Source organism: Crocodylus siamensis, chromosome 1, assembly GCF_052110815.1.
Source record: "Crocodylus siamensis isolate JL-2025a chromosome 1, ASM5211081v1, whole genome shotgun sequence".
In the NCBI taxonomy this organism is placed as follows: domain Eukaryota; kingdom Metazoa; phylum Chordata; order Crocodylia; family Crocodylidae; genus Crocodylus; species Crocodylus siamensis.
This window is the reverse complement of record NC_143395.1, coordinates 313708300-313852478: the sequence shown is the minus strand read 5'-3', so window position 1 is coordinate 313852478 and position 144179 is coordinate 313708300. Positions and strand designations below refer to the sequence as shown.

Below are 144179 nucleotides of genomic sequence, written 5' to 3'. Positions count from 1 at the left end.
CTGGCAGGTGCTAGGTCCCAAGGATGCCAAATTTATGAGGTTATACTGTATATCTAAGTAATATATGTGTGGAATAATATTTACAATGAAAATTTTAAACCAGATTATTTAAAATGACTTTACTTTCTCTTTGATAAAAAGGGGTAGATTTGATGGGTGACAAAGCAAATGCCTCTTCCACCTGGAAGTAGACCAGTTATTGCTATCTAGACTGAAGAGTACATAGCATGTTTTTAGTTTCTTTTACTTTTGCCATGATTTATCTCTTTTAGATGACATTCTACATGCCGGATGACAGTTTAAGGATTATGTATTTTTTAACAACGTCAACCAAAATGGTTGATAATTATCAGGGATCCTGGTTTTCTCCAATTAAAAAATCTGCAGTTTTCAGAAATCCCCAATTTTTGGGGGGTTATTAAAAAAACCCACCAAAATCCACGTTGTTCAGTAATCAAAATGAAACACCACTAATATATAGATGTATTTATTTCATAGACATTTCCTAGAAGGTAGGGCTGGAAGGGACCTCGGAAGATCATCAAGTCCAGCCCCTGCCCAACGGGCAGGAAGTCAGCTGGGTTCATAGGATCCCACCAAGATAAGCATCCAAATTTCTCTTGAAGGAGTTCAATGTGGGTGCTTGAACCACCTCCGATGGCAGGCTGTTCCAGACATTGGGGGCTCAGACAGTAAAAAAATTCTTCATGTCCAGCCTAAAATGGTCTTGCTGGAGTTTATAACTGTTTGACCTTGTCATCCCTTGGAGCGGTGTGGTGAACAATCAGTCTCCCAGCTCCTGGTGAACACCCTGATAAACTTATAGGTGGCCATCAGATCGCCTCTGAGCCTGTGCTTTTCCAGGCTACAGAGCCCCATAGCTCTCAGCCTGTCATCATAAGGTCTGTTTTCCTGGCCTCTGATCATGCACATGGCTCTGGACTCCCTCAAGCTTCTCCACATCCTTTTTGAATTGTGGAGCCCAAAACTGGACGCAGTACTCCAGCTGCGGCCTCACCAAGGCTGAGTACAAGGGGAGAATGATGTCCCAGGATTTACCTGAGAAGCATATATGGCCAGTGTTTTGCTTGCTTTACTAGCCACAGCATCACATTGAAGGCTCATATTTATCTTGTGGTCAATCATGACCCCCAAGTCCTTTTCATCTGCTGTGCTAGCCAGCATAGCACTGCCAAGCCTATAAGGATGCTGCAGGTTTTTTCCTCCTGAGGTGGAAAACCTTGCATTTTTCAGTGTTAAACACCATCAGGTTCTCGTCCATCCATTTCCTGAGCCTGTCAAGGTCAGTCTGGATCACCCTCCTGTCCTCAGATGTGGATGCTTTACCCCAGAGTTTGGTAACATCGGCGAACTTGGCCAGTCTGCTTCTGACTCCAATGTCCACATCATTAATGAACAATACAGGTCCAAGGACAGAGCTTTGGGGGACTCTACTGTTCACAGGGCACCATGGTGATTGATTTCCAATAACTACCACCCTCTGGTGATCGTGGTGGACCGGAGGCCACAGTTGGCCAGGTTTTCCAAGAGGTGATTATGGGATACCAGATCAAAGGCTTTTTTGAAGTCAAGATATATGACATCAATATCATCTCCCTTGTCCAGGTGATAGGTCACCTGGTTGTAGAAGGAAATGAGATTAGTCAAGCAAGATCTACCCGCAACAAATCCATGCTGGCTATCCCTCAGGATATTGCCATCAGCTAGTCTGTTAAGGATGCCCTCCTTGATAATCTTTTCAAAGACCTTGCCCAGGATAGAGGTCAGGCTGATGGGCCTGTAGTTTGCTGGATCCACTGGCCTCCTTTTCTTGAAGATAGGCACCACATTGGCCCTCTTCCAATCTTCCGGCACTTCACCAGAGCACCAGGAGTTCTCAAAGATACATGCCAGGGGCTGGGCTATGATGCTTACCAGCTCCTTGAGTACCCTGGGGTATAGATTGTCAAGGCTGGCTGACTTGAAGGTATCCAGCGTCTCAAGGTGTTCTTCATGATGTCGGCATTGATCAAGGGCCAGGAATCTCCCTCACCCGGCCTCCCTGTCCCATAGTGGGCATGGGTGTCCTGTGGGAGAGATTAAAGTACCCATTTCATAGGTTGGCTTTTTCCTGGGTGTCAGTTGTCACTTGTTTCATCTGGCTTAGCAGGGGTCCAATGTTGCCCTTGCTTTTCCCCCAGCTCCTCACATATCTGAAAAAGGACTTTTTATTGTCCTTGATACTTGTAGCTAGCTGGAGTTCTGTCACAGCCTTGGCTTTCCTGGTTCATTCCCTGGAGAACTGAACCAGGGCAGAATAGTCCTCCTTGGAGGTGGATCCCACCCTCCATCCTTTGTAGGCCTTTGTAGGTCTTTCTTTTTAGCTGCAGGAGTCCTCTAGTTCCCTGGAGAGCCAAGGGGGATGCTATGCCTTTTTGCTGCCTTTCCTCTGAGACAGAATAGCCTGAGCTTGTGCATCAAGGATTGCTCCCTTGAGGAGCAACCACTCTTCCTGTACTCCCCTCCCCTTAGGGTCATGGTCCCTTATGGTCCTTGTTGGTGACAACAAGCCTCCTAAGCTTGTCAAAGTCAGCTTTCCTAATGTCAAGGACTTCTTTATTGCTGACTGTCTTGCCAGCTTTACAGCAGATGGTGAAGGTGATCAGCTCATGGTCACTGTCACCCAGCTTCCCATCAATTGTTAGGTTGCCCCCGGTTGCAAGTACCAGGTCGAGCAGCGCTTTACCACTCATTGGCCTGTAGACTTCTTGAGTCAGCTAGAGGTCATCCACTCATAAGAGGAAGCTTTGCAACTGCTTGGATTTAGCCAAGCGCTCTTCTCACAAGAAGTCTGGGTAGCTGAAGTCTCCCATGACAACCATGGACTGGGAGCATGCGGCCTCAGGCAATTCCCTGGTGAACTCCCGGTCAAGCTCTTGACCTTGGGTGAGAGGTCTATAGTATACTCCTACCATTGTGTCCCCTGTGCCATGTTCCCCATGGATTTTAACCCAGAGGGTCTCCAGCCATCCACCCTGGTCACCAATATCGGCTTGGTGAGACGCGTGGCTCTCCTTGACATAGAGAGCTACACTTCTGCCCCTTTTGTCTACTCGATCTCTCCTGTACAGAGTATAGTCGTCTATTCCCCTGGTCCAGTCATAGGTGGACTCCCACCAGGTCTCTGTTATCCCTATGATGTTATAATTATTTGTGTTAAGCAGGAGGACAAGTTCCTCCTGCTTATTCCCCAAGCTCCAAGCTTATAGTATTGTTTCATTTTGATCACAGAACAATGTGGATTTTGGGTTACTTTTTTAAATCTGAAAATTGTGGATTTTTTTAATTAGAGAAAACCAGGATCCCTCATCAGCAATCCTGATTTTCTGTGAATTAAAAAAAAATCCCAATAGCACCACATCTATGATTTGTGACCGATGATGTTTATTAAGCTTGTGCCATTCTTATTTATATGAAAGACCTTCCAAATTTGACCAGTTTATAAGTTTTTTAAAATATCCACATTCAAACCTACTTCCTACCTGGAGACAGGTTATCCAATAGGCAATAGTATTCTTAACTGCTTTTGCCTCTGAATTTATTTTTAAAAATCTTATGCTCCTTTGTTTGGGAATCCAACCTCTCTTTACATTAAGACATCCATTGGACCTGATCTATGATCATGAGGCTTACTTGTGCAGATGTTTGTGGTGCTGAGAACTGCATCAGAATCATGATCTAAGTCCGGGTTGGGGGAGGGATGGTTGGAACTGGGGAAGGGATAGCAGGTCTGCTGGGTGGGGGGGTGTTGGTGGGTCTAGGGGGAAGGTTTTGTGGGATTGGGAGGGTGTGGCATATCCATAGGGGGTTGGTGGATTTCTGATGTGGTGGGGATTGATTATATGGGACTGGGGCAGTTGGAGGGCTAAAAATAGTCCAGTTGTGGCTGGTGGAGGAGTTGTAGGAAAAGCACATTATCGGAGCCAGGGCAAATGACTGGGCTTTCCTAGCCCCAGTACTGTGCTCCAAATATGTACACACATTTGGTTAGATTGGGCATAGGATGGCCTTATCTACTTAATACACCGTCTGAGCTGAAATGAGTTAGATTGGGCTGGCCACTTTTTGCACAAAATAAACTCCCCAAATAAATATACAGTTCAGTACTCAGAAAGAACTAAGTTAGGTCAATCTAAGTATAACAACTGCATGTATCCTATGTCAATAAGGGAAATATAAACAGCAGATAGAGAGGATGGACAAAAGTACTGTTGATTCCACATAGAAGTGATAGAGTTTTGAAGGGAATGGGAAAAAAGTAACAAAGAAAGGAAGCAATATGATGGAGGATAGAACTTTGAGCAGAAGAGGAGAAAAACAGTTAGGGATAGGGAACATAGAAGACAAAAATGAGGAGAAACAATTGGGGATAGAAAAGTGGTTAAAGGAGACTGTGATTCCTCATGCTTCACAAACACCGAGAAGAAGATGGGGGCAAGGAGAGCCTTTATCCAGAGGAATATCAAGATTCTTGGTGGCACAAACTCAACTGTTTTTAATGTCAGTGATGTATTGCATGTAGCTATGTAAAGTAAGGCCTCCCTATTTATTATTAGTCCTATTAATGCGGCTAGTAATTCTCAATGAGTTTTATATTGGGAGTTAACTCTCCTGCCTTCCCCACATGTTCCTTACAGTTTATTACTTACAGCTTCTGCAAGCTTTATTTAATCCATTTTCTCTCCATTCTTTTACTTTGGGAGTTGAACACTATGGTCAATAAATAGAGTATGTATATGGACTCCAACACTTTCTAAAGGCACCATTGATTTTAATTTCTGCCTATAATTGAAAAATGACAAACAGACCTTTCTGTGTTGCAAATGTTAAACCCTGTCTTTGAAAGATTGCAAATATTGCAATATTGTATTCTGGATATCTACAAGCTCTGCATATATACTTTTTATCTATTATTTCTTTGCCCCCTGGTTTAGTCAAGGATTCAGTATTACTGCTATTATTGGTCACTGATGAATAAATGCATTTTTGCTGTGGCAGCTTTTGATTGGAAGTTGGCAATGACTGATAGTCAGGAGGCTCTTTCCTATAAGATAAACTATGAATTTTAATACAGAAAGTAACATAATAGGAATAGAGGTCTCATATTTTTTAATTGATTTATTCATACTTCCAGGCTTGTACTGGTCACAAGGTGGGATCAGGAAGGAATTCCTGATTCCTCCTCTGTATATAGCTTGCTTTTAGAAAGATGCCTTCATTTTCCTCTGAAGGATTAGTAATTGGCCACGTCTGGAAGGGGGACACTGGGGTGACTGCAGCCAGGTTCCTACTGTTAGAAACCTGGCTGCTGTCTCTGGAGTGCTTGCCTGGTATAGGTATTGCTCATGTGGTCAGAGCTATATGAATTGCTAGATTTAGGATCAGGAAAGAATTTTTCTGCAGGACTCTCAGGAGTACCGTGTTCCTCTTCTCTTCTCTTCTCTTCTCTTCTCTTCTCTTCTCTTCTCTTCTCTTCTCTTCTCTTCTCTTCCTCTGTATTGTGGAGCATAGTTCACTTTCAAAAGTCATCTTCATCATAATTCTATTTCAATTTCTCTCTAATCTCTCTCAATGTGTCTCATAATACTATTCACAAAAATGATCACAGTTATGTTGTTTCAGGGGAAGGACACCGTTACATTAAAATTATGCTTTCCATTTTAACTTTGAATTTTCCAAACTGCTTTCAATCCAGATGGATATAATTAGTCAAGTTCTTTGGTGCATTCCTGAACCCATACAGAAATTACAGGAAGATTTGGACATAGAACATAAAATTAAGAAATAAACTCAGAAGAAATTATAATTATAATTTCTATAATTATAAATACAATCCTGCAGACATGTTCATGCCTATAATTTTACATCTCTAGGTAATTCTACCAAATTTTACTGCCTAAATTAGAACACAGCCAAAGTGGTACACAAAAGGGAACAATGGTATAGAAAACACATTTCATCTATTAAAGAATGACTCATAGAATGTTACAAAAAAAAATATCACATTATTTCTTTGGTGTGTGAATACAAGTGAAACTTTTTATTGTTCTGGAGTCATAGATTTCTTCTTCCTCCTTCCATCCCTCACTCTGTGGTCTGGTAGTTAGGTGACTAACTTGAGGTGTAGCATACTTGGATTCCACTCACAAGTTGACTGTTTGGACAAGGAATTTGAATCAGGGATTCTGATATCTGATGAGTGCCCTGACTAGTGTTCTTCTACACAGTGAATTGTATCTCAGTTAGAAAATAAAAGCTCCTTTTTGCAGTTAATTTTTTTATCAAAAAGAAAAAAAATCAAATGGTTCTATTTTAATGGACGTATATTTGGCCATGTTTTAAACATGCTCTGTTGTAGGGGAGCATACTAGGCCATAACAATGTCAAAGAACTGAATAGAATCAGTCTTAAAAAGACAACTTTTCACAGGACTTTCTTTTTTCTGCCTAAGTTAGAAACACCAGAATAGCCATTAATTTATATTCTGTTTACCTTATATATTAATTAACGTTTTTTCTTGGTGTTCTAAACAGACCCCAATAGTGTATAAAAATCATCATCATCATCGTTGTTGTTGTTGCTGCTCTTGTTATTGCTATTATACAACAATAATGATCATGATAATAACAACACAGAACTAATTAAAATATTCTGATCAGGAAAAAGGGCTTTGGCTTGAGTTTAAAGTGATGATTTCAGGCATGGGTGATTAAGAGACATGCTAGGTGTTTTCCCCCCAAGTGACTCTGATACTTAGCAAGAGCACGAGAAAAAATATCCTAGCACAATCATTTTGAACATGACAAATGAATAGCTAAAGTTTATATGCCATTTGGGTGTAAGATAATACTTGTCAAAAGGACTTGTCATATAACTCTGAGAGAACAGAAGCAGAAGTCTGCTCTTTTGTGAGATATACAGGGATTGAATATTAATTGGTGACATCACAGGAATCTGTTGACAACACGTCTTGTAATTTAGCTGTTTAACCAAGCATTTGCTTTGCACATCCGTTATCCATAACTGTAGGCAGACATTTCATATTTGAAAACAATATCTCAGTTTTTATCATATTTAGTAACAACATAGGCCACTTTCATTTGTAATATCTGTACCTCCAGAGACACATTTAAATGATACAATGTTTTCATTGTAATAGCCTTCTGAGGATTTAATGACTGATGTCTTTAAGATAGGAATCTGGATTTTAAGACTTGAGAAAATATAGGTCTCATGTTTAGTGCACTTGGAGAAACTGAAGGCTGGGACTGTAATGTCTAAGTAAACAATAAGCCATCAATCACCAACCATTTTTTTTTGTTTCATGTTTGCAGACAAAATGGTGCTTTTCTCCCTCCAGCTGAGTTTACAATGGTTACAGTTAAAAGGGCCTTTTTATCAGATCCAGCTGATAGTTATCAAGAAAATTAGGTAACAAATATGTAGTTCTGAAGTGCAAAAAGATATGGGTACCACAACAAAGAATCTTCAAGACCTGCTTTTTGCTTTTCTCTCTTACTGTGGTACTCTCACTTTTTTGGAGCTTCAGGATGGCTCAAAATAATACTGTGTGAAAGGAAACTCCATTGAAATCCTTATAATAAGTCGAACGTAGTGTTAACAAGGTGAGTTTCAGAAAGTACAACTTATTCTGTGGTAATTTTGCAGAGAGACTCGAGAGAAAACAGGGAAAACAGCCAGCTGTCAATTGGCACATAGTCGTTATATTGAAACATTAGCATTCTCCATGGACTATTGAGTTGGATCACAGCAGAGAGAGGACAGACATGTTCTTCATAAATCTGTGACATGATTTGCAGAGGTTGATTTTCATATGCAATAAATATGATTAAAATCACACATAGATTTTAGATATGGTTGCTGAATTGTTCATGCTTATTGAATTGTGCAGGGGACATGAACGGCACGTGCCCCCAGTGGCTGGCAAGGCATGGCTTTGCTGACAGCAGTGGAAATACAGGGGCAGTGAGTGGGGAGCTCCTGCAAATACCACTGGCACTGTCGGTGGTGGTGGTGGTAAGCGCCGACCAAGGGTTGGCAACCATCCGCAGGCACCGCCAGAAGCATTGACGGTGGCCAGGGGCAATCGTGGACTGCCCACAGATACCACTGGTAGTGTTGGAAGTTGGGAAGCAAGTGGCAACTACCCACAGATGTTGACAACAGTGTTGGCAGTGCCTTTTTGCAGGGAGTGCACTGCCACCCTCAAGGGCTGCATGTGCACCTGAGTACACCCCCTGCATGTCGCCCCTGGCAGAGGATTTTCAAAATGTCCAGCTATCATTTTGAAAAGGCTAAGAAAAGCTATAAAGAAGCCTAAGCAATAATCTAAATAAACTTGTACCCATCCCAGAGCACTGCATATGTAGTATGTGGGGCTGGTTTGAGGTGTTTGCTGCATGTAGCGCCTGCTCTGGACCAGCTCAGCATGCTGGCTGTAGCATGTGGGACTGGCTGTAGGCCCAACCCAGACCATCACCAAATCCAGCATGCAAAACTGGTCCAGCATGCCTGTCACCTGCAATGTGGAATTTGGACTGGCCCTTTGCACTCCTAGTGCATATTCCAAGTCCATCCACTTGTGCCACATGCATCATATATTAGACTGGCTCTGTATGCAGCACCATGGGCCAGATGATAGGGCTCCACAGGTGGGATCCAGTCTGTAGGCCATATCTTTGATACCCCTGACTTATATTAACACGTACTAATGAGATACAATTGTTAATACTTTAGAAGTTAAATGGGAGGTGCTACACTTAAAAATGTTTAAAAAATAAAGCAATTCAATTTTGCAAATTGATTTTCTTAAGCTTATTTTCTGTGTTCCTTACTTAAAGAACAAGATTTTTCTTACGAGAAAGTTATTCAAAGGGCATATCAAGAAAAGATTGGGTGGAGGAGAAAATTTTAGTGACATATACTTATAAAAAGTTTTATGCTGATAGAGTTGTAGCATGCTAATTTATTTCTTTTAGGAATCCTGCTGATATAGTGAGGAGCTTCTGGAGTAGGAATCAGTCCTCCATAGGTTTTCTTCCTTGAGAAATCTCAGGTGCTCATGAGACTGAAAAACCTTGTGGCCTACTAGTTCTCTCAGCTAAGGGGGAAACTAAAATAAACTTTCCCTCACCGGATGTCCTCTCCTTGTTCCTCTCAATGTGTGGAATACAATTTTGTGTCAGATAAATGGTTTTAGAATTAAGTATTAAATTTTGTGGCAGCAAAATCCCAGAGTAGGCAAACCATAATCACTAAATTTCCAATTCAAATAACCCATCTTATAGAACCAACATAAAATATCTTTGGGTGATGCAATAATACTGAGGGGGTTGCCTAAAAATTCCTGCATAAAGAGAGAATAAAGCACTGATGAATGGAATTGTGGCCTAAATAGGTTAGGCATTACGTACATCTTCCCCTCACCTCCCATTACCATTATCATAAAATGCTCCTCTGACATGATCTGGAAGATGTAGTCATCTATTTTAAAATAATTATAAGTAAGATACAGAATAAATTCTCTGAACCATAATTATAAATTGACTTAAATTGATTATTTCGTAATTCCTTTTGTAAGTATTAAATGATGCTGTAGTATCAACAACACCATAGGGGCACGTGTAGACATGCCCACTGATTCGTTGATGTTAATGGAACTATATTTTTTTATACACCTATGAATCTGTCCCTGCAAATTTTGTGGAATCTTTAGCAGGTTTATGTTATTACCTTCCTTAATTATAATATCATACTGTTCTGATTATCAGTTGACCCTACGTATAAGTTGACCCTACATTTTCCACTTCAATTTTAGGGGGAAAAACCCAGGTTTTTTCATGAATAGAAGTTAATAACTATATAGAATAATGTTAGGTATAACCAAGCAAAGGGCCCAAAGGGTTGGATGCACTAAAAATACTAAAATAAAATAATACTGTGAAAGTACTGCGTCTAACCTAATGAAGAATTCTAGCCACTCTTTTCTCAGATTGCTCTGTCCAGAATAATTATGGTATTTTCCAACTGTCACCTGCCACATCTTGATTAATATATGATGTTATTAGTTGGGAGGTGTTATTTGTTATCTACCACAGTAAAAATCTGGCAATCTATAGGGAGGAAGAGGATCTTCTTGAGTTATCCCCTTTTTTTGGTAATTCTTACGTAGGATAACTAATGCTGACCATCAAGTTGAAATCACAGTCTTACTTCATTTAGATTAATAATTTTCTTTATTTATCCATACTCAAACTTACATCCATAACCAACTTGCTGTTTGCAAGACTGTCATTCCTTCTTTATATCAATTATGTACTAATATCAACTTAAACAGAATCCAACTCAGATATGATTTTAGTTTAACACCTACACTGCTTATCTAACACCCTTTTTCAGTCTGTTTTATATCACACATATTTTTATTAACATATATTTATTTATATGTTTATCTCTGAGCATGGTGTCTCTTCCTGAGAACTTGCAGCATCTTCTACCAGTCTCATTTGTTTATCCTTTTTATCTAGAGCCCAACTGGCTCACAACAAAGTCCAACAATAAACAACAACAAAACCCCCAGTCCCAGTATCCTCAATGAGAGCAGGGTTCCTCCCACATTTTCTTTCTCTTGCGGAATATTACCTTTCCAGAATTTCTCACCAGCAATTCCCAGTTTAATTAACTCAGCTTGACCTCTTCACTGTCCTCGAGCCTGGTCCTCTGGGATTTTTTTCTCTCTGCCTTCTTTCCAAGCTTTTTCTTCCCTGCCCTCTTCTGGCATCAGTTTTTCCTGGGCTCTGCCCCTCTCTGCTCCAGGTTTCTGAATCTTCATGGAACAGCTACTCTGGAAGCTCTGCCCTCCTCCTCTTCTCCTGTCCCTGTCTTCTTTGCATACTTTTCTTGTGGTGTTTTATCTATTACCCCTGTTTCTTCACAAATACACTTTAAACAATTCTGACTTGACATTTTTATTACTTGCACAAAAATACTGCAAGTACATGAATCAAGATTGTTGGGGGCATCAGTTTTACAAGTTGACCTGTATATAAGCCAAATGTGATGTTAATGGTTCTTTTGGAGGGCGGGGAATAGTGGACTTATAATCAGTAGATTTAGTTAAGGCATGGTCACTTGCTTAATAATTTCATAAAGACCTTATTCTTTTTTATGATAATTGGCATAGCATTTTAAACAACATTGGATAAGACATGCCATGGGAGATATCTTTGGATCATATATTTACTTAGCTGAAAGAATTAAAAATACATGTCTAGTAAAAGAATGCAAATATTTATTGTGCTTATATTTTTTGAAGGAAGAAAAAGCCCCAGCAATTAAGAAGGACTAATTGAAATACAAATGCAAATATGATATACATCAGTATTTATTATGTAGTAATGAATTTCATTTGATAACTTTTTTGTATTTCAGATATCACACAAGGATTCATTTTAAGTCTGGTTTTTTTTATTAAATTTTCCAGGTGTTTTCTCATATTACATTTTGTCAGGTAATATAGATTATAGAACATTACAAATTATATTAAAGGGCACTACCAGTATAAAAATATTTTCTTTCTCAAACAAAGTTGATTAAAGTATTTTAATTGCATGCTTCGTCCTATCTGTTTTATGACTGATAATTTCAATGAGAAGCTATATCAATTTAAATTCCATAAATATCACTTTATGTTAAGAAGAATATACAGACGTGTTTGAATTTTAGGATGTTCAGTATTCAGATACTTTATAATAAGGGCTGTGTGATACGGCTGTGTTTCATTTAAGTTTTGGATTAAGCCATTTCAGAGGAGGGTGTTTCAGTGATTAATTTCAGTGTTTCGGATGACTGTTCCATTTCATTTGAGCCGAATCTGTTTTGGAGTTTCAAAGCTGTTTTGTTGATTTGTTCATAGGCTATAATGGGGAATCACTAAAATGACTATAACTTTGTCATTTCTTCCGTGATTTGGATATAAATCACAGAAATAGTAGCCCCTTCCAAGTGCACGACTCATGCCAAGTGTCATGGAGATAGGTGCAGGGGCTTTTGTGAAACTGCTCCTCAAAATCTTCAAAGCAAAACTCATGTTGTGTGTGTTAAGGCAGAGTGGGATGAAAACAGTAGGCATGGTAGCCTCTTCTGCTGCCACAAAGACTGCCAGCTTTGAAGGAGATAGGTACAGGGGTTTCTGCAAAACTCCACCTCAAATTGTTGAAAACAAAACTCATGGCACTTGTATGTGTGTCGGGGCAGGCTGAACCGAATGAATTGGGCCCCAAGGTCATGGTGGGCTGGGGTGGCAATTGGATCATGGAACAGCTGGGATTAGCGGCAGCGGAGTCTGAGCAGCCCAGGAAGCATATTGGTTTCAAAATTAGATAGGTTTATTTACTCACACTTTGAAGCGGAGGCACAGTTCTTTCTTCAGTTACACTTAACGAATGCGAACACCAAACAACGGAGGGGTCTGTTGGCCCACAGGGTTCACAGTGAGCCCTTGCTTTGTACCCCTGAGGGATAGGTTCAGCTGCCCACTGCTAGTCCCAGGGCTGGTCAACAGCTCATTGATGGGAAATGAATGGCAGATACAACTGTAACACAATGAACCAATGAACGAAGAATGAGGTGGTGTGATGCCAGTCCAATGAGGACAACTAAGAGAAGTGGTGGTATCCAAAGCCGAGGTCAAAAGCCAAGAAGTAGTCAAAGCCAGCAGGGATGATCCGGGCCATGGTCGATGGTCAATGTCAAGATAGGTCGGAAGCCAGGAAATCAAAACTGCAATACGCTAGCAACAAGCGACACGAACCGCCGAGCGAGGGAGGAGATCAATAGGCCCTAAAGCCTGATTGAGAGACAGTCCCTGGAATACCATCCTCTGTCTCCAGCTAGCGCGATCTCCCCCAGTTGTGAGACAGTCTCTGCTGAGAGCAGTCTCTGTACTCACACTGGGTCCGGTCTCTCCCTGTCTCCTTCCGATCTCCCCCTGTCTCCCCCTTGAGGGAGGGGCTCACTGAACTTTTATCTGAAGTTAGTGGCAAATCAGAATGCTCTCCACAGAGAAATTTCTAGTCAGATTACCTCATGTCAGGTTCTGACTGAGCATGCTGAGCTTTGGAATTTTCCACTCACAGAGTCAAATGCGCATGTCAGTTTCAGCTCTTCTGTGTTGTCAGCATTTAATCAAAAAATTTTGCTCTGACAGTGTGTAGGCAGAGCTGGATGAAACGAGCAGGGATAGTAGTCTGTAACAGAGGGCCTTCCTGGTTCTGATTAGATCTCCACCTACCCACCTGTTTTTGGGCCACCCTTCTTTACCTGCCATTCCTTGATGAAAAACTGATTCAGATGTTTCCCAGGTAGGAGGCTGCCCATCTAGGTGTCTTGCAGTGACATCCATTCTGCAGCTTTGTACCTGCCCTACACTGTGGCACATGCCTTGCAAATTGCATCCTTTGCTCCCCTTCCCCCCCCCCCCGCTGTGGTCCCCTCTCTGGGACCTTTGGGTCTCCCTTAGACCCTGGACCCATTTTCTGGCTAATTCCAATCCCAAGCTTCTTGCTCTGGGCATTCCTCACAACGGGCCCCTGGTCCTTTGATACCCCTTTGGGTCCTGGCCCCAGCACGGATCAGTTGAGGGTACCTCTGAAATCTTTTATTCAACCAACTGAATAGTTGGAGAAATATATCTTAGCAAGGTTTCAGGTTTAAAAACTGCTGAGGAAGCAGCTGCAGTTGGTGTATATGTACTTTTCCTGGATGGAATGAATAGTGAAGAAGCCAGAGGCTGGTACGCATGAAAGAAAGCCACTCAATGAAAAGGTAAATTGAGGTGTCAGGGTGTGAGGGGGAGAGGATGGGAAGGAGGGAGGGAGTGGGCAAGGAGGTTGTAGCAGGTTAAAGTGGAGAGGTACCTGGGGAGTCACATGTCAGACAGGTTATTGTGTGTCATAAATCCAATGTCTTTATTGAATTCATGAGTTTTTGTATCCAGGAGGTTGATGAAGTGAAGTTCATAGACTCATCTGTGAAAAGTGGTTTGCAGATTCAAACAAGCACCAAACCTCCCTAACATCATTACCAGAAGCAAACTTCCTAAAGCCCAAAACACACCAAATGGATCCAGACCATGCAATAACAAGAAATGCAAATGCTACCAACTTGAGCAACACTCCAGTACCCCTACAATTATTACACCCCACAACAGAACAATCACCACTCCTAGATCTTACAGGTGCACCTACTGAAATGTTATATATCTCATCCAGTGCACCAAATGCCCTGATGGAAAATATGTAGGAGACACCAAGCAACAACTGCATGCCAGAATGAATGGTTACTGAAAATCTATTAAAGCCAACTCCATATGGGGGCACATTTTTCACAAGAAAGGCAATCTGTCTTCAGTCTCTCAGGCCTGATACTCAAAGGGAATTTACAAACCACTTTTCACAGATGAGCCTATAAACTTCACTTCATCAACCTCCTAGATATAAAAACTCATGGACTCAATATAAACATTGGATTTATGACATACTATAACCTGCCTGACATCTGACTTCCCAGATACCTCCCCACTTTTACCTGCTACATCCCCCTTGCCCCCTCTCCCTCCCATCCTGTCCCTCACACCCTGACACCCCAATTTATATTTTCACTGACTGTCTATTGCCTGCATTGCATGCCAGCCTCTGGCTTCTTTACTATTCTTTCCATCCCAGAAGAGCACACACACCAACTTCTCAGCCTAACGAAGGGTTTTTAACCTGAAAGCTTGCTAAGATATATTTCTCCAACTATTCAGTTGGTCTAATAAAATATATCAGATTGACACAAAGAACCTTGTCTGCCTTGTGTCAGTTAAGGCAGAGTGGGATGAATGCAGCAGGGATGGTAGCCTGTAACAGGAGGCCTTCCCAGTGTGGGTGATATCTCAGCCCTCCCATCTGTTTCTGGGCCAACCACCTGTCCCTATTTCATCCGCTGCACCTTGATGGAAAACCAATTCAGATGTTACCCTGGTGGGAAGCTACTCATTTAGGCCCCTGATGCCTAGGGGCAGCATCCATTCCACAGCTCATTACCTTCCTTACACTGAGGCCCATGCTTTGCAGATAGCATCCCAAGCAGCTAAGCTCACCTGAAGCCTCACAACTCCACTTCAACCAACAAGCCTCAGGCCTCTCAAAGATCTTACAGATCTGGGCTTTCCCTAGCCAGGCCTGTTCATGTGTGTGGTAGCTGGAAGTTATAAGACACTTCCTACGCACCTTTCAGTAGGGAGGTTTGCAGTCCTGGTCTTTCTTGGGGGCTGCTGCACTACTGGTAGTCCCACCAGGCCTCCTGATCCTGGCAGGGTGCAGTTTTAGATCATGTCCAGATCCTGGGGCCTCCTTCTTCCCCATAGCCCCAGTCCATACCCCCAAGTTCATCCTGGCATGTGAGCTCAGCAGGGACATGTTCTTTCCCTGCTGGCTGATGATAAAGTGAGTGCTGCCTCCATGTCTGAGAGTGGGGCATTAAATTGTTTTAAAAAAAATTTAAAAAGGAAACAGATGTGGACAGAGCGAGGAGGGTGGCATTCATTTTGTCTGCACATGGAGCTTGTGGAACCCCAGCAGCAGGAGGTTCACTCTGAGACATCAGCTGCTCCACCAAACCAGGATCCAAGGAGGTGCTGTGGGGTGTCAAAACATCACCAGCAATGCTGAACACTCTCTGTCTCAGAACACTGGTTGGTGAACAGGACAGGTGATTCTATCACATCTGGCTGCAGCTTGCCCAGTAGGCCAAAGGGTTTTAGAACAGTGGCTCCACATCCTCAGAAAGATAGGTAGCCACTGTGGCCTCAGTGCTACCTGTCCATTTCTGGGGTCTGGTGCTTCTGGACCTCACCATTGAAGCCATGCCCTTGGCCTACATTGGCAGCACCTGTGGTGGAGGAGACTGGCTGCTGCTAGGAGTGCTGGCATGGGAAAGTGGATTGCCCCCTTCCACGTTCCCTGCCTCTGCACTTCTGCCTCCTTGACTGTGTTCACCAGCACCTCCATCCAGTGATCCAGGGTTTTGCTGGTGCCCATGCTCCCCTTCACTCTCAGGGCCACCATGGCCACCAGCATGTGGACCGTACTGGACCACAATGGATCCAGCCATTCCTTGATGCCCTCCATCAGCCACTTCACCAGGGCCTGCATATCTTGCCCCATCCAAGAACATAGACCCCCTGGAACTTCTCCATTTGGTTCTGAAGCTCCCTTACTATGGGGATCACCTGGCTAAGGAGGGCATCGGCAGTGCTGAAACTCTTGCTGGCCTCAAAGAATGGCTTGAGGACCACCAACATCTGGGCAATGGTATCTCATTTACCTTTGTTAAGGGGGCCACTGTTCCAAATTTCCTTGAGCAAAGCCATCTCATGGATGACCTTCTGTTGCTCGACCAGCATTTTGAGCATAAGGTACATGGAGTTCCACTGAGTCTCCACATCCTGCATGGTTTGGTTTATAAGGTACCTCAGGAGGACATGTAGTCCAATCCCTTGTTTCAGAGTTCTTGTTCTTCACTATTCTTGAACTTTTAGCTAGGTAAGTGTTTTGCAAACTTTTTTTCTGAATTAATATTGGAGGTATATTTTCTAGGGCTGTGTGAAGTTTCAGTCCCTGATTCAATTCAATGGAGATTCAGCCCAATTCAGTGGTAGAATCTCCAAATTCAAATTGAATCAGACAACCCTTTAATCTCTCTGAATCAAGTTGGAACCCTCTGAATTGATTTGGAGAGATTCAGTGATTCAGACATAGAGACAAGTTTAAATGTTTTTTCTACATATCTCTAGGTAACAGGAGCTCATGAATGCTGGGATGCTGGGACACATGGAGTGTCCCATAGAAGCATGGGGTCTCCCCAGCACACTCAGCAGCAGACCTGGAAGAGGAGCTGAAGACTTCCAGTCCACTTCTGGATCCACTAGGGAACATGCTGGACATGCCCCTACTTCCCCCGCTGGCTCAGTAACTGGTGCCTCATGGGTCTGGGGGGGGCATCCAGGGTTCCCCTGTGGCCGATTGGTAAGCCAGGGGAGTCTGGGGGGGGGGGTCCCCCTTCTCTTACAGACCCAGAAGTAGACCTGAAGTACTTCTGTTCCAATTCTGGGTTAGCTGCTGAGCATGTGGAGGGCCCCTCCACACTCCCGTGGAACGCTCCATGAGCCCCAGCATTGCACTGATCATGAGCCATGCCTGCTACCTCAAGGTATATAGAAAAAACTTTTAAAGCTGTGTCTGTGTCCGAATCGCTGATTCTCAGAATCAGCATCCAATCTTCAGATTCAGCCAAATCAAATCAGGGACACAGATCTGAATCAACGAATCAAATAACTGTCCCTGATTCCGGCTGAATGCAAATCTAAATTGAATAGGTTCATAGGTTCGTAGAAGTAGGGTTGGAAGGGACCTTGTAGATCTTCAAGTCTGACCCCCCGCCTGGGCGGGAGAAAAACTGGACTCAAATGAGTCCAGCCAGGTAGGCATCAAGCCTCTTCTTAAAGACCCCCAGGGTAGTAGCCGGCACCACTTCCCCTGGAAGTTGGTTCCAGCTCCTAGCCGCCCTAACTGTGAAGTAGTTCTTGCGGATGTCTAATATAACCTACTCTCTAATAATTTGTGTCCATTGTTCCTTGTTAGGCCAGGGGGCACTAGGGGAAACAGTGTCTCTCCCAAACCCTTCTGGTTCCCTCCAGTGAGTTTATAGACAGTCACCAGGTCCCCCCTCAGCCTTCTCTTGTGAAGGCTGAACAGGTTTAGGTCCCGCAGTCTTTCATTGTAGGGTCTGCCCTGTTGTCCCCGGATCATTCGGGTGGCCCTCCTCTGGACTCTCTCAATGTTCTATAGGACCCGCTTCACACACCCCTAATATTTTCCTCACTGGTCCACAGGGCCAAATCTGGTCCAGGGACCCGTTCTCACTGCACAGTCCTGGACTCCATCTTGCAGAATGGACCCAGCCTGACTGGGCCCTGATCCTGCCCATTTTTCTTAGTGTACTTCCACCACTCTCCCAGCATACTAGTGTGCTGCAGCACATCCTTTGGGAATCACTGAGTTAATCTTTATTCTTCTAACAAAGACTCCGTGTCTCAGTCTTAGTTGTCCACATCCAGAGGGAGGACAACTACTCAGTAATGAATGGGAAAGATTTTTGTGCAGTGATGTTATGTAGTTTTATTTATACTGGTTGTTTTCTTTTTGAATTAGTGAAAGAGTAGGCCAGATATACTAGTGGTGTAGATGATGTCCTATGATTGAAATCAGCAGAGCTGTGCTCATTTATATCAGCTGTGGATCTAGGTGGGGTTAATCTAGGTATCTCAGCAAAGTGAGGCATATCAAGTTTTTAGTATGAGTTTATACCAGTGGAAAGCATTATAGAAACCCAGGATATACTATGGATATTTTGTTGTAAACCCACCCCCTATTTTCCACTAGAGTTTGAAATTTGTTTTTTAAGAAATTAGTGTTATCTCAATATGATAGAAGGTAGGTTTAACACTAAGCTAATTGCTTTTAGAAAGTAAATGTTAATACTTGAAAAGTAACAGTCATATTTTCTTTTATTTGTAATGTGATGAAAAAATAATTCTTACTTTGTGTCTTTGGAACAAAAGTTACTAAACTACAAATATGTTGTAGTTGTGAACTGCAATTTCATTGTTGGTGCTTATACTTTTTGAATGAAAAGAATCTAGAGGTCCCTATTTTTTCTCTGTATTTCTAGAAACAAAGAAACAAACGAAAAATCCCACAAATATATTTTAAATGTACATTTTAAGTAAAGTTAAAATAACTGTGACTTTAGTTGTAGCTATTTGTTATTCCTAGTAGCACTCTCTGAAGTAATGGAAATCTTTCTTTAAAAACAATTTAATTTGTGAGTCACAGAAAAGAAAATGAAGAAAAGCAAAGATGGTGGTGGTACATAATTATCTAAATATAATTAAAGTACACAATAGAAGTATTGGTTGCAGGTGGCTGACAGTACAATAGCTAAGAGTAAGTAAATACCATTAACACAGTTTCAACTGTGGGGTGTTGCATATGAAATCAGTGTGAGACAAAAGGATCACAAACTAGATTATTTAATAAAGGGAAACCAAATAGCAATATGTTGGTTACTAATTCCAGTTTTATATTAACAAAAACTTCCTATGACAAAAATGACTTCACATTATACCAGAATGATTGCCCAGTGCATACACAAAGGAGTTCAGCTACCAGGAAGCAAGAGTGAAGAGACGCACATAAAAGGAGGGTCACCTTCGGTGAATGCTTATTTCTATGTAGCCCAAAGAAAGCAGCAGATATTGCCCACTGACCAGTTAAGGAAAATCCTAAATCTAAAATCAATCTTTTGACTCAATGCATTTTCAAAAATGATTGATTCTCAGAATACTCCTCCAGTGACCCCATATATTTCTTTAAGGGGTTTAGACACAGCATTGTGTGTTTCATATATTAGACCAGGTGGTGAGCTGCACAGTCAAAAGTGTTTCATTTTAAAGCATTTTATTTTTGTACATAACCTTTGGATATCATGAGCAATGTAGAGCAAGATCTGGCATCCTTTTTCAAGCCTTGGCCTTCCATGGCATATCGGTGGTAGTTTGGGGGAAAGAAGAAGGATGAGTTTCCCTGTGCCTCTGCCAGAACTGTGCAACTGCGAACAGCTCCTGTGCTGCTGTTATCTCTCTCTACCACGACCCGTGCTCCCACTGCTCCAGTGCAGCCTGGCACACCTCCTCACTGTCTAGAAGCTACACTCATGCCACAACCTTGAGGAAAGTTACAGGTAGGGAGGGATGCAGGGAAGCAGCAGTGGTGCAGACACAACTTCGAGCCGGGAAAGGGGAAATTGGGGGTCAGGGATAGAGGTGGGAAAAAGTGGCAGCAATGTGGAAGCAGCATGTTGATATCCAGCCCAGCCCCAGTGCTGCTCCTTACTGCTCAGCTTCAGTGCAGACATGAGAACAGGCAAAGCCCTGCAGCAGTGTGGGCTGGATTTAGTGGTTTCAGAGACTAGACGCAGCTGTGGGCTATAAAATGCTGATCCCTGTTGTAGGGGGTTTCCATGTTAGACTGATACTTCTGTTTTTCAGATGAGAGCACAAAAATCATGGAACAGTCTTACAGAGACTGAGAGTAGGTCTTCTGGGACCTAGGCCACTCTTTGGTTATGAATTAAAAACGGCTTTTTGTCATTTATTATTGGCTTTGTTCTTCATTTTAAGACGAAACAAATTTTTTATAGATTCTTTTGTTGGTGATGATGTTTTTATTTTATCAATAAAGGGTATACTATTAAAATAGAAATAAAAAATTGGCTTTCCATCACTTTGAGAAGGTTTTTAATATCTTATTATGCCTGTTATTTAACAGATTTTTTAACAGAAACATAAGGCAATTTTAATCAGTGGAAACATAATGCTTGGCTAAATCTCATAAAACAAATGTGAAAATAGAAGAAATCTTGCTCCAATATTTGGAAAATGTTGGGTAATCCATAAAGAGTGTTAAAATGGATGAACATTTGTATAGTAGATATGGTTCTCAAAATGAGATTGACATTTATAAATGATTTTCCAGGCATTAGTGTTCTCATGTCATAAAATATACTTTAAATAGTGTTTGTCATACAAAAGATCACACTTTGATATTTCATAGATTTCATAGACATTAGGGCTGGAAGGGACCTCGGGAGATCATCGAGTCCAGCCCCCTGCCCAAAGGGCAGGAAGTCAGCTGGGGTCATAGGATCCCAGCAAGATAAGCATCCAATTTGCTCTTGAAGGTGTTCAATGTAGGTGCTTGAACCACCTCCGCTGGCAGACTGTTCCAGACCTTGGGGGCTTGAACTGTAAAGCAATTCTTCCTTATGTCCAGCCTGAAACGGTCTTGCAGGAGTTTGTGACCGTTAGACCTCGTCATCCCTTGGGGCGCTCTGGTGAACAGATGTTCCCCCAGATCCTGGTGGTCACCCCTGATAAACTTCTAGGTGGCCATCAGATCACCCCTAAGCCTGCGCTTTTCCAGGCTAAAGAGTCCCATGGCTCTCAGCCTGTCATCGTAAGATCTGTTTTCCTGACCTCTGATCATGCGCGTGGCTCTTCTCTGGACTCTCTCAAGCTTCTCCACATCTTTTTGAATTGTGGAGCCCAAAACTGGACGCAGTACTCCAGCTGCCGCCTCACCAAGGCCGAGTACAAGGGGAGAATGACGTCCCGGGATTTGCTTGAGAAGCATCTATGGATGCACGCCAGCATTTTGGTCACTTTACTAGCCGCAGCATCACATTGGAGGCTCATGTTCATCTTGTGGTCAATGATGACCCCCAAGTCTTTTTCTTCTGTAGTGCTAACCAACATAGCACTGCCGAGCCTATAAGGGTGCTGCAGGTTTTTCCTCCCAAGGTGGAGAACCTTGCATTTTTCGGTGTTAAACACCATGAGGTTCTCATCTGCCCATTTGCTGAGCTTGTCCAGGTCAGCCTGGATCACCCGCCTATCTTCTGGCGTGGATGCTTTGCCCCAAAGTTTGGTGTCATCAGTGAACTTGGCCAGTCCACTCCTAACTCCAATGTCCACATCGTTAATGAAGATGTTGAACAGGATGGCTCCCAGGACAGAGCCTTGGGGAATCCCACTGGTCACAGGGCACCATGATGAGTGACTGCCATCAATCACAACCCTCTGGGTCCGACCACGAAGCCAATTTCCCAGCCAGCGGATCATGGTGGAGCCAAGGCCACAACTGGGCATTTTGGCCAAGAGGTGATCATGGGATACCAGATCAAAAGCTTTTTTGAAGTCAAGATATATGACATCAATCTCTTCTCCCTTGTCCAGGTGATAGGTCACCTGGTCATAGAAGGAAATGAGATTGGTCAAACAAGACCTACCCGCAACAAACCCGTGCTGGCTATCCCTTAGAATGTTAGTCTGGGCCAGTCCCTCAAGGATGGCCTCCTTAATAAACTTTTCTAAGATCTTCCCCAGGATAGAAGTCAGGCTAATGTGCCTGTAGTTAGCCGGATCCACTCTCCTCCCTTTCTTGAAGATCGGCACCACATTGGCCTTCTTCCAGTCTTCTGGCACTATACCAGAGCACCAGGAGTTTTCAAAGATCCGTGCCAGGGGCTGGGCTATGGCGCTCGCCAGCTCCTTGAGTACCCTGGGGTGCAGGTTGTCAGGGCCAGCTGACTTGAAGGTATCCAGCTTCTCAAGGTGTTCCTTCACGAGGTCAGCATTGATGGAGGGTAGGGGACTCCCCTCACCCAGATTTCCCTGTCCCATAGCAGGCATGGGCATCCCGTGTGACTGATGAAAGACTGACGCAAAGTACCTATTTAATAGGTTGGCTTTTTCCTGGGCATCAGTTGTCAGTTGCCCCATCTGGTTTAGCAGGGGTCCAACATTGCCCTTGCTTTTCCTCCGGCTCCCCACATATCTGAAAAAGGACTTTTTGTTGTCCTTGATGCCTGAAGCTAGTTGGAGTTCAGTTGTAGCCTTGGCTTTCCTGGTTTGCTCCCTGCAGGACCGGACCAGCGCGGAGTAATCCTCCTTGGAGGTGAATTCCGTCCTCCTTTGTAGGCTTTCCTTTCTAGCCACAGTAGGTCCGCTAGGTCTCTGGAGAGCCAGGAGGGCTGCTGTGCCTTCTTGCTGCCTTTCCTCCATGTTGGAATAGATTTAGCTTGTGCACTGAGGATCGCTTCCTTGAGAAGCAACCACTCTTCTTGAACTCCCATCTCCCTGGGGTCATGGTCCCTGAGGGCCTGATCGACTAGCCTCTTGAGCTTGTCAAAGTCGGCTTTTCTGAAGTCAAGGACTTCTGTGTTGCTGACTGACTTGCCAGCTTTACGGCAGATGGTGAAGGTGATCAGCTCGTGGTCACTGTCACCCAACTTCCCATCAATCACTAGGTCGCCGATTAGGTCGTCCCCTGTAGCCAGTACCAGGTCAAGCAGCGCTTTGCCTCTCATTGGCCCATAGACTTCTTGAGTCAGGTAGAGGTCATCCACGCACGAGAGAAAGCTTTGCGCCCGCTCAGATTTAGCTGAGTGATCTTCCCACGAGATGTCCGGGTAATTGAAGTCACCCATGACAACCAAGGTCCTGGAGCAAGCAGCCTCAGTCAGTTCCCGGGCGAACTCCTGGTCAAGCTCGGGACTTTGAGTGGGAGGTCTGTAGTAGACTCCCACCGTTGTGTCCCCTGTGCCGAAGTCCCCACGAATTTTTACCCAGATGGTCTCTAGCTGTCCATGTCAGTCGCCAACATCAGCTTGCAGGGACATGTAGCTTTCCTTCACATAGAGAGCTACACCCCCACCCCTTTTGTCAATACGATCCCTCCTGTATGGGGTATAGCCCTCTATACCCATGGTCCAGTCATAGGTGGAGTCCCACCAGGTCTCCGTTATCCCAATGACATCATATTTCTTTGCACTGAGCAGGAGGACGAGCTCATCCTGCTTGTTGCCCAGGCTCCTGGCATTAGTGTACAGGCAGGCAAGTGTGCCCTTGGGGGCTCTTGTCTTGCCCACAGATTGTGCCAGGGCTGGGGCAGGGGTGGGCTCCCTTAAGTGCCCCCTTAAGTGCCTTGGCCCGCTGGCTTTGCAAGGGCCATTCAGTGGGCCAGCAGGGGCAGTAGTCCCCCCATCCCCCAGCGGGCTTAGTTTAAAGCCCGGTGGAGCAGGTCAGCCAGCCTGGCTGAGAAGAGCCTCCTCCCCAGGGAACAATACACATAGATGTATATTTGGAAGATACTGCATTCAGTTGTATTTTACTGAAGTGCTGACTAGGTCTCTTTTTTCTGTACAGATAAGACAATGGGGTCCAAAGAGAATATTCTTTGTTCATGAGCTGTGACTGTATGGTCAATCTCCTCGATACTTTAGTCTGTTCTTGAAAAAGTAATCTCAGACTGAATAAAGGCTTAGAATAAATCAACAGTGTGGTAATGTTTGACAATCCTGTTAATCCCAACTTTATTATACTTTTCATATTCATTCACTGTAGTTCTTGGGTGGTTACAAAAATAGTTCAACCTAATAATCAAAAGTTTATATTGTATGAATAGAAAACTGAAAAAAAATCCTATACATTTCAGAATAGTTTAGTACTATTACTCTAGTTTATAATTGTGAGAAAAATATATGTAGGGTTCTAAGCATTATAAATATAACAAAATTTGTGGATGCTTTGAGGGGTATGCTATAAAACTACATAATTAACCAGATATATTTTAGTTAGTATCAGTGTACTTATTTGGAGTTATGTAGGATGTTATTATCCATGTAGCCTGCAGACCTAAATTCTTAAATCCTATTGAATTAGCACGGCACCTGCGTATCCAACACCTTTACATTTCTTTGAAAGTCTCAGCCATAACCTTTTACTAAGTTGTTAGGCTCCCTTACTGCATTATAATTAGGGTGATCATATGGAAATCTAGAACATCTGGGACAGCCAGGACACTGCTCCTCCCCCTCTCCCCAAGTCCGCAGCACTGCTGCAGGCAGTAGCAGAGGCTGGATATGGGCTCAGTCTGGCAGGAAGGAGGAGCTGCCTGGTGTGCCATGCTGCTACACCTTCAAGCTATACTGTGCCCTGCACCACTGCAATTCTGGGACTTCTATTTAAACTTTGATCAGCCAGCTAGGACTGGCCTATGAAATCCAGGACTGTCCTGGCCAAACCAGGATGTATGGTCACCCCAATTATAAGGAGTTGAGAACCTGTATTAAGTAACCATGTGTTTTTCTCTTCAATTTTCTGAAATTACATCCAGCTTGCAGGTTGTTTTACGTTAATATCATCATAGATTTGTAGCTATAATTTAGTTTTTGTGTACAGTTGGATTCATAATAAATTGGCTGTGATATGCTTGGACTAAAAGGAATAAATTATATCAAGGCACCATCTGTGCATGCCCAAACTATATATTCCTATATCAGTTTATAAGATTGTTCATTACTTTGAGAGCCCTTTCAATGGACCTGATTTAATCCTTGAAAGGAATTGGGCTGGGTACCTAAGGACACAGGTATATAAACATTATTTGTGATGAAAATTATTTAAAATATGTGCTGTAATCTATTAACTACTTTCCTTTTGTGTGGAAGATCTGGCCCAAACCTGTTTCCTTCAAAATACTGTCCCTGATTCTAGACTTCTGTATAACTCCTACTGAAATTAGTGAGAGTTTTAAATAAGTAATGATGGAGGATCTTTTTTAATATAGTGTGGTTTATATTCCTGTCATACTGTGACCTTAAAAATGGTTTTGGAAGAAGGAGTTTAATAATCTGATGAAGACTTGCAAAGAACTGAAATCTTAGCCTCCTTTGTGAGGGTACTTAACACCTAAGAAAATGAGTCACAGTCAGAGCTGCATTGTATGACAAAACCAAAAGTTGGCTCATGAGTTCTTTGGGGAACACACATTCTTCAGTGGTGTTGAGGTCAATATAGATCTTTCCCAGAAATCCATCTTTTCCTTTGTTTAAATAAAAAATAGACTCTGGATATGTCTGTACCACACAAAGTTGACTCCAACTTTGGAAATCAACTGCAAAGATACTCCAAGCTAATTACCTGACATGGAAACAATCTCATGCAGAGGTACATCAAACCTGAGGTGAATGTTCAGGCTCAAACACTGGAGTCTACATTATGCAGGGCAATGCCATTTAAAAATATACAACCTAGCTTTGCATTCACTCACTAGGAACTTGAAAGCAGTATATAGTCATATTAGCATGATGCCTAGACAGCCTGGTAAAAATTGTGGAATCTCTGTCCTTGGAAATTTCAAGACCATGTTGGACAGACACTTGGCTGGGGTGGTTTAAGCTGAAATTATCTTGCTGGGAAGGGAAGGGGGGAGATGGGAATCAAAGAGCTCTCTTGGGAGTAGCAAGGGGCTGAGGACCTCATGAAGTCCCATGCAGCCCTACTTTCCTATGATTCTATGATCCTATAATAAACTCTACTTCTCCATGGGTGCATCTATATGTGCAACTAATGTGAAGTAGTAAAATCCAGATCAGCTTGAGCCCGACTATACTACTGCTGGGCACAGCATCTACATGTGCACCCAGGATAGCAGCAATTTGAACTACAAGTGGCCCGGTATGGCATGGGAGCGGTAGTGTCAGGTGTTGGAGGGACTGACTGGGGCACAAGGGTGCTAAAGTGTGGAGTTATGTGATTAGGCAACAGGCAGGAGCCTGGACCTGGGCTGACTGAGTGCAATTTATGCCCATGGTCAGCATCTACAGATGTGTTTAATCACAGTTAATTACTCTGCAGTGATTAGTTTATTGTGGCCTAATATCGCCACATAGGTAGATGGTGATGTTTTACTGTGCAGCAAATTAATCAACTCCACAGTTAAGCATACATGTAGATGCACCCACTGAAACTAATAGCACAGTGCTGAGGTAGCTATACTGCTTCCAGTTCTGGTGCTAATATTTTCAAAGCTAGTTTGGATATCTGTACATGGCATTGCCCTGTGGGTTATAGACACCCCTTTAGTGTGTTAATAAAATACTTTAGGAGTTGAAATGTTACCCTAACATGAAAAATAGCTTCTTAAAAGAGTGGCTTCATCTACACATAACTTCACATTAGCATAGTTTACTGTGAAGTAAGCATGTGTGTCTAAACATGCACATGCTTACTTTTCAGTGAACCTCCTTAATCCTGAATAAATTTGCTACCTGAAAATGCAAGTAGCAAATTTACTCAGGATTAATAACCGTGCCATAGTGCTTGTGTAGACACCTGACTGGAAACAAAATCTACTTCTGGTCAGCTGTACACCAGAGGGCGGGAGATAGTTCCCTGCCCCCAGGAGCTGCCTGTTGCTGGGGTGGGCTCTGGCACAGGAGCCAGAGTGGGAACTATGTCCCCCTGCCCTGACAGCAGGGAGCTCCAAGCCCCTTCTTCCAGATCAAGATTGGGGAGCAGGCCCTGGGAGATGTTTATCTCCCAGCCCCTGCTTCACCATCATGATTGGGGAGTGGGGGGCTAAGAGATCCTTATCTCACAGACTGAGGTAAAGCAGTTGATTTATGCATGGGCAAATATGCCACCAGTTTGGTTTAAAAATAAGAGAGGATAGAAGATAAGGAATTTTTCAAGTGATTATGATGGGTGCATGTATATCTGCTTCCAGAATAATAACTAAAAGGTTCCCAATGAAGGTAAATGCATTCATAGGTAGGATATCAATACAGATGGATGAATGTGAAATCATACTTCATGGTAGGATGGATAGTTGTGCATATCACAATCTATGGCACTTACTGAACAATGTAGTTTCATTTAGAAGCCTTACTTTTTTTTTAAAAGGTACACATTTCTGTAATTTTTTTATAAATCAAACTTTCAAACATTGAAAAAATTCAGATTCAGAAATATAAAATTACAGATTTTAATATAAAAGTTCTGTGTCACATAAGGATTGTTCATGTAACTGCAGTTGAAGTCTTTTTGAAGTTTTTTTTGGAAAAACATTTAGTTTTTTATTTGAAGTCAAATCACCTTTTATGCTAAGAGAATAAGTGTTCCCTTTCTTTTTTGTGCCATATCTGTTTGCCTTTGTGATAAAATTCCTAGAAAAGAAGGAAAGGAATTATCACAAGTTGAAGCTAAAGTAATACGGAGAACACAGGAGATATTTTAAAAATATATGGGAAAAGGCTTTTTTATTTCTTTGACACATGTAGAACTTCCTCAAGTTCCTTGCAATATCTCTATCGATGTGGAGAACATGTGGAATAAATTGCTGACTTACATCTCTGTAACTTAGAGTTTCTGGAAAATGTAATTTGCAATTTGCCACTTACTGTCAGCAATTGATTCATTATAAATTTGGAACCATTGGATGTTCATCTATACTTAAGAATCCTCAGAAATACTCAGTGGGTGCATCTACAAGAGACATTTACTGCAGAGTTGCAGTAAAGTTGCACTATCTACACATGAAGCCCTATCAGGCTGCAGTAAACTAATTAACTCTGCCTTACATAATTACTTGTAAACACAACTACTATCTTATAGCAGCATTCGTTAGTGGGCAGCAACGCACATGCATGGTCCCAGGTACATGTGTAGACACAATGCCCAGGAGCAAGAAACCCCAGCAATATGTGCCAGAGTTTATTTCAATGTATTAAATTCATGTGTAGATGCACCCAGTGATTAGGGTATCTTGACAGTTTTAGAGCAATGTTCTGGTTCTTTTTGTGGCATGCATTAATGGAAATGTTTCATTGAACTCACCTTTCAACACAGGGTGTTTGAATGAAATCTTAGAATAAATATTCAAACTTTTCACTCTTATTGAAGTTCTTCATAGATAAGTAATGAGGTGTATAATTTTCTTTTGAAGATAACCATTCACTAGCAAAATCTTTCTAAATCAGACTTATACCTCAGTTTATCAGTTGAACTGAAATAAAGTCATTTCCTGTGTCAGTCCAAAGTTCAAAAACCCTGGGCTTTAGGCAATAACAGTTTAAATCCTATTGTCCTCTGTCACTAGGTATTACTGCTGTTTCATGTGACAGAGCAAAATTCTGATACTTCAACAGAAAACATAGGACCAAATTCTGGTACCTTTTGTTCACTTTATTGTTCCTCTTAAATTAAATGGAATTACTAGAGGAGTAGAATAGTAAAGGTGAAAGAATCAGACTTATGTAAGCACTCCTGGTCCACAGCAGCATGATACTTGGTGGGAAGTTCTTTTCAAACTGTTTTTCTGTTCACTAGAAAAAAACTCAAAGTGCAATTCAATTTTAGTACTGCTGGTATCTTAAGTATAATGAGAATACAACTGGTAAAATTGTAATAAAATAAAATAATTAAAAGCATTTATGAACGAAATCATCGAATTCAGGTCCTTATACTTTGCCAAAGCTATCTTATTTATATAGACAATGCATAGCTAAAGTGAATTTACAAAAATATTGCAGGCTGAAAGTTCATTGTACAAGTCATTTAATGAATAGAAATGCATTTGAAATCAGGATTGGTAGAGGATAAAGCCATTAAACAAAACTAAAGGTCTAAATTAGTAACCAGTGAGCATGTCTACACATTCCACTTCTGGTGCTGTTGTTAATGTGCTGTCTTTTAGTACTTCTTTTTGAAAGTACTAAAAGATGGTGTAGTAACAGCCTATACTGCACCGTGTCCTCCATGCACGGTTATTTTTAGGCACTATGTCACTGTAGCAAAGTGCTGTAACAGGGAGCATGTTGCTATGGCAACATAGTTGTGACATCATGGATTTTCCCCATGGACGTTATGTTGTCATTGCTCATTGCTACAGTGATGTAGCATCATGTATAGATGTACCCTGTATTGCCTGTAGGAAATATTTTAAGTGAATCTTTCAAGGAGCTGTGCCTTTGAGGGCTCAGGATGAGAGTGTTGACTAGATGTTAGCTCTAGCCATTTTCCCAGCAGCAATAAGACATATTTATATACTGACTTCTAAAACTTCCAAATTATGGCTGAAATTTGATTCTCTACATGATAAGGTTGTTTGATTTCAGTGGGCCTGTTTTCAGGATAGATATTATTTAAAGTTAATAGCAGGGCTCTGATAAGCTCTCAAAAACTAAGCAGGACTTGAAAGCCATGGAAAGTTTAGCTATTCCAAAAACTATGTTTTAAATCTAATGTCTTCTATTCTTACTATTTTACCCTGTCAAGTTCAGTCTTCCAAATAGACCTTGGATCTCTGCCTATTTACACTTCCATCATATTCTAGGACAGGGCTATCTAACTTCAGAGCAACCAGGGGCCACACACCACACTAGTCATGAGTCCCAGGCCACATACTTTGTAGGCCACATGGTGTGGGGGTCACTTTACAAACCCTGTCATGGGAGCAGTGAAAGCCCATCTTCACACCATCAAGTGCCACAGACAACCACCCTATTACCCTGCACAAACTTACTAGGCCCTGTCCTGCCATGCTGCTCTGCTCACCACAGCAGCAGGTGCAATGGGCGGGGGTGCAGCAGGGTGGGCTGCATATTAACTTCTTATGAGCTACACCCAGCCTGTGGGATGCCAGTTGGATAGCCCTGCTCTGGGACATGAATTATATTCCTCTCTAGTCATTTAATCCATTGTTTCTGAGAGGATTACTCTGTGGAGGGATTATCCATTATAGCATCCATAAGGGAACCTATAGCTGAGAAGAAGAGAGAGTAGAGAGACAGTATCTGAATCAGGGAGCTGAGAAAATGTTTGTGTTACAATGTATAGGTATATTAGTAAAATGCCTTAAAAATAATACATATATCTTTATGTAGTTGTTTACTATTAAAAATACAACTGATGGTTGGAGACATCCAAAAAGTTGTGTGAGTGGGCATGTATCCATGTTTATAAAAATAAGAATTAAAAACATTTCCTCTTAATAAAATGTTAATTAACATATATCTAAATGCTTGATTTATAATTACTATTTTTCTAGTTAGGAAGGGTCTGATCTAATGAGACTGGTAATGTGAATAGTTTAAATAACCTACTTACACTTTTGTGCTTTATGACACTTAACTGTTCATACAACATTGCAATCCAATGGAAAGAATCATTGTCTTCTACTTGAATGCTCAATGTTAAAGTTTTTATCAGATTTGAACCTAGAGTGTAGAATCTATGTTTTCACTTAAGGGAGAGACAAAATTTAAAAGGAAGTAGTGACCAGAAAAAATGTGTTGGATTGAACTGACATAATTTTTTCTTTTTCGTTTATTACTACATCCAAATGTGAACATGCATTATCTCTCTCTTGCATGTGTGTATGAACATAAATATACACACACACCCACTCACACACACACGTACATTATAAAAATGTATCTAATAAGATAAACAATTATACTGCTAGGAACAAAAGATAAAATGCTGAGGTATTTCTCATAGGACTGAATGGTAACAGTAAACATGTGATGATGGAGTTCAGGAACATAAGGAAAAGAAGGAAGGGGACCAGCAGAATAAAACACTGGATTTCAAAAAAGGAGATTTCAATAAACTGAGGATAAAAGTAGGAAGGATCCCCTGGGAAGCAAGTATAAAAGGAAAATGGTACAGAAGAGCAGGTTGTATTTTAAGTGGGGCTTATTAAGAACACAGGAACAACTATCCTGATACAAAGCAGGAATAGGAAATGAAACAGGAGGCTGACCTTGCTAAACAGTGAAATCTTAAGTCAGTTGAAACTAAAAATGAATTCTAGAAAATTACATAGACATTCAGAGTGAAAATCAAGAAAGCCAAGGCATGATCTGAGATGCACCTAGCAAGGAATATAAACGAATTCTACAAGCATTTTAAAAGTAAGCATACTAAGGGAAGTATAGGTTCCTTCCTAAATGCAGACATTTAGTAACTGATGAGAGGAGAAAGTATTTAATGCATTTTTCGCTTCAGTCTTCATGAATGAAGTAGGCTACCAGATGACAAGTACAATTGGAAGCCAGGATAGGGGAGAAGATAATCAGACCAGACTAATGGAAGAATCATAGAATCATAGAAAGTTAGGGTTGGCAGGGACCTCAGGAAGTCATTTAGTCTAACCCCCTGCTCAAAGGAGGACTATCCCCAACTAGATCATCCCAGCTAAAGCTTTCTCTATTCAGGTTTTGAAAACCTTGAAGGATGGAGTTTCCACCACCTCTCTGGCTAATCTGTTGTTACACAAATTGCCAATTGCTCAAATCATGAGTGTGACTTTATAATAAGGGATAAGGCAAGGTGCTGTGTTTATTGATCATATGAGTTAGACATAGAAGCTTGTGCACATCATTCATACAAACACCCACAAATCATCATACACATCATTACACACAAGCATACACATACACAAAACAACCATTTCATCCACACATACACCAGATATAGTTATGAGCAATAGTTGCTCCATATCATCCCAGGGTGGCCAACCCGGGCTTATTGAATAGATGATGATTTGAAGATAATAGCTGGAGCGGGGTGAACAGATGCATCTGTGCTCCGATGAAACAGCAGTACAGAAATAGACTCATCCAACTTGGCATTTTCAATGTGTTCTTTTATAGGGATTGGCAACCTTTGTTTCAGTGCTTTGCGGCTTTTCCATACCCAACTTCTGGTTTTGTGGTTGTTCTTCTTTGGTTTTCAGCTTGTCTCAGCCTTGAAGTGTTCTTGTTGCTCGTCTGGGAGAATTTCTTCTTCTGTTATCGCCTTTGTGCCCTTGAGTTTCAAAGGGATTCTTCAGCAGTTTGTTAGTTAGTTACTGGCAGGTAACTTACATTTAGTGCTTTGTTGCTTACATAAGCAGTTAGATCTTCTTCTCCCATCTCTATGCCATTCCCTCACCATTCACCCTTTTACACACACTCATACATAAAGGCTATGTAGAGTTCATTCACTCATGTCAAACAGAAGGATACAAAATGGAGTTTTCAAGTTGCTTACAGGACAAGACTAACATGGCTATATTTTACTATTATACTCTATGTTAACATCAGCTACATTAGTTCAGTTCATGCTACACTATTCCAGTGTTTTATTACTCTCCTAGTGAAAACATTCTTCCTGATATCTAACCAAAATTTCCTTTGCTGCAACTTAAGACCATTGATCCTCCTTTGAACCCCCCTTCAGGTAGTTGAAGGCTGTTATTAAATCCCCCCTCAATCATCTTCTCTAGATGAAATAAACCCAGTTCCCTCAGTTTTTCTTCATAAGTCATGTCCCCCAGCCCCCTCACCATTTTTGTTGCCCTCCTTTTGTATTCTCTGCATTTGTCTCTCTTTCTGTAGTGTGGGGCCCAAAACTGAACACTGTACTCCAGTTGTGGCCTCACTAGTGCTGAACAGAGGGGAATAATCACTTTTTGTCACAGGAACAAGGAGGTGTCCTGTGACTAATATAGGGTTAAGGAGCTGCCAATCACCAGGGGCAGTTCAGGTGCTGGTTGCTGCAGCAACCAGCCAGGTCAGGTGACCAGAAGAGGGCAGGGCCTGGCCTTTATAAACAGCCCAGGCTGGAGCCAGAGGAGCAGTTCCTCTTTGTAGCCACAGGAGCAGGAGCTTGAGCTTTGTGGGTGAGCTGAGTAGCCCAGGTCGATGGTTGCAGCCTGACTGGCTGCAATGATGCAAGGGTAGAGAGAACCCTGGTGGAGGTATGGGAGAGAGCCAGCATAGAGCGGAGTTGGGATTATAAGCTCGGGGGCTTATGACTGTGTTATAAGTCGGTAGGCTTCTTGTTTATGTTACAGCCATTTGGCTTTGGGTTTGGTTACCAATATACCAGAAGACTGGGTGAGGCTGTAGGGGTGCAAGGAGGCCTCACGGGGGCTCCCCAGTAGCTTGGGGGTTCCCAGTTCCCAGAGGGGGCACAGTGAGCAGTGCCCCAGTGGGCACAGTGTGATGAGTGCTGGAGAGGCGCTCGGTGTTGTAGCCCCAGCTGCAAAAGGACGCTCAGGCCCTAGAGGGAGCGAGAAGCACGGGAGGCGTGGCAAAGGCCCTAGAGGGGGTGAGAAGCTCCAGAGAGGGTGAGGAGTGGGGGAAAAACCACAAGACAGGCCCAGTGGGGCGAGGCCTGGGCATGGCAAGCCCAGAGGCGCTGGTAGCAGGGTGCAGGTTACAGCACCGGCCCAGAGGCACTGGTAGCAGGGTGCAGGTTACAGCACTGGCCCAGAGGTGCTGGTAATGGGGTGCAGGTTGTTTAACCGGCCCAGATGTGCCGGTAATGGGGCGACAGGTGCGTGGCCAGCCCAGGGGTGCTGGTAAAGGGGTGCCAGTGGCGTGATAGGCCCAGGGGGATCGGAGACGGGCGCCGGGGTGTGACCAGCCCCAGGGCCGCCAGGTGGGTGACAGGCCTGGGGGTGCCAGAGAGGGGCACCAGGGCAGGACGTGCCCAAGGGGTGCCAGAGAGGGCACCGGAGGGCAAGGACAGAATAATGTCCAGGAACAGCTGTGAGGCTTGGGGCGTGCTAAAGGGGAGGTAGGAGGCACACATTGCCCATAAGGCTGGGGGTTTTGGAGCACCCCACTTGGAATGGCGGTAATACCAGTGCGGTGTCAAGGTGGAAGTAAGCAGTCTCCCTTACTGAACTCATAAGATCAAAGATGTGGTGGGCGAGAAGAGGGTGCTGGATCACCTTAAATGACATGTCAGTGGGTGCTAGCGAGGTCACGGCCGCTCGCAGGCCCCACTCCGTGACACTTCTCTTAACCTTTTGGCAACATATCTACCAATGCAGCCTAGTGTGCTGTTAGCCTTGTTTTTTGGTTGGCACAGGTGGACAGGATCCACCGTATAGTACTGAAGTAATTGGATGAGGTATTTTTAAAATGGGTGGAAGTCAAGTGAGATCCCAGATAACTGAAAAGAGCAACTATAGAACCATCTTTAAAAAAGGGAAGAAGAAATAAGTTAGTCTGACCTCAATACATGAAAGGATTGGAACCAGACATAAAGGAGTCTGGTTCTAAACACCTGGAGGATTCTAAACACCAAGGTGATCAGAAGCCACCAGCCTGGATTCATTAAGAGCAAGCCATGCTTGACAAACTTGGTTTTCTTCTATGAGAAGAAGACAGGCCTTGTGGATGTAGGGAGAACACTGGGTGTGATATACATTGACTAGCATGACTCCTAACTCTGTTTCCCATGTTCTCATTTAGTAAGTTACATAAATACAGACTAGGTGAAAGTAAAGTAAGATGGTTACACAATTAGTTGGATCATTGTGGTCACAGTTTAGTCAACAGTTCAATTTATAGCTAGAAAGCCATAGAATACAGGGTTCTGCTTGTGGTTTGCCCTGAGTATGGTGTTATTTAATATTGTCATTATTGATGAAGGTTGGGATTGAGTACACACTTAGTAAATTTGAAGGTAACACTCTAGAGGGAGGGCTAGGATTCAGAATAATTTGGAAAAATCAGTCGCATGAAATTTAGGAAGGACACGTGCAAAGTCCTACACTTGGGGTGGAACAATTAAATATACGAGCATGGACTGTGGAATGACTGGCTAAGGTATAATACTGCAGAGAAGACTCTAGGGATCACAATGCATAAGCTGAATATAAGCCAACAGTATATTCTTGTTGCAAAAAAAATCAATAGCATGCTAAACTGTATTAATAGGACCATCAATTGTAAATCAAAGTGAAAGTCTGGAAAGGTTCATTAGAAGCAGCCAGCATGGATTTATGAAAAACAAATCACGTCAAACAAACATGATCTCCTTCTTTAACAAAGTAAATATTTGAGGGGAATGCTGTGGATAGAGTGTATCTGAACTTTAGCAGGGCTTTGGTACAGTTCCACATGACCTTCTAATGAACAAATTGGAGAAATGTGGGCTAGATAAACATTTTATTAGGTAGATAGATAACATACTCAATAGTTACAAGCAAAGGATAATTATTAATGGGTCTATGTCAGAATGGCAGGAAGTTTCAAGCAGAGTCCCACAGGGATGAGGACTGGGCCCAACATGTTTATTGGCCATTAGAATGCTGACATAGAAAGCTTCTTGAGCAAGTCTGTGGATAACATGCAACTGGGAAGGATTATGAACACATTGGAAGAAGGATCTTGACATATTGGAAAGCTGGACTATAGCTAACAGGATGAAGTTCAATATGGACAAATGCAAGGTGTTACACCTCAGGAGGAGTATTCAAATACAAAAAGAGTAATATCTGGATGGATGGCAGCACTAAAATAATGGACTTGGGAGTCCTGGTAGACAAAAGGTGAATGCAGTTTTGGGATGCATCAATAGAAGCATTAGGTGCAAGGCACAGGCAGTGAGGCCTAAACTGGAGTATTGTGTGCAGTTTTAGGGTCCTCATTTTAAAAAGGACATGGAGAAGTTAGAGAGGGTCCAGAGGAGGGCAAGAAAGATGATAAAAGACTTGGAAAGCAAGTCATATGTGGACATGCTAAATGAGCAAGGCATGTTCAGCTTGCAGAATAGGTGCTAACGAGGGGATATGATGGCAGTCTTCAAATACTTGAGGGAATGCCATAAAGAACAGAGAGAACACTTTTTCTCTCTTGCTGCAGAGAGCAGAATGTGGACCAATGGCTTGAAGTTGCATCAAAGTAAGTTTTAAATTGGATATCTGGAAAAAACTTCTTCACTGTTAGAATAGCAAGGCAGTGGAATAGACTGCCTAGGACAGTTATGAACTCTCTATCACCGGAGGTGTTCAAGAGGTTGGACAGCCAATGATCAGGAATAATCTAGGCATAGCTATACCTATGTTCTACCATAGGTATTTCCCTATGTTTAAGTTACAGTTTGTATGGGATGGTTTGGATAGGGGTAATACTGCCTCATGGATTAGACTAGATGACCTCTGTAGGGCCCTTCCAGCTCTACTTCCCATGCTTCTGGGCTTTGCTTGTGTCCCTCCCCTTCCCCTCCCCCACCCCCGGTTCCAGTAGAGAATGAGAATCTATGCTTTTATTATTCTCCTTGTCTATTCAGTGCTAGTAAGATGTCACCTGGAGTACTGTATTCAAGAAAGATGCAGACAAATGAGAAACTAGACAAATTAGTCCAGTGAAGAATTTTTAAAAATTAGGTGTCTGGGAAACTGATTTATGAGGAAAGATGGAAAGGACTAGGATTATTTAGGCTGGAGAAACTAGAAGTAAGTGGGGATTTTACAACAATCTTTAAATATCTAATGGTGGTTGGAGAATGAAGACAGATTGTTCTCTGTGATTACAGAGGACAAGACAAAGAATACAGATCTTAAACTGGAGAAAGGTAAATTTGTATTTGATATTAGGAAGAACTTTTTCACTATGATAATGATTAAGCATTAAAACAGACTACCTAGAGAGGGCAGGGAACATCCATCCTTGGACATTATTAAAAGGAGGTTAAACAGACACTTGACCAGTGGTTCAGTCTTGCATTGACCAGAAGGTTCAACTGCTTGACCCTCTGATGTCCTTTTCAACCCTACTATTCAATGATTCTAAAGATATGTTTGTTTAACTTTCTATTTAGTGTTTGGATTTGTAACTCTTATCTGTACTTCACCATGAGTTGCCCTAGACTGTTCATATGACTGCCCAAGTAACAATTCAACATAAGTACTGATTGCAAACTAACTTTTGCTTCTGTTGGAATGAACAAAGTAATAAATATTTTCTGATAGTAAGATTTCATTGGTATTATTCTGGCAAATTTGAGATATTTTCTTTTGGTCTCTTCCACTCCACTTAATTAAACAAATAACTCCTCAAAGGGGTATGTAATCATTCCCAGGTATTATACAGATAACCTTTTAACTGGTTACATAACGCACTGAATTTTTGGTCAATGACTCCTAATTATTATTTTAAAAGTAAAAATAGCATAATTATGTTGGGCAGGATTATGGTTTTAATACTACAATGCAGGACATTTTCACCCATTAGTTAATTTCTGATCCTAATTCAAAAGTCTGAAGTATTTTAATGACTCTCATTGGCTAATGTTATATGCTATGAAGTTAATTTAATTTACTATGTCTATAAGCTACATATCACTGTAGGAAAGAATTTTCATCAACGTACAATTAATGATTGCCTGGGTCACCCCAGGAAATTACATTAATGTTACAGTAGTGATATCAACTTGCTAACTAAGTCCTTTTGTCAAGTTCACCTGTTAAGAATGAAATTGGCTTGGAGCTACATTAAGAGGTATGGTTTAAAGGCCACAATCTAATATTTTGCATTTGCTGTCCATATTATTGTATTCTTTACAGATTTTTATCATGCCTCAAACACTGGCTGGGTCTTTTATGTAAAAGCGCATAGGTCTACACTAGCATATAGATACAGTTTTACTTTTGACATTTACTTCACAATATCTGAGGGTATATTCTCCCTGTATCTTTCTCTGGCAAAATTGCAAATCAAAATGTACAAGAGAAAGGTGAATGCTTACTCAGGATATTAAATAACACAGCCCCTATGAACATTTTCAAATCCACGATGCTGTATGGACTCTTTTCCAGAGGTGATGATATCCTGGTATGGCAAGTAGCATGTTATTGGTTGATACCATTTACTAATAAGAATTAAAAAATGCTTATGTATACATAAACATAGGGATTTTAAATAAGTCATATTAATTCTTTGTTTGGCCTTATATATAGTGTACATGGGCTTGATTCTCTTTTGGCTGCTTACAGACACGAAAAACAGTGCCAAAAAGCCCTGATGGAGCACGTGAGTTATACAGACACTGGGGTCAAACTAACTTTCTTTCTCTTCTGGTAAAGCTCTGGGGATTTTTGTTTTGTTTTTTTCATGTCTGTTAGTGGCCTTGTGTTCATTGGTAGAAAGAAACAAATGCAATTGCTAGTTGGTGGAGACACTGCATGCCCTCTTGTAGATTGTTAAACGTTCCTCTGTCCTTATTTAGCATGGTCATTATGCCCTTGCACTGTGTGAGTGATTTGTGCCAGTTGTATGTAAGCTTAAAACCAAGAAGCAGGCAGATTCTACAGCATGCTCTCCGTTTTGATAGGCAAATATTCAAAGTTTTACTGGACAGCTGTAGATAATGCCCTGGACAGTGTTAACAATCAGTTGGTGCTCCACCCCAGCTAATTTGAATATGCTTCCTAACAAAATTATGCTCTTAGAGATAAGGAAGTTCAGGACAGCCTTCAAGCTTGTGAAAAGTTGTCCCACATATGAATAAATTTGTTACACTTGTCTGTGGCTGACAGAAGACCCAGATCATTCACCTAAGCAGATATGACATATATCAGTGTTGCTCTGCAGCACAGTCATCACCACTGGAGGGAGCATGGGTTTCATGCTGTTACTGTGGAAAGGGAATAGATATTCTTGGATGGTAACTTCACAATGAAGGCATGGGGCACAACAAGGGCATAGAAAGGAGGGATGGGGATGCACAGAAGGTAATGTCATACAGTCTTTCTTCTTTGGATTTTGGGATACTGGGTCCTTTCTTCTTTGGTGACCCTCCAACCTTCTTACTATCTAATGGGAGCATCAGGTGGAATTGCAAGAGAACAGCTGAAAAATTCTTGGGTGTCACACCCTCTGAATACACATTGCTATGATTGTTTAGGGAAGCAGCCTACATTGTGGAGCACAGAACTATTTTGACTAGCTCTATAATTAAGGCTTTACTGTGGCAGAAAGAGAAATGACAGAGAAAACTCTTAAGTTTACCTCATGGTGCTTGACTAATGTTTTTTTTTAAGGGTAGTAGCTCCCAGCTTTTTTGAATCTGACTGTTAACATCACATTTCTCTAGGGCTCACAACCCTACTTGTTATGTACAGTGATACCATTCAGGATAGTAACCAATCTTTAGTTTCGTCAATCCTTACCTAGGGGAGAACTTCAGAACAGGCAGGAACCATGGACCTTCATATCTATAAGACCTGCAGTGAAGAGCAAACACAAACCCTGCATAATAGCTGCCTCTCTTTGTAGTCCCATATTTTTACTTTCTAAATTGTAGATTGGCAGGCAGCTGAGGTGTCATTGGCTTTTATTCATATGCTTGGCAACATTTCCTTCTTCATGGAAGCATTCAGTTCTGACAGGAGTCATTGCTACATTGGAGATGCATGAACTCCCCTGTATTAGATGCTGTATGTAACAATCAATTTCCTAGGAGCTCGGTGTAGAACATATTGTATAGAGTTGTACCCATCCTGCCCTCTTTATCCCTTATTATTTCTATTTCCTTCCAGACCCTGAAAACAGGGGAGACCAGATCCTTGGATATTGAAGCAAACAGCGTTTCTTCCATGATAAATGCCCCATTTATACCAGCTGTTCCCTACTCAATTACAGGACATCAAACCTTGAATTTTGTGAAGTGTATAAGGTTTATTTTTTATATGAAATGCTGTGAACAGATATAAAAAGAAGAGAAGAGGAATTTAAAAATAATTACATGAAATAAAGACATATAAGGCTAGTGTTAAACCTGAGGTATTCCCACTGTGCAGTCATGTACATTGCCAATAAGCCACAGATGTACAGCACACGAGTGTGTAAAGCTGTGACTGTTAGATGTGTGAAAAGAGCCCTTTATGTGTTATTGCATAGTGAATATAACCATCTGTTCTGCTGAGAGAAGTAACATAGATAGCTAAAATCGCATACAGTCATGAAATCAACATTTCCTTAGATTGACACTGGAGAGGTTAACAAGGTGTGTTCACTGGGATTGAAATGGATAAACTTTCTGTAGATATAGATATGAATAATCAGGCTTTGAGATTTGTGTTTTATTTATTTTTCTCTTGGGGGTTGTTGCATTTTTGTTGCCATAATTACCGTGTGTTCAGTTGCTCATCAAAGGCTGGAGAATTATCAGAACAGACCAAGGGTCCAAATGATTCTTTCTCGGATTGGACTCAACACCAAATGGTTGAAAGAAGGCATGGAATGGTATGAAACTACTGGGCAAATTTGTAGCCTAGCTTGTCCTTCAAGGAATCTTTTTTTCACTTTGTGGTTTTTATATGCCCTGAAGCATGAATGATTAGGAAAGTACTTCAGTGATTTTGGAATATAAGCTGCGTGTGAAATGAGGAGCATGTGTGCATGACACTTTAAAGTGGGTTAAATGCTTTTGTACCACTTTGGTGTTGGTATTTGCATGCCTGGGTGGCATATTGTGCATTAATTCCAGCTGCTGTAGGAAATTCAGTGGCGCAATGCGCCTTAAATGACAGCCATGGAGTGAGGCACTGGGCTAGTTTCTGTCCAAGAAAAGTGGTGACCCTGATTTTTTTTCTCCCCTCCCCCCACCCCTGGAGCCTGCCTGCCTGCCTGAGCTGCACAGGGTCCGGATGCTTCCCTCCGTGGCTGTGGTGCCCCCTGGGGCTGCCCGAGTTGGGTCCCTGTGCACAGGTACTGCCTGGGTGGGGGGCTGCTGCTGCTGCAGAGGGAAGCACCCATCCCCGACCCTCACAGCCCAGGGACCGCTCCACCTGCCGGCAGCTCACCCTCCCCTCCCCCCCACTGGAGAGGCAGGTAAATGCAGGGTGTGTGTACAACATGGGGGTTTAAATGGGTGAGTTTAAAAACCCATCACTTCAATTTCAGGCCCCTGTTTCATCTATACATGTCCATAAATTCCATTTCAAAAGTGACTTAGAATTTCAACGAGATTTAGACAAAAATCTTTCTGAAGAATGAGCTTTAAGCTCCTGTATTTCACATTTCTTTACACATACAGTTTTTTGTAAATTAATTTATATATGCATCAGAAGTGATTTTGGCACAGATAGAGGCACTTCAGATAAAAATGTATCTGTTAATATTTTTTAAAATATATTTTGTTACAAATTAACATTATAGCATTGCATTTTTAGCATGAGTAATGTTTGAAATAAATTCACACTTTCCATCCTAACTGGACAAAAATATATAATACAATCAGGTAAGTGAGGATAAAATACCATTCCTTAAAACCTCCTAAGTAGCTAACAAATTTGGAAAGAAGTAGCAATCTGTCCACAAAAGAGTTTTATATTGTGGCCCATCCCATATGCTATGTAAAATGAATACCAAAGCAAAAAAAGAGGTCTTTTTTGTAAAATGGCACTTCTTCTTCTTTTCAGTGTAAACAAACAAACAAACAAACAAAAAACCTGTGTGAGTTAGGATCTAATTTTTTTTCCCTGAGATTTTCAATATTTTAAAAGGAATTTACTTTTGTCCCCTTATGATTTTTTTTTCTTTTTCTTTCATTTTAAAAAAAATAATTTTAATGGATTGCCTGGCTATGGATTTTTGGATGGAAGAGCTCATTGATGTGGATGTCGCTTTAATGATAGGTAATGGAGGTAGATTAGTACCATGAAGCTTATATCAGAACAGATTTAGCAGTGCAGGGGTGCACATTAGAATTCAGAACACTATTTTCTATGGAGGGCATGGACATGGTAGCCGTGGATCCAACCTTTTATTTGCTGGCACAGACCAACCAAACAACTAAAATATATATTTTCATAATTCTATTTTAGTAATAGACTCTGCTCCCTATGCCTTAAAATTACAGTGTTTTCCTGAAGGAATATGCCCACTATGATAAATTTAAAACATGCTAATCAGTAAATAAAGTAAGAATTTGTTACAGTGAAAAATGTGTGTACCAAAACCATTGCCATGATGGTAGTAGAGAAAAAAACAGCAGCTTTGATTTTGGTATTGGAATTACATATAATATCACTACCCAGTGGCTAGTGTCACTTTGTAATAGTTTACAAAATGGAAGTACATTTACAGCCTAAGGCACCGGAGACTCAACCAATTCATCGTGATCTGTATGGTGCACTAAAAATCACCCAGCTCCATGTAACTCTTTCCTACAGTACAGCTATAAAATGTTGCCAGCCAAATCAAAAGGCAATAATTCATTTGCACTTCATGATATTCATATTTCATATAATTTGTTTGATAATATTCAGGCCATCAATAGAAAACACTGAAGGGAGACATTTGTTTCTGAAATATCTCTTCATTAAATCATAGTGGACCCTCACATTCATTGCAACTATAGTTTTCTTCATTATTCAATAGCACTTTCAATCCCCATGTGTGTGACTTTCATTATTACAGATCATTTTTCCTTAGGATGTGTGATTTAATTTTAATGTAGGAATCTAAATCAAAATCCTTTCCTACTTAGTGGCTCTCTGGTGTAATAAAAGAGAGTGAGGCTTAGCCCTCTGCTTTTGTGCTCAGGAGCATTTTGCTATGTATATGAATTATGATAAAATCAATAGGAAAAGGAGGACAGTGAATAGTATAGAGGAAGTTTTCCTATACAAAGCTAGAAGAATAATTAAAGGTTTTTTTTTCCTGCTACACAAATGTTGCAAGCAACTAACTCATTAATTCAAGTTCATCATTATTTATCCTTGTTTTTCCTTCATTGTTCTTTTGTTACAATAACACTGTTAAAAAGCGTTTTTCTTTTGAATTGTCAGTCTGAAGTCAAAATAGTCTGTATTTTATTTAACCTTTGTCCCTTGCCAGTTCCATCTCTGAATTGTTCTCTCTGTGGCTCCCTCACTGTTAATATCTATGGGACTGCAGTACCAGTTAAAGCTTTCCTCCTACTGGCATATAGCCAAGGCAAGACATGATCTAATACTGCAAATTATTTTTCTCTTTTCCACTGGGGAGCCTGTGTGTGTCAAAAGCAAGCTTCCTTGCCAGGTTCAGGAGACCTAGGCACAGTCAGGTGTAGCCACTCTGATTGCACTGCAGAGCAGTCTCTCAGGTTCACATAGTCAATGCTTCAGTGCACAAACAGGAAGAAGAGGCAGCATATTTCATTAACACTTAGTTTTTAAATCACTGCTTAATCAGCAACTTAACAAAAAGCTTTCTGCTTGTGCAGAAATTTTGTGTAAGAAATACAAAACTAAGGCATGGACAATTATGTCAGTATATGAAAGATATGAATTTGAGTACTGTTTGTAAGGCTTGAAAAATAATATATCTAGATGATATATATAGCAGTTACCAGACAAATGTATTTATCAGCCAGATGAATGTATTTGTGCATGGTCACCCACACCCTTTTCTCACATTCAACAATGGGAATTCAACTGTTTAACAAGGTGGCTAATACATATTTATGTATCTGAAAGAAACACATTCTATGTCTTTGATCAGAGCTCTGTAGCCATCATATCACTTTAATGGTCTCTAAGAAAAGTGAACTTGAACTTGCAAGAATAGAAGAGATGCTAAAAAAAAAATATTAAACCTGGATTTCGTACCACACAAAATCAATATACCTTATGTGTAAATTAGTAAGCTAAAAATGACAATGAGCAGCTACACATGACCTCTGAGAATATAGAAATAACATGTACTGGAAGTGCCAAAGCTGTTTGTGCTCAGGAAAAGCCATCTATTTTAATAATTTTATCTAATTTTTAGTCTTGTCAACAGAGGAGGTAATTACTGCCGAACTGCTGATGGCCATCCTTTTCGAAAAGTAGTTATGTTGCTCATCGAGTTGCTCTTAAATTACTGTCAGAATTTTCATTATAATTTTTTCAGGTTATTTTATGATACGTAATACTTTTTTTTTTTCTTTTTTTTTCCCATTACAAGCTTAAGGTTATCCTCTGAGGCCTCTGCAGCTGTGTGCTGTTTTGTGCTGTGACCCTGTCAGGTCTTAGAAGATAAGCAAGGTCTACTAGAGTCAGTGTTTAGTTGCAATGGGTCATTCCTTTACTTCTGTGGAAAGGGGAGTTAAAGATTCAGTAGGTGGCGCCCTTCACTCTGACTTAGAGCAAATATCCTAGAGTGATGTTAGGGGACACTGTGCTACCTGAGATTGTAAGATGGTTAGTAAGGATGCACTGAACTAAGTGCAAGATGCTGCCAAATCAGACTGTTAATGCTATCCCACTACTTTGTAAATGGCCAAGAAAGATAGACAGCTATAGGCAATCAGGACCTATTTTATTTTGGGTAAGGTATCAAAATAGCTTCTTAATATATTGTGATTATTCAAGAGCTCATGTGTCTTTTTCTGTTAGTAGAGATAGATAAGCTGTCTGTGAAATTCTTCACTTCCTCTTTTGAACTGCATATTGCTGTTAGGTATTGTCAAAGATACATGGTACCCTTTTCCTCAGAAGTGGTGGTATAAGGTGATCCCTACATTATCTCCATTCCCTGACCAGGCTATTGGCTAATTACAGACGGTCAACAATCCTGGGGCTTAATTTAGTCTCGTTTAGTCTAAGATGTGTAGACCGAATTGATAAGCAAGTGAACAGACATTCTCTTTTGATTCCAGAAATGCATCCACGTGCCTGCAGTGGTCCAGGCCAAAAGCTGGGGCGTGCTAGGAAACATCTCCTTGCTTTGCTGGTGGAGACAGCTTGCCCCAAGGCTAGCCTGTGAGGCTGGGTTTGTGGGCATGGTGTAAAGCATCATGGGATGCAAGGGGACTGTTGGGTTAACTTGAATCTGGAAGTGAACTAGGACAAGTTCAATAAACTGATTTAAATGAAATCAGTTCACATCCATCTAGGTTGTCTTAAACCCATTTTGAAAGCAGTTTATGTGTGTTGATCTTCTATTATGTTACAAATTTAAACTGGTTTCCTATCACTTATACCGGTTTATGTGTAACTTCTGTTCCTAGTCATTGTGAGTTCAACAGGGACAAAGCCTTGGTGTTTACAAAGCCTAGACTTTTTTGATGAGTCATGTAATTTAATTGAAATTGGTAAAATAATTGCAACAGAACAAAAAAGTTTCAGACAGCTCTACTCCGCCTGCACCTCTACAATTAGCAATAAGTATATCCAGATAAGGGCCAGTGTACTTTGACAATAAGGGAACTTTGAACTGCCACCACCTGCATTGTCCCAGTTATCTAGAATGAGAGAAAATTCTACTGTATGTCTGTTAATATTGTGCCTTTCTTATACATAAAATACTGCAAGGTAAACAAAAAAAATGGAATAAAAAAAGTTAAGATGCAAGGGATGGGGATTTAAAGAAGAGATGTCTTTTCTCACTGCTAGTCAGTGCAGTTACACAATGATTCTTTCCTGGCCGACAAAGAAATGTTAAAGGACATGCCCACATGGCACACCACAGTTCCACAGCTGTGCTGTCTGCCAACTAGAGGACGTGATCAGGCCTCAGCTCAGCTGGCACATGAACTCACATCTCCATCACATAACCATACAAAAGGATTCTGGAGTGCTCTTCAAATGAGCAGCAGCGTGCGTTACATTAAGTAGCATGGCTCCCAGACTGAACCCTTCTGCTCTGTGCCAGCAGGCTGGCTCCTTTTTATGATTCACAGTCTGCACTGCTCTATTCCCCATCCTCAGCTTGGTTCCAAAAAGTTTCTTTCCCCCTGTATATTTACACATAAATGTCCCCTAAATAGTTATATTTTCAATAAATTAATGAAGTTATAAAGGAGTTGTAATTAGGATAAATCTCAGTAACTGTGTAATTAGGGAAACTGTCAAAAATGCCTAAGCAAATATTTTACCCAGAAATTTTCTGGTCTGTTAAGCACGAGATGCTCTTTAAAAACTGCCCAGTTGCACATTTACCTGAGCGATGGGAGCTGTCCAGATGATGAATTCTAGTTGCAAAAGAAGAGAATATATTTAGATTTGATTATAATTTTAGCTAAGGTTTATTAGAATGTGGCCTATTCATCGGTACTTGTTAAGACAAAGGTAAAATAAATCTATATACAAAAATGTCAATCCCCCTTATGCCAGAACAGATGATAATGCCTCCCTTTTATATAACCTCACTGCCCTAGGAGCCTCCTAGCACCTCACACATATTCACTGAGTATGACTAAGGCCACCTTAGTGAGGAAGGTATTCTTTAGATGGACGAACTGTAGCACAGAAGGAATTTCCTGAGGTCAAAGATAATTTAGTATTTAATTAAGAATGTGTCTTCCCTGACTTCCAGTGCTGAGTTTGGGCCACTAGATTAGACTGCTCTCGTGTAATACATATTTAATTGGGTCACTGAGGTGCTAAGTTCAGGTCCCAGCAGCAGGGCCTGGACCCTAATATACTGTAAGTAGCACTTTATTTTCATCCATTGATGTCTGTGGGTTTTTTGTGAAGGCAGACACTACTGAACCGGGTTTGTGAGGAATATTGTAACTCTGTATAACTGAGGGGATGGCTGTCAGCATTGACTTTAAACTTCCCAGCTTCAGCTGGTTGGTGACCAATCTTCACATCATTTAAATACAATTTTTATAGCTAACATTTACAATGTGTCAGGGTTATGCCAAAAGTGTCAGCTTTCCTGATCGAAAAAATATGAATTTTCAGGAAAAGTCCTTGCTGTTATCATCTTAGGAGCTGTCTGTTTCTCAGGTTCAACCATTTCTGTTGATATGACAAAGTCCATGCCTTACTTTTATTATTTAATAATCCACTGGGGAGAAGAGGCCATTATAAATGCCTCATATGCAGACAGAAAATGCTTATGTATTCATTCAGCTGTCTAGCAGAATTGTTCCAGTCATTTTGGAAGTTGGGATTTATTCTTTGGATGTTGGGAATTTTCACTAGAGATTCAAAATATTTAACTGTAAATATTTTTCATTGGAAATTCGAAACTAAAAACTAGCTAAAGCTTTAAATATTTAGGTTTGAAAATATTACTTGCAGTGTATTAAAGGAGTAGTGATTCAGGTGTCTCATTCTTTACAGTCCAACCAGGGAAACAAGATTATTAGTCCTATGATTCATTACCTTGCTATTTAAGAAGAGAAACTGTGGTGCATTATGGGAATCAATGACCATGGTGCTCCATGGGAGTTAATAAAGGCTTAAGGGGACATTAGGAGATCAAAATACAATTGCTTAGAAGCACTGTAGTGGCATTTCCAGATAGAAATATTTCAGGATTTTTAAATTAAAAATTACAATTACAGTGGAAAATAAGCACTGTGTTGAGCAAAGATCGTATAGTTGAAAATCCATTTTTTTTTCTGTCAAGTAATTTTAATGGAAATTTTCAAACAACTGTAATCTATACCCTTACCCCCAAGACAATGTCTCAGGTTGGTTTTCAGCAGCCATCATTCTTGAAAGTGATCAGCTGTGGACAAAGTTCAGTATCTTACATACACAAAACCAGCGAGCCTATATTGTCACACTTACTAAGAAATTGAGTCAGACTCTGAGAGTGCCGGATCCATAGATGGTTTCACAGTTTGGGGGATGCCTATGTGCTGTTCTTTATATGCTGTTTCCCCAAATCAATGCATTTTGGAAATGTCATCAAATTTTCCTGTCTTTATGAGTATCATAAGTATCCCAGAGTATGATAGTTGATGGAGAAGTAGTATATACCTCTTCCATCTATTTTTAGTGAATCATACTGCAATCACCACCATAAACTGATACAATGTGCTATGGCATGTGCAGAAAGCCAGCAAAGTAATTATGTTTCACATCTAATATCTACCAGTTACAGCTTTTTTTGTCTTATTTTGATTTTTTTTTTTTTTTAAATCTAGTAATTACCAGGCTGGGTACTTTCTTTGGAAGTTACTTTATTATTTGCACATAGTTTGACAGAGGACGTTCAGTGATCCTCATATAGTTCCACTCTATTTCCTTAGATAAAAAAAAATGAGGGAGAGATCTCTTTTCTTGTTTTCATTTTCCCAAGCTTTTGTCAGTGCCTTCAGAATACATCAGCTCTGTAACACAACACCCTGTCCTCATTTCTACACATTGTTTGTGTACCAGGCTCAGAACTGCCATTTCACATCACAGTACATTGATTTTTAATGTTCTTCTAATTTAGGCTAAAGATGCAGAAATCTTAGCTCAGGCTGCACGCTGACCTGCATTTGAACTTCTTCCCAGCTGCTCTTAGGTCTCTAACAACAATCCTTTTTTAAAACCACAATTAGAAACAAAATCACACAATGACATTATCGGCTGGTTTTAATTATGTTTTAACATTACTTTTGTGAAGTCAATAACAAATACGTGCTTTGGAAACGGTTGTAAGTGCTGTAGGATTTGAAAGGATGTAATAATCTCACTTACTTCTGTCTCATTCGCTATTTAGATCTATTGCTGTTATCTGATTTACTTAGACACAGCAGCTGGTATGCCCTTTTTGGGATAGCTTTGCAAGATTAAGTTCTGCCACCTTGACCTAGCATAAATACTGAGAAACTGTGCAGCCCAGGTTCATCATGGGATCTGGTGCATGAAATTAGTGCCGGAAAGTAGGATAATGCGGTGCCAGTGACATGGACACGTCAATCTGGATAGTTCTGGAATTCTGAAAGGGGGGAAAAGTTCAGTAAGACTGCAATGCCCTATTTAATAGTGCACGGGGAAAAATGAGCCCCTGTACAAACCATTCTGCAGGGAGGGGAGGAGCAATATGAATTAATGAGTTTCAAAATGAATAGTCTCTTCTTTTAAAATAATAAATATCATCTTCATAATCATCATCATATATTCCTCTTTTCATTTGAGTCATTAAAGCTTTTACTTACTTCAATGAGAGAAAGAGCTGGCAAATTAAAATGCTTCCTAAAAATGGAAAGGAGTGAAATTAGGATCTAGTTTACACATACCTATTTGATTTCAATGGGAATTGTGCGTAACTTTAAAGTTTGTACGATAAGGCCCCTTTAGAAGGAAGATCCTTATAATATGAAGTTTTACCTTTTTTCATGGGAATAAAAACACTTTAAACTACTCTTTTGTGGTATGGACAGGATGAAAAGCTGCAAAGACTGTTGTTTTCATTGCCAACGGCATTCTGGCACATACATACGTGGCTGTCGAGTAGTATTCTGTCAATTAAATAATGATTGCCAGTATAGGAAGCAGTCTTTTGATAAAGGACTGATTTTTCTTTTCAGTTTTTTAATAACTACACAGCTTCTCTTCCCATTATGCAAAAAGATTTCCCATTGATGCCAACACAATAAAGAGCTTAAAAGCAATATAAAGAAAAATTAGAACTTCCGTGTTAGAGTATCTGCACAAGTGACATTTTAATTGAACATAACGTCCTTGATCAATTAAGGAAAGGATAGTATGGCTTTGCTTTCTGTGGTACTGTAAACCTTTAAATGATGATTCTTTAACCAAATGGAAATTTGCTCACGCTGCTTATTGTACTTTGGGTATATTATAATATTACAATCATATTAAACTATACTATAATATTATCATATAACAATCCTATAAATATAATGATGATGATTTGTCATACTGCAAGTTGTGTTAGGAGCATAGTTCAGTGCATGGTATTCTAAAGGGTAAAGTCAACCCAATTTTAAATGAAAAATTCAAAAAAAATATTGCACCTGTAACAGATGTTCTAGCATATGGCTAGGGTTTAAGAGAGTGCATAGTTGAGCATAGAAAATAAATAAGGGCATGACAAGAACCCCCCTCCCTTTTGCCCCACAGATAAACTAATCACATGGTCACCAGATGGCATGTACACAACTTTAATGTAGTGCAATATTTATAGCCACCAATTTACAGCCTTTAGAATAGAAGCCCATGTATTAAAATATTTTACTCATCTCTTAACCCAAATGTACCTTCATGATTTTCAACAATATTTTAAATAAGGATCAAAGGAAAGAATTGGTTTATAAACTGGAAGCAGAAAATTCTGCCTTTTGATTGCTTTGAAAGTTCATTGGCCCATGTCATCAGAAAGTTAATCCTAGATTCTAGCTCACTTGAGAAACAATACAAATAGTTGTGAAATCATCTCAGTCTGATTTTTAATCTCCAAGCCTCAAAATTTAGATTCTTACTTGCCCAAAGCCACTATATGTACAGGAGCTTCTATGTGGACCTTTGATCCTTCAATCAAATGCCTACAGTCTGATTTCGTGACCCCTTCAGCATCTAGTTTTGCAGTGGGACTTCATGGGTGTGTGTGACAGTCAGTTCATATTTGATTGCAGGATCAGGGCAAAAGTTTGGATCCTATTATAGATTTCTCAAAAGCCCAGGGGAGATGTGGGGTTATGATTTTGTTTTTTAAATAATTACATAAAATCTTTATGTTGGAGCAATATCTTGCTCTATGTTTCTAGTTCTTATGTTGGATCAATATCTTGTACACTCATACTGTTCAGACCCACAAGAGGGAGCACCCAGTAATGAAGAAGATGTATGGTGGTGTTCCAAAAACTGTACAGATGATATAGATGGAGTCTCTGTCTTCCCCTGTAGATTCAAATAACTAAACACAGAATTCTAAAATGTATGGACATTCCTTCCAGCCATTAACGATGGCATTTGTACTCAAAAATGACATAAATAACATGGAGCTATAAGGGGTTTTGTTTTAATTGAAATACTGGGGTACAGGCATTGTATAAGTAGTGAATATGAGTATGTATGTGTGAGTGTGTGCATGGATGCATGCATGTGTGAAGGAGAGTGCTTAATGCCAAACAGGAAAAAAGCATAGATTAGGTAGTCAAATCAGTATTTTTACAACATTTTAATAGAATATTAGAAATAATACAAGAAATAAATATAATTGGGGAAGAAGTAAAATGAATACTGGACCCATAGAAATCCTAAATTATATTTGTAGAGGAAAGGTTTGCAGAGCATAATATGATGGACTCTACTGTGAAGGAACTCCTGAATAAAATTTCCTTTCTCTCCTTTTGATTTTTCTATTAATATAAAATGATTTTAATAAGAAAAGTTTGGCTTTATCTGTACAAAGATGTTCTTCCATAGCTGGAAGAACTGAGAAGAGAATTGCAATTCTGAAAGCTGTTAATTGAGCTCTAGGTAGCATACAGTACAAAAGCTTCCAAAACATCCAGCTTTAACAAATGAATTTAGAAAGAAAAACATTAAATGGTAAGAAAAAGTAACATTTGTATTAGATGTCTATAGAATCATAGAATCAATGAGTGGGAAGGGACCTAGACAGATCATCTAGTCTGACCCCCTGCCATGGGCAGGAAGGAGCACTGGGGGTGGCAGGGGTCATAAGACCCCAGCCAGGTGCCTATCCAGTCTCCTCTTGAAGATTTCCGGGGAAGGTGAGAGCACCACCTCTCTGGGAAGCCTATTCCAGGCTCTGGCCACCCTTACAGTGAAGTAGTTCTTCCTAATATCTAACCTAAACCTATCCTCCCTCAGCTTGTGGCCATTGTTTCTGGTGACTCCAAGGGGGGCCCTGGTGAACAGACTTTCCCCGAGTCACTGCTGCTGGCCCCTGATACAACCTGATAAGGTTGTAGGTAGCCACACGATCCCTGCTCAGTCTCTTCTTGCGGAGACCGAAGAGATTCAGGTCCCTCAGCCTCTCCTCATAGGGCTGACCACGGAGGCCCCCAGCCATACGACCCTCTCCAGGTTCTCCACATCCCTCCTGAAGTGTGGCGCCCAGAACTGGACGCAGTACTCCAGCTAGGCCATTGTGTAGTACTGAACCTGATTTAAATTATAAAGATACATTTTCAGCTTTGAGCTTCTTGCATTTTATGCAAGCCACTCCAGAGGGATTATGGTATTGCTGTATTCAGTTTGATACTGGTAACAGAGTTAGAGGTAGGTAAAACATAACATATTGACCTTTGTTCCACTTCTTTGCCAAACTTTTGAGTTTTTTGGGTTTTTTTCCTAAGTTTTGAATACTATGTTCTCAATACTATGCTTTAAAGGCCATCAAGAGTATTATAGCAAGTCACAATGTGCTGTTCTGAAAATAATCAATTTGATTTATTTTTAATGTGAATATAGTAGCAGTTTGGCCTGTCAGAAACCATGGGGAACAAGGCTAGATAGTAAGTATTAACAGCTTTCATTTAATATAGTAAGGAATTTAATTAGGTCATAAACAAAGAAATAATTTAAAAATATAGTCTTTTATGCTTAATGAGGTGATGTTATAATTTTCTTCTGATATAATTAATACATGCAAAACTAAGGGTAGGCTTTCTGATGCACAAAGGAGAGCTTGGAGTGAGGGAGGGAGGACATCCTAAGGTGCCAAGTGAAAGTACATTGTTGTTTCTTAGTTTTCATTTAATTTTTTACAACATATTATTTTATTTCAGAATTAAAACAATGTTTGTAAGGTTGTATTTCCTTCCCCCACTCTTTTTTGTAAAAGACAATTGAATCATTTCAAACAATTCTTCTCTCACTGAAAAAAACTGCATATAAGAAGTAATTCTAATTGCAAAGTTGAGCACATGGATGAGTCTCTTCAAGGTGAGGGCTGCAGTAAAATTAATGTTGCTTAGTTGGTCCTACTAAGTTTAAGCTTCATGCCTCTGACTTTAGTCCTTTTTATCTGAAAGAAAAAACAAGTTTGTTTTCTCACCAAACTTTTTTCATGGCTTTCCATTTTTTCAAGACCCTCTAAACATAGATATTATCTATTATATTTCTTCTCTTCCATTGCCAATTCCATCTTTTTCTTCTGTTAGACTGTAATGGGGATAAACTGAAAAGTAATATAGGTCGCTTCAGATACAAAAGATGAAAACAAAATTGTGTTAATATAACAGATGCAACAACTTTGGTATCAACCCTTTTCCATACCCTGTTTATAATGTGAGCCTTTTTAGCATTCTCTCTCACTCTCTCTCAAAAGAGCTACCTTTTCTAGCTATGGTAATGACCCTTGCAGTCCTTTGCAAATCTTGTTTTTACAAATATGTGGGATTTTGACCCAGGAACTGTGATTTTGGCCCATTACTAATTAGTAGCAGAAACTCCCTAGTTTGCTGTCATTTTTCTAGTCTCTCCAAGTCACCATGCAGTTTGATTGTATCCTACTTAGTTTTCCTTTCTTTCACTCACTTATTAGCAAATGTGATCATGGACTGATTTACCCAGCTAAGGAATGAAGCAGCTGTATGGGAAGATACTTTTTTATTTTGATGTGCCTTGGTGCAGTAGAAAAAAATGGCTAGAAACTCTAAATCCATTCCAGAATAGACTACAGTAAGCACCACTAGTTCCTAAATGACAGATGCTTCACCACGGTGACAAAAGCAGCTCTGCAAACCACCTGGGAGTCCATAGCCCACCATTTGTAAGCCATTGTCATAACCTCCTCACCACACCCCAGGAAAAAACCTCCTGTATTTGCCATCTGCTTATAATCTCTCAGATATTAAATATTTTAATGGGCAGGAGTGGCATTATATACATGCTAGTTAGAATGTGAAACTTTGTCCTGAATTGTGGAGAGTTTGAGAAACAAATAACACGGCTATTCTTATATGAATACAACTTTATAATTTGCAAATCTACGTTCTACATCTGAGAGTGCACTATAACCCATGTAAGAAATATTTTTCAGCTTTTTAAAATATTATGATTCATTGCATTATTATTATTATACTGTGTTCTGTAGTTAACAGATAACTTTTGATATATCATAGATTATTATGGACTTTAGAAAGTTAAATGTATATTAAAATTACGCTCCGAGATGCTTGCAGGATATGAACCTGTTTGTTTAAATAAGGCATATGTGTATATATTTCCTAGATGAGGTTTTGTCTAGGTTTGCTTTGTGGAATATGTTCTGACTATTTCAGTCTAGCTTTAAAATAGTTTATATGTAAAGATTCTGTTGTAGCAAATAAGTAGCTATTTCTTCTGTGAAATAAATCCATAGAAACTAATAACCTTTGAAAAAAATAAACTGACTGGACTATAGCAGGAATATACTTCTGTATACATGGAATGGCTTGAAAAGAAACTAAAATAATGATATTGTTTTGATTAAATTATATAGTTTCTAGAGTCCATAGATTCCACATAACTACTATAGGACTATATTCAATATCAGTAGATCCCCATTGGTTTTATACTGAATAAGTTCTATACAACTTTTTAAAGAACAATTTTAGTAAGGAGTCCTAAGGGAATAGAGACTAATAGACTGGGAGCTAGGGGAAGGATAGGATGATGCACGTAGGGCAGGATAATATAGAGTAGTACAATCTGTTTAGGCCTGAGTTCGTTTCTGAATTGTCAGTTGAACTGTACTCACACAGTCCTTCTTTTTTCAGTATCTATACATTCTCTGTACATTCTATAGGTACATAGCTGCTATTGAAAAGTTTGGATTTCACTATCCTTATTGAGTTATTCAATCCAGCTCTTTTTTTCCTTTTTTTCTCTTTTTTTTTAATGGTTGTAGCTCTCATGGGTTGCTTTATGTTAACATAGAAGAAAATGAAACATTCTTGAACCTGAAGTTTTTTGTGACTATTTCTGTGTGCAGTGGGCAGATTGAGTCTTAGTAAAAAACTACTTGTGATCCCAAATTAGGTTACAAAAGTATTTGTATGAACAGATCCAAGACAGATGTATCTATGCTATCAAATATAGGGTGGAATGCTGGGCACAGCTGCTACCTCTGGAGTGTGCAGCAGATAGAGGGCCTGATTGAAGATGTGCACATGTGAGTTGAAAAGTTCAGGATAGGGCCATAAGCATTTAATCATTTAAAGGGAAAAAAATCTTACTTGATGTACATCAGAGAGGTACTCACCTTTAAAATTCACTGGTGTAATTTTTATATATACGAAAAATATCTTTCCCATTACACAGACACCGGGCCATGGCAAATTGTAAAGGTGAGTACTTCTTTGATAAATATAGATATGGATATTCGAGTACAGGCTCAGTCATATTCTATAGGTACAGAAAGTTATTCACTTTTAAAAGCCACAGCTGTGCTAGTACTGTGCAAACATAAGAAAACAGGGGTTTTTTTGCTTTTGAAACCATGGCATAGCTGTGATGTTTATAAAACTGCAGAGCTGTTAAATGTTCAGAGATGGAATTAGGGTTTTTCGTTCATAATGGCTTGATCAAAAAAATAACTCACTTCCCCATAGAACAGCACATGAAAAAAATTAAATCAAATTTTATTATTTTATACTATTTATTTTACCAAAGAGCATTCAGTCCTTATGTTGCTATAAAAGCTCCAATTGTGAGCCTGACCTTGCTTTTGCTACAGTTAATAAAAGTCACATTGGGCCCTCTTTCAGGCTTTTCAAGTAGTGGAGAAAAGTGAAAAAAAAAACAATTGTCTACTTTTGTGCTGTTATTTCCAGCTTCATTTTCTTCCAAATAAATTATATTTAAAAATAATTAATTTCTTTTGTTATGAAGCGTTATATTAATGGTATTTTTTCACATGGAATGACTTGTTCTGTTATGAATAGAAGTTAATTATGCAAGTGTAAGTGCTGCAAACTAGCTTCACATTAACTCATCTTGAAGTAATAGATAGGAATTTTGTTATATGTGAAGGATGCAGAACTGAGCCCTGAGTTGGCACTTGCTAATTCAGTGTTATTTTAGAATACTGCACAGACACTTTACAAGTGTGGTGCAATGAGACTACATGGCTGAAGCAATGTGAAAAGGCTGTCATTGCTAGGAAAACAGGCACGGTTTCTTGAAAAAGCAGAGAACTATTTATAGGCTTGCCTTAGAGTGTTTTCTTCCTTTCTGTTAAAATGAAAATGCCTCTATAGAGTTCTGTAGAGTATAACATGGCTACCACTGGATTTTTTGTTTTAAAGATACCTTTACCAAAAACACAAAGACTGTTCTCAATGAAAATGGTAATTGATTTAACTTGAGCTAAATGTGGGAATTTTGTCTTTTTTTCTCATGGTGCTATTTCATCCTTTTAAAATGATAGAGCATCTTCAATTCTGTTTAGCTCAATGGAGCTGTGGGCAGTTAGTGTTTGAATATCTGGTGCTAGTTTGCAGCAAAAACAGGTAAGCACTGGTTAAAGTATTCTGTATTTGAATTACCTCTGTAAATTTATATTTAGAAAGAATGAAATTTGATCCTTCGGACTATCCTTCTCATAATGTATCTTTCTCTACCCTCTGATAGTGTATTTAAAACTTTGGGGAAGATTTTGACATTGACAGCATTTGATGAAATGATCTTGGGTTTATGAAAGTTATGTATCTTTGATCTAGTTAATCTATAAATTGTATCTCTACTCTGCCTTCTGCTTGATTTAAGATTAATGCCGGGCATGTCTACATTAGACGTTTACTGCACAGTTGACTAATTAACTGTGTAATAAATGTCTCAGGACAATATTCATAAACTCCACGACCAGGTAGTACTTGTAAATACAAGAACTATCCTTCTGTGGAGTTTTTTTCACTTGCAGCAAATCATGTGTAGCAGGGCTCTGTGAAATTTCACCAACTGTTTTGTTTTGAGGCTGTTTCCACTCATTTCAAGCTCAAAACAGCAAAATCAAAACAAAATGAAAGACTTTGAAACAGCCTCAAAATGAAACGAAAGCAGCCGAAACATTTCCAAAGTTTCAAAACATTTTGAGTTTCAAAGCTGGGCTTGCTTGCAGCTAAAGAGAAACTAAGGAGAGAGAGGGGGAAAGTGGGGAAGGACTGCTCTGATATTGACTGCGAAGCTGGCCAGTGACTGTGATCCTTCCTTGAGGTCCCTTCCAATCCCCGTGCTTTGATGGAGGGATGGAAAAACAGCATAGATGCATTGTTTGAACTAAGCTTTCCTTGTGCCTTCATACTTACAAGTGACACAAGTATTGCTCTGAACAGTTTGAGGTGCAGTTTTCCCAGAAACCCCTGCACCTATCTCCTTGAACCTGGTAGGCTTCATGGCTCAGAAGGGGCTACCACTCCTGCAGTTTTCACCCTGCTGTGCCTTACACTCACACACGTGACACAAGTTTTGCTTGTCAGCAGCTTGAGGTGCAGTTTCCTAGAAACCCCTATACCTATCCCCTCAGAACTTGGTAGGCTTCATGGACTTAGATGGAGCTACCATCCCTGCGTGTTTTATCTGAATCAGGCAGGGAATGATAAAGTTATAGGCAGTTTCATGCTTCTCCATTATAGCCTATAGGTAAAATGTCAAAACAGCATCAAAACAGCAAAACGGTTTTGATTAAACAAAACAGAACAGCTGCTGGCTGGCTAGCCCCATGCTAAAGCACTCTCATACCCCAGCCAGTCCCTCAGAATCACACTGAGTCTGGTCAGAGCAGCCATGGCCTGGCAGGATGACCCTCAAGACCTCCTGCAAGCCAGGGCTGGAACCTGGCTCGATGTGTTGTTGTTCAAATGCATGTGTAAACCCCACACCCAGAAACTTCCCAAGAATAATAAACTGCTCCACAGTTCATTGCTGCCCACAAATACCACATGTAGTCATGCCCACTGCTAACTACCTTTCTTTACATATGCTGAAGGAGCCCATCTTTGTATCCCAGAGGGTACTTCTAAATGTGGATTAATGTGCTGTAGTTACAGCACATTAAATTTAGTATCTGTAATCACACATTCCTTCTTAGTGACACTAATGCATAGTAGGCTAATTCTACTGCACATTAGCACAAAAGCGTTACTTTTGCTGTGACCTGCTAATGTGCAGTAGAATTAGTTTTGTGTAGATGCACCCAGAAAGTACAATCCTAATTGAAGGAACAGAATCACACCCATTGGCCCATTATATCTACTATTTGGGCAAAAAGGGTTAGTCTGTTATATCCTGAAGTGCATGCTTACTAGGCCCTTCTGCACTCATTTCTGATGGCAGTTCAGACATGCTGTCCCATTTGGAGTCATTTTGTATTCCCTCCTCCAAGGGTTATAAAAGAAATTGTGGTACTGCTGTACCTCTAGGTAGCATAGTACAATATTGTATATATGTTGTGAGCCATAGTCACCTAACGTAGAAACCAATAATAATAACATATAGCACTTTGCACTTTCAAATTGCTCTCTGTATATTAAAGTTAACTTGTGAAATGAAAATAAAATTCTTTTGTACTTCCTTCTCCTTTAATTACTCATCCTGCAAGGAACTTCATATATGCATACCTTTATGTTGGGAATGCAGTTTGCTTCCTGCTTTCTTTTCATAGTCTACACTGGCCAGGAGGTCTGTTTTGTTTTTTTTTGCCACTTTAAAAAAATTGAACTCTCCAGTCTTGACTTCCCTGGTTGATATGATAAGGGTTTCCTAGTTATTAATGTTTATTTGGGATTAAATTTGCAGTAGGAAGGGAGAGTTTCCTGTTCCTTGGGGCTTGGTACCACAACAGAATTGTGTCAGACCATGGGAAGCTCTAACATAGATAGGGACCATTTATTTTTATTGAAAAATTTTTGGTGTAAAATACAGATTTAGTTACACTGAAAAATTTCACAAATTTGTTTTGTTATTGCAGTATTAGAGTAAAGTTGCAACCTGATGGTTCAGGAATTATGTGAGAGGCAAGGATTTTTGGGGGGTGATGACTTTTATTGGACTGACTACATAGTTGGAATAAAGTTAGAGAAAGGACTTTTAATGCAAGACATTCTTCATCAGGTCTGAGCATGGAAGCTTTTGTTTTTGTCAAATTGTTCATTGTGGAAAAAAAGAAAATGAATGAAAAGACTGAGAAAGAGTTGAAACATTTTATTATGTTCTATTCAAAAAGAAATGTTTCCATTTAGTGATTCACCTCCTTTGTGAGCATTCAGAAAAGAAAAAGATGAGATTTCATAAGAATTTATCGGTTGCATTCAGGAGAAAATATTTAATGGATCAATGCATTCATAGCCTATATGACTGGAAGGAAAAATTATGATCATCTAGCCTAATCTTTGCACAATGCCAGGCACAAGAACTTGTCTGAATTGATTCCTATTCAAACTACACCATATCTTTTACAATAACAACCAATCTTCATTTTGAAATTCCCAGTATCTTCTGTGTTACATACCTTTTTGCTTTAAAAAATCATTTATATAGATTTTTTTTTAAAGTCAGAGGATGTTTGATCTCTGACAACTTGAAACTTCTAACATTTCATTCACATTAAAGTCCTGTACAATGATGTAGATATTTGCTTAGATAATTCAGGAAAAGTGGAATGTTAAATTTGATTAATTTAATTTTTTTTACTGTTTCTTTAAAATAGGAGAATATTTTTGTGGTGATTTCCATACCTAATAAAGAAACCTCACATGGAGAAACATTCTTTGCTTTGCAGTTCTCTTTAAGTAATTAATGAGTAGTTTTTCATAACTTTAAAGAATTATGACATTGGAATGTCAATATATTTTCACCTGTTTTCTCATGTTTTTTACTTTGAGCACCCTACTGTTGGTCTTATAACTAAAACATTATCAAATACAGTGCATATAATGGAAGTTAGAGCTAATGATGTGCATAGGCAAAATCGAGTATGTAGAAAAGCAAATAGGGTCTCTGTAATTTACCATTTGGAAAATGAGGGTACATTAACGAATGTGTAAATTTGGAATAAGCCACAGATATAGTCACTGTCATTATAAATTCATCATTATTCACTTGCAATTAGCCCAGAACTTGTGGTATTTCTATTCTTAGGATAAAAAATACAGTACATTTATTTATGTAGAGTGAGATTTAAAAAAAATGCTCAACAATGTCCTAATTTTTCCCCTAAAGAAGAGTAGTTTTAATACTGATTTCAATAATAATGGAGTTAAATAACTCTAAATACTTTTGAAAAATGTTCCCTGAGATGAAGCATTCATATTAATGGCATCCATTCTGTAGCAAAAGACAGGGTATTGATGCACCCACAGACAAAGCCCTGAAGGCTTATGCTCATCTGATTTAGTCTATAAAGGGGTATCTACCCTCACTTCAGATTAATTTGGCTATAATATTCTATTGCATATTACTTGCAAATAATGAACAAAATGGGCTCAGTTTTTATTGAAAAATCTATAGCTTTTCCTTATGTAGTTTATTACTCTCTTCTTACTCTTAACCAAGGAATGTGGTAATTCTGGCAGAGACTAAGATTTAGGGGATTGTTCATGCAACTTCCATACTTGCACAGGATTTTATCTGAGTAAGAGTTTGAGAAAGGTTTATATGGCTCAGGATAGTCCATTTGAGCTTCTCCTTGATCTTTGTGTTTCTGTGGTAGCTCTATAATGACATTTTTAGATCTGTAAGTTCACCTAGAAGCTTTGGGTATTTATTTCAGGATAACAGTGACTGATATGTGAAACAAATGGATTAAAGCTAAATGCCACTGTGGAATTAAATTATTGCACAGAGTCTTATTTTTCATTCAAATACATCTCTGTCATGGGAAAAATATAAACCCCACCTACCTCAAGATATTAAAGTTACAGCTATTGTGTTTAGATTTACTTATTTTAATAGAGAGCTCTCTAAACTTGTACAAAAGGGTCAGCATTAGCACTTCCATTTCCTCCCAGTAGTGAACACAAGCATTATTACTGTTGATGTCCTGCCATTTCTTCTCAATAGGGAGTACTTCAATATCTCTTCTTCTGTGTTAATAACTCTAGGCAACTGTTCACTTCCTGTGCATTGTACAATTCTTGGTAAACTCCCTGAGCACAGTAAGAAAAGTACTGAAGGAAAAATACAGAAAGTGAACCATATAACTCACGTACCTGTGATTACCCCATGATGTTGTAATCCTGTATAATAATTATATAGAGTTAAAGTTACTTAAAGTCTGTTTACCAAATCCCCTTAGATCATTACTAATAATGTTTGTTATAATACCACACTTTGTCCCTTGTCAGGAAGCACATATGCATTTCCAGCGTAATTTCCTTGTCTTATACCCTCTGACCAAGCTGTTTAATATCTTGCCTTTGTTTTTGTTCTTCATATTTTCCATGACTGGCCCAGCAGAAAAATTAATTCTGACTAATCAAAGGAACATAACTTATATTTTTGTGGCTTAAAAGAATGTTCAGGGCTCTAACAGCTTCCATCCTGTGCTTAGTAATAAAGTTCCTTGTTTAGTTTGTATCTAAAGGCTGGATGATGTTCTTTAATTTCATATTTGGTTTTACATCTTGGTTTTTCCTTTCTGAAATAATAGAAAAGTCTAGTAAAATAATACTTTCAGGATTATGCTTTCTCCCAAAGTTTTTTCTGGCATATAGTATATTTTGCTTTAAAAAGTTTGACTTTAGTCTTGCTCTAGTAAGCTTGGATTTATCTTGACATTCTTCGTTGAATAAAAGTGTTTTTAAAGGCAACTGGGTATTGCAGTGCTATTTGTGTAGCAGACAAATTATATTTATCTTTAATATATTGCATGGTGTTGCACTAGAATTATCTATTATACGGGCATGCAAAATCAAAGAAATATAAGGTGTGTGCAATGTGTTTGTAAGTCTTCACAAAAGCTACTCAAGTATATCTGCAGTCCTCACAAGCTTAGCACTCTTCAAAATACCATATTTCGAAGGGTAGGAAAAACTCTCTCCATTTTTATACCATGTTCTTTTTCTGGATCTTTACATTTGGCCTTTTATTACTTCTCTTAGTTTATCCCCTTTTCAAACTCAAGGGTCTTTTGGAAAATAAATTAGGTATCATTTTGGAAACTTGTTCATTTTTCTCTCTCTCCCGGACCATCATATGTACAAAAAGATGATTTTCAAGGGATAAATTTCAATAATGTATGCTTGCATTAAATACATTTTAATTTTTCTTTGTTATATATTAAGAGAGTGGTAAGTGATGAAGGGAGCTTTTTAAGGTGCACAAACACTTGCAAATACTGTGTAATAGAACAGATCTAAAGCCTGTTCAAATAAGTTGAAAGATTCCCATTTACATCAAAAAAGCTTTGGATCATGTTCTTGAGGTGCACATGCATATCTGGTGGGATTTTATAATATTCATTGGGAGCAGTGGTAGCAGCAAGGGGAAAAGGAACAAGAAGTGAACTAAAAGTGTATAGCACCTGTCACGTTTGTGTTGAATTTGAGCTGTGTTCTACAGCCCCGAATTGTAACGCAAAGGAACGTGTTGCCTGTGCAAGTTCCAATGTTTTTTTAATAAGCTAAAACTATCTCCTTTTAGACAGGTGCTACAGAATTAGAATAAAATAATATGTTGTTTGGTTTGGTAATTGGAGACAAGCTTTGAAGGCTATGGGACCAGCTCCAGAGTCCATTAAAAACAAATCCCATTGATTAAAAGGGGCTTTGGATCAAGCCTTCATTCCCTCAGTGTTGTTTACCTGTTCATTTGGTTCTTTTTTTAACCCTAGGGACCCCCTTAACCTATAGGTGAAAGGCTTCCAACTGTCTAACTGTCCTGCTCAAGAATGAGCTAAATGTTAATATTTTTAATCTCCTTCAATTCAACTCTGACTTCTATTTTTACAAACCATAAATTGTAGGGAGATATTTCCCTTTGCTTCAGTGCATTTACTTTTTCTGAACCTGTAAAAAAATGTTTTCCTTTTGCCCTTTCTAAGTTGTGTGAAGCAGATGTTAATATTTTATATACAATTTTCCTTAACCCATAATTGGCAATAAAGACAAAATAATTTAATGTTTCAAGATTCCTTAGTGTTAACTAATTAAACCAGCAGCAGGCCTGGAGCATGGGACAATGGCAAACTTTCAGATGAATTAATTTTATGGAAGACCAGCTGAGTAATTGGACTCCAATTACAGGCTGTTTAGCTCCATCATCACCTTCATATATAATTAAATTCAATTGGTTGATACAGCTTCTATTTTTATGAGGGCACTTATAAGCTTTTTGAACCCCACTGTGACTTTGGATCTAGGCCAATCAATTATTACTCATTTCTCTTTCAAATGGAAATTCTCTAGATTAGTCATATCTTCCATAATGCATTGCTCACATTTAAAAGATCTGTCTATAGTGCATTGCAGCTGAGGCACAGATACGGAGAAATGTTTATGCATATTTATATTCTACAAACAGTATAAGCAATGTAATTGTATGTTTGTTATGGGTACTGGTAAATAAAAGCTAAATACTTTTACGACTTACCTTGAGAAATATGGTGCCTTATCATGTAGATCTAATTCATCTAATTTTCAACTGCTGTTATTGTGTGGATTACAAAGTGATTATATAAAATTACTAATTAGTGCTAAAATTACCTTTATTGGTATACAAAGTATGAAATATGTAAAGTCATCTGCATATAGCTCAGTTTTCTATAATTGTCTAGTCTTCCTAATACATTCTTTTCCAAATGAAAAAGTCATTCATTCATAATTACTAATGAAAAACTTGTTATTGCTTATTCAGCTACACAGGATTAGAACAATTTCTTGTCTTCTGACAGGTTGTGGTTAAATAAATTTGACTTGTGGGCAAAAGATTTCCTCTGAGAATGCCAGAACTTTTTTCAGTTTTATATCTCCCTGTTCTGAAATTAGTGCCATGTTTTTCATGGGGAAATAGAACATAGATCATTAAGTTTTGCTAATAATTCATCACACCTAACTAGCCTGTAAGGAAATTAGATGCAATGACCAGACATGTATGTCACTTTTGCCTGCTCTGAGTATATTAGTTCCAGTGTGTTTATTTTCAAACTATCATCAGTAGTAAAACATGAATAAATAGAAGTAATAGTGACAGCAATGATCTTTTTCAACTCTACTGATGATCAATAAAGAAAAAGGCAGTGTCAGCTATGAAATATTACTTTTCCTTAGATTCTTCAGTTAGGGAAAAATCATATCTGCTTCATCATTTCTCAGGCTCTTGCATTTGAATATAAACCATTGATAAGATTTATAGGAAGTGACATTGAGTAATGCTGAATTACAATGAAATTCCTATAAAACTGCGTGTTGCTTCTAAATGAATAGTATAAGAATAGATTAGTGATTAATGGTGTTTCAGTAAGTAACCAAAAATTAATGATGTTTGGCTATTTATTATAAACTATTTTGAAACAAATGCAGATAACAACATATGAGAAAGGTAGTTGTTTTTGTCTCCTCACCTATATTTATGACAACTTAAGTATTCATGACTAATTAGTAATTAAAAAGAAAAACAACAACCTTTACAAAGCCAAAATATAGAAAAAGAAAAGTGAATGAAAGCTTTTGCTAAAAAAGAGAAAAAATAGGCTATTGTTTGAAGTATAAATCTGACCTTGTATGAAAGCTCTGAGCTATGCATCTCCATATGCCATTTTGAAAATAAAAAGTTTTCACATTTTAAGTTTGAATGTAAGGGATACAATGTTGAAATAATAATAGCAATTGCACCCATTTCTGAGTGAATAAAAAGTCTGCCTTGGAGCTAAGTTTAAAGGCAAATAGAGATAAATATTATTTTTATTTTGACTACTAGTCTTTCATCACAAATATGGTGTGAGTTGTTGCTATTGATACTTAATATTCAGGTTTTTATTTTGAAAATTAAAGACAGAAATCAGTTTAAATATTGAAGCACACTATGTATTTTAGATAACATACTTTATTTTTAAAAAGTAGACTCTGCTGATATATTGGATTGCTTCCAGTGTCAGTGGCTCAACAGCAGTTGGTCCTCTTGATGTCGCTACATATTTATTAATTCTGTTTCACTGTTAGAAAGAACCAGCATTTATATGGTAAAGAACATGGCATAGTTCAGAACTACTGCACTTCCAGGGAAGAGAAAAAATTACTGGAGCTGTCACTGATCTAACAGAAACTCAATCTGTGAGAGAGGAGGTCCAATGGGCTCAACCAGTTGATTTTTAATGGCCAAACTTCTTAAATTACAGAGTTCTTTTATACAGGGAAATGATGAATGACTAGGCCCAAACTTTAGTGCCACGAATGTGTTGAATTCTGCTTTTTTCTTTCTCCTCCTCCGCCCAAGTAAAATTTATTTGATTTTATTTGAAATATCAGTTAGAGTTAAGGTTCAAAAAATCAAGTAAACCAAACAACACTCCTTCCCACCCCCAAAAAAATCCTGAAGTGGGATTTCTCAGACTTCAGAAAGTTGTATGCTTCTTTCAAGAAATAGAACCTAACATATCTTTCCTCTGTGCCCTCCCCTTACAACTCTGGTATGTGTTGATAAAGGTCTTTCCATGTTAATTTATATAGTCTTCATTACATTCAGTCTTATCCTTCATGCTCCCACTTTGAAAGCATGTTCTGCAATTCGCAAAATGCTGGCTTAAAACGTCAGAAAAATCAAATGCAGGTTGCATTCCTGTTCTTGTACATCTGGTGGCCTTGCTGTTTTAATAAACAACCAGTTTGCTTTGTTAGCAGCGTAGCTGCTATTAACTGCTGAATCCTTTCTGGCAACTCTGAACACAAATAAACTAGGAAACAATAAGGAATAAGAGAAGAGTATCAATTGGTGAGTCATACCCATACAGCTCCACATGTGCAGAAGTGACTAGTTTTCTATTATTTAAAATAGTATCTGCTCAACAATTAGACATAATTGACCATTTGTTTCACTGGAAATGGAATAGCTTCTTGGTAAAATCCAAATGCTATGGAGAGTGTGCAGTACAATATGTTGCTCCTTGAAACTTTGAAGACACTTTAATTTTTAATCATTGATTTCTTCGGTATTCCCCTCAAAAACATTATTCCTCATATACAGTACAACAAGGAACTGTGTGTGCCCATGGCCTCGGCTTGACAAAGTGCATTGAGAAAGCTGGCTTCCTGGGTAGAAAAGCACATCAATAACACAGTGGGAAGTGGCACCAACAGAAGGTAAACACGGGTCAGTCAGGGAAAGCTTAGTAGGTGGTGGGGCACAGATCTTCAAATACAATAAAGGGAATGACATCAGAGAGATTCATCTTTCTCTTTGCTTGAATTCTCAGTTATTAACCAAGGCATAACATCACACAGGAACAACAAAGGGGTAGAATCAGCCAGTTTTCAGCTGCCTCACAGATGGCACCTAAATGGCAATTTCAGTGTTGCTGAGAGAATGACGGTGCCAATTGTATTATACGAACCATTCAGCTTAGAAAAAAGTGTGATGCATAAATGTTCTGGTTAAGTAAATATTATTCAGACATGTAAGCCAGTAGGCTTACCCAGTTCTCTGTCATTATTTATTAGGTATATGTGAACAGTACATAAGAATTTCAAAATCTGGAGCATAATTTTTCTGTCAAGGCCTGGCAAAAAATAATAATAATAATAATAATAAAAATAGCTGCTCCATGTATGTGGCTGGTTATATTTTACAGCTGAGCAGGAAAACATTTGCTTTTTATTTCAGCTAGGTACAGCAAGAGATGTCTTCAGTATGAAACAGACTTTTATTTTTTCCATGCTGTATTAAAGTCTTTTCAAAGGATAATACAGGAATTATTAGGAAGACAGGAGGAATTTCAGTGCTACTAACACTGGACAGGATGAGGCATTTTGTAAGTTATGTATAATGACTGGAAAACGTTTGTGTCTATAGAGCTGTATAGACTATGTGCTTTATGTGCCTTTCTTTCTTGATTATGATTTGTATCCTCTCTCTTACAATTCTGCACTTCTGATTGTAAAAGTTAGGGAATAGGTTACCACATATTGTATGTGAAGAGTCATTGTACTTCCAGAAACTAAAGCTGGTGATGGATCACACACTTCCCTTACTGGAGAGTTTTTCAGTTAAGACATTTTTAAGTTCAATATTATTTGATTATTTCTCCCATAGTTAAAAAAATAAAATTATTTTTGGAAATAAAAGGTTTAGGAGATTATTTCATAATATGGGTAATTTTTCTTAGGGGAAAATACTTTAGAGATCCTACCCTCTAAATCTACTTGCCTGTACTTTGACACCTTTGCCTCATTTCTCACTGTATTTATTTGCTAAGTGTGAATATTGGGGAAAAAGTGATAGCTTTTGTAAAAATTACAAATAATAAATATGGGTGGTAGCTAAATTTTTGATATAGGTTAAACTTCAATTCTGATATCATTAGATGATTGCTTTGCCCACCCATGCTCCATCCTAACTTGATCCAGGATGAGGAATTTTGTAGCATATGGAGTGAGTGGTCACTGTAAAGCTAGGCCTTCCTGGACTTGGACACAGACTTTCTCTGTGGGGTTCAAAATTATGGCCGTGGAAGAGGTTTCTTCCAGATGCCCTTTTTGGTGGATGCATTTCCAAGCCTTTAAACCCAAGTGGTTTTGCTTTGATTCATTATGTTAATGGTTTTCACTTTATCTGTTGGTTTAAGATTAACCTCAAGGAATGGAATGAAAATGGTAACAAAATTACTTTTTTATTATATTTTACAGAAGGTGTAAAGTTCATCTCAGATTTTTCTATAAAATTCAACTAATGAAGGAAAATCAACAAATCTTAGAGCCTTTTTATTTGAAAACAAATATCTTTAGAAATATTGTAGCTCCTACTTATTTAAAGAAACTAATATCTAGAATTGCATGTCCACAAATGGAAATACTGTACAAGAATTATCATCAATATGAGGTATCTGAACTGTAATTAAACAGTAATGCCAGACAGGTGCCGAGCGATGCCATTTACTCTGCTGATCCATACAAAAATGTGTCCGTGTTAGTTATGCTTCACTCTCTCTTCTAAGCCTGTTTACTTCATCCATCTGTTGCTTCTCCTCAATAACTATGCTTGTAAGTTATGTAGGACTGACACTTTTTATAAGAAGTTTGAAAGATGCATATTATAATCACTGGAAAATGCTCTATGCACTCTGATCCTTGAATAAGACTTCTAGGTACTACTATGATATAAGTAATAAATCATAATACAATATTTGACCAAGTTTCTGCAACTTTGCTATATAAACATGAATGTTAATATTTATATGATCTTGGTATCAAAAAACAAATGCACATATTTGTTGTAATTTTTTCTACTTATGACAGATTTAAAAACACATAAACAAAAGCTTATTGATATGAAGTCATCTTCATTGGATCTTGTTGCTGATCAACATGAGCAGAGGGATTACTGCTCAGTATGGTACCCTAGACAGTCCATAGTCCTTCCCTCTCCTTTACCTTCTGGCTCCAGATATGGCAACGGGGAAGCAGAAGAGTGGAAGTGGCACAGAAGCAGAAGCTAAAGGGTCACTACTGATTGGGGGAGATGACACTGATGGGTGTGTCAAGCAGCCAAAAAAACCGCCAGTTTTTAGCTGCAGAAAAATGAAATGATATTCCCCTAGCAGCTGCACTGACACCTCTGCTTTACTCACTCTACTGTGAGAGCCTGAGCTACTGCAATATGAGTGCAGGGGAAGAAGTGACAGGAGACAGAAGGGTGAGATGCCCCCCACCCCTGAGCTTGATTCTGTTTCCTCCCTCTAAGGAAGGGCTTAGGGCTCATGGCCTATTCACCCACCCATCCTTATGCTATTGAACACAAAACTAAACATCTCATAAATTTTGTTAATATTCAGTGGGCACATCAACACGTGCAATTAATGTGACTGGATATGAATATACTCTGGCTCAATTTGACCTGGAGTAAACTAATCTTGACACCACTGTTCCTGGGCCACTGGTGCCTCCTGGCTCTGGGGGGCACCAGTGTCCAATTGACGATAGGGGAGGAGGGGGGAGTGGCCGATTACCAGCCCTGGAAGCACCGGCAGCAAACCAGAAGTGCCACCGGCGCTTCTCAGGGGGGCACTGGCCAGCATTCCCCGCTCCTGGGCTGGCGAGGGCTCCCACACATCTCCAATGTCACTCTCTACATGTACATTTAAGCACAGTAATTTACTGTGCTGCTGGATACCACTGTTATCTGACGGGACTATCCAGCAGTACAGTAAATTAGTCTACTGTGCCCTAATTGCCACACACATGTAGACAGTGACACTTTACTGTACAGCAAATTAGTCTGCTGTACAGTACAGCATCTCGTGTAGATGTACCCAGTACTAGCTGTTTATCCATTTCCAGTGCTCTCATTACGATAATTCAGATAATCATAAAAACATAGAGAAGTAGGCCTGGAAGTGACCTTCACAAGTCATTCCCCCTGCAGTCCAGTAGTGCTGCCAAGTTTCTAGAACTGTGGGGAGCCGTACAATACAGATGACGTGACTCTGCAGGCCAGATCTGGCACCCCTGATCTAGTCCAACCCTTTCTCTGAGGCAGGATCTTTCCTAACTGAGCCATCCTATACAAATCTATTGTTTAATATTTTCAAAAATTACACAGTCAACCTCAACGGAATATAAGACATAACACCTTAACCTGCCAAAGGTAAATCAGGAGGGCCACAGCAGCCAATATCCTGCTGCTGCAAAGGTTGTTAATATACACTCAAAGATTTCAAGAAGAGGGCCATAACCCCTGCTACAGAGGAAGACAAATACCCCCACAGTCCATACCAATCTAACCATAGGGTAAAATTTCTTTCTGACCTCAAATATGGGGATTGGATTGATCCTGAGGGTAGGGGCAAGGCTTTCTAGCCATAAGCCTCTCAGTCCCAGCAGGAGCATTGGTACATCCCAGCCAAAATAACCATCACCAACTGTTCTAATAGTGAAGACATTTTTCCTGATATTCACTCTAAGCCTATTTGCTACAGAATCTCACTCAGATTCTAATGTTACTGAAACATAGGGTTGTCTTTAGATGTGCTTTGGGGTGGGGTGGGGCATAGGGTTGCCTTTAGATGTGCTTTGGGGTGGAGTGGCTCTAATTAAAGTGCCCACACGATATCATGTATTCAGTCTCCTGCACTTCAAAATGGTGACAGGGACATATTAAATGTTTGATAAGCTTTAGTTAAAGCACTCCCACCACCAGTTTGAAACATGGTGATGTTGCATACCCATGATGCTGCTGAGGCTGCTAGAGCCTGCTAAGTATCATCCTTCAGCAGACTGGATTTATTGAGTTAGCACACACCAGAGCAGGTGTCAGGCATGTGTGTATGTGCCCAAAGGTTTTAACTTCTCCATTTTTTTAGTGACATCATCCTTTCTTCCTTAGATTATGGTAAAAGAAACAACATACGGTCTAACAAATTATCTTCAAAAGAAGATTTTTGATTTTATAGTTATGGCTTTGATTTTTATAGGCTTAAGTATAATCATCATTTTGTATTTGATACTTGTTCGCAATTTGGCCTTGTTTGAGACCAACCTGAACTAGAGACAAATCTAAATTAAGAAAAGGCGGCTCTGAACAGTTTTAAAATATATATATACACACAGGTTAGATTTTTTACCAAGAGAGCTCACTTTGTAGTCTTTAAAGTCAGCCCTTTCCTAGTTATTCCTGTTAAAGTTGTTTCACTTTATAAACATGACAAAATTTTCATTGGTCTAGAGAGAGACTGGCTTGGTTACCTCCTGGTTATGGCTGAGCAATACTGACAGATTGCTTTTTACACATTCAGGAGGTTTTACTATAGGCACAGTCCACTAGAAAAGTGTATTCCTGCAACAGTGGAAATGTACTCCCGCAAGAGTGGAAAAAATATCTCTGTTTTGGCAACTCAGAATGATGCTGATCCTGTAGAAAACATGATGCCAAAAATCTTAAGACTTAAAAATGTAAGACTGACATTTAAACGTTTTAGAATAGCCTTGATGGTATTCAGTACACCATCTTGTTTCAGTATTGCTATGCTAGTTCAATTACATTCAATTTCCAAAATTCCTAACTCTGTATCCTGGGTGGTAGTTAAATAACTTGGCAAACTTTAGAGTATCAGTGGCTTAGGGAAGAGGAGTATCTAAAAGGGGGTATTAGTTTTACTTTGGTGACGGAAATGCCATCAAAATGTTGTGGAGCTGAAGTCCACTCTGTAATAAGGTAGACTGGCTCTTTAACCCTGATGACAGTCAGTCTAGGAATAGAGTCCCAATGAATAGACAAATGGATTAAATGAATAGACATGGGGAACCAGCTTGGCTACAGGAGCAAAAGAAATCCAGATATAGATATATATATAGTGGTTAATTTTAATCATGGAAAAATGTGGATTTTGGGTTACTTTTTTAAATCTGAAAATCGGGGATTTTTTTAAATAGAGAAAAAACCAGCATCCCTGGTTATCAGTAATCCTCCAAATATTGAGAACTTATATCTCTTGGGGGACTTCAGTATCAGAATGGTTTTGACAGTGAATTCTGCTCAGTTTCTCTGGGGTCACCTAGCACAGGAAGTATGAACAATAATGGAAAAAGGCTGACTACTAAGTTCTGCTCTGAACTGAATACCCATATTGGCAAAGCATCAGGTGTCATAAGCATGCTGAGAAAATGTGTGAAGTAACAGCAAACTAACTACTAAGATCAAGGTCAAAGAATATCATGCTTGGATCATCAGCACGCAAGCAGAAAATCCTGGACTATGTATTCAAGAAAAGCACCTCAACAGCTTTCACTTACGTTGCTGTAGCAGGCTTGGGTGTCCATCCCCAGCATCTGACGCACCCTAGTAGTCAGCTTGTTTGCTGTTCTTTCCACTGTTGCTCACCTCCTGTTGTTTACCTGCCATGCATTTGATGAATTAAGCCAAATGATTGGGAGGATTGAAGCTCTTGGAAACAGCTTATTAAGCATGGAATGACAGCTTTCAAAGCTTTCAAACAAAGAAAAGCAGTGTAATATGCAATTTATTTTAGTCAACATATTTTTGTTTAGTAATGTGGGTTGATCTGTATAAAAGAGGAGCAGAGAGCTTGGAACTTTGTATTGATGCATGGGGGATGTAGTTTGTTCTAATACTTTTATCACAGGCAATGGGAAGGAGAAAACCATGTCTTGCAGTCTTCACCACTGAAGGAGCTTGCAGTTTTTCTTTGTGTATGCTGTCATATTTATACACTGAGTGAACACCAACCAAACACAGATATGAGACACAACAGATGCCACCTTAGCATAGACAGCATTTTGTGTGTGATTAAGAAACATGTTGATCTCTCAGATTTTCAAGGTAACTATATAGAACAACTCAGTATCTTAAATATTATGCACTTGACACAGCTGCCAGATAAGAAGAACAGTTCTTCACTCAGTGTTTGGCTGATGTGATCAAAATTCACCCACTTTTTGCAGAAGTTGCTGCTTGACAGTCAGTAGAATTTAGGATGATGCAAATGAGGAAGAACAGAAACAATGAGTTACCCAATAATGTAGGCCTTAGAGATATTATAGTTTGTATGGTCTGTCTTCCAGTTCTGCTTTAGGAGTCCATAGGGCTTTGAGAGACTTTAAAAAGAATCATGTCTAATTCTATCCATTGTGACCTCATATGGGAGCATGAGGAGGCATAGGGAGAATATGCTTCCCTGGCAGTATGAATCATGAAAAATTAACTCACTTCATGGAGAACATGAACACCTACTGTGGGATCCATATTAACTGCTATGTGTTAAAGGCCCATGATTGTTATAAGGTTGGAGAGTTCTATTTTCACCCAATGGAAACTTCATGAACTATTCGTGAGAAGCAATTTGCTGGATGTTGCAGAACAGTCATACCATGAACAGATTCTAGTCTGTCTGAATTCCAGTTAATCGCTTTATCCATTGGGCCACTTTTCCTCACAAACTGAGTATCAGTATGTTTTACAGCTTGGTGCGGGGAAGAATGCTGTCAGTTTTTTGTAGTTCATCACAGAGATCACAATATTACCTTACACATTTAACAAGAATGATGTTCAATCTCAGTATTCATAGAAGGATTCATATTGGACGTGATGATCATTTCATGGCATCACCTTTGACAGTAGTTTTTCCTTTTAAAACAAATTTTAAACCCCCAAAACCCTCTTCAGTAAAGTTCACATTAGATGAAAAGCAGAAATGTTGCAAGTATAGAGAGGTGTGCTCCCCAGGGGTCATTGTAACTCTGGACAGAAAATCAGTGTGGCTCTAGTATTTTGATGTAAACATTTAGGGCTGCTATAACCAGGGATCCTGGTTTTCTCTAATTTAAAAAAATCCCCAATTTTAGTTAAAAAAGTAACCTTAAATCCACATTTTTCTATCATTAAAATAAAACATTACTATATCTATCTATCTGTACGTATATATACATATATAGAGAGAGAGAGAGAGAAAGAGAGAGATGGATCCTATACTATATATATTAGTGGCATTTGATTTAAATCATGGGAAAATGTGGATTTGGGGTTACTTTTTTAACTGAAAATTGGGGATTTTTTTTAAATCAGAGAAAACCAGGATCCCAAATTATAACTTTTAGAGTTCCAGAAGCATTACTTCCTTTGTTATAGATCTTTGACATTCTCAAGGATTATTTCGTGTTTTCAAAATGCTGATTTGGTAACACTAAAATTTGTCTGGAATTGCCTCCTTTTTAAGGTGATAGTTTTGGAACTGAGACAAAATGTCCATGTGGTAGATCACAGGACATACTGGGGAGAGGAATACACCCTTATAGGTAGATAGCTTTTCACAAATATGCAAAATATTAATGTATCTTTCCCCACAAGACTTTACCACAGATGCCTTTTCTGTAAAAGAATATATACTTCCTAATTAAAGCCATACCATTTTCTTGTGTCCTCTATAAAATTATGCTTGTTACTCTTGGCATTTGTAATCTTAAAGAAAATATGCTACTCTGAAATACTGGAGAGTAGTTAGTGGTTCTGGAATAAGTAAAACATCAAGGGAACTTTCAGCTTTAATATATATTGACACCTCATGACATTTTAGTCAGTACTGCTTATTCAAGGGAGGTAAGGAGGTTTTGAAAGACTATTTAACAAAAATCAGTCTGGCCCTGGATTTATAAACACAGCACATTATATCTGTCTGACGGAAAGATAGAAATAATACCCCATTCCCCATCAAAGCTGTTCAAAGAAACAGAAAGGGAACAATTTTGTCTGGGCATGATCAGTTTAAATTTGACAAATTCTCAGAGCTCATCAATTTACAAAGTGACACTGAGAAAAAACAGAGCTCTCCTCCCCCATTCTGTTTTTAGATTCTTTAACATACTGTACCTCTTCCCTTTAGTCAACTACACTGTAAAACACTGTATTTGGCAATGTTTTCAAAGGGAAGGATTAAACAATCTGGGTTCAGAAGCACCCCTCTGTTTTAAAACTTTTACTTCTATAAAGTACAGTGAGTTTCAGTATTGAGGTGCATGGAGACCCCTGTGGATGTGATTCAATTATTTTATTTTTTATTAAGTGATGATAGACTTTGAGCTGACTGGGCAGACATCTATTGTAGCATCAGTTTGGATTCTTTTCCACATTTGTAATTGTTCAGAGGAAGCAAAAACATATTTGTCAGGATCCGAAAGCTTGAATAAATAACTAAAGTTGGATCTGTCTTCTCTTATAAGGGTTAAAATAGCTGAACATGTCAGCTTTAGAGACTTTATACCTTTACTCCTGCACTTCAGTCAGCTAAACAATCTGGAGATGATATGGCTTGCAGCTGGAGTTAGAATTAGGTTTAACAAACACTTTACTAGGTATTGCATTACTTCTTTAACTCAAAAAGCCATCATTAGAAGAGACATTTTACAAATGAATAATAATGTAACAGGCTATTTTGTGACTTTTTTTCCTTCTTTTGCATGGAAAAGCAGATGAGGCTTTTAAGTTTCCTTTAATTTTTCTGTAGAATATATTATTAGATAACCCATTACTACTCTCACTATAGAAACATGGGAAAAAAGCCATCTTCTGAAAACACAGGACTGGAGCTCAGGCAAAAATCTGATATCAGATAATGTCAGACCCCCATGTACAATAAAATCTTTGAATTGTGCAAACACTGCTTATTAGGCACTACAGATAAAACATAATTAATTAACAGTGCAGATTGTTCTATGAGATGAGCTACCATTTCTTATATTTGATGAGTCTTTTTCCAGCAGGTATCCTGGTAATAAGCATTTCCAAAGTGTTTTTCTGTTTTTTAATAGGACTGTAAGAAGCTAAGTGCTTTACAGAGCTGATAGGATGTCAGTATTCTCTAACTTTAAGGCAGTGATCCAAGAGATAGCAACTGTCCTGTGGTTATACATTTGTTTGTAGAATTGCTTTCCCAACACTGAATTGATTCTAGACTGCTGAATAAACAAGATCACGTCTTTGTATAGTCAGCTTCATGAAAAATAGCTGAAGCATTGTAAAGGAAAAAGAAAAGCAACTCTCTGAACCCTCATCTTCCAGCACCTCCATTAGTTCTCCATTAATTTAAATCCATATTTCATAATTGGCCCATTTATATTTATAGGTTGAAATTTTTGAAGGAGGCTTGTGGGAAGGCTAGTGGGAAGAGCTAAGTTAATTGCAAGTGCGCGCGCACGCGTGTGTCCATGTCGGGGGTGGGGGAGGTATCAGATAGTCCAGCTTCTCTGAAATGCCCAGGCCCAGGACAAAATTCTTGGCTACCTCACCCAGTAGGTAGTAACGCCAGGAAGATGTTATTATGTATATTAGTAATATGCACAACTTGTAGCTTTCAAAGATTTGTTTTGTTTCCTTTTGCTTTTTAGCTGAGAAATAGGCAGCCAATATTTAAGGCACTCAGAGCTTTTCAATGCATTCATTTCTGGGTGTTCAGTCTGACACATTAAGCATACTCTTCGAAGACTCTGAGTTCTGGCAGCTTCCATTAAAGAGTTTGCAATGGTATTGTGTGCCAAATACAACAGGTGGAGAGAACAAGCAAATGGGGAGAGGGAAGAACAGTGAAACAATTATGATTGGAGTAATTAGCACTGAAGTAAGTCCACAACTTGCGGACTATACTAGGTACAATTCTAGGCCTCCAACTATTTAATTAAGGAAATGTAAACACATGGACAATAAGCAAGGGTGGTCATGGTATTGCCATAGCTGTAGGATAATCCAGCAGCATGTTTACTAATTTATTAAATGAGTATTGCTACAGTAGATTGTGATGGAGTAAATAATCCCGCTGGCTGTGCTTTGCATTTCAAATGATTTTCTAATGCTACACTTAACAGTATCAAGTAGAGCATGTTATGCTTTTAGATTATGTTGATTTCGAAGCATTTAATTTGAAATCCCTCAAAATGACACAGGTGCAAGGCCACAGCAATCAATGTTGCTGTTGCCTTCTATTTGTGTAGATGGATTTCTTTCCATTTCATTTGCTTAACAGTTTGGTTCTGTGCCTTTAGGTTTAAATAATTTTTATTCTAGCTTTGACACTTACTAAGATGTTCTTTTCCTCCAATCTATTTTAAGACATAGCTGAAAAGATTGGGTCGAATTTATCCCTGAGGTATCTTCATTAATTTCAGGGGAGATAAATCACAAGTGAATTTGTCTAATTACATTTTGTTTAACATCAGTGGCTGAAAGTATAGCAAACTGAAATATTTCCGTGCCTAAGTGGCCTAGCTCCACAGAGCCTTGCAGAATGGTATGTAATAGCTTATAGAAATAATAAAATAAAGACTTCCAAAGAATAAAAATGTATTTTTACTTTTTAAAGCCCAATTCTATCATTCTTATACATATTAAGTGATACTATACTCTTTCCTTAGTTCCAGGGAAACCAGTAGGAATCATTTGATAGCAAGGGCCTTATTCTTACTTATACAGGGTACACCTACATGTTTAATTAATTTGAGGCAATAAACTCCAGAAATGTTTGAGCCAGTGTAAACTACTCCTGGGTGTAATATCTACCCATGTGCTCAGGATAGCAGCAATCTGAGCTGGGGCAAAGCAGCTTACATCAGGGATGGAGGTATGGGGGGAGAAGGTGGGGGGAGTCAGCCCTGGGCTCTGGGTGGTGGTGTCAAGTAGTGATGGGTCTGGCTGGGGCATGAGGCTGCTGAAAGTGTGCCGCCATGGCTAGGCAGCAGGAGTCTGGCCCCCTGCTGGCTGAACTGATTAAGCACAATTTACGTCAGTGTCTACACATGTTTAATCACCATTAGTTACCCTGCTGTAAGATATTATTGTCCCAGACAGTACCATCTTATGGCAGCATTAATGCTGAGGCCTAATAACATCACAAGTATAGACAGTAACGCTTTATTCTGCACCTAATTAGTCTACCCCACAGTTAAGCGCACATATAGATACAGCCTTAGAGCCTAGTTTGATACCCCTTTAGCAGTTTAAATCAGGATTGGGCCCTAACTTTCTACTCAGCAGGAGAAAAAGCAGAGGATTCTGCACTGTAATAGCTCCCTCAAACATTCATTAAGCTGTACCCATAGAAGCTCCAGCCATATTAAATTAGAAGAAAATTATTTTTTCCAGACTGAAGTTAGAGTGTATATAAAACGAGCTTCCGGCTGCTTAGATGAAGCTGGAAACAAGATAAGTGGAAGATTTAAAATTGCATGGGCTCCGTCCTCACTCATATAAAACAACCATTGATTTCCGTGGGAATTTTCAATGAGTGTTAACTACTGTGTTTCACCACATGTAATTAAGACTGAAAGGCCTTTTGGTTATGTGACTCATTTCAGAGGTACTTTTTTTCAGAATATGTAGCTCCAGGATTTACTTGTATTTTGTACACTTCTCCCTTACCCTTCAGTTTTTTGCCTTTGTATACTATAAGAGCTTGCTGGGACAAGATCATATCTTAGCTTTTGTGCTTGTACAGAGTCTAGCAATCTTTCACTTCTATTTCAATAAGTAAAAGATCTCAGAACTAGAAATCTGGAGGTAACCCCTAAATTTGGAACTGAGTCACATGGGTGAGTTAATGTAAGGAAGTGTGCACTGTGATTTTTTATACCATATTATTTTGTGGGATAGTTGTATGTTTAGTTTTTAACACAATAGTGAACTTCAGGATATGGTTGTCAGTCTAGCATGTTAAATGAGCATCATACTCCAAATTCAGCTTTGTTTAAAAAGGACCTTGATGCAATGTTTTTACTACTTCCACTGTGTTAGCAGTTGTAGCCTCAAGTTTTTATTTGCATTTCTGGTATTAATTCATCATGACATGCAACATATATCTATAGGACGTGACCCCATGATATTTGGTTTATTAATGTTATGAGTGGGTATGGCTACACAAGAAGCTACATCGCCGTAGCAACATGGTATGATGACATAGCTTGTTGCTATGGCAACATAGCATTGATGAGCACAAACCATCATGCTGATGCTACATTACTGTAGTGATGAGTTACCTCATTATAGCGCATTGCTATGGCGATGTGGCTGCTAAAAATAACCACGTGCCACTGGGAGAGCGCAGCAATGATTGTTACTGCATCATCATATACTACTTCCTAAATCAAGTATTAAATGATGGTGCAGTAATAATTGTGCTGTGGGGGGCATATGTAGGTGCGCCCAGTATGAATATCTGAAGGATTGTAAAATTCTGTCTCTAATAAATGCCTTGAAAGCTATGCCATTGTGAATACCCACACACTTAAAATTTTCATGGCAGTTCTTTTTTCTATTTCTTTTTCTAGTACAGAATTTTGATAGACTTATATCAAGAGTTTATATCACAGCTATTTATTTGGTTTTCTATGAATAATTGCTCCTTGTTTGAAAAGGAATCCTAACTGATGTTACAAGAGATGTCTAGATTAAACTCTCAATCTGTTCACACAAAGTGCTGCATATGTAATAGAGAAATTAAAATGGCAGAACCTCTGTTTCAGTGAATTAATTAGTTCATGTTTGCACAGTAAATGCAAAACTCTGTATGAATGGTAATGGGTACTGCTATTATTAGCCTCCAAACATCTAAATATTAAGATCCTAATAATAATAATAATTCTTATGTGCTAGATTGTGACTTGGATTACATGCCTCTGCATTGGACTAGAAGGATGAACTAAATGCCCTTCATTCTGTTGACTGCTGCTTAAACTTTAAATCAAGGTGTGCTAAAGTAAGAGGTTATTCATCATTCATTTATCCTTTAACAGGAGCAGGTGAGCATGAAGAGGCGTGTAATCATAAGAGTTTTGTGTCGGTTATCCATCACTTGCTGGTTAGTATAAGAGAGCTGGGGTTGATAGGCTGAGTAACTCACTACTGGTACACACCAGCAGTAAATTCCTATCCCATATCCTGGGGGCAATAAGGAACCAGAAAAAGAACCATGCTTTGGCAATGCGTCCTTGAATCATTGGTGGCAGTGGCTGTCCCTTGAAGTCAAAGATGATGTCTGTTAGGTTTGATGGGTCCTCAGGTGACTGGATGCACACATTCTTTGGGAATGGGGGCATGTTGTTGCTCAGGGGAGTGGGATTCACAGCCCTGCATTGGTCTCCTTCTCCTTCCTCCACCAGCATTCTGCCTCTGTATCAAGTCATCAGGCCTTGAAGTGGTGCACGCCTTGGTGGACCAGGTGGCATCAAGCTAAATGGTGAGCAACTTATTCCTCCCAGCCATTGGTGTCAATGCCCCATGCTTTAGGGTGACCTTGAGCTTGTCTTTGTACCATTTCCTTTGGCTGCCCTTTGAGAATTGGCTAACAGAGATCTGGGAGAAGAGAATCTGGCAAGGGAAGTGGTTCTTGGACATCTGGACACAGTGGCCCATCCATTGGAATTTGTTTCTCACGAGCAAAGCTTTGATGCTGGTGGATGCAGCTTCATGGAGGATGCTTCCACTGGTCCAGTGGTCCTCCCATTTGATCCCCAGGATTTGACACAAACACTGGTGGTGAAAGCTCTCAAGGGTCTTAATGTGGCATCAGTTGGTGGTCCAGGCTTCCCTGCAGTAGAGAAGGGTGTTCAGCACAACAGCCTTATAACCAGGACCTTTGTTGACTTCCAAAGATCTCTATTTTCAAAGACATGTTGTCACAGCTTAAAGAAGGTGGCACTAGTACAGTTGACCCAGTGCTGGACTTCTTCATCGATGGTAGCCCATTGAGAGAGGTGGCTGCTGAGATACAGAAAGTGCTCCATGTGTCTCCAGAGCCTCCTTATCTATGTAGATACTACAGGGATGTTCAGCTGGCCTGGGGAGGGTTGGTGGAGAACCTTCATCTCGGTAATGTTCAAGGACAGGCCAAGTTTCTTATATGAAGCATTGAAGAGAAGTAGGGTTGCTTGTACATTCTGTGCAGAGTGAGCCATCACGCAGCAATCATCCACAAATTGAAGGTTGTGGATGTCCCTGGTGGTGAGTTTTGGTGTTGAAGGATGGTCCACAGAGCTTCACAATTTAGTTTGCCTTGGTCAGGTCAATGAAGGCAAGGACCATTTCTTGATTTTGCTCCAGACAGTCTTCTTGTATCTTCCTGGCAACAAAACCCATGCCTGCAGTGCCTTGGGATGGTCAGAAGCTGCACTCAGTTTCTGGAAGGATTTCCTCGGTGATGGGATGAAGGTGGTTCAGGAGAATGTGGGTCAGGATCTTAACAGCAATAGACAGAAGGGAAATCCCCCTGTAGTTCCCACAATAAGATTTGTCCCCCTTCTTGTAGATGGGCATGATGATCACATTCTTGAGGTCTCTGGGGATGTCCTCTTTGTCCCAAAGGTGGAGGATAAGCTGGTGGAGTCATGATGTGAGCCAGAAGCCACCAGCATGGTAGACCTCTGTAGGTATACCATCTGGCCCTCAGGCTTTGTTGTTTTTCATCTGTTGGACAGCCCATTTCAGCTCTCCAGTGGCTGGTGGATCACCAAGGGAATCCACCACAGGGCATTGCAGGATGGCTTGGAGGGTCTCCTCTGACATGGTGTACTCCCGGTTAAGGAGGAGTTGAAATGCTTCTTCCAATGCAGACAGATAGCATCTTTGAGGAGCTGGGAGCTGTTCTGTTTTCAGAGGGGGTTTTGTCCAATGGAGTGGGGTCCATAGGTTGTCTTGGTAGCCTGGAAGAAGTTATACATGTCATGCTGGTCAGCATAGCCCTGAATCTTGAGCGCCTTCTCCACCCACCAGTTGTGCTTCATGTCACGGATGCATCCTGTCACAGTAGCTTTCAGCATGCCATTTTGGCACACTGGAAGCAAATCAAGTCTATTGTCCAAGACACCTGTGCCCAAACTATTGGGTTGGCATTGTGATGGAACCAGGACTGGTTTGATGCAAACGACGCTCAGATTCACAGTCTCCTTGAGTGGAAGCGTGCAGCCTTCATTGCCTGGCAAAGCCATCCAGAAACTTAGCAAAAAATGGCAGCGTATCACCAGCTGAAGGCTGAGGTCCAGCTACACATCCTTGAATCATAGCACCTAGAATACCAGCATCATTAACTTATCACAAGACCCCCTATAGCACTCTGAAATATCTGTACTCTCTAAAGGCCTAAGCTTCTGCCCAAATTAAAAATTGAACACAGAGAACTAATCATCCACTTCATCCTCATCCACAACAACTTCAACACTTGACACTTCTTTCAAATCATGGACACAGCTGTGGGCACAAAGATGGCCCCTCAGCATGCCAGCATCTTCATGAGCCACCTGAAGGAAGAATTTCTAGAGAACTACATCATCAAACCTGCACTGTACCTACATTACGTAGATGATATATTTATCATTTGGACTGAAACCTGGAATCACTTACTGATGTCACCATAGGTTTAAGAACAATCACCCTCAATCAAACTTTCTTTGAAATTCTCCTACACTAAAATACTGGATAGCACAGTCCAAGATGACAAAGCACCATATACAAAAACCCATAGACTACCATACTCATGTCCTCAAGACCAGCAATCACCCCAAGCACATCAAAAATCTATAATCTACAGTCAGCAGGCCTTCAGATACCACAGTATCTGCTATGAGGACAACATGCATTCTGCCCACTTGACCAGTCTAAAACTCTTCCTATATACACCAAGGACACAACAGAAGAGAAATAGACCCTATTTTTTGGAAGAGACATTGAAATATCCCACAGTAAGCTGCTACAAAACAAAAAGAAACAACTTTGTGACTTTTGTAACCGATTAGAAGAATCAACAAGCAACAGCAGCTATAGTCAATAAAGATCAGACCTTGACAAAAATATTTGCAGCTCCTCGTTCCTAGATTTCAAACAACCACATATCCTTGCCCAACTCCTCATCAGAAGCAAATTATCAACAGCTTACCAGACATCAATTTTAGCTTTATCCTAAAAATAGATGCGTAATCTGCCAACACATCTCCACTGATACTACAATCAACACTCCCAACAATGAACCCATTAGAATCCCTGGATCCTTACCTATGCCTTTCCCAAAATGTAATATATCTGATACAATGCTCCTTTGTGTGGGTGAAACTAAATAGCATTTGCAACTGTGCAGCAGAATAAATTCTCATAGAAAAAAAGTATAAAGGACAGAGACACACATGTGTCAATAGGAGCACATTTTTCACAGAGCAGTCACTCCCACTCTGATTTCACTATGCTTGTGCTCAAGGAAATCAACCAAATGGTGAGCTTGGAAATACAAATTCACAGTTAATGGACACTAGGAATCAAGGACTAAATATCAATATTGATTCTATGACACATTATAGTCTACTGATTCCTAAAAATGTTCAAACCCACAGTTCCTACAGGTGATAATGGCCCTATTTCCTTTCAATAGGTCTTGATCTCCCAGTTATCAAACATCTTTTCATTTACTAATTTCTTTTCTGCTATCCCTGGGAGTTTTCTCCCTCCTTCTTCAATTTCACAGCTCTACCCACTTTTGTCAACAATCACTGTACTTGCTTTCCTCCTCACACCTGAAAAAGAATGCCTTGCTTTCAAAATCTCGCTCAAACTTTATCCCAACTATTTGGTAAATCCAATAAAAGACATCACCCCTCAAAAATCCCTGCCTCTCACATAATTCCTGGACCATCACAACTACAATACCACTTTAACAATACCATAATCTTTTATGTGAGGTTTTTTTTTTTAGTACAGCAAAATATTGAGGACTTCATTTTGTTTTGACACTTTGCTCTTGTCTTCTAGCTTTTAGTAAAATCTTGCTACAAATGCTTTTTTTCTTTACTGACATATTTTTATGTACATGCTCACTTGAACTGAGAAGAATATAATTTTTTAGTGCTCACCAAAGAAAAGAAGTTCAAAAAGCACACAAGTGATTTGTGAGACATGTTTTTTTTTTAATTACTATTTAGGTGTTTAAGCTCTATTATATTTATAAACTTAGCTACCTCCATCACTTTTGAAAATGATACTTAGACTCTTTTGAAAACTTTAACCAAATGTCTACTTTCAAAGAGGAATATTCTTCACTAGTCTGGACCTGTAGGGAGCAAACCAGGAAAGCCAAGGCTGCGACTGAATTCCAACTGGTTACATGTATCCAGGATAATAAAAAGTCCTATTTTAGATATGTGGGGAGCTGGAGGAAAAGCAAGGGTAATGCTGGACCTCTGCTAAACCATAATGGCTACCTGACAACCAACACCCAGGAAAAAGCCGACCTGCTTAAGTGTTATTTTGCATTGTTTTTTCACCATCCTGCTCAATACGGTATGGGACAGCCAGGGAGAGGGAGACTTGTTACCCTTCATCAATGTTGACCATGTGAAGGAACACCTTGAGAGGCTGGACACCTTCAAGTCAGCCAGCCCAGACAGCTTATACCCTAGGGTATTTAGGGAGCTAGCAAGCATCATAGCTCAACCACTGGCACGGATCTTCAAGAACTCGTGGAGCTCAGGCAAAGTGCCCAAAGATTGGAAGAAGGCCAATGTGGTACTTATCTTCAAGAAAAGGAGAAAAGTAGAGCCGGGTAACTACAGGCCCATCAGCCTGACCTCTATCCGGGGGAAGATCTTGGAAATAATTATCAAAGAGACCATTCTTGACAAACTGGCTGAAGGTAACATCCTGAGGGATAGCCAACATGGGTTTTTTGTGGGTAGGTCTTGCCTGACCAATCTCATCTCCTTCTATGGCCAGATGACATATCACCTGGACAAGGGAGAAGAGATTAACATCATATATCTTGATTTTAAAAAAGCTTTCTATCTGCTCATAGAAAAAGTGGCCAACTGAGGCCTTGGCTACATCACAGTCCACTGCCTGGGGAATTGGCTCTGAGTTCGCACCCAGAAAGTGGGTAGTTGACAGAAGTCAATCATCGTGGGGCACCGTGACCTTGAGAGGTCCCCCAAAGTTCTGTCCTTGGGCATATAATTTTCAACATCTTCATTAATGCTGTGGACATTATTGTAGAAGTGGACTGGCCAAGTTCACTGATGACACCAAACTTTGGGGTAAAGTGGCCACACCTGAGGACAGGATGGTGTTCCAGGCTGACCTTGACAGGCTCGGAAAATGGGCAGATGAAAACCTGATGGCATTCAACACTGAAAAATGGAAAGTACTCCAACATGGGAAGAAAAACCCGCAACCTGCTCGGCAGTGCTACACTTGCTAGCTAGTCATGATCCCCCCATGGACTTGGGGGTCATGATTGACCACAAGATGAATATGAGCCACCAGTGTGATATTGCAGCCAGTAAAGCAAGCAAAACTCTGGCTTGCATCCATAGATGCTTCTCTAGCAAATCCCAGGATGTCATCCTCTGGCTGTACTGAGCCATGGTGAGGCCACAGCTGGAGGGATGCATCCAGTTCTGGGCTCCACAATTTAAAAAAGATGTACAGAAACTTGAGAGAGTCCAGAGGAGAGTCATGCACATGATCAGAGGGCAGGAAAACAGGTCTTATGATAATAGGCTGAGAGCTATGGGACTCTTCAGCCTGGAGAAGCGCAGGCTCAGGGAGGACCTGGTGGCTGCCTATAAGTATATAAGGGGTGTACATCAGAATCTGGGGGAACATCTCTTCACCAGAGCGCCCCAAGGGATGAGAAAGTCAAACGGTCATAAACTCCTCCAAAACCATTTCAGGCCGGACATAAGGAAGAACTTCTTTACTGAACAGACTGCTGCCAGAGGTGGTGCAAGCATCTACTCTGGATTCCTTTAAGAGGCATTTGGGTGTGTATCTTGCTGGGATCCTTTGACCCCAGCTGACTTCCTGCCTCAGGGGCAGGGGGCTGGACTCAATGATCTTTCAAGGTCCCTTCCAGCCCTAATGTCTATGAATCTACAGTGATCAGTATAAAAATAATCCAGAATCAAAAACATGCAAGGATGTCTTAAATGTGAACTGATTTAAGAATCTCGTGGAGAAGGCATATAGCATATGTTTTGAGTTTTACAAATATTTTGTTATGTGCCAATCACTGCCAATTTTCAGATGTTTTTCACATTTATGTCTACAGATCTTTGAAAGATATATGAGGTACAAGCCCATCCATGGGTGGATCCAGAGGGGGTGCAGTGGCATGGAGGCACCCCTTTTTGGATCACACTGTGGGAGCAACAATTAGGAAGTTTTTTTAGATCTCCAAGTCAGTAGGAATCTTGTTTTTCCATTTCTCCTGCTCACAATAGCCTTTATCTCCATCCTCAATAGTATGCCCCTTCCTCTCCCATTCATGCTGCAGTGGACAGAGGGGAAAGGAGGTGGGGGCAGAGAGTGGGGGAATGGGGTTTTTGAGATCTTATAAAAAGTTCCAGGGTCTTATTAAAAGCTCTCATGTCCTGGTCTGCTCATCCTGGTTGGAGGTGGGGGGGAGCTGGGAGCAGGGGTGCAGCCACTGCAGCACCAGTCACTGCTCCTGCATTCCCCTTCACAAAATCTTGGATCAAACCCCTTAGCTGTTAATAGTACTACCCTCCAAAAGTATCTATCAGGATTGCTCCCTCTATTGTGGGGGACAGGAAGTCTGAAGAGGTTGTCTATCATATTGATGGCTTTTTATTGAAAAGGAGGAAAGGTGTTTGCCCATCAAGACAAACAGTTGCTTTCTGATGACTTGAGTTTCACTGGGGGAAGCAGCTGCCACTCCATATGCAAGTTAAATTATCTAGGAGTTGTGTTGGTTTCAGTGAAGTCACAGTTGTTATTATGGCCCCACCATTGCACAAAAATTAGGATTTCAAGAAAAGACCTGAATCTGCTTGGTTCTATGGTAACAACTGCTTTTAAAAAACGTTTTGGTCCTCTATGACAGGTTTAGAGAAAAAGAAGGAAAAGCAATGAGTGGCTGAAATGTGAAGTATTAGCGTAAGCTTTTACTTTAGAAATGTTCCCTATACCTCTTACCTTTTCTGCAGAGGGTTTTTATAAGGAAAACTGCTTGTTCAACAATAATTTAGATGGTATTGAAAATGATGATAGCATTCGTTTTGGGGAAAAGGAAAAAAAAAGGGAGGTGAAATAGGCTAGAGCTAAAACTGTTTTTAAACAGTGTAGGTTGTTAAAGTCCAAAAATGCTTCATCCTTGAAGATATAACAAGACAAACACACACAAAGGGGGCATAGAAAAACAGAAAGAAAGAAAATACAGCTCTATCTCTAGTGATGACTCAAACTTGCATGTTCACTTGTAGTTAAATAGGCTACAACAAACAATCATATAAGTCCTTCCAACATCTGCCAGACTTGTACCGAAACTTGGGTTGCTGATACATTCCTTTTAGTTATTTCACTGATGATAGGTATATGGCAGTATTACAAAAGGCTGGATAAGCTACCTTAGTAAACAGAAGCAGAGAGAGAGAGAGAGGAGATACAGTGGAGGAAAACGTGATAGAAAACAGAAAGCGAAGGAGGAATTCACATCTCGTATCAGAGGTGGTATTCAAAATTTAGTCAGAGATGATAGAAGTGGTAAAGTAATTTGGTCGCCTCTCTCTGAAAAGAGAATAGGAGAGAATCACACAGGATTAGGACAATGAACGACCAGAAGTGTCACAGTGGTGAATCTACAAGAGATGCTAAGTCACGGCAGCAATGAACTACATTGATGTAGTTTGTTGCTATGGCGACATAGTGTTGGTGGGCACGAGCTGTGATACCACTGTTACTGTGCAGTAGCAATGAACTACTGCTATACATTGCTACTGTGCAGTAGGGTCGAAAACAACCCATGTGCTACCGGGACTGCCCAGTACCGGCAGTTATTTAATGACTGCACAATAACAACTGCAGAGTCAGGCGCATGTGTGGATGCACCTAGTGTCTACTTAGAGCTCAGGGTATAGTCATTGGCCAGAAGGCAGGGCAGGGTGGCACCTTTAATTTGGTCAGATGCTAGTCCCTTCATAGGACCTGACAAAGCTGGCTGTTACCTATGAAAGCTTATGCAGTTCTGAATAAGTTAGTTTCTAAGATGCCACCATACCCTGTCTTTTGCCAGACTTCAGCCTAAAATCAATAACTACATCTCTCATTCATTTACTTGACTCATTTTCATGTCTTATGCAAAAACTGAAGAGAAGAGCTATCATTGTATTTTCTTCACCACTTAGGTTTAGCTTCTACACACATATTTGATTTATTGATCCCAGCTTTACATTCATTTTATTTTCCAGACTGGGTCTTAATACACTTCTTGAGTGTTATAAGTAGATTATTTTGTGTTGGACTTTTCTCTCTTTGTACTTCTTCTGTCTTTTAGGCCTCCTATACATGTTACAGGTATCACACAATTAACTGGTTAATTCTGCAATTACCTTGAAAACACATGGAAAGTAACTATCAAGCCATAAAAAGCTCCAAACAGCAATAAAGTTACACCTTGAAAATGTGTATTAACTTTACATCTGGTTGCTGTAGAGCTTTAATTTGCACATGCAACAGGGTCTACCCATCAGCGGACCAGGCTCCCAGCCACAGAGGTGCACTATGCCCAGGCCAGGGCCAGGAGTCTTACAACTGAGGGGACTCAGCCCCAGCCACTGCTGACTCCGGGTCCCAACAGCACCCTGTAGCTGCCAAGACCCAGAGTCCCACAGCTGTGGATGCTGGGTTCCTGCAGTGTGCCTCCTGGTGCCAGGACCCCCTTGGGTCATAGCAGCCATGGGGTGCAGCTACAATTTCCCAGCCCAGCATGTGTGGCATAGCAGGAAGTGAAATTGTAAGGATTGTGCATTATATCCCATTGTGCCTTTACCTGAATGTGTACAGAGGGCCTAACTTATATAAAATGTTTTATCCAATATGTTGAACTGGACTTTTAGATGCCTAGAATTGGATAGTTTAGAATTTAGACCCCTGCACAACTTGTCATCTAGCTGATACTAGCTCATTCAAGGGTGCCCATGGGAAATAGCTGGAGAAGGCACTCATTTAAGTGTGGTTTGTGTGCCGAGAAAAAGAATGCAAGAGAGATGTATAATTGGACACATTCAGAAGGTCCTGACAATAATCAGAGGTGAGGACTAATAGCCCCAATAGAAGGAACCTATCAAAGATGTTTGAGGAATAGCAAATCCTTCATCTCTGTAGGGCGTTGTACCAGATGACAATTAAAGTCCTTTTCAAAACTTAGTAAAGGGTATGCTGAGCTTAGTACCACAGTGCATTAGCAGAGTGATGGCATGCCAGTTTCTGCATCTAACATTATATTCAGCCTGGGAAAATGTTTAAATTGTATAGATACAAAAATCATGTCTTACAAATATTATACAGAAAGAACTGACAACATTTAGTTAAAACCTGGATGTGAAAATTTAAAGGCAGTGTCAATCTAAATATAATGACCAGAGCTATTTCCCCAAGAGGTAAATTTTGACTGCTTAAACATAAATCAGGAAGTTTACTATACAATTTGATAGGTCTTTTTTCCAGGTTCTCATTTTCTTTTAGTTTTACTTGACTTTGTCCATATTAAGACACCGTTGCATAATTTCATGTCTTATTACTCCTTAATTAGTAATCCTAAAATGTGAAATATACGTCACTGAGGCAATAAACTGTCTTTTTCCCTAATGTGAAAAAAATAAGAAAGGAGTTATTTATTGACAGAATGCTGGTGCTACTGACACACACTCAACTATTCTGGGAAATTGCAAAATTGTATTTTTTTAAATACTCTATAAAATAACTTTAACGAAGCAATCAAAAAGACGTTAGACATGTCTTAACTCATAAAGTTATTTTACTTTACTCTATGCCAGCCTAGGCTGAAGAAGCAAACAAACCAATAACAGCACTGAAAGGATAGAGCTACACTATGCGCAGCTCCTGCTTGAAAACATTAGGTGCAGAATCCTGTTTCATCCAGTAGATGACCAAAGTGTAATTTGTGACTAACTCAAAATTATCTGTCCAGTGCCTAGGGGAGACTATTTTTCCCACTGGATGCATAGATACCTCTATTATAGAAATAGAGAGCTGCTAGGGCACATCCAGGTGGCAATCTTATTTCTTCCCAGTCCTTCCACAGAAGTAATGGGAGACTTACATATTCCAGTCACATAGTTCAGAGGATAGTTATCTGATAGTTTGGTAGTTTGATAGCCATCACAGAACCCAGAGGCAATTTCAGTAGCTGCAAAGATGCTTCCCTGAGAAAGAAACGTTCCCACAGGATCCCCGCATACCACTGGACAAGCCCTTCATTTCCACTGCTGCTAAAAGCAGCCAGGAATTCTTCCAGGTAAGAGAAGAAGACACCTGCTGGGTGTGCAGTACATTTACCCTGCAGTGCAAAAGTGGCACTTATATGACTAGTGGTGCAGCTGATTCTATTTCATTTGCCCATACTACTCTTTGCCAGGTAGATTGTGCCTTCTCCAATCTAGTTAGTTGTATAATACCTGGGTATATAGGAATTTAGCTTTCCTGCTGCTCTGGGTTTGGTTGCTTTTCCCTCCCTCCCCTAGCATGTTGCTTGACTTTTCATCCCAGGTGCAGCAGAACATGAATAATATTATGGCCCAGTACTTGAAGGAGTTTACAGAGGATGGAGGGTGTAGGGTGGCCACCAGTGCAGGAGGAGAAGGAGAGAGCTGTACAAGAAGTTCATTGCAGTGAGGACCAAAGATGGACCAGATGGACCTATGTCCTGTCCACAGTGCACAGGACTTGCAGGATATTAGCTATTTATATAAACTCCCATATAGTTTGTTTCCAAGTGTCAGTATCTACAGGAAAGGTGATGTAGTCTGGGGTGTGAGGGATGTTGGTATCTATGAACTGGCTGAGGATACTACAACCGACTGATTGACTGAGGCCCATGATTTGGGCAGTGACTGTCAAGAATGAACTTTAGGCCAATATAGCTAGGGCAGTGATAACTTGTTGAGCACCGATAGACGGTAATAGGTGGGATAGGGCCCCTCCTGACTACCCTACAGCAGAGGTGGTACATAGTGTCCGCTCTGAGGAGATAGTGTTGAATGCAAACCTTTTCACTTAGGGTGCCTATAAATGTGTGGGAACGTTGCTCTGATGCACTGCAATTACAGTGCATTGAAGCAGACTCGATTAATGAAGTCTTCTGGAGCATGTTAATTAGCATGCTCCAGCAGACTCCACTTCTCATGTATTCATCATCCTGTGCTCTGAAATGAAAGTTAAAGCTCCTGCCACCATTTTGAAGTGTGGGATGCTGAATAAACATGACACTGCAGGCATTTTAATTAAAGTGTCTTTTGGAGCCACTATGCTTAAAGCGTACCCCACCACCACCACCACCCTCGGAGCATGTGTAAAGATACCCTTGGTCTCTCAAAGGTCTCTTATAGGCTTGTCTAAATGGCTACTGCTGTCAATCAGCCTAGCCATTTATCCATATCATGGGTGGTGTTCATCATGGTCCACATCATGTCTTCAAGCTTTGTCCCACTCTGCTCCTTACCCTGCTACCTGATCATCTGTTGCTACCTTGGGAGTTTCCTCATGCTACATAGTTTAGCTAGGTCCTATTTGCCAGTTCTGGTTATCTCGAGACTTTCCCTGTAACTCCTCCTATGACACCCTTAAGTCTGTTCCCTTTCTCTACAGCTATCCTGCTTGCCCTACACCTATTTCTTTGCTTTTTATTTGGGTTCCCCTCAGTTGTCTTTTTCACGGTATCTTGCTCACACTCACTTTGCTATGTTGTTGATGTTGATGTATGTTAAGTTCAGCATACAATGATCTTATGTGACTCAGGTTTGAATTGGCTACAAAGCAGTAAAGCAACACTTGCTGTGAACAGTTAGGTCCTGCTAGTCATGCTTTTTCATGACTGTATTTTACATTTATCTGGGCCCATAGCTGCCACTAGACACCCAGAGGAGTAGATCAGAATTACTCTTGGGTGTAAATGGCTATTGCAAGCCTCCAATATACGTTCCCTATGGAGCATGCTCAATGGCCTAAGATTCAAATTACCTGGCTGAAATGTAGCTGGATAATGCATTTAGCCATGTAAGTGTGATTCATTTCTGAAAAAGTGAAAGCGAATTGCACTTAGGCAGATAATTGGTAGAGACACATACACCCCTATTCATTTATTTGGCAAAATGGGATTTTGTCCTTGGTGTCAATGCAAGCAATGCAATGGTGTCATTAGCACATATCATTTAACATTTTTAAGCTGGAAACATCTTGGATATGGGCCGTAAACCTGCATAACATACAATACCTAAAAAAAAGTTCTGTGCTTCTATTCTACTGGAATTATGCAGTACATACACTGTTCCTTGTCCAGAATACAATTCTGCATTTTACTATTTAAATTCAGTACTCCATTTTAACAGCTACATTGAATAATACACATTCCCCTTACTAATTTCTCAGACTTTTTCCTTTGTTGTTTTATGGTGAAAATGATTATACAGAATGGCATGAAAGATAGTGAACCAAAAACAGAGAAAACACAAATAAACAAAAGATGATTTAAAATATACCTCCAGAAAATATTAAGAACAACATACTGTGGTTTGAATTGTCTATTCACCACTAATTTAGTACATTCTTGCACCACCAGTTCTACTTACAAAAATAATGAACTGTTACATGCATTTTACAAGTTGGTCCTCCCTTGAGTGATTTTTAGCAAGCTATACCTTTTGAGCAGCCAATGTAGCTTTAATGGAGATTGAGGTGGGGTAGAGAAAAAATCTAGGGAAAAAGGTTATGAAGGGAAAAAAGGTCAACAGTTAACTAGTTTGACATTTCTGCTTGCCATCCTTTTGCTGTAAGATGTGGAGAAAATGCTTTCTGAAATCAGAAAAATATTTAGGACAGTTTGAATGCATTACAAAATACAAATATTTATTTATTTCCCCACTCAACTTTGAATTTCCTTTTGCTAAAGTTTGCCTAACTCAAAAAGTCTGTATAATTCTAGTGTAAGTGTTCATTATTTGAACAGGGCAACTCATTTTGTTCTAGACTTTTATAAGTTGAGGCTTTTTTTTTCTTTAAACCCTACTCTGCTTAATCTTAAACCCAGGGACTAGATTTAAGCAATGCTGAGCTTAACATCCGGGTTCCCTATGCAATGCATGGGGAAAGTTAGGTACCTAACAATGGATTTCAACATAAGCAGTCCTTAGATTATGAGACACATTAAGTAGGCTGTAGAAAATATTAGGAAGGGAGGATCTATGACTTAAGCTCTTGTCCTCAAGGAACCAGCTCACCCCCTACCCAACTTATTTAGACTGGGCTGTCAGGAACAGCAAATATCAGTACAGCTGGCACAGTCATGCCACTTAAAGTAAGTTGTGACTGTAGATCAGATCCTGGAAACATCAGTGTGTGGACTGATTTAAATTTCCTCTTTACTTGATTCAGAACAGGGACATGAACTAACATCTTCCACCTCTCAGGTGAATATTAGGACTGTGCAAAACAGCACCGTTCCAAAACAGCACTGTTTTGACATTTTACCCATAGGATATAAAGGGGAAGGTCAAAACAGCCTACAACGTTGTCATTTCTGGCCTCATTTGGATGAAACTTGCATGAATAGTAGCCCCTTCTGAAGGCATGAAGCCTGCCAAGTTTCAAGGAGATAGGTACAGGGAGTTCAGAGAAACTGCACCCCAAATCTTGAAAGCAAAACTTATGTCATGTGCATGCTTTAAGCCACCGCAGTGTCAAAACTGCAGGCATGCTAGCCCCTGCTGAGGCCACAAAGCATCAGTTGATGCATACCAGGGTATTGTTGGATCTGCTGGCTACAGCATTGCACTGCTGGCTCATGTTCATACTGTGGTCAGTTATTACCCCCAGGTCTGTAGTGGCAAGTGATGGGGGATCTTTAGTCCTGCTGCCTGATGAGAGGCAGCAGTTGCACAAGCACCCATGTCATGAGTTTTGCTTGCCAGCAGCTAGGGGTGCAGGGCCCCAGAACCCCCCTGCACCTACCTCCTTAACAGCTGGAAGGGTTTGCGGCTACAGCAGAGCCTAGCAGCCAGGCCTACAGTAGTCCCTCCCTCCCCACCAGGCCCCATGTCCCAAGACAGATACAGTTTCACAAGCACCTATGTCACAAGTTTTGCCTGTCAGCAGTCAGAGGTGCAGGGCCCCAGAACCCAGAAGCCCCTGCTCTTATCTGCTTGACAGCTGGCAGGCTTCGTGGCCTCAGCAGGGGCTAGCAGGCCTTGCTTTGTTTTGTTTCAAGGCTGTTTCAACCATATCTGTTCCATTTCAATTTCACTGTTTCAACCTCAAAACAAGTCGAAACAGCATCAAAACAAAGCTAGTGGTGAAATTTCGCACAGCCTTAGTGAATATACAGGTATATACAGGGTGAAGCTTTTTCTGTCTCCTGTTGAAGCTATTCTACTTTGCATATGTACATATTTGCTGGAGGAAGCCCTGAAACCTGACTCTTCCACAGCCCAGAGGAGTGACCTAATCCCTGGATCTCATATCAGTTACATGCGTTTCATAAATAAATCTTTGAGCAGCATGTTGGCACCTACTTATATCTAATATAAACTAGGGATAAATCAATTCCAAATTTCAGATTAATTTGATCAAAGCCTAAAAGTCAAGTTCCAAAATTTGGGCTCAGTCCTCAAGTCTGTGGGGCTCTGCCATGGGCAAGAATCTTCCCTAGACCCATCAGTCTAGGGTTTCAGATATTCCCCAGATTCTTGGCAGGCATCCTACTTGCAAGCCTCAGGTCCAGAGGCCTTGGAGTTCAGATGTCCCCTAGTGCCACTTGACCCTAGCCAAAAGGCCAAGGAGCAAGCTAGGGGGGAAGTGTGAAAGCAGTATCCAATTGCCACAAAATGCCTGGAGTACAAGGGACCGGCCTCGCCTATAATTTTTTAACTTTATTAATGAATCTTAAAAAGGGTCATTACAGAGTTGAAGGGATAGGAGGAAATACAATATCCTGGTGAGGGTGGCCACATAGTACAGGGTGGGTGGTGTGGGAGGGGGAAGGAGGCACAACTAAGTCACATTGCAAAGATGTGTCCTACTTAGCCCAGGGGTGGGTTGGGGTTGAGGATAGGGGAACTAAAAGACACTTATAAAGAAGAAAGAATATGCACACAGATACAAGTAAGAGCAAGTGGGGTACAATTGCAGGGGTGAGGGAGAATCCAGATACAAGTCTCCTAGGTCCTAATCTGCTGGGGAAGGGGAGAAATTAAGACCCCTCTGAGGGTCTGTTCTGGCTGGTGAACTCTATTGGAGTCCACATACTGACACATACTTATGATATGCTTGACATAGATGTCTCTCAACTATGTGATGGTTGGCTGATCTCCTCCAGTGGGCTTTGAACCAGGCACATTGTGGGAGGGGGGGAAAGAGGACAAAGGGAGGCACAGAACACCAAACCAAGAGACACACACAAGAACAGCCCAGCCAAGTCAGGCCACAAGCACAAGAAATATCCAGGTAAGAGACAGGGGCCCAGACAGTCTGGGGATTGGGGGGAGGCACATACACCCTCAGGAGGCCTTAAATGCCTCTACAGTAATGCTTTCAGTATGGGGAACAAGCAGGAGGAACTTTCCCTCCTGCTAGCTAACACAAACCCCGACATAGTGGGGCTCACTGAAACTTGGTGGGATTCAACACATGACTGGGTGGTAAACATCAAGGGCTATAGGCTGTATAGGCAGGATAGAACAGGAAGGAAAGCTGGTGGTGTGGTGCTCTATGTCAAAGAGCAATACACATCCTCTGCAAACAGCACTAGGTCTGAGGTAGGGCAGACTGAGGTGCTCTGGGTCAGAATACAAGGAGTTTGGGGGGAAAGGGACCTAACGGTGGGGGTCTACTACAGGCCACCTAACCAGGGAGAAAAGCTGGACCGGGAATTTTCAGGTCAGCTCACGGAGGCAGTTAAGTCAAAGGATGTGACCATCATGGGTGACCTAAACTATCCAGACATCTGCTGGGAAGAGAAGTCAGCCTGGTCTGACCATTCACGTCCTGAGTTACAAGACCTCCACCTAACCCAGGAGATGCACAGTCCCACCAGGGGAAATGCCTTGTTGGACCTGGTTCTGGCCACAGACAATGACCTGGTGAGGGGACTGCGGGTGTCTGACCGCCTGGGCAATAGAAACCATCGCCTCCTGGAATTTACCATCCAGCGCAGGGTGTCAAAGGCCTGCAGCAAGGCAGCAGCCATGGACTTCAGGGGGGCAGATTTCAATGAGGTAAGGAGTTGGGGAGGCACTGAGGTCCCAGAGGGGAGGGGAGTTGGGAGTCCAAGAAGACTGGTCATTCCTTAAGGAGATGATCCTCCAAGCCCAAAGCATGACAATCCCCATGCAGATCAAAGAGGGCAGGAGTGCTCAAAAGCCCCCATGGCTCCCCCAAAGCATCCATGAACACCTCAAAACCAAAAAGGAAGCGTACACCCAATGGAAGGGAGGGGTCATCACCAAGGAGAATTATACCTCCTTGGCTCGAGATTGTAGGGGGGTATTAGGAAGGCTAAGGAACTGGGACTAGTGACCCAGATCACAGATAACAAGAAGTCCTTTTTTAAATATGGGGTAAAAAGAAAGTATCAAATAATGTGGGGCCTCTGCAAGACATGCTTTGTAATCTGGTGGTAGTACCAGATAATAAAGCTAATCTCTTTAACAGATTATTTGCTTCAATTTTTCTGAGAAGGGACAGGGACATCCCTCCCCCACTCCTCCCCCCGCCCCCCCCCCCCGGATTCTGGACAGACCCAGGGGAGGCGGAACTTCTGGAGGGACTAGATGTGTTCAAATCAGCAGGTCCTGATGATCTCCACTCAAGAGTGCTTAGGGAATTAGCAGAGGTCATTGCAGGACCCCTGGCACAACTTTATGAGCACTCATGGTGCTCTGGTGAGGTGCCTGATGCCTGGAAAAGGGCCAATGTGGTACCCATTTTCAAAAAAGGGAGGGAAGAGATTCCAGGAAACTATAGGTCCGTTGGTCTTACTTCGGTCCTGGGTAAGCTCTTTGGGAAAATTATCCAGGAACACATCTGCGAGGAGTCAGCAGGGGAGTTTATGCTTAGGGGCAATCAACATGGGTTCATTACAGGCAGGTTCTGTCAGACCAACCTGGTGGCCTTCTATGACCAAATGACAAAAGTCTTGGACCCAGGTGTCACGGTGGACATAGTCTTCCTGGACTTTAGGAAGGCTTTCGACACTGTCTCTCAGCCCATCCTCATTAAAAAATTAGGTGTCTCTGGTGCCAACGACCACACAGTCAGATGGGTCACAGATTGTCTGGAGGTCTGCACCCTGAGAGTGGTGGTGGACAGGTCATTTTTGACCTGGAGAGATGTGGGCAGTGGGGTTCCCCAAGGCTCAATCCTCTGGCCCGCACTGTTCAATATCTTCATCAATGATTTGGACGAAGGGTGAAAAGCACCTTGTTCAAGTTCTCAGATGACACTAAGATGTGGGGAGAAGTAAGCACGCTAGAAGAGAGGGACAGGCTACAATTAGATCTTGACAGGTTACAGAGGTGGGCAGATGAGAATAGGATGGGTTTCAATATGGAGAAGTGCAAGGTGTTGCACCTGGGGAAGAAGAACCAGCAGCATACTTACAGGGTTGTAAACTCCTTTCTCATCAGCACAGAGACAAGGAAGGATCTTATTGATTCCAAGATGAACATGGGCCGTCAACGTGGGGATGTTAACCAGGAAGGTTAACCACACTTTGTTATGCATCCATAGATGCATCATGAGCAGGTCCAAGGAGGTGATCCTCCCCCTCTATGTGACATTGGTCAGGCCACAGTTGGAGTACTGTGTCCAGTTCTGGGTGCTGCACTTCAGGAGAGATGTGCACAGCATACATAGGGTCCTGAGGAGGGCCACTCACATGATTAGGGGGCAGCAGGGCAGGCCCTACAAGGAGAGGTTTCGGGACCTGAACCTGTTCAGCCTCCACAAAAGCAGGCTGAGAGGGGATCTGGTGGCCGCCTACAAACTTGCTAAGGGGGACCAGCAGCCACTGGGATAGTCCCTGTTCCCCTGAGCACTACTGACGGTAACAAGGAACAATGGCCATAAGATGATTGAGAGTAGATTCAGGCTAGATATCAGGAGGCACTACTTCACTGTCAAAGTGGCTAGGAGCTGGAACCAGCTTTCAAGGGAAGTGGTGCTCGCCCCTACCCTGGGGTCTTCAAAAGGAGGCTAGACAACCATCTAGCTGGGGTCATTTGACCCCAGCATCCTTTCTTGCCCATGGCAGGGGGTCAAACTAGATGATCTGCTTAGATCTCTTCTGACCCTACCAACGATGAAACTATGAAACTATGTGAAATCCAACTGAACAAAGATGTACCAAATATTGTAGCATTTCTAACATCTTGAGATTTAAGCTAGATCAGGAAAAAACTGAAGCATATACTGCAGTTTTATAATGAAGGACATTCCCTAATAGGTCTAGAACATGCTTAATTACTTTGCTGTATTAGGTCCTTTTTAAGGGCATGCAAGAGAATTAGATCATGTGAAAGTCCTTCAATGATTATTTTGGCTAGGTATGATGTTGCACTTATGCACTAAGCATGCAGAAAGTGTTCTGCCGTCATAACCAAAAAGAAATTCACAACATGTGGAACACTTTAAAAATGGCAGATCCCACTCTAAGTTAACCCTGGATGAATGTGATGTCAGACTAAAGCACTTCAGGTTACAGCACTTTATTGAACATCTATACCACAAATCAAGGTAGGTCACATCCTGCTGGCATCCCAGGGTCCCCTTACAGCCCAGCATACTAGTCTTGGCTGGCCTCTATGGCTCCAGGCAAGTACCACAAATCCAGCCCTACCACTGGGCTCTCACAAAGAAGAGACAGAAAAGGCTCTGTCTCCTCCCTGTGCATCCAGGTGGGTGTAAAGGAATGGAGGCCCCTGCCAAGTGTGTCCCCCCACCTTGCTGGCTTGGGTCTTGAGGGTGGGCAGTCCAGGTCCACATGCCCAACTATAGCCAGTTTGTGGCTGTACTTCTTTTAGCCATGCTGGGAACTGGGGTTCGGGGGGGTGGGAACAGAGCCTTGGGTGACTGGGTGGGAAGGGGGTGGAAACACAGCTCTTGGCTGCAGTTGTCAGGAGGCTGGGGAAGGGTAAATGAGGAGAGGTGCTGCTCAGGCAGTCTCTAGGGGGGCATGCTGCAGCACCCCCATCTAGCTGGCCTTTGCCAGTGCAGACTGCTTCTGTGCCCCCTGCAAGGGCAAACATCAGTTTTGTTTGCTTCCACACTAATCTAGGGTGCTTTGAGTAAAGTGCAATATTTAGAGCACTTCTGCCTTAGGCTTCTTGAATGCCTGTACTTAGCTTTCGTGAGTGAAAAGAGTAAAAATCAGCTCAGTATGTGAACAGCTTTGAAGTTCTTTGGAATAGTAGTGTTGAGCTATTTTCAAAAGGAGTGCTGTTAAAAATCTTTCATTGGTACTGAGATGTAAATGAAATGTGTTTAACATGGCAAGATGCATTTTAATGTGTCTTGAATAAGAAGATATTATTTTTCCAGACAGACACTATAGAAATACATATTTCTGATTGGTAGTAATACACACAATGGGCAAAATGTTACTTTTACTCATGCATCCACCACTGCAGCTCCATTGCTTTTAGGGGAGCTAGCCAGTTGAGAGATACTAGACTCCTGGCTGGTACAGCAGTTGCATGCATAGTGGGAGCACTTATTTTTCTCAGTACGCTATGTCTCTTTTGGAAGTTAATAGGTGGCAAGCACTGGGAATATGGGTCATAACAGAATATTAGTATCTCTACTTTCTATCCATCAGATCAAGGGAAATCCTCTGGATCACCAAATAATCTTGGAGACACTATCCTAAAGAACTACATTTCAATGCTGAATGATATTTTTTTAATATAATTTCACCTATCATTTCTATTCAAGTGAAAGTATCTCCTGTAGTACAACAAACTGTGATGCTGATGAACACTGACATTTGGTAACAGTGTTAAGTAGTAAAACAAAAGGCCTGAGAGATGACGGAGCCTATGGGAGAGCACCCACAGTTTTAGAGAGAAGGAATACCAACAGCTCTTAATTGTGAATTCAGTCACTAATCCTGGATAAAAATACACAATTCAGTTTTATTATTGTTTTCCTTTGAAGCCAGCAGCTCAGGCCAAAACAGAAGGAAGATGAGAAGGGCAGAAATGGCCTGGGAATCATAAAACAAAGAACTAAATAAAAATTAGAAAGGGAGGGTGGTGGGTATGTAGGGGGGAACTGATGGCTAGAACAGAAGTTCAGTTATAAAGCAAATTAAGTAGGCATTAAATGTAAACATTGCAACATCTTGTTGCAAAATATAATTAAAAACAAATTCAGCTAAGTAACTTTTAGCTAGGTAAAAATAAATCAGATCCAAATTATTTTGAAGAGTAGTTGTTTCCTTTTGAGTCAGACCATCATAGGAATTTTCCCTGGTGCAAGCTGAATTCTTCCTTTTTTATATGCTGCTAACACAGGGTGATTAAAGGAGCTACTGAATGAATATGGCATCAGCTATGAATGTAAATAATATTGTTTTATTCTTATTCCTTGCTCTTTCTCCACTTGGTCCCTTGCCTCCAGTTTAACACATTATCTGGAAGACTCAATAAAAGCCAAATTTTCAAAGCATGGCCTCTGTTACACACTTTCGCTTTTATGCACACAGTTTTGTATGTCAATATACTGCAGTAGTTTGTGTGCGCAAGTTTGTGTGCATGTGTGTTTGTGTACATATAAGTGTATTGTTAACTAAACACGGAGTGGAATGGATGTTTCACTTAAAGCATCTATCATTTTCAAGTACACATTTGTATACATGGTAAAACTTATATATGTAAATATTTTTTATGCAAAATGGTCAAGACACACAGAAAGGCTTAGTTGAAGTCTATAGAAAATTTAGCCCTGTAGGTGCAGGTACCTTTTGTAAAGAGATAAGAGGAGAAATTTGTTAGTGTTTCCTGTGACTCTCCACTTCAACTTGTTTGGTTTTCTTTTTTCATTTAAACTTTCTGAATTTCTTATTTTACAATGCTTATTCTAGGGTTAATTTCAAGTTTGTTTTAATATCTGGTACCTAAATTACAATATTATAATATAATGTACCTTTCACATTACTTAAACATAGTTATAATGCAAAATCCTGTTATTTTGTAAGTTTTCCATTACTATAATTTGAAGAACTAGTGACAAAAAAGGAGCAAAATAATTCCAAGCAGAATTGATGCTTCATCTTTCAGGAAGGATGTAATAGAAATCAAAGTGAATGCATAATAGAAATGTAGGGGTAATTTTGGGAATAAGAAGTATCTTGGAAAGAAGGAGGTAAGATGAAAATGGGAAAAGGACACACAGGAGAGATTTAGGTAGAAGAAGTACATGTAGTGATATAAAGAGTTATAAAGGTGAAGACCAGAAGTGTGAACAAAACATAAAAATCACACTCAAGTCAGTGAAAAGACTAAAGATCACACTGGGCACATTCACACATGCAGGCACATGTCCTTGCAGCAGCTCAAATAGGAGCGGCACAGATTTGAGCCTGTCCTGTTTTTTACCTTTGTTGTCCCAAGAATTTAGTTGCGTCATTCAGCCATTGGCCCCATACAGTAGGGCGTACTAGTTAGCAGGTTGGCCTTAGGGTCCATGGTAAACTGGCTGATTCAAACAGACAGGAGCTTCTGGGGCCCGGCCAATTGGTATCTGGGGACACTAGTAACAGACTCCAAGGAATGAGCCTCTTGTGCCAGCTGGACTGCTGAAGCAGCCCTAACCAAGAGTTCCCTTCATCCTCTACCCACTGCAGCAGTCTGGCAGTGGGGGCTGCTGCCTGGCTATGACCTGCTGTGACCTGCGAAAGGTTGTGGCCCCAATGCTGTGCAACTGCAGATTTGGATGGGGACTTCACGGCCACAGCAGAGGCATCTGCACCTCTGGGCCAGCTGCCAGTGGGCTGTGGCTGCACAGCTGGCCTTTGTTCTGGCACTCCTGCTATGTGTGCTGCCTCCCTGCCAGCTGGGCAGCTATTGCCCAAAATATGTTTTCAGTGTGGTGACCTGCCTTGAACTGTCAAACCATGTCCTCCTGGATGCAAGTGGCTAGAAGTCAGCCACCTCCAGCTGCAACTTGCCTCACTAACAGGAATCCTGGTGTTCCCTAATTAAAAACTGCAAAATCTCTGATAAAAAAATCCCAAATTCACTCTTTAAAATACCCCCAAATCCATGTTCTTCCACAAGTAAAACAAAAGGCCACTATATATATATTTCATAGAGAAAGAGCTCAGCTGGGCAAGGTTTTATTGATATATTTGCCATGTTAAAGCAATCTGGAAGTCTATCAACATCTCTGTGGTCATAATACAATGAATTATAAATATCTATATGTTTTGATGTTTGCTTTTAGTTTTCTTATCATAGAACAGTTAGCGGTCCCCCTGAATCTTTCACTAACTAGGATGTCAGGACAGCTGCCCCTGCAGCCACAGCTCCTGCCAGCAGGTCTCATCCTGTCTGACAGCTGAGCATGCTGGGTGTGTGATGCAGGGATGTGAGGTTTGTAGGAAGGGGAGTGGGAAGGTGTGTGGGATGGGGGTGAGTATGGAGGGATGTGGGGAACATGGGGTGTGTGGGTAGGTGTGAGGGGATTGTGGGGGGACTGTAGATGTGGGGAGACTGTGGGTGCTCAGAAGGAGTGGGTCCCCTGCCTCCCAACAGGGCACAGCCCCCCAACACAGCCAGCGCTGGGTGCTAGGTGGCCAGGGCTAAGTCATGCTCCTGCACTGGCCCAGGGCCTGTTGAGGGGGCCTGTGCCAGGAGGCCCTGAGCACTCTGATGGCCACTGCTGCTGTAGGTGAGCTGTGGACCATGTGGGGGGGCTGGCGCCATGCGAAAGGGCATGTGAGCCCTCCATGGTCCCCCACACCCTCATAGCCCCCCCACCCCCTCCTACTTTCCTGGAATGGAGCCAAGGTCCAGGTCACTGCATCTGGCATTGCTGTTTGCCCTGCATGGGAAAGCAGCATTCTGCAGCATCAGGGCAAGGGTCAGACATAAAGATGCTTTGGCCAGCTACCAGAGCATCCCTTTGGAGGACCCAAGCCTCTGGTTGCCTTAGGGCATGGTTCTGGACTGCACCCTGCCTTGCTTTTTTTCTTTGGGGGGGGTGATACCTGGATATCCAGGTATCAAATGTTGATCCTGTGATGCAGATATGCAGCACAGGGAATGTTTTTTTGTTCCCAGTGTGCCTCTTGCTTCATCTCAAAATTTGGCTCATCTGGATGCGCCCATTCTGTGCAAAAGTAGAGGAAGGTGATTTTAGTAGCAGTATTTTATTCCAGAACCAGTCCTGGAAGAAGCCAAAAGAATCTTTCACCTTACCTCTTCAGCTTCTGGTGAAATAAACATTTAGCTTCCAAGCAAAAGCTGGACACATTGCTTCACTGAACCCCCTCCTTTTTATAACATTTTGGCTGAGTTTGCAGAATCCATAAAAGCAGAACCTGTGACTTTTAATTTGCTTCCTTCCTGAATAAAATGTAATCTACCACATGCGACTCTTTTACAGATTTATAGAGCTTATGCATTCACCTCAGTGTTGTCTTGAATGTAAACCTGGGACATAGATGTTAAGAGCTAATGATTTAATTAAGAGCACCACTGATCTTTCACAGTAAAAGATAAAAGACTTCTTTACAGTGTTAGTCTGGGGCTTGTTATATTAAATATTTCGGGAGGTTTGTTACTCTGACTGCTGTCTGGTTCTGATCAATTCAGCTTAACAGTTAATTGAGGAAACTGGTACAGTACATGCATTATCCACACTTATTTTTGGTGAGGTTTGAAAAGGCACAACGTTTAAAGGAAACTTTCTTTGAATCAGCTCCGGATCACATTGCTTCTCCCTCTCACCCCCCAAAATTTAAGATTTAGGCCTTTAGAATTTAATGCATTAAATATGAAAGAATAACAGATTCTATTAATAATTTCCATGCACATACACTAACACATTCTAATTTATTCACCAAAATGGAGAGACCTCTGAAAACAGAGTACAGTTCCCTTTTGCTACAATATTTTACTGCATCACCTTCACCTCATGCCCTGGTCATTCTTTATTGCAAACAAAAAACAGTGCTTCATGGATGACAAGCATTTCTGTGTAATTAGTGTTGCTCACCACTTCACTGTACCATATAATTTGTAATGCTGGCTAAAACGTGTGCTTACATAAGCAATCCCCACATATAATTATGAGAGATATTTACACTCACAGGTCTTTCAGATGTAGCAGAGCATAATGCACATAAATAAATGCAGTACAAATTAGTGTACAATGACAATTGTATCAAAGATGATTCTATCTTTATTGTGCTATATTTATGTGCGTTATGTACAGAGCAGTTGCAACGGCAGAGACAGGGTAGCTTCTTACCTTGCACATTACTCATAACCTACAGCCTCAGGATTTCTTTGATATTTATTTCCAATTTGACCATTAAGGTGTTTATTAATTTAAAATGCCATGTATGAGAAATAATGGCTAAACTTTGTATTGCTTTTACCTAAGATACTGTGGAATGTAGATTCAGTATCAAATTTACCCCTATTAAAGACTGTGTTCATTTTGGGGAAGGAGATGGAGTCAATTGGGTTAAATCAGCTGCTACTTTTGTTGTTGGATTTTTTTTTTTAATGCTTCTGTAGTGAAGGAGCTGTAGTACACATGTTATAATGGCACAGGAAGAACTTGAAGAGCCTTGCCATTAAGCAGTGCATTAAGCAAAGCCTCTTCAGCCAGTTCATTCTGTGTAGAGGCTTGTTCCTTACAAACAAAGCTCTTGAGATGCACTTTGTTGTGTTCTTGCCATTCAGAAAGGGACAATTAGATTGTGCCTGTGCTTCTATGTGCAATATTTCAGTTGGTTTTATTTGGTTGGATTTATAGAGAATACTCACTGGAAGAGGACCTTTTGTTCATAGACAGCCAGAATGTGAGTGGACCATGATAAAATTCTACCCTATACCATTAGAGAGCCCCACAACATATTTACGCTCTCATACCTTTTAAAGTAAACAGATGAACAAACAAAATCATCTGATTTTTAATAATAATAATTTTATAAATCTGCTATGAAACCATAAATAAACACATTAGTAATGGCTGTCAAGCATTTAGAAAAGGCTACTAAAAGTTTTTAGCAATGGGCTTGCAGGCTCTGACTGCTGTTAAATTAAAGCAGGAGTCAATAACCAAAAGTCTCTATGTTTGCCTCATTGAACACATCACATAAGCTTCAGCAGTATCTCTCTGATAAATGAGAAGAGAAGAAAATGTGCAAATAAATATATGCATATATAAAGCCAAACTCTTGCCATGTAGGAGGAAACAATTCTGACATTATGGAAAAGGCTTTCTGAGGCAGACTTAATACTCCTGCAGTTTATCAGCCTTAATTGGAAATGCACTGAACGTGCAAAAAAACCAGACATCTCCAGGCCTTTTATCATGAAGCCATTATCCATCTATGTTGATCTGTATTTAGCTTTGGAGTAGCAAGTCTGGGTAGGAGGGGGATACGCTGTTATTTTTATGAGCTTTTATCTCTTTTTATGCCCAAAATAATCAGGTGTATTATTTGTTAAGGAAAAGAAACATGCACAAGGCTTTTTTTTCCTTTGACTCTTCTATCACTTAATGGTTACACTGTGATAAAACTAGTTTCTATGGATGAGCAGGTTTATGTTGTACAGTTACTAGTGCTATTGTCAATACTTTAACTTCCAGGGCATAAATATCAAATATACTTGCTACTTCCATGCAGTTACATAGTAACTATTACACTGTAGTGCATACATAATGATTTTTGGCTTCTAAACCAGAGTGCAGGATATGCTACTAAATGCTAAATGATTTCCCTGAATATGTCACAATTACCAAGTTGAAAAGTATTCTTCAGATATATCTGTGTATTTATTAGTAACAGGTACAACCCAGGGAAAATGGTGATTGAGAGGTTAAGATTAAAATTCAAAATGCCAAAATATTGAGCTGAATTCTAAACTTAGCTTAGGAGCTCTTGGCTTTTAGCTTCAATTTCCTTCTGCATAGGCCCGCTCAGGGGCTGATCTGGGGGGGAAGGGGTATAGTGGTATACTTGTACAATCCCATCCCTCCCTCCCCCAGCCTTTGATTCCTGGCCTACCCAGGAAAAAACCACAGCAGAATTTGTATTCAGGTAGCAGTGAAGGAGACCAGTTGACTTCTGGGCTCATTGTAGTCTACCTGATTCCTCCTAAACTTTACACTCCACAGCTGTTATTGACCGTGTCCTTTATGATGGTCTTCCATAGTTCCACTATTCAAGCTAGATTTTATTCTGCAATTCTGTAGATTGTTAGCTGCTCCTGGCAATGTAGCTCCTATTTCACAGCCCTGCAGATTGTTTATAACTCTAGCTAGAAAAATAATTCAGGTGTGGAAATATTAACTCAGGTGAATGAGCCTCAGCTGACCTTTCCCTTGGTGTGGAGACAGTGGGGCATGGAGAAGGTATTTATCAGGCTCTTGCTGTAGCTACACCAGGAGCACACTTAGTAGAGTGAGGGGTCCAGAAGCATCTTAAGAGGGAGGTATTGAAATTGGAGAGATGCTTGGCTACAGAGCCAGGCAGCTTGTCCCTCTGTAGCAGGTATTTGAAGAAGTGGGAAGATCTCTGGACTCTGGGCAACTGCTATGGCTCTGACATGTTCATCTGATCATGGATCCAGCTCCTGCTTCTACACCATGGAAAGGGTGACGGGAGGGGAGGCAGATGCCAAGAAGTACACTGCCTACCTCTTGGAGGAGGACAGAGTCTCTCACACATCCTAGTGAGCTATGATCAAAGGTGAGGGCCTTCTGAACAGGTTTCTTCTTGCTGGATCTGACTGATGCTGATCAGATTCTATGGGATGGACTGCCATAGGTCAACATGGGTGACCAGAACCAGGTGGAGGGTCTTCTCATTCTGGCTGTGTTCTCAGAAACCCTTCCACCGATGCCCACCAGCAAGGCTCTAGGCATCGGTGGGTTCCGCTGTGCCTTATGAAACATCCTCAGCCCAAACCTTGCTGCAATCTGAGACAATTCTGAAGGGGGCAGGGAGCTCCCTGCATCATATAGGAGGGTTGTGTTGACCCTGCTGCCCAAAGAAGGGCACTCCCCACAAGCTGAGAAACTTGCATGTCTGCATGGATTACAGGGTCTTAGCAAAAGCCATGTCCCTGGCTGGTGGAAGTGATCCATCCTGACCAGATGTACATGGTACTGGGGAACAACATCTCCACCAAAATGTACCTGGTCTGGGACCTCCTTGAGTTCACTTGAAGGGACAGCCTGTTATTTGCTCTTCTGTCTCTCAGTGGGAGAAAACATTTGACAGGGCAGAACATAGGTCCCTCAGAGGCATACTGTGGGTGTTTGGCTTCATTCTGTACTCATGTAGTTTCTCCAGAGTGCATGGTCAAACTTCACTGGATGCTGATGGAGCCCATCCCCTTTTTTGTGGAGAGTATATGAAAGCTGTCTGCTGTTAGGATAGCTCTATGACATCTCCCTCAAGCCCTTCCTTTGGCTTCTGCATAAGTGGATGATGGGTTTGCTGCTCTTGGATCCAACTGAGAGAGTAGTCATCTTTGTTCACAGATTAAATGCTCCTTGCTATCCAGGACCTGGGTGGGTTGGCACAGGTGGAGGCTTGCTAATACATCAGCTCAGAAGCCTTCTTTGTCCTCTGTCTGTGTTGACTGGTTCAAGTGCTCTGTCCTGATGGTAGGTGATGGGTGGCAAGTGGGCAATGGGTGGCAGGTGAGTTCACTCCCTACTATGTTCCAGTGGAGTGCATCTCACTGCTCTATTTGGGTCTCACTGCTCTGTCCCTCAGCTACTGTTCCCTACTGAAGAGCTGGTACAAGTTCAAAGTCAGGGTGTATTAGAGAAGCTGCAGGCATTGATGAGTATTCTCCAGTGCCTCTTCCTTTAAGGGAGTGCACTAATCATTAAGTAGTTCATTCTGTCTGTGATCTGGCACATCTTTTAATACCCTTCCTATGCCTCTGAACCTCCCAGCCAGCCTCCAGAGAATGTCACTGTGGTACTTCTGGCCACTACAACCCTGGGTTTCTGTAGGAGTCTAGTGCCTCATTGTGTGAGAGGGGACAAGTCATGATCTTCATTCATCACCACATGCACACCTTCTAAACCCTGCAGGAGCTATATTACAGCACCATTATCCAAGCAGCATTGCACCCAATCAGGCATACCTTCCACCACTGTTTCCAATCTAACCAGCAGCTCTTCTACCAGAGATGTCTCCCCACACAAGGCCTCAGTGAATTGCTGCAATTCTAACTACACTTCCTCGGAGCCTGGAGGATTGTGTCTTTCTCTAGGTCCCAAGATACAGTCACCCAGGGTGCAGACCTTCTAGTTGGGTCCATGCTAAAAGACCTGCAGTTGGTGGTGCGGGTGATGGAGATTCCCTGGGATACTGGAAGATGAACCTGGCCAACATCATTCTTATTGGTGAACATCAGGAGTTTTGGCAAGGGTGCAGAAATCCATCTGTGGTGGCCTGGCTCATGGAGTGGCCCATGTGTTCTTCCCATTGCTTCAGGAGATCAAGACTGTTTTGTCACCCAGTTCCCTCCTCCATATTCAAGAGGATAACAAGTTAAAAAAAGGAAGACAGTCTCTTTTGGTATGGCAACTGAGTGATGGCTAGAAAATTATATTTAGAGTTCTGCTTTTGGGAATTGACTTGTAGGTAAAATATATATTGCATTGGAATAATGGTCCAGGGGAATGGCAAGGTTTAATTGGTTCCTAAAAGCCTGTTTGTGACAAAGTTTTCTTCAAGACCCACTGTGTCTGAAGCCAGAGGACACACAGGCTGGAAAACTGAAGACATGTACTACACTGTTCCATAACATGAGATAAGGGACTCTGCCATATTGCCTAGGTCACAGTGCACAGCTGTAGAACCCTTGGAATTTCTGGTTTTGGTGAAATGACCAAATTAGGCAGCCCAGTAACTGAGCAGATTAAAATGTGCTCATGTGATAAGTTTGTTGAAACAAAGGGATATACTGACAGAACAGAATGTGGACAGTATGATGACCCCAGGGAAACCAATTGATGATGCACGAGAATGAACACTCAAAGGGAAGGAAGAATACAAAAGAAGGGATTTCAGTGGCAAAAGGTTGTCAAAGCCAGGCTGTGAATATCTGACATTTAAGAAAAAACCACAGGGTGAAGCTCAAGTACTGCCCAGACGTACCTTTCTTCTGTGACAGCCCTGGGGCTGGTAGATAGGACCGTGTGAAATGGCACCATTCTGTTTTGAGTTGCATTTCATTTTGAATTTCATTTTGATTTTAAACTGCTGTCCTGTTTTGTTTCATCAAAACAGTGTTGCTGTTTCAGTGTTGTTTCTATGTTTAGCCCATAGGCTATAATGGGGAAGCCTAAAACTTTGTAATTTCTGGTCTGATTTGGATGAAACTTGCAAGAATGGTAGCTCTTTCTGGGGGCATGAAGCCTACCAAGTTTAAGGGAGATAGGTACAGGGACTTGGGGGAAATTTCAGGCCCGCTAGGCCCTGCTGCAACCAAGAAGCCTGCCAGCTGTCAAGGAGATAGGTACAGGGGGAGTCTGGGTTCTGGGGCCCTGCACCTTTAGCTGCTGACAGGTAAAATTCATGACATGGATGGGTGACACTGTGTGTGTGTTAAGGTGTACCCTCACTCAACTGACACCAAGGCAGAAAGCAGGGCAATTCAAACAATGCTGCCTTTTATGCAGTTTTCTATCCCTCCCCCAGAGTATAGTCATTGCCAGCTACACAGTCAATAATGAGAGCAGTCCTTCCTCCCAACTTCCCCCTCTTCCCCCTCCCTCTCCTTACTTTAGTTTCTGTTTCCCTGCAGGCAAGCCCAGTTTGAGCTTCAAAACTTGAAACTTGAAATGTTTAAAAAATTTCAAAATGTTTTAACTTGTTTCATTTTGTTTTGAGGCTGTTTCAAAATTCTCTGTTTTGTTTCAGTTTTGAAACAAGTTGAAACAGTGTTGAAATGAAACTGCTGGAGTAATTTGCACAGCCTTATTGGTAGATATAGAATTGGGGTGGATTACTTTGTTTGCCTTGCCTACACTATTTTCATCTGCTATCACTGTGCATCAAGAAAATTTGCCTATTATTGAATGGAGAAGTCATGGCTGGTCTGAGGGTTTGGGTCTGCCCATAACAAGGTATCTGGGTCATGATTCCAGTGTGAACGCTGAACATTTTGCTTGTCATTCCCTGTATCATTTCTAATTTTATTACACCCTCATCCTTTTTTGAGATTTGGAGACCAGAGCTGCACACAATAATCAAGATATAGACAAATCCAGTATACCCACATTGTATATGGTGTGATGATGATCTGTTTTGTTTTCAATTTTCTTAATGATGTCCAACATTTTACTGGCTTTCTGGTTGCCTCTGCACATTGAGCTGATGATATCAAAGACCTATCTACTATGACTTCACTGTCTCTTTCCTGACTGATAATAGCTAGTTCTGAACCCAAGACTGAGTACATATAATTGAGGTTATTTTTTTCCCACATGCATTACTTTGTATTTGTTGACACTGAAATTCACCTGTAATTTTTTTGTCCCACTCACTCAATTTGGTGAGATCTTCCTGCAGCTCTTCTCTTTCAGTTTGGGATTGGACTATCTGCAAACCTGGAGATTTCACTGTGTACTTCCATTTCCCAGTCATGTGTTCCTGGCAAATGTTGAACAAAACCAGGAACAGCACAGATTTCTGTGGAACTCCATGTTTGACCTACCTGAATCCTGAAAAGTGACTATTTAACCTTTTGCTTCCTATCTTTTAACCAGTTCTCAGTCCACTAAAGAATCTTCCCTCCAATCCTGCCCTCATGCAGCTGCCGGGTAGCAATTCAGTTTTGTAAAAGTTTTTAGTGAGGGACCTTTTGAAAGCTTTTTGAAAGTTCAGATATACTAATTAAACTGTACAGCAGAATGGTGAGATAGGACTTCCCTTTACAAAAACCATGAACACTCTTCTCCAGCAGATCATATTTCTCCATTGACTGTTGATTGTATTCCTTGTTATAGATTCTACACAATTTTAAAGGGATGGAAGTGAGACTCATCTCTGCAGCCCATTTTGAAGACCATTCTTAATGATAGGTTACATATTATTGCTAACAGTTCTGCTATTTAACTTTTGAGTTCCTTTAGAACTCTCTGGTGAATGCATCCAGGGCAAGTGACTTATTAGTATTTAATTTTATTGATTTATTCTATATCTTCTTCTGTTGTCACTTCAATTTGTTCCAACTTGTCAGACCTTTCTACTAGGAAAGATTGATCTGATGTGGAAATTCCCCCAGTATCTTCTGCAATAAAAAAAAAAAAATGATGCAAGAAATCCACTCTTTGCTATGGGGCTATAATCCCCAAGTGTACTTCAGATTTCATGGACCGACAAAAAAGCTAAGGTATAAGAAATATTTTGCTCATTCTTCATAGGTATTTTAAACAAAGCTCTCAGAATAGCACAAACACAGCTTCATTTACAGTCAAACCAAGAATGCTTGCTTAAAAACAGGTAGAAGTCAGGGCAGGGTAGCATTTTTGGCTGCTTATAGATGTGCCCACTGTTTTCTAGACCATGTTAACTGACTTGCATCACACAATTTGAATCAAATTTCAATTTGAATTAAAGGTTAGCAGACAATTAAGATGGTTCGTCCTCTTCTTCACAGAAGCAGGGCTTGGGGCTTAGTCAGTATACTGATACTTAGTCCCTGTGAGGTGTTGCTGGCACATTTGACTTTGTAAAGGTGTTACTTTGTGCCTGATAGCCTCTGTTGTATTGCAAAAACCCAACTGATTTTTCCTTGAGAGGACTTATATTTACAATGCTCCATTGCAATCTCCATTCTTTATCTCCATTCTTAAAGAATGCTTATCTGAGTTCCTAAGGACAGTTTTCCTGAAAAAATAATGACATCTACATTCTAATTAATACAGTTTGAATTGCCTAACTTGGACCACCTTAGTCTTCATTAACTTTAATCCTCATTCAATCAGAATTAGTTAATTTTTACTGGAGCCAATTTTAATTCAGACTACCTCTATACAGTGACAGGGGTAATCTGGATTAAACAAAGAAACACATAACATCTATAAACAGCCTTAAAGACTGAGTTGTTCAGAGAAGCATAAGCTTTTTTAGGCAATAGCCTACTTTAGAAAGGATAAAATATAGTAAATTAAATCCAAAGTATAGGGAAAGGGGTAGGAAATAAGAATGGGAAGGGAAACAATAAAATGGGTCAAGAAAAAAAAAATGGGTTGAAGAGATTGAAAGGAATCAAAAACAGTTCTTTTTTCCTTTTTATCTAGTACCCTACTCTCTGCAAGTCCATTCATAACATCTGGCAAAGTAGGCTGCCATATTTGAAGGTTTATTTCCACCCTGCCCTGCCCTCTGACTAGCTTCTGTTTAACATGTCTAACTACCTCACCTAAGAACAGAATTTGACATGCTGCAATTAATAATTTTATTACAATTCTTGATATGTATCCTGGGATTTAAAAAGTTATTTGCTATATTTTGTGGAATCCATGTTTGTAGTAAAGAGAAAGACTCTACATGCTTAAAATCTAAAGCCCAAATCCCCTGCTGGTATAAACAAACATAAGTCCATTAACTCAGTTAGGCTCCAAAGCAGTGAGAGACACACGAGTGAAAGCCCGCTGTGCCTCCACTCCCCTGAATCCCCCCAGAGATCCCCCAGCAGCCATGGAGCCCCCCGCCAACCCCCAGCACAACCAGAGGTAAGCGGGGCCTGTGGTAGGAGAGGGTTAACCCCTTAGTGAGTGGGAGAAGGTGGCTGAGTGGAGCTAGGCCAGATCTTGCCCTGCCTAGGCCCATACTTTGCCCAGCCCCCCAGGGCTGTCCATGCGAACAGGCTGTCCAAACAGGTGCACATGTCTGCCAAAGCATGAGTAAGCAGGGAGTTCATGCAGGATAGCAAGCTGGAGGGCCCGAGGCCCTGCCTGTGAGCCCCCAAGGGTAGACAGTCCCAGCCATAGCCAGCCTACCAGAGACATGATAAAGATGGGCATGTGGCACACCCTGAGGGTCCCCTCGGGTTCTGCGCCCCCCCCCCCAGCACCTCAGAGATGGCTACCCAGAAGCCCATGGTTCCGGGCTCCAAGCAGACAGAGCCTCTGGCTCTTGGCTGTGGGGGCTGCCTGTCATTTTTTCAGGCTCTAGAGCCCGGGAGCATGGCCACCTCCCCTTGTGGGAGCTCTGGAGCCCAGGAGGATGGCCACCTCCCCTTGCAGGGTCTGCTCTCTTTTGGGGTCTCTGGCACACCAGCTGGAGGAGCTCCAGGCCACAGTCCAGAGACTGCATGCCATCAGAGACTGTGAGCAGGAGATTGACTCCTACTGCCAGGCCCTTCCCCCCCTGGGACCCAGAGGGAGACAAAGCCCTCCAGGACAAAAGAGGACTCCAGGACCTCGCACTCTGTCCAGTCAGGGGCATGGACCAAGGTGGTCAAGGGCCCTAAGGCTCGCCGCACCAAGGCCCCTGCCCCGCCAGAGCTTAGCAACAAGTACAGACCTCTTGCTGCTCCAGCAAAGCCTGCTGAGTTGCCAGCTCCCACAGACAACACAGGCTCAACTGCAGCTACCACCCCCACTCTTCCCAAGACAAAACATGAGGTGTTTGTTGTGGGAGACTCCTTCCTGAGGGGGATTGAGGGGGTAATCTGCCACCCCGACCCCTTAGCCCAGGAAGTCTGCTGCTTCCCAGGGGCCTGTATCTGGGACATTGTGGAGAGGATCCCTAAGCTCCTCCAGCCCACAGACCACTATCCCATGCTTCTTATTCATGTGGGCACCAATGACATGGCTCAGAGTGCTCCCAGCCATGTCATGAGGTGCTATAGGGATTTGGGAGCAGGGCTAAAGGGTCTGGGGGCACAGGTGGTGTTCTCGTTGATCCTCCCAGTCTCAGGGTACGGGCTGAGGAGGGAGAGGAAGATCCACATAGTTAACCAACGACTGTGGCGCTGGTGTCATCGGGAAGGCTTTGGCTTCCATGACCGCAGCCCGCTCTTTGCTGAGAGAGGCAGCAAGATGCTGGGAAGAGATGGCCTCCACTTGTCTCCCCTGGGGAGGAGGCTCTTCTCAGCCAGACTGGCTGACCCGCTCCACTGGGCTTTAAACTAAGCCCGCTGAGGGACGGGGGGGGGGGGGGGGACTACCAGCACTCCTGGCCCACTAAGCAACCCTTGCAAAGCCAGCAAGCCAAGGCACTTAAGGGATCCCACCCATGCCCCAGCCCTGGTACAATCTGTGGGCAAGGCAAGAGCCCCCAAGGGCACACTTGTCTGCCTGTACACAAATGCCAGGAGCTTGGGGAATAAGCAGGAGGAGCAAAGAATTATGATGTCATTGGGATAAGGGAGACCTGGTGGGACTCCACCCATGACTGGACCATGGGTATAGATGGCTATACCCTGTACAGGAGGGATAGTGTAGATAAAAGGGGTGGAGGTGTAGATCTCTATGTTAAGGAAAGCTAAGCATCACTGAGAGCTGATATTGGCAACCAGAGTGGACAACTGGAGACCCTCTGGGTTGAAATCCATGGGGAACACATCACAGGGGACACAACAGTGGGAGTATACTACAGACCTCCCACCCAAAGTCTAGGGCTTGATCAGGAGTTCGCCCAAGAACTGGCTGAGGCCGCATGCTTCAGGACCATGGTTGTCATGGGTGACTTCAATTACCCGCACATCTCATGGGAGGATCACTCAGCAAAATCTGAGAGGTCGAAAAGCTTCCTCTCATGCGTGGATGACCTCTACCTGACTCAAGAAGTCTGTGGGCCAATGAGAGGTAAAGCACTGCTTGACCTGGTACTGGCTACTGGGGATGACTTAATCAGTGACCTAGTGATCGATGGGAAGCTGGGCGACAACGACCACGAGCTGATCACCTTCACCATCTGCCATAAAGCTAGCAAGTCAGTCAGCAACATGGAAGTTCTTGACTTCAGGAAAGCTGACTTTCACAAGATCAGGAGGCTTGTCAGTGAGGCCCTAAGGGACTATGACCCCAGGGAGATGGGAGTTCAAGAAGAGTGGTTGCTCTTCAAGGCAGTGATCTTCAATGCACAAGCTAATTCTATTCCATCTTGGAGAAAAGGCAGCAAGAGGGCATAGCAGCCCCCCTGGCTCTGCAGGGAACTAGCAAACCTCCTGAGGCTAAAAAGAAAGGCCTACAAAGGATGAAGGATGGGATTCACCTCCAAGAAGGAGGATTCTGCACTGGTCCAGTCCTGCAGGAAGCAAACCAGGAAAGCCAAGGCTGCATCTGAACTCCAACTAGCTTCCGGCATCAAGGACAATAAAAACTCCTTTTTCAGATATGTGAGGAGCTGGAGGAAAAGCAAGGGCAGCATTGGACCCCTGCTGAACCAGATGGGGCAACTGACAACTGACACCCCGGAAAAAGCCAACCTATGAAATGGGTACTTTGCGTCCATCTTTCATCAGTCCCATGGGATGCCCATGCCTGCTATGGGACAGGGAGATCCGGGTGATGGGGATCCCCTGCCCTCCATTAATGCTGACCTCGTGAAGGAACACCTTGAGAAGCTGGATACCTTCAAGTCAGCCGGCCCTGACAATCTACACCCCAGGGTACTCAAGGAGCTGGTGAGCATCATAGCCCAGCCTCTGGCATGGATCTTTGAAAACTCCTGGTGCTCTGGTGCAGTGCCCAAAGACTGGAAGAAGGCCAATGTGGTGCCTATATTCAAGAAAGAGAGGAAAGTGGATCTAGCTACCTATAGGCCCATCAGCCTGACTTCTATCCCGGGGAAAGTCTTAGAAAAAATTATTAAAAGAGGCCATCCTTAATGGACTGGCTGATGCCAATATCCTAAGGGATAGCCAGCACAGGTGTGTTGTGGGTAGGTCTTGCTTGACCAATCACATTTCCTTCTACAACCAGGTGACCTATCACCTGGACAAGGGAGAAGAGATTGATGTCACATATTTTGACTTCAAAAAAGCCTTCAATCTGGTATCCCATAATCACCTCTTGATGAAACTGGCCAATTGCGGCCTTGGGTCCACCACGATCTGCTGGGAAATTGGCTCCGTGGTCGGACCCAGAGGGTAGTAATTGATGGAAGTCACTCATCATGGTGTCCTGTGACCAACAGGGTCCCCCAAGTCTCTGTCCTTGGACCCATACTGTTCAACATCTTCGTTAATGATGTGGACATTGGAGTCAGAAGCAGACTGGCCAAGTTTGTTGATGACATCAAACTTAGGGGCAAAGCATCCACACCAGAAGACAGGCGGATGATCCAGGCTGACCTGGACAGGCTCAGCAAATGGGCAGATGAGAACCTGATGGTGTTGAACACTGAAAAAATGCAACGTTGTCCACCTTGGGAGGAAAAACCTGCAGCATCCATATAGGCTCGGCACAGCTATGCTGGCTATCGCTACGGAAGAAAGAGACTTGGGGGTCATCATTGACCACAAGATGAACGTGAGCCTGCAATGTGATGCTGCAGCTAGTAAAGCGACCAAAACACTGGGTTGCATCCATAGATGCTTCTCGAGCAAATCCCAGGACATCATTCTCCCCTTGTACTCGGTCTTGGTGAGGCCGCAGCTGGAGTACTGTGTCCTGTTTTGGGCCCCACAATTCAAAAAGGATGTGGAGAAGCTTGAGAGAGTCCAAAGAAGAGCCATGCATGTGATCAGAGGTCAGGAAAACCGACCATATGACGACAGGCTGAGAGCCATGGGGCTCCTTTGCCTGGAAAGGCGCAGGCTCAGGGGTGATCTGATGGCCACCTATAAGTTTATCAGGGTGATCACTAATATCTGGGGGAACATTTGTTCACCAAAGTGCCCCAAGGGATGGCGAGGTTGAATGGTCATAAACTAGTACAAGACCATTTCAGGCTGGACATAAAGAAGAATTTCTTTCCTGTCCGAACCCCCAAGGTCTGGAACAGCCTGCCATCGGAGGTGGTTTAAGCACCTACGTTGAACACCTTCAAGGGCAAATTGGATGCTTATCTTGCTGAGATCCTATGACCCCAGCTGATTTTCTGCCCTTTGGGGGGGGGGGGGGGGGGCTGGACTTGATGATCTTCCAAGGTCCCTTCCAGCCCTGATGTCTATGAAATCTATGAAACTTAGTATTTATGATCAGCTGATCCCATGCTCAGGAAAGAAGTAAGTAATAAACTGTTGTTCTGCTATAAAAGATTATGGCCAAGTACAGTGCTTAAAAATTCCAATGACTTGTATATTTTTCATAATAGCAGTAGTAGTAGAGGCATATGCCTGTCTTGGGAGACAGTAGAATTATGCTAGTGAGGTTTCAGTGCTAGTGAGGCTGAATATCTGTGAATGAGGTTTTAGAAACAAATTTGTGAGTGACAGTCCCTTCTTCACTCATTGATGTGAAGTTTGTATCAAACAATCCTGAATGTGGTGTGGGGTTCTGACATTTCTTCTTTCCTCTTCATGTTGGGCTCTTCTTTCTTTTTTCTATGCTTTCATTCCATGTTTAATAGACTGGTTCCAAGTGCTTCAATCCTCAACAATCTTCTCCGAGTCATTTGGCTCATTGTTCATTACCTTCAAATCTCTCCTGCAAGCATCTTTGAACCTGGAGATAAGGTTGTCCTCATAGGGTGTGTCCAGACAAGCCTGCACATGCCTCTTGCAGTGGCTCAAACCCTTTTGAGATGTTGCAAGAGGCACATGCAGGAACAGGAAAAGGTTTCCCACACTGCAAGTTTGCAGTATGGGGGCAAAATTAGACCCCTGGACCAGGGGTCTAAAACAACGGAGTTTAAAAAAGTGGGGCAGGGAACAGTCCCGGACTGTGCTCTGAGGCAACCGGAGGCTGGGTCCTCCACAGAGATTTTCTGGCTGCCAGAGCATCTCTGTGGTTGGCCCTTGCCCTGGTGCTGAAGCATGCTGCCAGGCAGGCAGTGTGCCAGCTGCAGGGCTTCAGTGCCTGTAAGTAAGGGGTTGGTGGTGCTGGAGGAGGAAGGATGGGACTATGGGAGGACCCCTGCTGTCCTCACCCACTCCCCTAGCCCCACCAGCCCTGCCCTGCCCAGCCCCATTCTCCCCAGCCTCCCGAGGCCCCCAATCCCTTCCCCTTCACCCCAGCATCCCCATAATAAAACAAAAACAAAAAAACCTCAGCACTTATCAGCAGTCCAGTTGCCATCTGTGTCACTGAGGCCCTGCCCACACAGCACGGGGCTGGGGGACAGCTCCAGCCACCCCAGCCTGGGCTATGATACTCCTCACTGCCCTGTGCTGCCTGGGCAGAGGGGTTCTGCCAAGAGGCAGAACAGCCCCTGCTTTTAGGGTGAGTAGAGGCTTTTTTCTTTCTTTGTTTCTTTTTTAAATTGACGGTGCCTGGGTTTGGGGGGGGAAGCCATGGGGGCCTGGGGGTGAAAGTGGGGGATGGGGCCAGGTGGGGCATCCATTGGGGGGTCTGGGAGAGTGGGGGGTGGAACTGGGTGGAGCAGCTGGCAGGGGATGGGGCTAGGTGGTGTAGCTATTGAGGGGCTGGGGTGGGGAATGTGGGCCATGCAGGGGGGAATGGTAGCCTCTGCGGGAGCCATTTAGCTCCTGTTGAGGGGGAGATGTTACCCCTGTGGGGCGGGCCGTAGCCCCTGTGTGGGGGGCCATAGCCCCTGTAGGGTGTGCAGGCAGCAAAATATATATTCATAAAACATATATTTAGAGTTCATTTTATTATTAAGATAGAGATACTGGTAGTCTTCCAAATTGCTTTAACACTGTAGATATATATAAAAAAAACATTGTTCAACTGACCGCTGTCTCTGTTTCACTCTCTCTCTTTATAATGGTTTTTTGTTTTAATTGTGGAGGAACATGGATTTGGGGGTATTTTACAAAGAGACTTTAGATTTTTTTATCAGGGATTTTTCCATTTCCCAATAGGGAACACCAGAATTCCAGCTAGGGAGGCCAGTGGCAGGACTCTGTCTGCTCAGAGCTGGCACCTTAGACCAAATGGGGCCAGGAGGACATGCTTTGGCACTTCAAAGCAGGCCACTTCATCCAGAACATCTTCTGGGCAAAAGCTTCCCAGACGGCCGGGCAGGGGGCACACACGGCAGTAGTGCTGCACAGAGGCCAACTCTGCAGCCAGAGTCCACTGGCAGCTGGCCCAGGGGGGCAGATACCTCTACTGGCTTTGCAGTCCCCATCTGGGTCTTGCAGGTGCGCAGCAGGTCACAGCCAGGCAGCAGCCCCTACCCTACTGCCAGGCTGCTGAAATGGGTAAAGGGTGCAGGGAACTCTCAGGGCTGCTTCAGCAGTCCAGCTGACACAAGGAGTAGTGTTCCCAGGTACCAATTGGCTGGGCCCCAGAAGCTTCTGAGAGCGAGTAGCCCTGAGCTACTTGCCAGGGAAGCTTTTAGTTCTGATAAGGCCAGGACAGGGCAGCTTTTTATACCCTGCACAGGTACTGGCCCCAGGCCTTAGCGCCCCTTGGTTGCAGATCCGGGAGGAGCCAGGCAGGGTTATTTTACCTCAGGTGGCACATTTTGCTCCACAACAAAGTGCATGTCTGAGCATGTGCAATAAGGCAAAAAGCCCCAGCTCAAATTTGCACCGCTTCTATTTTTGCTGCTGCAAGCACACATGCTTGCAGGTGTGGATTCACCCATGGTCTCCTTCCTGTAAGGAGTTCTCTCTACAAGAGATCCTTGGGTATACAGCCATTGTTCATATTCCATAAATGGCCAAGCCATCCAACAACAGCAGGAACAGCAGCAGCAAGTGATGATGACAATAATAATTCAGGTCATTTAGGAACTTCAGGTTACATTTCCTTTTTACCTGTTAGCCTGATAGAATTGAGGACTGAAGTTTGATTTATTTTATTGGATTTCCCACCCCTCTGTGTTTTTCAATCAAGTCTACTAATTTAATGCAATTAAGCAGTTCTAAATCCATGTGGTAGAGAGCACTGGCACTTGCATGGTATCCAGCCTTTTAAAATATTTTTAATCCATCATTGGAGAATTCCCCATATGCTGTTGAACCCCCCCCATTAATGAACATTACTGTAACACTGATGAATTTACCAGGCTGCCATAAAGCTTAGTTTGATTACATTTTTCAAAGGCTATACAAACAAGTACCAATTAAGAGACAAGAGATGTCTCTTATTTTATTTTCTCCAAAGAGACTTCTTAGGATCTATGAACAATAAAAGTATGTTTCCTGAGCAATTGGGACAACAAATGATCGAGAGACTGTATGCAATTTTGCTCCTTTTGACAGAGAAGGGAAGTGCTCTCCTAAGTTCAGAACCATTTAAAAATAGACAAAGCCCAGAAGTGCTTAAAGCAGGACTCTTGATACAGCTGGATTTAATTGAAGTGGATTGGTACTTCTTGAATTGTACTGTGGATGTCTGAAAGAAGTCACCTTCCGTACTGAGCTCTTAACTGCTTGAGGCAAGTTAATACTTCTCGATACAACTACAGATGAATAAAATCAAAATTTAATTACTCAGTTTACAGCTATTTAATGTAAATCAACGTATTTGGACATATTAAGAAAATAAAAACCATATAATAGGATAATAGAAAAGCTAGGCTGGAATTAATAAGAAACTAATATGATTAGCAAAAAACATTGCAACTAAAATGGAAAATAAATATTTATGAATTATTTCCCATAATACTTGATACAGAACTGCAAATTAGCCAAATTCTAATCCATTACTCTGGGAGATAAGGATTAGATACTCACATTGGTCAGATATGATATCTTCGTATTGTACTGTATGCATAAATCCTTGAGACGTACGTGAGGAATTCCTCATTCAAGGCACTTTGAACTGTACCTAGTGTCTAACTGTCAGCTCCCTAATCACATGCCAGAGGCTGGACATTAAGCTCTCATCATTTGGTCTTCTGCTCTCATCATTTCGGTGTCTGGTCAGCAAACATAAGTTACCAGTTTATAGATCAGTGATGTGAGAAGATGAATATCTAATCTAAGAAGAATTTGGTATAGGCTAGTTTTAATAGGAAGCTCTGACTGCTTTGTGTCACTATGTGGGCAGCTGTGGGCCTATCTTAACTAGCTGGTTAAGACAAGATACAGCTGTTTTGCATTGCCAGACTGACACAAGACAGCTGCAGCACACCTAGGAATCTGGTCCGTAATCTGTCAGGAAAATTTGCCATCATAAATTTATTGGGTTAAATTAATCTCTGGAATGGCTGCATTACCTTTTTCAGACCTTATTCAAGGAATAAATTTGGCCAATTGTTTCCATTATGAATGTCAGAATAATGAAAATAATAAAAATAAAAAACCTTCTATAGAGTGACTCCATGGGCTATCTTTAGATTTACATTGAGATTTATTTTGACAAGGGGATGACATCATTTTTAATCACAATTAAAATGTTATGTGAATCCTCACCAAAGTTTACCGTGAATATGAAAAAAAATCCCCACATCTTGCAAAGTAATTATTTTACTCCAGAGACTAAAAACACATTAATTTTATGTTTCTCAACCATTTGGTGCTCTTGTAACTTATGAAAAGCCATGGTTTACAGTTAAAACAGAATTTTGAAAACATCTAGCAAACATCTTGACAGGTGAAGAAGATTTTGTGGAATTTCCAAGCATCTCCTATAATGCAGTGTGTCTCATTTAACTAGCAGAGGGGCTTATGAATGCTTAATTTCTTCCCTCTGGTCTTCAGGTTATGCTATAGAACTTTAATTTGGAAACATAGAGCTGAATCTCCTATTACTGTTCTTGTGAATTAAATCACTGATGACTGTACATCTTTGTAGAACTGAGCTTTTACAGAAGCTGTAACTGCCAACAGTTATCATTTAGATTTTTCAGGGTACTCAATGCTAAAAACCCACTGTCTCAGAGGCAAGAAGTCATGGATAGAAGTTAATGATGAGAATGGCCACTGAAAACAATGGCTACATTGGATCTTATTCCTTATTAAGAGTAACCAATTAGGCATTTTCATGTACGCATTTAAGGCACTGAGCATTTTAGTTAGAATCTTTGTAGTCCATATGAAATCTATAAAAATCAGATATATTTGTTAGTCTCCCTCTGGTGATGTGGAAATGGTTATCCATTGTGGAGCTGTGGAGCTATGGCCAAGAATATTTGCTTCACCAGTCTGAAATTAAATGTTTCTTATAATGCTATGTCAGGTATTTTGTTTGCTTGCTTGTTTCTTGGTCTTTGTAATGCAATTACTGAAGAGCCTTTCAGTCCCCCTAATATAGCTAATTCGCAAAAAAACCCATTCAATCAAGTAACAAATCTAAAGAATTCTAAAAAAAATGTAGTATTACTTTTTATGCCTGCTAAATAAATCAAAGTACAATGATTACAGTAATGGTTTATTTTCTAAATATAAATATGTATTAAAATGCCTGAGTGTAGTTCTATTCAAGATAAATTATTTTATTTGTAGAGGTTACCTTTTTCTTGTTTCTTTTATTCTTGTCAATTTATTAACTTTGTTGATTGTGTGCCTTCCATGGGCTCCAAGTATAGTGCAAAATTAATATAATCACAGTTTTAGGTATAGTCTTAGACACTTTTAATTTTAGATCCAGATCCTCAAATTGTTCATCCCTGGAGACAGTTTGTGTGATTTGTCCTATCTAAAAGAATAACTTAAAGGAGTCTCAACTCTGTGCCAAGTTAAATTGTGTGCAACAGCCCTCAAGAGGCTGTCCAGTAGGGCTATGTGAAACAGCATTGTTCCAGTTTGACTTCTGTTTCAATGTTTGGATGGGACAGTGTTTCGTTTCAAGGTTCATTTCATTTAGAAACCACTATTCCATTTTGTTTCATCAAAATGGTTTGCTGTTTCACTGCTGTTTCGATGTTTCGTCCATAGGCTATAATGGAGAAGCACAAAACTGCCTATAACTTTGTCATTTCTTGCCTGAGGCCATGAATCCTACAAGGTTTCAATGAGTTAGGTGGAGGAGTTTCTGGGAAACTGCACCTCAGGCTGCTGACAAGCAAAACTAGTGTCACGTGTGTGTTAAGGCACAGTAGAGTGAAAAGTGCAGGCATTGTAGCCCCTTCTGAAGCGATGAAGCATGCCAGGTTTCAAGGAGATAGGTGCAGGGGTTTCTGGGAAACTGCACCTCAAGCTGCTTACAAGCAAAATTCATAACATGGGTAACACTGTGTGTGTGTTAAGGTGTGCCATCACTGGCACTGTGGCCTCTACATGACGCAGTAGTGTGTCCCAGTGAGGTCTCCTACTCCCCTACAGTCTCAGGCTTGTTTACCACTTTAAATGACAAGGGGTAATAACTTAGTAAGCAGCACAGTAGCATCAGCAGCATCTCAGGCAGCCAGACTGTCACAGACTAGAGCCTTTCTTTCCTTTCCTGCAGGAGCTTTCTCTACGGCACCTTCTAGAGAACTCTCCCTGCCAGCCCCAGCCCTGGGGCTTAGGTATGCTCAGGGCCCTGTGTCCTTCTGGTCAGGTGCTAGGGGTGTTGGTCTAAGGACATGGCACTGGCAGACAAGGTCCTTTCCTTTGGGTCAGTCTAATCTGGTATGTTTTAGCAGACCAACTGAATAGTTATAGAACTATATCTTAGCAAGCTTTCAGGCTGAAAACCCTTTGTCAGGCTGAGGAAGCACCTGCAATTGGTGTGTGTGTGTGTGTGTGCTGTTCCTGGATGGAAGGAATAGTAAAGAAGTGAGAAGCTGGCACACAATGTAGGCAAGAAAGCCAGTCAATGAAAATGGAAATGGAGGGGTCAGGGAGTGAAGGACAGGCTGGGCTGGAGTGGGAATGGGCAGGGAGGGAGATGTAGCAGCACAGGTAAAAATGGAGAGATCCCTGGGGAGTCAGATGTCTGGCAGGTTGTAGTGTGTCATAAATCCAATGTCTATACTGAGTCCATGAGTTTCTGTACCTAGGAGGCTGAGGAAATGAAGTTCATAGGTCTGACTGTGAAAAGTGGTTTGTTTTGACTGTCCTCATTTTGTTTCAAGGCTGTTTTGAAGCCATCAAATTCATTTTGATTTCACTGTTTCAAGCTCAAAACGAGTTGAAACAGCCTCAAAATAAAACAGAGGGCAAAATTTTGCACAGCCCTACTGTTCAGAAAGCCAGGATGTAGCAGTTCTCTGACCATGCACTCTTTTACTTAATGGTCTACATCAGTTACTTTCTTTGTGGCTATGCCAGCTTATCCTGCCCTATAGATCCTCCTTTGTCTAGGGAATATCCTACCAGTTTATTAAACTGGAATTAAAAATGCAATCAGGAGAACAACATGCAAAATTATTCTGTGACAATATACATGGAATTTTTTCCATTTTCTCCCATGGATCATGGAGGTATTCATGTAACATTTCTTTGAAAAATCATGTTCTAGTGTATATATAAGTTTAGTTTATACACAATGTGTCACAATCTACCAGATGAAAAGTATGATGGCATGAAGTCTTAAAAGCTTTCATTTCAAAAATAGAAAACAAAGTAAAACAAAAATGCTTGAATGATCTACCGAGGCAAAAATGAAAATGATATGTTAAAGCTGAAATGTGGACAGTCGTGAAAACCACCTAGGAAGCTAAGTAAGTTTTCAGGCAAGTATCTCTTTGCTACCATGGCTACACAGTTAGTAGTACCTGAGCTGTCTCGTTAAATATAGCTTGAGTGTATCTACATAGGCCACAGTCATAGCAGTAACTCCAGTATGGACATGATGTGGATTTTGTGCTCCTGAATGGATTGTGCTTCAGTGTGATTTTCTCTTGTCGAAAATTCACTGTAGCAAGAAAATACAATTTTAATTAGTTGGCATGTCATATAACAATGAAATAAATAGCAGTTACTTAGGAAAAAATACACCAGTTCTTTATGTACTTGCTTCTCTCCATAATCCAGACACACAACACATTCAGACCAATTTTTTTCCATGTATCATGATAAGAAATTGCAGTGCTATTCTCCTGTAAGGAACATGATTTTGCATTATATGTGAATTATAAGACAAGCCTGTTTTTGTACAGCTGTGTTTTGTTGAGATATATTAACACATCCCTACTTTGGGAATCACGTAGGTGGTACTGAAATGTTTTAAACAATGTAAACTTCCACAAGGTACTTAGAAATAAGTGCTTAGGCACTGAATAGTCCTATAAATTACATTGCACTCCAATTCAGGTTGTATGTGATGTCAAGAGCTGGACAAAACTGATGACACTTTTTTGTGACAACCTATGCAATATTTTTCATTGACTAATTTGTTGTGATGTTCTAGTTCTACCTATATTATTTTTTACCCTTAATAATGTATTGGACTTGTCTAGAATTTTTATGAACATAACCAATATATTGAGGTCTCATATCACTTTTTTGAAGAAGGTAATTTATAGAATTGTAGAAAAGTCAGACTAAAAGGGTTGAATGGAGGTCATCTAGTCCAACTCCTGCTTGAGTTAGGATCATCCTAATCTAAAACATTCCATACAAGTCCATGTCTAACCTAGTTTTAAAACTGCACCATCAACCCTGTCACACATCAGCAAGATATATTGCCTAAAGATACCAAATGCATCCTGCCACAGGTAAAGAAGAGGAGAGGGTTATGAGTATTCCTCATTTTTAAAATACACTTGAGATATCCAAGGAAGGGGACCATACCTTCCCCACTCTACTACATGGGGAGGCAAAACTCCCTGTAGACCCTATCAGTCCGACCATGTGGAAAATTCCTTCTTGATCCCAAATATAGTGATTAGTCTGACTCTGAATGGTCAAGCAACATCCTCTAACCAGCAGGAACAGTGGCACCCTTAATTAAAAATCCCTGTCTTGGCTGCAGCTAACAACTAGTCCTTTTGAGGAAAAAACTGCTGAAAACTATAGCAATAGCAAGGGAAAATATTCCTTCCTGGCCTCATGTGGCAACCAACAAAGCCCAGAACCATGAGATAAACTAAACACCCTCCATTCTGCTCTACAGCCTGGAAAGAGCAAGCATAGCTCTACGCATCAGATTCTCTAACTGGATAGCCAGAACTCCCCTTTCTGTATCCCCCTTCATGACAAAGCTATCTGATTTCTGACTGAGTTTGAAACCAAACCACCAGTTTGTCACTAAGCGCTTTGCACAGCTGAACTGCAGCAGCCCCATTGGCATTGGCAATGTGTACAGGGTACACACAGGTGCACACGCACCCCCTGAGATTGGCAGTGTACCCCCTGAGATGGGCTACTGCCATCGCTGCTAACAGTGTCTGTGGGTGGTCGCTGCTCATCACCTGCCTCTCTCTGCCAACACCTCCGGCGGCATCTGTCGGTGGTCGCTGGTCACTTCTGGCCACTGCCACAACTGCCAGTGGTGTCGGCAGGAGGTCGCCAATCACCAGTCAGTGCTCATCACCCTCACCCCCCCAACACTGTTGCATCCACCTACAGGAGCACCCTGCTTGCCACTGCCATACCCACCGACACCAACACTGCCACCTGAGGGTGGTCACTGTGCCCCCTGTCACGGGGGTGGTGTGGGCTTCTTGGTACGTTGTACTCACCACTTATTCCCAGATATGCTATTGGGCCCAGGGCTATGCCTGCTGTGACAAAAATTCCTAGGGTGAGGTGTCATTCTGTTTGCTCCACTTATCCCCATGCCCATTATAGTTGGTGCCCAGAGCTGATGCTTCACTCACCCTCTGAATTATGCAACTGGATGCAACTCTATCTTTTAATATAACAGGAGGCAATTTCTTACCAGAGTAGCTTTTACAATGACTGTCAACACAAATCAGCTGGGATGGACTCCAGGTTTTGTTGAAATATATCTGTGTTAACATCTGTGTTAACTGTGATGACTTTTTTATAATACTTGTGACTCAGTTTACCTAATTATCCTGTGCATAAATAATGAAGAGTTAAGTGCCAGGGTTTGGCTACATAAAGGCCAAGACAAGACGGACCCTTAGTGTTAACAATATTGAATGGCTTTGTTGATATATCTATCCAAGAGGTGCCCATAGAAGATAGATATGACAATATTAGAGCAAGCTGGAGAGGTAGCTTGTCAACTCCTGACCAGAATAGTTTCAGGACTAAGACAAATTCAAGAGCTTTGGGGATTCAGAAAGACTGGAAAAGGAACAGCTGAATATCTTGTTGAGTTCTCAGGGCTGTGTGGGCTGGACAGATTTATTGTAGGGGACAGAAAACTTCTAGTTGGGTTTACCGTTTAATTAAGAGACCATCTGCTGAACTGCTTGCAACTTTGGGTTGTGCTTGGTCTCCCCCAACAGGAGGTGAAGCCCCTCAAGAGTGGAACTTGATGCTAGCTCATAGGGCCATGGAAAACCAAGAGTCAAGGACTAAAAGGCCAGGATCCTCAGAGTTGGAAGGAGTCTGGGCTTTCCCTAAGCTTTAGAAACCATGCCTGGGCTGACTTCAGGGGATGCTCTCAGGAACCAGAAAAGGCCTGGTGTGCAAACTCCCCCCAGATCCCTTGGGGTGGACTCTGTGACACCAAGGCTAAGCACTTGATAGCCTAGGTTTTACTTACCACAGCCTATGTTTAGACATGACTAGCTGTATGTTGCAGTGTCAAAAATGAAAAAAATTGACAACTTGAAACTGCAAATTATATAGATATATTATCAAGGAATAATACCAAACTTGGAAAACATTTATATGAAAAACATGGTATTAACTTAGGATTCCGTGGAAATATTTTGATTCAAATGACTTGAAAATCACTTGATCGGTTGTACGATAAAGTTTAGAAGATTCAAAAGGCTGCTACAAATTGGGCCAATCTTTAGACAGAACCAATATATACTATATGAAGATTTTAAGTTTTTGGCAGAAATCTTACACAATTTCAACACAGAATTTGGCTCAAGAAAGCTGGAAAAATGAGATAGTGTCAAAACTTAGAACAAAAAACTTTTTGCATTCCCCCAGAAAGTTCACAATGGAAGGCAGAAGGCAAGAGGTTGGGAGAAACATGAAACAAGCTTGAGATGACTGTGGGCACGGCATACAACCTGAAGCATCTTTTCACTGTAAGCCTCCAGAGACCTTGTAGAAGGTGAAGAAATTTAGTGGAAAGAGGTATTTGGGAAAAAAGTCTTATTTATAAAGCAAACCTACAACAGCAACAAGAACAATAATAATTTTTAGCTACAATTTACTGGGTACAAACTTGTATGTACTAATATTAATAATCATAATGCAGTGTCAGAGCTGGAATAAGTCTGGGTTTCCCCAACCCTGTGTATCAGTCCAGTGTTTTTCCCCTAGGCAGACTATTTAGTTTTGTATCTATTTCAAAGTACACCATGAATCTACTATCAGCAAGATAATGTTTGTTAGACATGTGCTCTCACATGAAAACAACATTAAGCCTGAATCAGTTGTAGTCAGTTGCCTTTGGTCAGCTTAACCTAGCCTATCTGAACACAGAAACCTCTGCCTTATATTGGAACAGACTTCTGGCTGTGTCTACATGAAATGCTGACTGTGCAATAGCTCATGTCTACTACACAGTAGCTTGTTACTACTGCATAGTAGCATCATGTGGCACAAAGAATGATGTGATGCTACTGAGCAGTAGTAACGAGCTACTGTGTAGTCAGCATCGCCAAGAGGCAATCAAGGGGCACTACTGTGCAGTAACAGTCATTTAGTACTTGTGTATGGAGGCCACATCTCATGCAGACACGGCCACTGAGACTTAATGCTGTCTTCTGTTTCTGGCACAGTTGCTGCTGGCAAGGGCATTCCCCCAAAAAGTTCAGGGCTTGAGAGTCATAGCCAGCAAGCTGGGGCTAGCAATGAATGCTCCTGGAAAGTTTGTGGAGCAAACTATGTTTGTGTAAGGCTTCTGTACTACAGCCTGGATCAGTTCTGTAAGACTCAGGCAGACTCCTGCCATGAAGCCCTTGTTAAATGAACTGAACCAGTTACTACTAATCAAGTCCAACTGACCCACAGCCCATTCCTTTTGATTGGTTCTGGAGCTACTTTTAAGGAACTCCTCCAGCACCTGATCCTTGCTACACAACACACTGAACTTCAGTCTCTGAACAGCTTCTGTCACAGAAACATCTCTGGCTTTCCCGGTTCCTCACCCTGCCTTTGGTTTGTTCCTGAGTTTTGGCTTCTGGATTCTCCCTGCAGACCTCTTTCCTGACTCCTGACCCAAGTTTGGATTACTCTTGGACTTTGCCTTTTGAATTATCCTTGGTAACTGGGGTTTCTGATTCCCACTTCCTGGCCCTCGTTTGGCATTTTGGCTCCTGACTCCTGACTTCTGAAAACCCCAGCTCCAAGCCCAGCTCTACGTACTAGGCCAACCTGGTGGACTATGGCACTGGTGGTGTGTGGACAGCTATCTTGGTGGTAGTAGATAGAAGCTGCAAGAAAGTTTGGGCTTGTGGAACATGGCTATGAAGATGGGGTAATTCTGGAGTAGGGGAAAGACTAGACCCAGTCTGAATGAAAGACAGCCATGTGCAAAGACCTACACCCACATTCTAACAGAAAAATCCTCACCCACCTGTAGACATTCAAGCCCTAGGGGCACCAGCCAGCACTACAGCAGAGGTCAGGCCAGCCAGGGCTACCTACTGCCAGGGGCAGAACTGGGCCTTCAAGGAGATGAGATATCTGACCATCATTTGGAGTGAAGAGGAGACTCAGTAGCATCTCTACAATGTCCACCACAGTTCCAGTAGATTGAAGAAGAGATGAGGATGTGGAGGCCACAACCCAGCTTGGACACAGTGCAGGGCCCAAACCAAATGTATGAAGACTCAATTCAAGCAGACTTACGATGCCAACCAGACCTACAGGAGCGTGAGGCTCACCGTGCTCTTTTATGAAAAGCTGTCTCACTTCCTATTTAGTGACAGGTCTATCTCTACCCTGAACACCTATGCTACCACTGGAGAGGAGTTGCACGCAACAGCAGGATGAACCCAGTGACAGGAAGTGCAGGAGAATGGGGTACACAGAAGCAGTTCCCAAGGACATAGGGGGAGGAGAGTCCTGGTACTGGTCTCTATGGACAAAGCGGAACCAGATGCATGTGGAACTGAATTACAGATCCCTCAAAATCTTTCCCAGCTGGTGGGGCCATGAGCACTAAGAAGTGGGACCCAGGGGACTGTCCAACAGCATGGTGATTGAAATGAAGGACATGGACCCCAATGCCATGCTGTTCATGTCACAGGCAGCCCCAGAACAAGCATCTGGTCCCCACAGGACCTCAGAGTCTCTGAATCTTGGGAAAGTCATATGTCCACAGACACCATTTCCTGTGTCATGGCCAAGGTGTTCCAATTCCTTTCCTCCAACAACACCTCAGAGGCCCTGTTGCTGATTCAGACTGCCTGCCAGTTCTCATCCCAGCACACAGAGCCAAAGAGCACCCACTCCAAATCCACGTCCCAGAGTAGAGACTTGAAGAGCATGCAGTCCTCCAAGTTTCAGTATGGAGAGCCTAACAGCACCCATCTTTGCTCCTGAAACCAGCACTGAGCCTAACAGTCCCAAGGCAGAGTCCTCTGCATGAGAAAGCTGGGTTAGGACTGCACCATAAGGACAGGATAAAGATCCAAGTAGATAGGAAACTTTGCACTCCAAGCATGGGTCACACCCATTGGATGTCAGGAAAGGATCGGGGCATTGGATCCCTAAATCTAATAGCTAAACATCCAAGACTGTCACATAAAGGTGCTTGTGATGTCCCTCCCCCTTCCCTTCTCATTGGAGCAAGTGACTGCTACTGAATAGCCCCCTGGTCTGAACCCCTGACTGACCCATCATGGTACAAATCCTCAGAGGGAATGTCCTAGTGCATGGAGGGGGGGATGGGGGTGGAGGCTGATATTATGCCTACCCTCTGGCTGGAAAAAGCACATGACCAAGGAATCTAGTTGTTCCACTATTCACTCAACACCAGCCAGATCACACCCATACTTAGCCTTTCTTTTAATGTGAGCTTGAAGTGCCTATGACCTTAGGGGCTTAACACCTCATCATTCAACAAGTATTAAAATAAATCTGGCTTAGTCACGCCACTCTTAGTATCCCTCAAGGTCATCCTTTGTTGCTGAGAAGACCTGACTTATCCCTCCCAAATGCTGAAAGAAGACCTCCCCCAATCTGCCTCCACATCTAACACAATAAGAACCATAGCCCTTTCCACACTGCCCCCACAATCTACAACCAAGGTAAAAAAAAAAAAAAAGCCCTCATCCCCCCCTTCCCTAATCATTTGTGCAACCTGCTGCTGGTTGCCCCCCTGGCTGGACTTAATTACAAGGCTGATCCAAGCACCCTTGCTGCAAGCTATCCCCTGCATTCCCTGCTACAGCTCATAGGGCTTAGTTAATCAGCAGGGGAAAAAAAACTAAGAAGCAGTGAAAGCTGTTGGGGTTCTGTGCACTATTCTGTGCCACACCATGGGGATGGGTGGCAGATAGGAAGCTCAAGTTTGGGACAGGTGAAAACACAGAGTAAGAGAAGCTGCTAACTTCCTATTTTTCATTCTCTAGCTGCTAGAAAAAAAAAAAGAAAATTCACTTTGAAAATGCAAGAAAAAAATCAGAAAGGGAGGTAAACAAAAACAAGAGACCTTTAGACAGGTAGGGGTCAGAAAAGAGATAAAAACCAGGGAGTCTTATGCTTAGGATCGCCCCATGCAGATCCAAGCGAGCTGAGTCTGAGGTGTCCAAGGTGGAAGGAAGGAAGGAAGGACATTGACTTTTTAACTACTTTATTCAGGGGTTTGGGGTACAAAAAGTTAGCCCCTCTGGGATCCAGGTGCAATATACAAAGCAAAGATGAATAAATTCTCATCAAACCAAAAGCACCATGTCATTACATTCATAACATCACACCATGACAGACACCTTTGCTGTATCACACATTATGGCTAATATGCCATTATGTGGTTGGGACACCGGGGTTTGGCACATGGTTGTACAGGCCAAATCCCTCTATAAAAACATGATTCTTACCCTGCCCTATCCAATCATACATGTGACAACACCCCTAGGGGGAGGGGGAAACCACTTACCAAGGGCTCGGGGCAGAGGGAGGCTCCTGGGGAAAGCTTCTCAGGCAAGTGGTTGCCAGCAGACTCTTCTGTGCAGATGAAGGGCTAGCCACTCCTATGCAGAACAGCTGATTGGAATCTGTAAAAGCATGGGAATTTTCAAACCAGCCCCAATCAGGCAGATGCCAGAGTAGGCACCTACGTGCGGCAGCGCATGTGAGCCCTCGGCTTCCCACTGACCCCACTGAGCAGAAAGTAGCCACTGCAGAAAGGTAAGTGGGCAAGGGGGGGAAGGGCAAGGAGGACCCGGGCCACCTGTAGGGAATTGGTAAGGGTTTTTTTTCCCTTCCTGTCCCTACTTAGAGGTGCCAGCTGGGAGCTGTGCTCCCAAGCTGGGCAAACAGGCTGAGCAAACAGGCACGCTCTTCAGGAACGTGCCAGAATTTTTGAGGGACTTCACACAGTGGGAGATCACGGGGGTCTGGGACTCTATGCATGGGGAGCCCCTGCCACATAGGAGAACTCCTGACAGAGACTTTGGGTAAGTTAATGAGGAGGGGGACAGTGATGGGGGTAGTGACACAAAGCGCAGCCAAGAACCTAGCCTTGGTGTTGCCTCTGGCTCAGAGCTCCTGTGGAGCTAGCACCTAAATGGGGCCTTTGGAGGGGTTGGCAACACCCTGGTCCCCTGTCTATGGCAGCTGCCTGGCAGGGGCCTGGGCAAATCAGGAGTCCCCTCACCTGTCCCATGTGTGGCCAACTTGAGGCCCTGCAGGGGCAGGTGAGGGAATTTCAGGCAGAGGTCAGTAGTCTGTGGGGGATCAGGGTGATTGAGGAAGAGATTGATGGGTACTTCCATTCTCTGCAGGACCACACACCTGAAGGGAAAGTGCCACAGGTGGCGGTTGATGCAGAAGGATGGAAGATAGTCACCTCCACATCCAAACGTCACAGACCTAGATGTCATACAACTGGTACAACTCTCCCAGTGCAGCTGGGAAATACGTATGATGCCCTAACATCACTGGGAGAGAGTACAGCAATGGAGGCCATGCCCACAGCTACCAGCAGACAGGCTGAGAGGCAACCAGGCAGCCAGAGGAGAAGACGTCAAGTCATTGTGGTGGGTGACTCCCTCCTGAGAGGAATTGAGGGAGTTGTCTGCTGCCTGGATCCTACAATATGAGAGGTGTGCTGCCTGCATGGATCTAGGATTTGGGACACCACAGCAAGGCTTCCAGCCCTAATCAGGCCCACTGACTACTACCCCATGGACCTCATCCCTGTTGGAATGAATGATGCGGCTTGGAGTAGTCTGGGATGGGTCATGGCTGACTACGTGGCTCTGGGAGACAGGCTTAGAGGATCAGGGGTACAAGTAGTCTTCTCATTGGTCCTCCCAGTCAGTGCCTGTGGTCAGAACCATGGCAACTGCATTGAGGAGGTCAACTCATGGCTTCAGAGCTGGTGTCGCTGTGCAGAGTTTGGCTTTCTAGACCACGATTTTTACCCCCAGGATAAGATCTTGCTGGGATGGGATGGCCTACATCTCTCTCCAAAAGGTACGAATCTGTTCTCTTAAAGGTTGCAGACCTCCTACATAGAGCTTTATATTCGCTTTGTCAGGGGATGGGGATGCCGAGGTCAAGACAAGATTGGGTAGGACAAGCCACGAACCACATGCTGGAAATGATCAGGCAAGTACTAAGGGGCCCACTAAGAATCAAGATAGGGGAATACTAAGGACACCTATTGGGGGACTTAGGTGTCTCTATACTAAAGCTAGAAGTATGGGAAACAAGCAGGAGGAACTTGCACTCCTGCTTGCAGACAAAAAACTAAACCTGGTTGGTCAAACAGAAACCCAGTGGGAACCTACCCTTGACCGGGCAATGAGCATTGAATGCTACAGGCTATACAGGCTGGATAGATTTGGGAAAAGGGGGGGGGGCATTGCCCTATATGTTAGGGAACATTATATATCCTGTGTAATAAGGATGGGGACAGAGGATGGGAAGTCCTATGAGTTAGATTACAAGGGGGTGGGGTGAAAGGGACTTGGTAGTGTGGGTCTTCTACGGACCCCCACACCAGGGGGAAGAGTTAGACCTAGAATTCTCAAAACAGCTCTCAAAGGCAGCATGCTCAAAAGACCTAGTTGTCATGGGTGACCTAAATTACCCAGACATCTGTTGGGAGGAGCAATCAGCCAGGTCTGGCCATTCACCTAGGTTCCTAACCAGCGTACAAGACCTGCATCTAAAAGAGGAGGTAAAAGGAGGAAAAAGAGCCAAACAACCTTCTTGGCTGAGCAGAGAAATCCAGGAGAGCCTTCAGAATAAAAAAAGAGGTTGTAGAAGCAGGGGGCCACCACCAAGGAGGAATATACCCACTTGGCTTGCATTTGTAGGGAAGCAGGGAGAAAGGCCAAAGCAGATACAGAACTCAAGTTGGCAACAAAGATTAAGGATAACAAGAAGTCCTTCTTTAAGCACATAGGGAGCAGGATAACATAGGGCCACTACAGAGTGGACTAGGGCAACTCGTAACCTTGCTTGCCAGGTCAAACAGGTTCTGGTCCCCTTCAGCGACAAGTAGGCAGCTTCTAACTGATAGGATGGGAAAAGTGGAGCTCTTAAATGATTTCTTTGCCTCTGTATTCCTGGACACAGATACAAATGCACCTCCAGCCTGCTCAAGACCCATCCACTGGCCCTCCGCTCCAGCTGTCGGCATATGCAGATGACATGACCATCTTCCTTAAAACCCAGGAAGATGTGTGGACCTTGCTAGTGAGCTGATGAATGTGTCTCCTCAGCCTGTATCAGCTGGGCCAAGAGTGATACCCTGCTGCTTGGCAACCCGCCCTTACCCCCCGATTTGCCAGGAGGCCTCACCTGGCACAGCAAGGGCCTCAAGGTCCTGGACATGTTCTTGGGGCCACTGATCTTCATGGTGCACGACTGGGACGGCTTTGAGAAAACGGAAGAAGCCCACCTACAATGGTGTCACTAGTGCCTACCCAGCTTCTCCTACCATGGACATATGCTCATCACAAACAACCTGGTGGCAGTGACCCTGTAGCACCAGTGTGCCATATTTGACCCACCACCAGACCTACTCAAGAGACTCCAGTGCCTTCTGGTAGATTTTTTCTGGTATGGGTACTACTGGATCCCACAAGTCATCCTTTACCTACCTGTTGTCAAGGGGGATCAGAGCCTGGTTGACCTGGCTAGCAAGGTGGCCACCTTCTACCTGCAAGCCGTTCAGTGACTCCTTTACAGCGAGGAGCACCTACCCTGGCAACAACTGGTGTGCTAGCTCCTGCAGAGGGTGGGGGCCCTTGGCTTTGACCAGGAGCTCCTTCTGCTGGAGTTCCCACAATTCCCACAGCTGCTGATCCCCAGGTGCACAACCCAGCTCTGCAGCACCCTGTGTTGAGCCTAGTCTCTGCCAGCCTCACAGCCACCCTCATCTGGGCATGTATCCTTTGCCTGTGCCATCTCCTTGACCCTGCTCAGTTGGCTTGGCTCTCAGCCAAGGCCCTGACCACACAGCTGGGCACATTGTGCATCCGCACCATGGGCTGTGTCTTGCATGACATCCAGGCTGCCCTCCTGCCAGAGGCAGCAGTCACCCTGAATGACCATTTCTGGGCATGCCAGGCTCCCCTTGCTGTGGATGCCCTGAGCAAGGCCTTCCCCCTGCTGCCAGTTGCCCTACTGCATAACGGCATGTTAGGTGTGATGTGTAATATTGTGAAGGTGTCTGTCATGGTGGGATGTTATGAATGTAATGGCATGGTGCTTTTGGTTTGATGTTGATTTTGTTTATCTTTGCTTTGTATATTGGACCAGGACCCCAGAGGGGCCAACTTTTTGTACCCCAAACTCTTGAATAAAGTAGCTAAAAAGTGAAAGTCCTTCCTTCCTTCCTTCAACAGACACTGATGAGATGGCCAGAGTCCTGTAAGTGAAAGCAAGTACAGCTGGCCAGTGCTGCAGTAAGGGTCATTCCCAGGTTGATGTCACAGAGAGATTTGCAAGAGGTACCTGACCAGACCAGTTCCTAATACCACTTCAAAGTCCATAGTTGCAAACCAGCTTTGAGTCTCACAGCAGGAGTAGTCATTGTGCTGAATGCTTAGTATACCATAAAGCACTGGTCCCCTCCAGGGAAGCATATTCTCCCCTCCATTCTTTGGGAGAACACATACCAACCTGCCTCTCCTCCTCCCCTGGTCTGGCACCCTCTGCTTCCATGTTCAAGTATATCAGTGATGACATGGACTTCAGGGAGCTTATAGTAGCTTGCAGGGGGACATGCCAGGGCAAGAAAGCTTTTCCTCTGTCTTGCTCCATCTGTAAGCATAAGAGCAAAGCATTGCTACTGAGGGCAAAAGGTGTCAGGTAGTATAAGGATAGAAACATTCCTGGACTGCAAATATTCAAAAGATGAGCACTGGGTCAGTAGTAACCACAATGCATAAAGTGTCCTGTGATGTCAGCTCATCATATCAGAGCCAGAGATAACACTCTAGTTTGATTCACAAATAGAGCAGAGCATATGAGAGATATATATGGGAGATGACTATGAACCAAGGAACCCCTGTAGCCACCTCCAAGCACCTAGCACCTTAACATTTGGAGAGACTGTAAATGTGGAGGGGGCAAATTGTGAAGCTGAGAGATGCCTACTTCTGCTCTGTCAAGGTGTAGGAATAGGGGCTTGAAATGTCCACTTAATGTTTCAAGAAGGTTTTGTATGCTTTGGCAGAGCTGGTGGAGTTCCAATGGCAGGAGAGGGAGTTTATGGATAGAATCTTGGATTGTTTTGCATTGACCTATGGCATTTGTGACTGGCATCAGAGCTGGCTCTCTGTTAATCTTCTCACCAGTTCCATTCGCCATGGTGTGTTCTGCTTCAGAGACTATTTATTGGGATATGGGGAATGGCAGTCCTGTACGTGGTACCCCTGGAGGCAGGGTAGGAGGGGCTGGCCTCACATGCCTTGACTGGCAGCATAGATGGACTAGGGGTAGGGAGTGGGACTATAGACCCAGTGATCCCAGAAGCTAGTGGTAAAAGGGACAACCTGACTTGCCATCTCCAGAGGTCAGGAGCTGATGGTATGATTAGAACCAGGGTCCCAAAGACCCAAAGGCAAGCTGACCCCAGACACCACAATTGTTTCTGGTTCAGCCAGCTGTTTCCTCATGAATGCAGCCCCCTTCCCCCTCCAAGTAGTACTGAGAAGTTCCAGAATGCTAAGGTCAAAGGGATGACTGCAAACCACTGTACTACTGTGCCAGACTCTTGCTGGACCAGGATATGGAGATGGCATGCACAATCCCAACTTCCTTCTTCCACCATGCCCAGGACCCATGGAGAAGAATGTCCAGGCCCCAGGACCATAGCCCTGTTGCCAGGGAGTACTATAGTCACTGTGGGGAGACTCATCTGATGCCTCAATCTCAGGGTGTGAGGCACCATCTGATCATGGTTGAGTGTCACATGGTCAGGGTCCTAGTAGAGGGAGAGGGGGGTTCCAGGGATCACGGACAAAGATGTCTTGGTCTCTTGAAGGCCTGTGAGGACTCCATGTCTATGGCAATAGAGATGGCTCCTGTACTACCCATGCTGATAACCCTGCTGGCCTCTCAAGGGTACAGTGAGTCACTCATCTATCCATCTACACCAAGATGTCCCCAGTCTTCACCCCTGTATTGAGACCATCACCACTCCTCTTCCCCCCACTCTCCAACAGAAACAGACTTATCCTTGAAAAATCAGCACTACAATATACCACCTATTCATTTCATAGAACCAGGGAAAAATATAGTTGCTACTTTAGTTTTAGGGGGACAGTCAAGAATGCTAGAGTCAAATCATGATAACTTTGCATAATGTTTATTACAACAGAATCCTTATAAATAATATATTGTGGCAGTCAAAGTTGCTACAATATGATGAGTTGCATAAGGGTATTTTTTATAATAGGCATCAATGCAGTTGTAAGCTGGAGCATAATAGCTTTGTACTAGAGGGAGCCATAAAAGAGAACCTTTCTCAGAAAGAGGATTGTACTTGCCATGTTGCCTAATTTGTCACCCTTAGCTCACTTTATTGATGGTGAAGACTGTTTCTTTCCTTGAGGTTTTCTAAACTTAAAAAATGCAATTTGTAGGTAATCCACAGGGTCAGTATGAAATACTGTATAGTACAGTTGATGTCTTTGTACTTTCAAGCTCTTATGCAAAAATATAATTTCTAGAATTCTTTATATACCCTGGCTGTCAGAATAGAAAACAAAATGCATCTACCTATCAGGGCCTGGGCAGCTCGAGTAAGGAGTAGATTAGAGAGTTCAAATTCTTCTCAAAGTAGAGCCAAAGAAGTGGGGGTATTACTCCATTATACTTTTCCTCTGCCATGATTCTGCTGCATCAGGTGGGAACAGCTTCAGCTCCTCAACCTGAAGAATTGGAAAACCATAGAGTTTTGTAAATGGAAACCCTGCCTCCACTTTTTTTGTCCCTTCATTATTTTTATTAGTCTAAACGTGTTCAGTCTGGGACGGGGGTAGTCTCTCAGCTTTTCAATCCAGACCTTTGTGCAGGATAAAAATGCAAGATTCATAGGAAAGAAAAGAGTAAGCATGAATGAACATGACGCCCAGGGATGAGGACATTATCCTAAAAGGGGGAAGACTTCATTACCATTAAAAAAAAATGATTAAAAGTTGCATGTGATTTGAATTTGTTCTCACGATTAACTAAGCAAATGAACTGTTTAAGTCTCAGGGGTTGTGTCTACATGTGCACCCGACTGAGCAGTTGTTACTACACCATCATTTAATACTTGCTTTAGCACTACTCAAATACTAAATGACTGCACAGTAACCATTGGTACTGATCAGTCCCTGCCACATGGATTGTTTTTGATCCTACTGCACAGTAGCAGCAGTGTCACAGTTCATGCCTGCTGATGCTATGTCACAATAGCGATGAGCTAGGTGTAGGTGAAAAGATTGATGTTGAACCATCATTTTCAGGTAGGATAATGTTGTTAAAAGCCTAAGTAATGGCTTAAGATTGATTCACATGAACAAGATAATAGCAGCTTTTTGTTCAAGCCAGTCTCTGATCCTGGAGAAGATCAGGCACCAATTTCAATATAGTTGATTTATTTCACTAGTTACATTAGTTGTTAGTGCTAAAGTAAAGATTTTGGCCTTGGCAAATTCTGACTACTTGTGCTATCCTGAATAAGGGATCATTTGGGTTTTTCAGAGATAATAGTTGCTATATGTCTGTAGTATTTAGTAAATAGTCCTCTCCCCCATTTTATTAGTGAGAAATCTTAAACAAATTAACAGTGTGTCAGAGGGAAGAGGAGAAGGTTGATGAAATCCCACACAGCTGAGGAACTGAGCACTTGAACCTCCTTCTTCTTAGGCTTTCTGCTTTCCTTGTGTGGGGAATAAGATAATTGACTTCCACACATCTCCCAACATCTATTGGTTTACAAATTTGTTAGGAAGCATCAGAAAGCATCCTGTTCAGATGGCCTAGAAGAACATACCATCCAGATTTTTTAAAGTCTATTGGGCAGTCTACATTGAGTGCAGTAAGCAGTTGGAATGGAAGCAATTCCTATATCAAGCTTTTCTGGTGTTACAGGGCTACTGAAACACCTGTACTAAAGCATTGATGACTTAGGACAGAACCGGTTCTGCATAAATATTAGCAGATATGTGGATTAGGCAAAGGCATTGTGCTTGTACCTAAGGTATATGAAAAATGTTCAGACAAATGTGTAGGGCTATGAAAGCAGCCAATGCTCTTTAAATCAGAAGGAACTGGGAGCCAGGCCACTATGTGCAGATGAAGAGATGAGCAGATGAAGAGAGTAGATATTTAATCAGTTATCAGTTTCCTGTAGAAATGTGCATGGTATTAGCCCACTCTAAGTAGCAGGGTGTTACATTAGCATGTCTTGGGAGGCATACTCCAAATGTCCCCCACCCATCCACCACTGTTGCCATGTGTCAGTCCCAGAAGTGTGGAAGTGAAGCCATTTCCAGGGACTTTTCTAAGGTCTCGAGAATGAGAGATGGAAGGATGCCCCTGGGAGGGACTTCACTACTGTATTTTCAGTTTTATGTGCATATGTGCGAAGATCTGGTGGATTCTGAGATTCTCCCTTGGGATATGGTGAGGATACAGCGTAAACCTAGCCTCATTTTGGCAAACATTGTTATCGGTTCCCACAGCAAGGTGATGTGACACCTTACAGCAGGTTTTGACTCCCAGATAGTTTATGCGGCAAGTACTGGAATTTTCCCTTGCCCTTCTGCTGTATCAAAGGTGGGAGTGTAATTAATCTTGTTTGACTGTCATTGTTAGTGATGTTGGCAACCCAAACAGCATTTACAAGAAGTCCTGGATTTGGCCCAAAGACAAACAAGTGGACCATGGCTCAGGCTGCTCTGCTTTTAATAATTTGGCAGAGGGATCATATTGTGAGATCTGCATTTTCTGTTTTTTTAACTGACTGGTAAATTAGCTACAACCACTTACTGTCCTGGTCTTTACATTGATGAAAATGATCTAAGGCCCTGGAATAAGTTTGGGAGGTGGGAATCAGAGTGAAATAGACAGTGAAATTAGATAATCATGGCTAAACATAAACAGCTTTGGTCACAAATGCTCATGATGCAAGTTTGGCAGGGATCCAGTGCAAGTGAGCAGAATTTGGAAAAATATGATTTATTAGATTGCCAGAATACCTTTTTGCGGATGAGGTTCATTGGATAAATCCAATATCCTTTATTAGACCAACTCAAATACTTGGAAAAATTATCCTTAGTAAACTTTCAGGTCCAAACACCCTTCGTAAGCCTGAGGAAGTATCTGCAGATGGTATGTGCTCTTCCTGGATGGAGTGGTAAAGCAGCCAGAGGCCAGTACATATGCAAGAAAGCCAGTCAGTTAAAATGTAAATTGAGGTTGTCAGTAGGTGAGAGACAGGTGGGGGCAGGGGAGAAACGGGGAATGAATGTAGCTGTAGTCAAAGGATGAAAGACAGGAGGATGCAGGGTGGGGGGTGGGAGGAAATGGGAATAGCTGGTAAAAAGTGGAGGGTTTACCTGGGGAGTCAGATGTCAGGCAGGTTATAATTTGTCATAAATCCAATGTCTATATTTAGTCCATGATTTTTTGTATTCAGTAGATTGATGGAGCGAAGTTCATTGGCTCATCTGTGGAAGGTATTTTGTAAATTCCCTTTGAGGATTAGGATTGAGAGATTGGAGAGAGAGTGGTTTTCTTGTGAAAAATGTGGTCCCCCAGGTAATTGGGTATTCCTGTCTTTGATAGATTTTCAGTGTGCATTTATTCTGTTGCATGGTTGTTGTTTGGTTTTTTCTACAGATTTTCCATCAGGGCATTTGGTGCACTGGATGAGATATATTACATTTCTGGAGGTTCAGGTCTGTTGATGGTTCTGTCATGGGGTTTAGTTATTGTGGAAGTGATGGAGATGTGGTGGCAGGTTTTACATTTCTTTTCCAGACATTCAGTGTGTTTTGGGTCATAGGAAGTTTGCTTCTGGTGATGAGGTTGGTGAGGTTCAGTGCTTGTTTAAAGGATAGGATAGGTGGTTCTGGAAAGATCTCTTTGAGAATTGGGTCTCCTGATATGGGTTGCAATTGTCTGAGGATTTTCCAAATAGGTTCCACAGAGGGATGATATGTGTTAACCAGTGGTATGCAATTCATGGAGGCTTTTCATCTGTACTGCAGGAATTCTTCATGTGGTATCTGGGTGACTCTTTCAAAAGTGTGATCTATCTCTCTGGAAGAGTATCCTTGTTGAGTGAAGGCCCTTTTGAGATTTGTGAATACCTTTTGGACACTGCTGGTTAACTGTCCTGTGTAAGTGTGAATGAAAACTAAAATGGACATTTCAGAGAGGTGAAAGGATCCCAGGATTTCTGATTGATTCAATTCAATTCTCATGACTTAATAGAGAACCTAAGGTGCAGATATTCACTGACTAACACTAGAGTGGGATTAGAATACAAGTTTCTAAAGGAATAAGCTTCGAGCACTCTGCTGCTTTGGTAAAAGATTCAGGTGTTGACAGCAATCCTTTGTGGTCAAGGATGATCACTCCCATGGGTCAAATAAAGGATTGTAAGAAAGGTTGTAAATGAAGATTCAGTAAGCACTACAGCAATAGTCTTCAATATCAGTTTTTAAAAGTTAAAAATATCTTAGAATAGGAATCAGGTTCATATAATCATAAAAAAGTAGGGTTGGAAGGGACATCACAAGTTTGTCTACTATATCCCCTTGGCAAAGTCATCCCAGCCAAATGTCTGTCTAACCTGCTTTCGAAAGTTTCCAAAGGTTGAGATTTCATAACTTCTCTTGTCTACTTTCAGAGTCTGAAAGTTCTTCCTAATCTCCAACCTAAATTTTCTCTCCTGTAGTTTGAAGTCATTTTCCTCTAGTCCTATTCTGTACAGTATACAGGTACTTGACCTTCACATATTTAAAAACTGTTACCAAATACCCTCTCAGTCTTCTCTTCTGCATATAAAATAACCCTAGCTCTTTCCTCCTTTCCTCATAAGTCTTGTCTGCCAGATGCCTGATTATTTTGGCTGTCTCTACATATGCTCATTGGTGTTCTAATTAAAATGTTGCAGTGTCACCACAGCATCACATGTATAGGCTCCCACACATTTTTAAATTAACTAAACCTTGTTGAACTGGTTTAGAGAAAGCATCCTGTGGCCATTTTTAAACTAGTGTGGGCTTAATACATATGATGATGTGGTTTTTTAATTAGAACAACTGTCCAGAAACTGCTCTAATTAAAATGTACCCTGCCCCCACCTCTGAGCACATGTATAGGCAGATTTTATTTTTTTATAGAAGTAGAATAATTTGGGAAAAATCCCCATGAAAAAGAGGGAGAGAAAAATACCATTCACAATTTTTTAAAAATGTTATTACTAGAAGAAAAAATATAATAAAATAGAAATCATTCAAATTGATACATACATACATACATACATACATACATACATACATATATATGGGTTTTTTAATACTGTTCTTCCTTCTCCTCCACTTTTTTGTGTCATTTTATGAAACAATTAGGTCTCTCTCCAACATGATTTTTTTTTCTTTTTTCTTTTGTCCTTTTTGGCACTTTTAACTTATAAATTCCTCCCTCTCTGGAAAAAAAAGTGTGGCTATTCTAACTCTTCAATTATGAAGCTGCTTCAAAATGTCCTCATGTTATGAAAATTTACAGAGTATTAGCAGCATACATTTTCTTTTCCTTTTACCATGTTGGAATTTTCCTATCACTGGAGAAGATTTCAAAAATCACAGGGAGAAAAGGAAAATAATAATAATAGGATATAGCCCTCTTGGACTCTGAAATGCCAAAATGGTGCTGTTCAGTTTTGGAAAATTGAAATGAAACTAACATCTCAATTCAAATAAAATTAACTTTTTGCTTTTGAAATGTTCTGTGAAATAATCTAAGTGTTTAGTTGGAAATGATATTTCCCTGAAAAATGTTTAACTTAGACCATTTTTAAACACAAAAATACACTGAGCAGCTTTCTTTATCACTCTTTTAGAGGTCTTAAAGTGAATTGAAAGAATTCAATGGAAGATTGCATCTTAAATTGCTAAATGATCTCTTTGGAATTATGTCATTTAATCTGTCATAGTTTTAACACTGCAACATTTGCTAATGCTGAGAGTATCTCACTACATGAATAGTTTCATTGAACTTCCTGAAGTCATTTTAGGCAAAACAGGTTTTCTTTTATAAATCCTTTTACTCAATGGAACTATTCAGGATGTAAAAGTATTCCTTGGCATGATTAAGATTGAGAGAATCTGGCCATATATTTAATTAATATTGGCTACTTGAAAATGTGATTTTATTTTAAAAGTATAACAAGGATATACATTCATCAAATGATACGAATGCTGATAGATTGAAAATATATGGTTATGGGTTTTTTTTAATATTTATTTTATGGTATATAAGATACCTGTTGTAGCTTATTTTGAATAGTTGTCATGCTTTTATTATCTCAGAGTCATTGTCAAAGTTTGTCATTAAGTATATTTGTAGGTCACAAGGTTATATTTGCAGTGTC

General features: G+C 41.5%; 1 long non-coding RNA gene across 2 annotated transcripts; it reads left to right on the top strand.

Annotated features, from left to right (window-relative positions):
* The first annotated feature begins 53945 nt into the window (after window positions 1-53945).
* Window positions 53946-135830, top strand: LOC149874773 (uncharacterized). Of its 2 annotated transcripts, none has more exons than XR_016439967.1 (3): window positions 53946-54033; window positions 132850-133543; window positions 134654-135830. It is a non-coding gene; the product is annotated as an uncharacterized LOC149874773 (long non-coding RNA). The 2 variants fall into 2 exon arrangements; XR_016439966.1 differs by lacking the exon at window positions 53946-54033 and adding an exon at window positions 127824-128029.
* Window positions 135831-144179: the final 8349 nt, after the last annotated feature.